Consider the following 144,179-nt stretch of genomic DNA (forward strand, 5'->3'; position numbering starts at 1 on the left):
TCATGTCCACGGGATGAAGCGACCCCAATTATGTGATATTTAGCCCCATATTGCGAATTTTAGTAGGCAACCATGCCAAAAAACACATATTTTACCCCCAAATGTGATTTTTACTGGGGAATCCCCCCTGGAACGCGATTGGGCTTGTTTTGAGCTTGTTTTGAGTAGCAATTGGGCGGGTTTGTTGTGAAAACCTAGCAACCCTGCCGGGAAACACACACACACACACACACACACACACACACACACACACACACACCAGGCTTGTTCGAGACGCATCAGCGCTTGCCAGACCGATCCACATATGATATAAAAACGCATGAGTGAATCAAAAGCATAAGGAGTCATGTGCTCTCGCTGGACTCGTTATCATACGGCGATCGGTCTCTGCACAGCACCGCTGCGAACAAGCCTTCCATCAACAATGCAAACGTTGCGTTACTATTGATTCACATGGCTTTACGATCCTACATCGGCATCAAAACACAACGCAAACACAGCGAATCCAACGCATTCATGCAGTTCGCCGTAATTTGTATAGACGGAGATTACAAACGAACAGTAGCTGTTAGCTCCATTAGCTGCTATTTCACAATGGCGGATCTCAAGTTTGTGTTCATCTTGTTGACCCCGCCCCCAGCGCCTGACGTAATCGGTTCTTACTTCTAGCCCTGTTCTAGCCCAGCAATGTTTTGGTGCTACTTAAGAACCACTTTTCCTGGCTCGGAGCTAGGGCTTTGGGTGTGGAAACACAAAGAACCGATTAGAAACTAGGCTCTGGCTCCGATCTAGCTCTGGCTCTGCTTTGGTGGAAAAGGGGTAAGAGAGACAAAAGTAGATATACAGAAAAAATTGTCTTCAGAGATTTTCAAGTTATTGGCTTTGCAACAAGTAAAACTGCAGAGAGGGATGGAAGAACCCTGGACACAAGCAGAGACACAGGATTTTACACAGAATACGCAGGAGATAAGAGAGCTGATGAAAAAACTGGAACTTGTGCGATCTGACAGCCAAAAATTTGATAATCCTAATAGTAAGTATAACGTTACTGATGCACATTGTGATTGATGCATGTGATGACAGAGGATCATGAAATTTCATAGGATACACCGAGCCCGATCTCACGAAAATGCGTATAAATAGTACGAGTGTGCAATTTCGTGGAATGTATACAACAAAATGAGTTTTGGCGTGCATATGGTACGCCGTTTTTCGCGTGCATATGATACGCACATGCCGTATTATACGTACGAACCCCCCACCCCCTACCCTCACCCTACCCAAAAGCGTGTCATATGCACGCCATAAAGTAAGTATCATATGCACGCGAAAAACTGCGTAGCATATGCACGCCAAAACTCATTTTGGCGTATACATTCCACGAGATTGCACACTCGTACTATTGATACGTATTGTCATGTTTCTTTTAGTTTATTAAAATGTCCTTCAAATAAAAAAAAGGGTTCTTTTAAGAACCATTCACTAAATTGTTCTTTGGAGAACCAAACTATGACCTCACGGTGAAAGTGTCCCTATTATGGATTTTTGAAAATTACCTTTCATGTAGTTTGTATCATAGTTCTAAGTGAATGAAAACATCCTGCAAAGTTTTTGATCTGAAAGTGCAGCGTATATAAAGTTATTGTCTCTCAAAGTGAGAGTCGCCTCTGAGTCAATTAAACAAATCGTTTTTCAAACGATCCCTAAGCCATTTTCGTTGTGACGTCTCGACAAAACATTAGCATATTCCCCGTCCACTTATTGCTCGCGCAGACATCAGGGAAAACTTGAACCACCTCAAACACTGCAGCGGATACTGGATAGCATCATGTAGAGAAGACGCTGTGCTCTACAATGTGTTTATTATTTTTCATATATTGTGTATCACGTTATTACTGAAATACTACTGTAAATCAGCTGTGGGCCATTATACCCTAAAACTGTGCCTGCAGATCGTCTGTCATTCTTGCTACACTCTAAAAAAAAAAGGTTCTATATGGCACCAAAAATGGTTATTGGCTCGTAATCATAGGGGAACCTTTTTTAGTGCTATATAGCACCTTAGTCAAAGAACCGGTGAAGAACCTCTAAAGAACTGCTGAAGAACCACTGAAGCACCAAAATTGGTGCTATATAGCACTAAAAAAGGTTCCCTTATGATTACGAGCCAAGAACCATTTTTGGTGCCATATTGAACCTTTTTTTTAAGAGTGTATGTTGAGGAAAGATAAAGGATGGAGCAAGATTTGTTTTGCTAACATTAATGTTTACAGCTGAGCTAACGTAGGCCTATGCACGGTTATTGATACAGTTCCCACATGTGCACCATACACACACACACATTGTTAATGCTGATGGTGAGGAATTACAGTTGAAACACCTCATAATGTACCTAAAAAAAAAAGTAGCATCACTGAGAAACGTCCTGCTCAAGGTTCGGGTTGAATAACTAATTCTTCCATTGTTTCATTGATTCAGACTTGTGCTGGGATTGATGTAAAATTGACGTCCTCGTTACTGTCTTTACAGTGTGTACTATCGCTGAGCTTTAGGAAGCCTCCTGAACAGAGCTGGAGTTCAGTTATGGTAATGGCCGTTTGTTTCCAAAATGCGCGCTGTACACGGTAGACCAATCACAACAGACTGAGCCATCTGACCAGAAAAGACCAGGCTCACGAAAAGAAGGGATTTAGAGAGTTGTTTGAGAATCATTGAACATTGGTGATGTGCAATGTAAATTATGAGAAAACGAAAACCTGGAGACCTCCAAAACTAAACTAGGAAACTTTAAAATAGCATAATAGGGGCACTTTAAAAAGAGATGGCACCTAAATAGTCTGTCTGTCTGTCTATCTGTCTGTTTATTTGTGTGTGTGTGGTTTTTTTTTATCAGTGTCTGAAAGTGAGCACAAACCTCCAGCTACTCCCTGAATGGACTCCGATTGCACTGAAGTGAGTTGAAGGATTTTCCAGGTTTCCACTGAAGGTTGAGTACAACTGATTTGCATGTGAAATTTTATAGGATACACTAAACTTAAACTTAAATTTTAACCTTACACTAAATTTTGAAGCCAGACCATATAAATAAAAATTCTTTATTGGCATCTGTGGTTCCATGAAGAACCTTTAACATCCATAGAAAATTTCAATTGCACATATAGTGGGAAAGGTTCTTTAGATTGATAAAATGTTCTTCACACTTTTCCAATTTGTTCTTCACACTAAAACCAGGTGGTGAAAACTGCCCAGAGGATCACCACTGTAAGACTGTAAGATGCCGGGCCGTCTGGGCTAAGGAACGACTACTCCCGAGAAAACAAAGGATGTTTCAGGGAATTCACATTTGAACTCTCTCTTGTGAAAGTGGCATCCCCACCCGAGGCTCAGCCACATGAAGTCAATCACCCTTACATTTCATCAATATCCTTCAGTTCATATTGTTACAATCCACACCTGTCCCGGAGTCCATTTCCCATAATCCTCCTTGTCTCACACCTAAACTCACTTCCTCATCATCTCTCCCGCTCTCCCCGGATTCCCTGCACCTGGTATTCATCGTTTGCACTCCCTTTATTTTGGACTCACTTCCCTGCACTCCTTGTCCCTTCTTGTTAATGTTATCCTTATGTTGGTTGGTTTGTGTTTTGTTCCTGTCTGACTCCATCGTTGATTAAACCCATATATGTTTTTAAGTCAGAGTCTGTTTTCATCCCTGCTGCACTACCAACCTGTAACAGAAGAACGGACCGAAACTGCTAGGACTTCCACAAAGATGGGTCTATTCCTGATCCAGATTTCTCCCATGTCCCCTCTGGAAGACACTTCAACGGAGGATCGCCTGTGGGGGCTTAGGCAGGACGGTCGCCCGCTGGAGAGGTACGTGGAGAAATTCGCTGAGCTGCCTTGTTTGGTGAACTAGCCAGATGCACCACTTAAGGCCTGTTCACACCGGGACGATTTTCGCGCGCGTTTATCGCCGACGTTTAACGCCTCGTGACTAAACAATGGGCGCCAATGTGAGTGTTCACACCGGCGCGTAAAACGCCAGGCGTAAAAGCGTCATTTAAAAAAAAAAACGCCTCGGGTTCGTTTTTTTTTTTTGACGCGGCGCGTTAAAAACTGCCCGTCCAATGAGATCAGCGCTTTTGTTCACGTGCCTGGAGCTGCTGAAGTGACAGTAAAACACGACTGGGTGGCGCTCAAGCACAAAATCGGTCTTGCCGAACACACATTGATATGAAGAAGAAGTAGTAAGTAGACAAAGAAGAAGATGGGCTGCTAATGCTGCTTGCCAGTTAGCAAAAAGTGTGTGAATGGTTTCGCCATAGACATAATATGTCTGTGGTTTTGGCAAGCACGTAAATACTGTCTCTCCTCTTCTTCTGTGTGACAAGCGAGTGTCAGAAGCGTAAGTGCCGCAGCACCACCTTGTGTACCGGGAGCGCATCTACTGAATGTGCACGTTCACTCAGCGCATCGCCAATGGAAATCGCTTGGGTGTGAACACTCAAGACGCGGCGAAAAACGGCACGAAAAACGCTGGCGATAAGCGCGTGCGATATTCGTCCCGGTGTGTACAGGCGTTTAATCCGTGTTTTCTGATGGGCCTGGACGAGGACACTACACTCTAAAAAAAAAAGGTTCTATATGGCACCAAAATGATACTTGGCTTGTAATCATAGGGGAACCTTTATTAGTGCTATATAGCACCAATTTTGGTGCTTCAGTGGTTCTTCAGAGGTGCTATATAGCACCTTAGTCAAAGAACCGGTGAAAAACCTCTGAAGACCCGCTGAAGAACCACTGAAGCACCAAAATTGGTGCTATATAGCACTAAAAAAGGTTCCCCTATGATTATGAGCCAAGAACCATTGTTGGTGCCATATAGAACCTTTTTTTAGAGTGTATTTGTTATATTGAATCTGCCTGTACCTTTTCCCTAGTCGAGTCAATAAATCTGATTCTGTTTTTAAATTGTTCTGATTTCGAAATTGAAGAGGTTCGTAAGAATACGTGTCTTCCTCTTCCAGTCCCCTCAGAAAAACACGCGGCCTGGTCAGTTTACCCTCAGCCAGTTTCCTCCACATATCCCTCCAGTGGGTCTTCCCGTATTATCCTGCCTGTCCCAAAGCCCAAACAGGTGAGGAGGAGGGCCGCTGCGAAGCCCTCGACTCGACTCTACCTCACCAGAGCCATAGGACCACTGGCTCATTGACTTTTGGAGCGAACCTGTCGCTTCAGTCCTCCACGAGCCCGCTCCAGCCTGCCAAGAGTCCTCTCCAAGTCTCCTAGAGTCCGCTCCAAGTCTCCACGAGCCTGCTCCGGTTCTCCACAAGCCCGCTCCAGCCTTCCAAGTCTCCTAGAGTCCTCTCCAAGTCTCCTAGAGTCCTCTCCAAGTCTCCTAGAGTCAGCTCCAAGTCTCCACGATCCTGCTCCAGTTATCCACGAGCCCGCTCCAGCCCACGGGCCCGCTCCAGCCCATGAGCCCGCTCCAGCCCACGGGCCCGCTCCAGCCCACGAGCCCGCTCCAGCCCACGAGGCCGCTCCAGCCCACGAGGCCGCTTCAGCCCACGAGGCCGCTCCAGCCCACGAGGGCCGCCCCATTCATGGGGCCTTCCTATCACCCCTGAAGCTCCCCAAATACATTTTTTGGGGGGGCTATGTACCTGTGGGTGGGGCACATGTGTGTGGGTCTTCTGACCCGCCATGGCCACCTGAGACTCCTGACACGCCATGGCCACCCGAGACTCCTGACACGCCATGGCCACCCGAGACTCCTGACACACCATGGCCACCCGAGACTCCTGACACACCATGGCCACCCGAGACTCCTGACACGCCATGGCCACCCGAGACTCCTGACACACCATGGCCACCCGAGACTCCTGACACACCATGGCCACCCGAGACTCCTGACACACCATGGCCACCCGAGACTCCTGACCCGCCATGGCCGCCCTAGATCCTGACCCGCCATGGCCACCCAAGGTTCCTGACCCGCCATGGCCACCCGAGACTCTTGACACGCCATGGCCACCCGAGACTCCTGACACGCCATGGCCACCCGAGACTCCTGACATGCCATGGCCACCCGAGACTCCTGACTCGCCATGGCCGCCCTAGATCCTGACCCGCCATGGCCACCCAAGGTTCCTGACCCGCCATGGCCACCCGAGACTCCTGACACACCATGGCCACCCGAGACTCCTGACCCGCCATGGCCGCCCTAGATCCTGACCCGCCATGGCCACCCAAGGTTCCTGACGCGCCATGGCCACCCGGGACTCCTGACACGCCATGGCCACCCGAGACTCCTGACATGCCATGGCCACCCGAGACTCCTGACTCGCCATGGCCGCCCTAGATCCTGACCTGCCATGGCCACCTGAGACTCCTGACTCGCCATGGACGCCTGAGACTCCTGACCCGCCATGGCCACCCAAGGCTCCTGACCCGCCATTGCCGCACCGATGTCTTAGATCCGCCCTGGAGACCTCCGTACCTGTCTGCACCACCCCCTCACCTTAGTGTAGGTCTGCAGGGCGCCCACTCCCCCTCCCCGTTGTTACATCTAAGGCTCGAGGACACGCCTACCGGGAGGGGGAGGTAATCTTACTATCCACGCCTGTCCCGGAGTCCATTTCCCATAATCCTCCCTGTCTCGCACCTGAACTCACTTCCTCATCATCTCTCCCGTTCTCCCCGGATTCCCTGCACCTGGTATTCATTGTTTGCTCTCCCTTTATTTTGGACTCGGTTCTTGTTAATGTTATCCTTATGTTGGTTGGTTTGTGTTTTGTTCCTTATCTGACTCCATCATTGATTAAACCCATATATTGTTTTCATCCCTGCTGCACTACCAACCTGTAACACATGTCAGCTGAATTTACAAATATATGACTTGTACTAAACCTTGTCGGTATTCTATTTTATCGATGTCTCCACCACTGCTGGAATTCATCACTTTCTCAATACCTATGCATTTGAGTTGTTTAATATGGTTACGATCAATAAAATGTCTGGCACCTGGAGGGGTGAAATATCAGCTATTCAAAAATGCATTGTGTTCACTAATTCTAATCCTCAGTGACCTCGATGTTTTTCCAACATACAACAGTGGGCATGGGCACTAAAGTAAATATATTAAATGTTTTGTAGAAAATGTTATACAAGATTTAATATAATGTATTTTGCATTGTGATATTGAAGAACATGTGCAATTTCGACATGGAAGACACTCAAGGACAAAACCAACAACAACAAAACAACATAAATCCTCATAACAGTCCATCATAATTTTTGCACTACATTCCAAACAGTCAGAAGACTTGTGAAGGAACAGACTGAAATGTACAGCACTCCAATTGCAAGAGTTCAAAATCATAATGCAATATCTTATAGTGGGTCTCAGATAGGTCTGATAAAGGGAAAAGATGAACCTGAGACATTGGTGGACAATGATTTGGCAGATTATGAAGACAAACAGAAATACATTTACCGTATAAAGTTAATTGGACTGATAAATTCTGCACCAGTTGGTATATTTCATGCTATGCTTGCACAAAAAAAAAAAAAATCACATTTCATTTAAAAAAAGTTTTCTGCTGAAAAAAAAATCAAGCAAGCTGAAATCTTGATGTTAGGTTCTCTACTGGAGTTGATCTCTTTGCTATTAAAGTTGAGGTGATTCAGTATGGACTCATGACAGGATAGCATGTACTTTATCCATGACAAACGGAGTGGACGTGTCAAGTCAAGTCAACTTTATTTATATAGCGCTTTTAACAATGCAGATTGTTTCAAAGCAGCTTTACAGTGTTAAACAGGAAAATAATGCAGCATAATTTTATTCAGCCGTCTAGCCATTCTGGAGAAAATGGTGATATCATCAGTTCATTTCAATTATCATACAGTGACAGTGTGGGCTTTAGATCAGTAATTAGATCAGTAATTTAATTTATTTGGTTAATTTAGTTTAATAATTAGATTTATTTGGATATTTAGTTGAAAAATTTAGAAAAATGTTGTGTCCCCAACTGAGCACGCCAAGCCAGAGTCAACAGTGGCAAGGAAACCAAAACCCCATCAGGTGACCTAATGGAGAAAAATAATCCTTGGGAGAAACCAGGCTCAGTCGGGGTGCCAGTTCTCCTCTGTCCCTGTTCTCCAGATCTTTTCTCCTTCTGTTTAATCTAGTTGCTGACAGATATTGATGATGATGGAGTGGCATCTGGATTGTGGGAAATTCCACACTCATGGAGGGAAGGAAGCTTCGGGGTGGTTTTGAGCCCTTTTCTCTCTTTCCGACAATCCTAGGTAACGACCTGATCAACAGATTTTCCTGTGGGGTGAGATGTGTTAAGATAGACTGGGTAAACCCAGTCTGATCTGCCGGCGATTTGATTTCGCCCTGCAACTCAGTCTGGAAACCTGTACATTCATTTCTACTGCTTCTGTCACACTTTTGCGGGAACCAATCAGACTGTCTTATCCACCTGGCGCGCTATTGGTGGGTTTCAACACGATGACGGATAGAGAAGCGATGGGTTGTTGCCCGTTGATCACGCCTCTTGTGGTCTGATTGTTTGAAAGACTATCCAATTGCGTAAAGATTCATTTAATTTATGCTCGTTTATCTCGCCTCTTGTGCAGTAGAAAATACAGAGCAGACTCCCCAGACCAATGTTCAATCTTAAATTGAGCTTGGTCTGGTATAGCCAGACAAGTGTTAAGAGTGATTGAATCTGATTGGAAGAATGTCGGTAGGCCGTAAATTTTCTGTAAAATGTACATGCATTGAAATATACAGACAGTAACCACCTTTACATTAATGCATTTAACATAAATTAGCATTAGGTCATAAAAGACGGGCTGAATGTATTAATAGCCTAGCTTAAAAACAAAAGTTGTATAGGCTACTCCATTAGTCAACATTGAAATCGTGTTTGCTTATTTGCACATGAAAAAGGTAGGCTATTTAAATACAATAATTCAGAGAATTGACTCCTGAGTACGGCTGGGCACCGAACGGTGATACTATGAGTATTGAAAAAGGATTTATCTTTCGGTGCCAAATTTCATTTCCAAAAGCCAAGCGGCTGTGTCTGTGTGAGCCTGTAGCATACTTGTTTTCCTTACGTCGTTTTACAATGCCAAAGAGGTCTAAAGTGTCATCGAATTGCTAGTACAAAGTCATCTAAAGCCATTCCATAGCTGAATGTCTTTCTTCCGCTGTAGCTGTCAATCATTCTCCGTTCAGCATTCAAACGAGCAGCAGCTGTTAGCTCCATTAGCTGCTATTTCAAAAATGGCGGATCTCAAGTTTGTGTTGGTCTTGTTGACCCCGGCCCCAGCGCCTGACGCAATCGGTTCTTACTTCTAGCCCAGCAATGTTTTGGTGCTACTTAAGAACCACTCTTCCTGGCTCGGAGCTGGTGCTTTAGGTGTGGAAACACAAAGAACCGATTTGAAACTAGGCTCTAGCTCCGATCTAGCACCAGCACTGCATTGGTGGAAAAGGGGTAAGTGAAGGACAAGAGAGGACCAGGCCTGGATTTTATGTTGTGTTTTATTAACGTTGTATTATGTGTGTGCGCGGCAGTCATCCGTGAGGGACTGCCTGTGTTTTTACTTTCAGTTTGTTTATTTTGGATTAAAGTGTGTTAAACGTTCGCCGGTTCCCACTTCCTTCTTCCCTGAACAAAGAACTGCGTTACATAAAATCATGTCTGCTTTTACAAATGCAAATAATTAAATGCGTCTTGATCTGACGCATTGGGCAAACAACTGAAATCAATGGAATACCCTACGCCAGAGTCCTGCACGCTGGCAGGTACCGAGTGACCCACTAATATTTGATGAAATGGGTGTAATAATATTTACGTGTCGGGTGCGGTGCGGGTTGGATGTGTGGTAGGTACGGGTGGGCTGCGGGTCCAATAGCCAAAATTATTTAGACTCAATCCGGTACACAGTGATAGGCAGATGCTTCCAAACAGTGCTGTGATTGTGGTCTGTAGACCGTTAAAGGCTTCTGCGCGACTTGCCCCTTTTAGAACTGCCAGTCACGCTGCATCTGATTGACAGCTATAGTGATTATATTAAAGAGCACCTATCATGGAATTTTGAAATTTACCTTTCATGTAGTGTGTAACATAGATCTAAGTGAACAAAAACATCCTGTGATAGCTTGAAATATGACAGTGCACCGTATATATAGTTATTTTCTTTCAAAAGTAAGAGTCGACTCGGAGTCATTTTTAAGAATCGTTAGAAGACCGAAGCTTTTTCTCTGACTAGATGACGTCAACTTGTCAAGTTATTTGAATACGATACGCCCACTTATTGCGCTCCAAGACGCCAGTGAAAACTAGAAAACATCATGGCCACGAGACGCCAGTGAAAACTAGAAAACATCATGGCCACGAGACGCCAGTGAAAACTAGAAAACATCATGGCCACGAGACGCTGTGTTCTGAAGTGCCACTCAAAAGCAAACTTCTTTCATCTGCCCAAGGATGAGCATTTGAAGACTAAGTGGCTTGAAGACAAACCATACATCGTCGCGATTGAGTGTTTATTATTAGTCGTCAAATGTATGTTTCGCGATCTCAGGAAGCTTTTATTATGGACTTTTATTATGGCACATGGTATCTTCTTCGTCTGTCTGTACATGGACTACATGTGCACAGAGCGCCCTCCGGCTGCCAGTATGAATTGAAAACAACACATAAGAGACTCAATCGCTCATGATTAGGCTATTTCTGCCCATTTTGAGGAAGTATTGAATAAAAAATACTCCTCTGTTTAGAAATTTGACACAGACATATGAGAATCTATCAATATGTCTCCTCATCTGCACACTTTTGAACTAAAAGCCCTGAGGGATGTTGATTTGTCGCGAGTCTTCGTGAGGAGTTTTTTTTATGAATGAGATCAGCTGAGGCTCATATTACAATCAAACAGTACCGACGCGGTTTTCATATTCATAACTCCTGACACATATTAACAAATTACTGTCACTATAAGACTTTGATGGGCGTTCCGTTTCCGAAAATATCTGCACAGACTATACCAATCACAACTGACTGGGTCATCGGACCAATCACCGCAGATTAGCGTCACGTAAAGGCGGGGTTTTGAAAAGTGAATCACTAAAGGAATCATTTGAGAATCGCTGTCAAAACAGGTAAAAATAAATGCATATTATAAGAAAACTAAAGTCTTTTTTGTCATTGCATGCATGCAAAACTGTTGTTGGGGACTTCTAAAACAATATTTGGAACATTTTAAATGCCATGATAGGTGCTCTTTAAAGGCAACGTGCTTTGCTTGATTTCTGTATTTAGTAGGTGTAGGGAGGGCTTTTATTGTCCCATTAAGGCGGCATACATTTAATGATTTTAATAAATATTATAATTTACAATGTATGTTATTATTGCAACCTGTTAATGTACAACAATATGGAGGAGCAAATAATATGTATATGTCCAAAATAAAGTATAAATAGCATCTAATTACTATTTACACATATTGCAAATAGCTGCTACTTTTACATGTAAATAGAATATATCAATATTTTCACTTAGTAAATAGCATCTACAGCTATTTGCACTTAGTGTCAATATCATCTATCATTAAGAAAATATGCTATCTCCACTTTTTTTTAAAAAGCTGCTACCTTAATAATTTACTTGATTTTGTTATCTCAGGAAATGACGCACTCGAAATGTGAATCATTGTTTGTCCATCATTTTGCGAGCAACTGGTAATAAAGAAAAACGCCACATCACAATATTGAAAATATTTGCACCTTAAACCATGAGGGCGAGGCCAGTGGGTGATATAACGCAATGTGCAAACTTTGCGTGAGAGTTATGCCAGTGAAGAGGTCTCAAACGCCAGTCAATTTTTCACTACAGAAAGTGAAAGTAAAAACGAGCCGCTGCATTAACAGTGCATATTCTCTTAGAGACGATGAGAGAGTAATACAATTTATTTTCTTAATATTTCACTTGTGGCCCATTGTGAAATGTTTTATTTCATGTTAAGTTGTTTTTGAAATGAGAAGCTAATCTAACTAATCTTTATATCCCCGCAGTGCCTCGGTTGATGCGCTGTGAAATATTGCAGTGCAAATGAATTGTAATATTAAAGGCGGGATAAGCTATTTCTGGTAACCGATGTTGATATTTCAAATCACCGAAAACAAACACGCCCCTACCCCAAAAGGGTCTCGCCCCTATTTTGATAGCTCCGCCCCACACATACGTACGCAACTCAGGCAATAGGAGTGTTCGACTTCATGCAGACCGATCGGCGACTGATTTGAAGCAGACTTGAGGCAGCGCCGACGGCACGTGACTGTGACATATGCCATCAAAGTACAGCGAGAGTGCTCGGCTAGTGCATTCGGCGCAGCTTCTCCAGAGCGGCTGAACGAGCTCTGATGACGACACAGCTGTTCCACGATTGGCCGGATTCACCGCATGACAACAATCACGTGCGTTTCGTGTTTATTCTCACACCTTCAGTTCTGCTAATGCTCAAATCTGTATTTCATAACAGAAAAACCTCTTTCATGTAGTTGCGATGTTATATTGTGTTATGTTTATCAAAATAATACTGATAAAAAAAACATTGACCCCACTTCATTGATAGTTCACTTATGTTGAACTTTATTCTTGTACAAACAAACAATGTATTAAACAGTACATTAAGTATTAGACTACATGAAAATGTCTCTGAAACATCTGTATTTGACAAATATTGCATTTATTTTACTTCAGCTGTGATAAAGTATGCAAACACAGCACGACCATCACTATGGGAAGCAAAAAGTGTCTGACTTCACGTCTCCATTTGCACGCGGCTACTCTCGCCGATCGGTTACATCCAGCCGCAGACGATGTCCAACACTCCTAACGACTATGGAATCTGCTGTGCCAGCCGGCCAAGGGTATGTCAATCAAGTCATCAATAAGTGAAAGCAATGTGTGTTACTATGGTAATCCAGTTTGAATGTTCGGTGAAAAAGTCATCCCTTCCATCGCACGACAGTCTGTAACACTCTTACTGTAAAGCCCTGCACTATGTTCATTATATGTTGGAAAAAGTCCTGGTATATGTACAGGTGGCATACCTAAATGATCAATGTTGTTTTTTTTTGCATGTATGTTAATTTGGAGCGTTTACATGTGTTTTTGTCTGAGGGAGAATTAGGGGGACTTTTGTTGGCCTCTAAGGACTCTTATTGTGATGGGCTGACCTTTAAAAGGAAATGGCGGCCATTTTAAAATACAGGGTGTTTGGTGAGTTGGCATGTTTTTTTTTTTTTGGCTAACAGCTCAGAGTAATGGTCAGAGTAAAGGTAAATGAGACTTAACTCTGGGTAAAAAGAGATTTTGGATAATTGTGTAAGAGTGGACTCCTGTAGATGGTTATATCTACAGGGTTGCCAGGAGACTAAAGAAACGTTATCAGAAAGATGGAAGAAAACTGTACATTTCTTGTCTATTTCCACCCACTGCAACTCATACCAACGACGGAGATAAGCGCAGTTACAATAGCAAAATATGTGGGAGAGCGTTGCTATAAATATGACTATATTGTATTGCAATAGGGAGCACTTCAAAGTCAATACTAAATCAAAACTAGTTAGCACAGTATTTGTAATAGAAAGGATTTAATGACAGATTCTGATTATGGTTACACTTAAAATAGTACACAGAGAGAGAGAGAGAGAGAGAGAGAGAGAGAGAGAGACTTTGACTTTAGAATGTCCTTTATTTATACATTACAAAATAGCTTTTTTTACTTCTATGGGAAAAAAACCACATAGGTTTATACATTCCCAAGCTATAAAACCATGAATAAATAAATAAAATCAATAAAAGACCTTAAACACTCAATTACAAACCTTCTCAAAAAATGTTAATTTTAAATCCTTCAAAACCATCAGGCTCACATAAAAACCCATCAACTCCCCAAAAATAATAAAAAGACATTACATTATTAGTAAGCTTGTAAAAAGCATATTCCAACGTTAGTCTTTTTTTAATAAAACAATTAACCATAAAAACAGGATCAGTTTCGCCCCCCTTTGCTTCCACTTTATTTTTCCTTGTAACCCAAATTGCAAGCTTGATTAAACCATACAAAAAATTTAAAATAATCACTTTCTTCTTTTTATCAACAGAGTACCTTGGGCCATAAATGAACAGATTTAAACTAAAACAACCCAACAGTCTTATACTCCAACATTTTGCCAATTCTAAAATATTTTTTAAACGAGAACATTGCATAAAAGCATGTAAAACACTCTCAGACTCACCACAGAAAGGACATCCCTCCCCAACTAAAGGATCTAACCGTGCTATGTGTCTGTTCGTAGCTAAAATCCCATATACAATTCTCCATTGAAGATCTCCTATTCTCTTCTCAATGGGTCTTTTGTATAGGGACCTCCAGCTTCTTCCCGGGGAAGAGTCTGACTCCAACACTGAAGTCCATTTTGTTCCTTTGAAGTCTTTAAATATTTTATAGTTGCAATTTTTAACACACACTCTGTAAAGGGTTTTCCTGGTAAGCGTTCTAAAACAACTCAACACGGGGGTTTTCATAGTCACTGTGTTTCCAGGGGTTTCCTCCCAATCTTCATCCTTTAGGGAGATTTTAAAATCCGGGAAAACATACGCCTCTTTATAGGTTTTTGGAGCAGTAACAATTAAAAAGTCTCTTGCTGCTCTTGGGAGTGCCGACTCTAGTTCATTAAACAACCGTTGGGTGGTCCTTACGGATCTGAAGCCCACCATATCAGCCAGTTCCTTTGCCTCCATCCATTCACATCCTCTTCTAAGATCGGAAACCTTTGATATCCCAGCACTAGTCAGTGCGACTCTGATGGCATCAGAGGACAAACAAACAGTGTGTAAAAGTTCATTAAAAAATAAAGGCTCTTTTAGGATCCAGGCATCAGGACTCCCCCATTCTCTGGAAAAATTAAAAGTCTGCCACAGCTCCAATATATTACCATAAAAGGGTGTAAGTCCCCCAAGTGAAGTTCCATTAAAATTCATTAAAAACAGTTGTCTGTCCAAGCCCATTCTTCTGGTCTTAAGAAGCAGGGCACACGCAACGTCCATCCACACATGAGGCTGATGATAGAGGAGGCGCTGGACCGTCATCAATCAAAAGGTTGCCAGCCTCGCCTTTATGTCGATGAGTCCCTGTCCACCTTCATGCACCGGCAGAGCATCGCTGGTTTTAGCCAATGTTGTCCAGACCAGAAGAAGTCCACCAGCATTTTTTGAATCTCTCTGATTAAACCCATCGGTGGGTCGAGGACCATGAACTTATGCCAGAGTGTTGAGGCGATCAGATTGTTGGCGATCAGAACTCTTCCCCTATATGAAAGCTGGGGTAGCAACCATTTCCATTTAGACAACTTAGCACGGACCCTATCTACTAAAGTAATCCCTCCCAATTTTTCTTCTCAAAGTCATCATTACCTAAAAATACCCCTAAATATTTAAAACCTGTTTTATTCCATTTAACATTTTTTGGAAGTTTTGGTAAGTTAAAAATATCATTACTTTTGGATCCAAACCATAAGGCTTCTGTTTTTTCCCAGTTAAGTTTGGCAGAAGAAAGTTTGCCATACATTTCTAAGCTTTCTTCTAAAAATTGCACATCTTCTGTATTTTTAATTACAACAGCAACATCATCAGCATAAGCAGAGAGAACAAAAGCTTCTTTTCTTAAACCTCCTGTTATAACTATGCCCTTTAATTTTTTCCTTATCATGCAAAGTAAAGGTTCTATCGCTAAACTGTAAAGCTGTCCTGACATCGGACATCCCTGTCTAATGCCTTTCTCCATTTTTACAGGAACGCTTAACCCTCCTCCAACTTTTATCAAACATGAAGCGTCATGGTATAACACCTTTATCCAAGATAAAAACTTTTCACCAAAACCATAACATTTTAGAACATAAAAGAGATAGTGATGATCTACACGATCAAAAGCTTTCTCTTGATCAAGAGAAACACTCCCAAAGTCCACATTGTACAGTTTTGTATACCTTAAAATATCTCTCATTAAGAACAGGTTATCATAAATAGATTTCTTGGGAATACAATAAGCTTGGTCTTCAAAAATTAATTTGTCTAACACTTTTTTAAGTCTGTTAACAAAGCACTTAGACAGTATTTTGTAATCTGTAGTGAGTACAGACACCGACCGGCCTCCAATTTTTTAACATAAGCAAATCTCCTTTTTTGGGAATTAGAGAGAGAACGGCCCGCTGACAACTTTTAGGGAGCATATTCAGATTAAAACTTTCCTTTAAAACACAAAACAAATCTTGCCCAATAACTTCCCAAAAAGACTTATAAAACTCTGCCGGCAGACCATCAATGCCTGGAGCTTTCCCTTTATTAAGCTGATGAACTGCTTCCGTCACTTCTCCGAAACACAGGTCACTTTCAAGAGTTTGTGCAGTTTGTTCATCCAATACTGGCAGATCATTAAAAAAGTCACTTGATGGATAGAAGTCAGTTTCATCTTTTGCATATAAATTAGTGTAAAAGTCCACAGCAAGCCTTCTCATCTCCTGAGGATCTGAGGTAACTGTCCCGTTTGCTTTTCGAATGCCATGCATAACATTGGATTGGGAGTGTTTCTTCTCCAGGTTAAAGAAGAAGGTTGTTGGAGCATCCATATCCTGCACTGATATAAACCGTGCTCTGACCAAAGCTGCTTTAACTCTCTCCTGAAATATATCTCTTAATTCCTGTTTTTTTGTCTTTAAGTGTTCTTGTAAACAAGGATCATTTTGGTTCATCAGGCTATTTTGAATTTCACATATCTCTTTTTCTAAAACATATACAGTATATTTGAAGTCATTTCTTGTATGTGATAAAAATTGTTGACTAAAAAGTTTAATTTGAGCTTTCCCCACTTCCCACCACTGCAGGAGATTGTTAAAATCACTTTTTTGAGTTACCCAATAACTCCAAAATTGTTTAAAATTTTCGCAGAAGTCGTGATCTAAAAGAAGTTTGGTGTCAAACCTCCAAAAATAAAAACGAGGGGTTGTATGTGACAAAAAAACATGTAAAGTGATCATATGGTGGTCTGAGATGACGTTTGGGATTATTTGTGTGTCCATTGCTCTATTATACATAGTTTTCTTCATATAAAATCTATCGAGACGAGCAGCACTAATTCTATTGTTAGTAACTCTAATCCAGGTGTACTGTTTCACTCCTTCATTCTTTCCTCTCCAAATATCAAAGAGTTCTGATTGTTTTATAACATTTTTTAAGGATAGGGCAGATGATGGATGAGGTTCTTCACCATTCCTGTCAGTGATAAAATCTACAGTACAGTTCCAATCCCCACCCATAATTAAAAAATCATCTTGGTCTAAATCATAAAGAACTTTCTTAAGTTTCTGAAATAGTTGAATTCGATCACTTCCTACTATGGGAGCATAAATATTAATAAAAACAAAAACCTTACTGTTTATTTCTACTTTTAAAACAAGGAGCCTTCCTTTTTCTACTTCCTGTTTTGATAAAATATTGATCTTTGTTTTCACTGAGAAAAGTATTGCCACCCCTGCACTTACATTAGTGCCATGGCTTAGAACACACTCACCATCCCTCCTCAAACCCCAATCTGTTTCATTTGCTTCATCACTGTGTGTTTCTTGAAGAAACATCACATTAATCTCTTTAGGTCCAATACACTCTTTTAACAAATCTATTTTATTTCCATCCCTGGCCCCATTTATGTTCAAAGATCCTACTCTCAGGATATCCATAGAAATAAAAGAGGGAAGGAGATCAAATAAAATCTGAAAAATGAAGAGAAACCCGAAATAGTTGTAGACACCCATGTGATCCTTATTTTGTTTTACTTCTCTTATTTCGAACTTTCTTTGAACTTTGCCTAATTGCCGTTATGTGTTTCTTAACCTAAATCTCTTTTGTTGGGACAGAACTTCATTGCTGCACTCACTGCAAATTTTTTCAACTGAATCAACAAACTTGTTTAAATCGGGGAAAAACTCTGCAAGTTCAACACTTTTACCCTTGGTTTCATCCAAGAAGTTGTTAATCTGTTCAACAGTATACAACTCTCCTTCATAAGTCTTATCCATATCCACATCAAAACAGGATTCATCATCTCTAATGCTTCCTTCAGTGACTTCAGACTGTCCATCCACCTCATCATCACTACTCTCCACACACCTCTTACTCAAAGCCTCTTCAGCATTAGCACCATCATTACTCTGCCGAACACTTACACCACTGACACTAGGCATTTGACTATCATTAACAACATTAACCGCTTCACTTACCTCAGTGTTGATCACTTTGACCGTCTCTGCCTGTACACTGTAGCCTGGTTAAAACCAGACCATTCTCAGTAGTAACTGAGTTATGGTCTGGCAAAGCTTCATAGACAAATCATTTCCAAAGGGGCGTCACCAACGGGCGTCGCGTTCTTGTCTGTACTTGTGTTCTCAAATAGGAAATGTCCCCGGTTTCCATTTCAGAAATCTGGTCACTTTACCTAAACCACATATTAATGTTTAATATATTATTTTTAAAATGTAAACGAAAAGAGGCATGGTGTTTTATACTTCGTTTTATTATAAATATATAAGATAATCAATGTAGGCCTAGCTATGCGTTGCCTGAACCACATTCGTGTGGCTATTATTATGTTTAATTATTATTATTTTTTTTTTATGAAATGAGGCAGTGGTGTTTTTTATGATATATTTCGTACGCGAACTTCTGACTTGCTTCCGTGACTTACCAAGTTTGACTCCGGAGAATGAACTCCCGAGGACGGGAGGAAACTAGTCAGCCTAGTCTGCTAATGGACAAGCAGCGTTCTTGACAGTATCACTCAGTATATATTTGTATATGTAGTGCAGGCAATGCATATTAACTTCAATGCATGTTTATAACAAAACGAAATATAAAAAACCCAGCCTCTTTTCGTTTACATTTAAACACACACACACACACACACACACACACACACACACACACACACACACACACACACACACACACACACACACACACACACACACACACACACACACACACACACACACACACACACACACACACACACACACACACACACACACACACACACACATAATATATGATTATCACTGTAATAAATTAAATATGACACAAAACACAACCCAGTCTCTTTTTGTTAAATGTCAGTTTATGTGTGATCATCCATAGCAATCATAAAATTATAAGTAAAAGGTATAAGAAGCTATACAATAAATAAAGCAATTCAGTCAAAGTCAGCGCTAGGAGACTACAACGGTAAAGTTTAATATCTTAAAAATATAAAGTTATGAAACTTCACTTTGCCCTCAGACAAAACGATCTGTCTAGGAACAAATTATAGATTAATGAGAGCAAAGATCAGCCGTTAGATCTACACAAGACGAGACGGTTTAACCACTACATAGACATCAGAGCCAGCGGGAGACGGCAGAAGGACTGGCCGAGGAAAGGCGCCTCTCGGCGGGCTCAATGATCAATTGAGCGCCGCTGAACCACTGGCGCTCACAACTCCGAAAACGGCAGATAAAATTTTTAAAAAGGCGCTCTCTTTATAAATAAACCACATATTTGAGCTTTAAACAACTACATTCACGCCTGAAAAGGACTTAAAACTATATTTTGTAAAACATTAACACTACCAGAGGGCTCTCGCTAAGACCCATTCGTTTAGCCACCAAAGGGCCAAGCTGGTATATCAGACTTTTGCCGAATCCAGTCGGTAAGACAGCGATAACATCTTTTTTAGATATGAAGGCTTCGAGTGTTGTTCTTTGCTCGGGTTTTAACGAAAAGGAAAAGTTTAAATCGCTTAAAACAGACGCGATAGCTGATTCGAACGAGTGATGCTCCACAGTAGCGGCAAATCTGCTTCAATGTCGCTGCGCTGTCGTCATCGTCTAAAGCCCGCCCCAACGTTTCTGATTGGTGCCGCGATTTCTAGGGTTTAGAAATGGGTTTGAATGGGCTCTTTGCCAGACTACTTGCAGAGCAAATCTAAATTTGCCGGAAGTTGTCTGGGTTTTCCCAGGCTATGTACACTGCCTTTCGTCGCTACAGTTTGTTGCTCATCTGTCCGCGGGCCCTGGTTCTCCTCAGCGCGTTGTTTATGTGGACAGACGAAGTGTTTGTGGCCGATATCTCCGCACTCAAAACATCGTAAACTGTCTGTGCACGCGTACAGCATGTATGAACTGTCTCCGTGAGACACACGGAAAGAAACATCGAGTGTTTTGTCCGGCGAAGTTAAAAACATATACAGTTGCCTCCTAAAAGACATCACGTGTTTTAGCGAAGCGTTCTTGCATCCGAGCGGAATCATTTTCACCCCTCCAGCAATTTTCCCGAATCTAGACAACTCCTTTACAATTGAATCACTGGAAATGAAAGGCGGTACATTTGAAACCGTGACTTTTGTAGCTGGGGCAGATAAAGTGTTTTTACTAAGGGTTCGTTTTTTAGAAACACTACAACAGCTTTGTTCATCCTAGAGGCCGAGTTTATGTTTTCGTAGCCAATTTGGTCCGCGACGGCGAGGAGAACATCTTCTATGGTTGCGCCTGATTCCGGCGCACACCTGAACCCATTCCTGAGAGAGAGAGGCGACGCTCCCCACTCCGGGGCAGACGTCATTACAGCCTCACGCTCCCTACTCACTCAATCAATCACACTGACTAACCCTAATACAAAAAAACAAAAAGGAAAAAAAAAAAGCCCAAAGAATTGGGGGGGAAAAGAAAAAAGAGGGAAAGAAAAAGACACAACAAAAAAAATAAACGGTTAAATCAGAAAAAAACTTGAAAAACCGTGCGCTCTCCCACATGCAACCCAAACGCCACACTCTCGCTACCCAGCATGCAACGAGAGAGAGAGAGAGAGAGAGAGAGAGAGAGAGAGAGAGAGAGAGAGATACAGATAGATAGATAGATACAGATAGATAGATAGATACAGATAGATAGATACAGATAGATAGATACAGATAGATACAGATAGATAGATACAGATAGATACAGATAGATAGATACAGATAGATACAGATAGATAGATAGATACAGATAGATAGATAGATACAGATAGATACAGATAGATACAGATAGATACAGATAGATACAGATAGATACAGATAGATAGATACAGATAGATACAGATAGATAGATACAGATAGATACAGATAGATAGATACAGATAGATACAGATAGATACAGATAGATACAGATAGATAGATACAGATAGATAGATACAGATAGATAGATACAGATAGATAGATACAGATAGATAGATAGATTATGGACGAAGGGATCCTGCTTTCCTGCTAAAGCTGAAACAAAACAAAGAAATGATATCAGAACCAAAACAATCCAGCCGACTTTTGTAGAGACAAATTAATAATGAGCAGATGTAAAAGCTGAGTTTAACCCTCTGGGGCTCTTTGGTCATTTCTGACCCGAATTTTTTAAAATAAAAAATGTTAAAAATCATAGCTTCATCGGAATGGTCCGAAACTTGGTGACTTTATTGGTACTTGGTATATGAACATATTTGTCTTTTTTGTCTGTTTTGCCCTCTTGATGTTTTAGAGATTCACCCCTTCACTGTTGAGTCCTTTTGTTCTGCATCCTGGCTGATTTGTAGATTGTATGCACAAAAAAACGAATTTCCCATTCATTTCCTATGGGGGTTTCCTATTTTTTTTACGACCACTTAGACTTTTCAAATCCTGTCCCCAATTTTTTGGGGTGTTCATATACCAAGTACCAATAAAGTCACCAAGTTTCGGACCATTCCGATGAAGATACGATTTTTAAATTTTTGTTATAAAACGCAAGATCCACTATAGTGGTAAAAATGTGCTATTGCGTGATAAAAATGCTCAATGTGTCCACCGGATGGCACCGATCTCATTTAAAAAATTGCTTTCATGAGGCCTAGGCTTGACTCTAAAATTAAATAAAGCTTTAATAAAAAAATTATTGCATAAATATTAATTATAAATCATAAAATTATCTCAAAACACCAAAAAAGAAAAGAAAAAATATTATTGAACAAAAATCAATTTAATTGATTTTTTACTCAAATCTTTTTTATCTTAATCCCACGGTCCTGAGTGTGACCCATAATTGAAGAACCCCAGAGGGTTAAATAATAATTTGAGTTAACACTAAAAGCAAATTTTGAGAATGAGCAATTCATGTGTGTGTGGGTGTGTCTGCACTTTATGTTTTGTATGTGTTTGTTCCTAGAACTGTTCTGTCCTGATTGGGTGTCATTAACCTCTGGAATGAGTGTTTGACCATTACAGATGGGTTAAGTTAAACAACCACCTTTAGATAAACTGCTAATTTTGAAGGAATCTGGTGAAAAGATGATCCACAATAAGTGCATTGTATCAAATTATTAATTAAAATGTTTGTACATAGTAAAGCCACCTAATATAAAGTGGGTCCACATGTTGTTGTGTGTTTGGGATTTTGGAGGCATCACACACCTCTAACTCGATGGGAATGCAGCAACAGTGATTGCTCATTTAGCCCGGCTTCCAGAGATTAAATATGGATTTGTCGTTCAATTTATTTTATCTTTCCTTTTACTGATCAGGAGTTTTGTTTTGGTGTTTGTGCATTTGGTTGTGTGTGCGTCTCTGTTTCTGCTATTTATGCAGGACTTCCTGTAGTAAGTAAAAAAGTATCGATTAGCAAGTCATATCAAATGTCCTATCAAATAACCAAATATTTAAAATAATCTTGCCAGAAGAGTAAGGAGGAGAAGGGCCCTATGAGTGAGCTGAAAGAGCATCAAGTCAGCCAGAGTCGGAGCAGGTTCAAGGTCAGAAATATATTCTAAGGATCAGCTTTGGTCTTTTGGTATAACCGTATGCGTGCTCAGGTCTTGCCTCTTTTGCAGCGTCTCACCCATGACATGCCATTCTCAAAACTCGGTTAAAATCAGTTAATCTGACCGTATGCAGATACAGCTGTACCTTAATTCCAGGTAAGATAACCATCTCATGTGAAACTTAGCAAACAAGATAGCACACATAATAGACAGGATACCACACTGAGCAGAAAACGGAAACCAGTAAATGTCTAGCCAGTAGCCACACTGTACATTACAGAGTAGAAGTGAACTGATGTCTGCTCTGAACACATGCATTTAACTATGAGTATATGATATAAAAAATACAATAGACAAAAAGCATAAATTAACACAATAATAATATGTTTGAAAGGATTAATCATAGAAATAACCATTTAAGAATAATCATAAATCATATTTTTTTCTTTATCTTACACATTTGACAATATTTAATCTTTAATATGAGTGTGCATGAATGTATAATCTTTACTTTTAAGTCAGGAATGTAGAATAAGGCATTAAAATGTGCTTAATAATTTGACTAATAAACAGCCAATATCCTTACATCCAACTAGTGCATTGGACCCTAAACTAAACTGTTACCAAAACTTTACCATAATTTATAGCAGAATTGAACTGTGCATATCATGGTAGCTATTGGCAAAACATGCTTCTCATTACGATATTGTTTTAAAGTTATAAAAAAACGACAGTGATCCATTTTCTATATGTGGTGTGTGTTGATTGAAAAGCTTGTAATTAGTCTACCTATGGTATGATCATTTACAGTTTACCTCATCAGTTAACACATATCACACGAGTGTATGACAGAGAATTCTGTGTCGATTTCAGGGAAGGACTGGCCATCACAGGGACTTCCCCGTGCCCCACCGAGAAAGTACCAGTGCTTGGTCGTTGACCATTCCATCCCCGATCATCACAAACGATCTGTGATTGGACCAGCTCTACAGTATACGTGAGAACGCCTCGCCTCAAACATTGTGCGTCTGCTCTACGAACACTGTCACACGCACAGTCTCAAGCACAGAGAAATATTGTAAGTTAGGCTACTGCATACATTTTTAACAAGCAGAAAAATACAGGATATGCATTTTTAGCTTTGTCATTTAGCTATTATAGTATTTCGAAGGACGAAAACATGAACTTTAACTATTGGCTTTTACATCAAGTCAGCTGTCACCAATCATCGATATCGGTGCAAAAAAGGCTCCATTTGAGGCGCTATAGTGTTTTCCTGACAGTTTGGAAGAATAAGCCCAAATGGACTCGATTTCAAAGCCGCAATCCCCTGTTCCGCTGCACATATAAATGTCAACGTAGAATGACGAGGGTTAAAGCCGTTTCACAAGGGAAAATATTTATTTACTATTTATCACAATTTTTTTTTTTTTTTTAGAATAATATATTTTTTACCCTTAATTTCCATGATCTAAAGAACTAAAAGGTTGTCATTTGAAAGTGTGTAGGTCTACTTGCATTATTATGCTGCTATATTAGGATTATATTTTCAGTGGCATAAAATAGTCTTAAAATGACAATAATATCGTTTATAGCAATTATTTCTGGGACGATATATCGCGAGACAAAAAGTAGTTATCGTGACAGGCCTAGCTGTCACTTTACTTTGCGCGAGGCCCTGTGTGGTCGCACACTTGGCACAGCCCTTGTGACGGTACTGAGAAGAGCCATCAGACAAATGGAGAGATTAAATAAAAAGTTATTAAACGATGTTAGAAGATTTATGTTAGGAAGTTGTGAAATTGTGAAATATTCCATTTGCAAGAGAAGTTTGAATTTCTAGAAATACACTCTAAAAAAAAGGCTCGTAATCATAGGGGAACCTTTTTTAGTGCTATATAGCACCAATTTTGGTGCTTCAGTGGTTCTTCAGCGGTTCTTCAGAGGTGCTATATAGCACCTTAGTCAAAGAACCAGTGAAGAACCTCTGAAGAACCGCTGAAGAACCTCTGAAGAACCGCTGAAGAACCACTGAAGCACCAAAATTGGTGCTATATAGCACTAAAAAAGGTTCCCCTATGATTACGAGCCAAGAACCATTTTTGGTGCAATATAGAACCTTTTTTTTTTTTAGAGTGTATAGTATAATGCAACCTTGCCTTGCAACAAAGTTTGCATACTATGTGTTATTGTGGTTTTCTAATCTACTGGTTTAGAGGTGATGAGCTGAGCCTATTTTCTAACTGTTTGCCCTGGTGTTAAACCCAGGGCTATGGGATCCCTGAAAAAGGGCAAAGTCAAAGAGACTGGCAGCTATATGAAGTGAAGAGGTTTAAGCCTTCAATTGTCTGCTGTAAAGAAAAGATGAGATCGATGTATATGTGCTTTTTGTAAACTTGTGGTGACCTTGGAAAATATTATAACATCTATAGTCCAAGGCCAGTTGATTACCTTATAAAGAATTGCTGCATTATAATGACAGCCATAGCTTCTTAAGGCCACGCCCCATAAGATGTACAAGTATAAAAAGCTTTGCTCACTGTTTTTCGGGGCCTCGTTTCGGGTGAAGACTTACATGTTTTTCTGTCATTTTTGCCTTTTTTAAATTATTGTCTTTGTATTATTCTGAAACCTTTTTGAGTAAAACGAAACCATTCTTTGGTGATTTGAGACAACTTTCATAACAAGTCAAGAGTGGCAAGAGTGATTTGTCCTGGAAATATCTTTATTTTGTTGTAGTTTAGATATTAATACTAGCGACCTGCCCAGTGCAAGTGAACCAGGATTGAGCTGGTTGAAAGACACCGCCGAGGGCCCTGAAACAATCTTTAACCTGCAGGTAAGGACAATTTATGATTGTTATAGGTAATGGGGATGATTTAGGAGTTACAGCGGTATACAAATACAACAGTATAGTTAAAGAAAGATCCAGGAAATTTCTCGACTCCTGGTGAGTGAATGATCTAAGGGTTTTCAATAACAACCTGTGTGTTTTACTTTAAGAAAGCAACCATACATTGGTGTTATTTTCTTTTCTTTGTTTTTATATTTAATTGAATAATCATTAGTCATTTATAGTTAGTCATTAGTTGTTATTTGATTCATCATGTATTCATATTATCGTTTGATTTTCATCATTTATTCGTTTTATCATTCATTTTATGTTTTTCTATTTTTTCTATTGCTTATTTTACTTATGTCCTTGCTCTTGCAATGCTTGCTATTGCTGTTTAATCTTATCGTTGTGTGGTTTGAAGATATGTTGGTTCACGAGTAGGAGATAAGAGAATGTCTCCATTTCAAGATTTTGACAGTCACAGGACGATGTTGTGAAGCAGTCATTTTCAATTGTTTTCCCTTGGTATAATAACACATCGGTATTATACTGGTCAGACGAAGTGTAACATCTACACGAAGTCTGAGCATTGAGCATTGAAACATTCAGATAAAGTCTGAGCATTGAAACATACGCAACTAAGATTATTCAATAATCTCTGCTCTTTTATTATCATCACTTGGTCTCCTGCTTCTGCTCTTCCCTGGCTTTCTCAGTCAAACTCTCAGTCTGATAGAAGACTTATATCTTCTGGCAGGGATTCAGCATCCAGGGTCAAATCTATGTCTGATCTTTCCTATTCAGTCAGTCACGTTCGACCATAGGTCGGACTGACGTCATGTGGTCTCATCTAGGAGCTGAATCACCTCCAAGTGGTACTGATCACTGTCCTCTTGGCGACGGACGCAATAGATCCTGTCCCAATGGCCGAGATGAAATCAGGATTTTACAGACCATACTTCATACCCAAGAAGATTGATTACGATCAATTTTGGATCTGTGTGTCTTTTATCAGGCCCTTCACAAGCTACCATTTAAAATGTCCAGGCATGTTATTGTCACCACAGATACCTACACCACTGGCTGGGGTGCTGTTTGCAGCGGGCATGCTGCCTTGGGCTCCTGGACATGACCTCGACTACAGTGGCATATCAATTGCCTCAAGTTGCTTGCAGTGTTCCTTGTCCTGCGTTGGTTCCTGCACGGCAAGCATGTACTGGTCCGGACAGACAACACATCGACTGTAGCATACATCAACCATCAGGGTGGTCTGTGCTTCTGTCGCAAGTCGCAACTCACCTGCCATCTCCTCCGTTGGAGTCAGCCGTGGCTCAGGTCGCTCTGCGCCATGTACATTCCAAAGATAGCTCAATTGTGCGGTCAACATGCTCTCACGACAGCTCACACTCCCGGGAGAATGGAGACTCCATCCCCAGGCGGTCCAGCTGATTTGGAGCTGATTCGGGGACGCACAGGTAGACCTGTTTGCCTCCCAGGAGTCCGCCCACTGCCAGCTGTTCTATTCCCAACCAAAGGGACCAACGGGACCCTCTATACGGATGCACTGGCACACAGCTGGCCCGGGGTTGTACGCAAGTATGCGTTTCCCGACACTGTGCAAGGTCAGGGAAGATGACTGGCCCAACCGAACCTGGTTCCCAGAACTGCTCCTGGCAAAATTTCCTCCCTGGCAGATTCCCCTGAGAAAGGATCTTTCTCATGGATGGGGCACCATAAGGCACCCACGTCCAGACCTCTGGAACCTCCACGTGTGGTCTCTGGACGGGATGCACCGGTGGTAGACACAAACACTTCAGCAAGAGCCCCCTTTACGAGGTGGACTTATGCTTTGAAGAGTTTGTTCACTGAGTTGTGTTCTTCTCGGCGGAAAAACCTCCAGAAATGCTTTGTCTGCTTAGGAGGTCAGCAGAAGGGAAAGGCTGCCTCCAAACAGAGGTTGGCCCACTGGATAGTGGATGCCATCGCCTTAGCGTACCAGTCCCAAGGCGAGCTGTGACCCCTAGGGATGAGAGCTCACTCCACTTGGGGTGTTGCTTCCTTCTGGGCGTTGGCGCATGATTCCTCTCTGGCAGACATCTGCAGAGCTGCAGGCTTGGCGGCACCTAACACACTCGTGAGATTCTATAAACTCCAAGTGGAGCCGGTCTTTTATTTTGTGTTGGGTACAAACAGGAAATGTGTGGGAAGACTGGCTCAGTGCCTTCAGGTGAGTTTCCCACTTGGTGAACCTTGTTTGAGTTCCTCCAGCATCCTTGGGCAGTCGGACATGGCGGAGGGTCTGACGCCAGGCCTAGTACTCTTGTGCACGTTTCCCTGGCGGTAAACCTGTGTCTTTCCCAGGCTCTGCTCTGCCCTGCCCTGTCTCAGAAAATCTCCAAATGCACAAGTGTCCTTTGTTGTTGCATATTCATATCGTGATTCACCATCATGCTTTCTTCAAATGGATTTTGTTACAGATTTGGTGCAAAAAAAAACAGCCAGAAGAAAATGGGGGCAGGAAATGTAAGTTATATATGCTATATATTACATTTAAATGTTTGACACAGCTAACATAATTTTAGTGTTTCAGAACAGTTAAAACATGATGTCAATGTGAATTTGTCCTCTGCATTTAACCCATCCAGTTAGTACACACACATTTGGAGTAGTGCGTAGTGAACACACACTGCAAACCGTGGACACACACACACCCAGAGCGCCCTTTTTTGCTGTGGGGGTAAGGCTGCATTTCAGTTCGTTTTTACTATGCCCTTCACTTGCTAACTTCCCTCCGTCTTGTTTACTCGGATGTGTGTCAATGCTTACGTTACATGAGTGCCCACTACTGGCGGAACCTTTGCAATCGGCTAAACTTTGGGGAACGTCCTAAGCCCTTGATCACTTGGAGTCCACTTATTTTATTTTTTTTCCCTTACGAAATTGTTGAATGCAGCATTCTATATGTATAAATATTTATATTATATATTATATTATATTTATGCATTTGGCAGACGCTTTTATCCAAAGCGACTTAAACTGGCCTTATTGGAGCAACATGGAGTAAAGTACCTTGCTCAAGGGCACACTGGTGGTGACCGCTGGGATCGAACCAGCAACATTCGGCAAATCAGTTCCATGGTTTAACCCACTGGACCACCATCTCACCATCTATATATGTTGTTTTAAATGTTTTTAAAATTAATTAAAATATCATAGAGTTGTTTGTGGTGTGGTAAATTAAACGTGATATGCGGCGTCTATAAGTGGAGTGAAACACAGCCTAGGTTGGGGGTTAGGTGCCAGTTTACCAGTCTGACTCTCTAACCATTAGCCCACGACTGCCACTGTAAATGTAGTGTTTACCCCAAGCGGCTACCTCCCCAGTTTCTCTTGAAGCCAATACAGAAGTGACGTAAACTGCAATTCACCGACTGGCCACTAGAGACAGGCTCTGAAAGGGAGCAGAATCTCATTGAGGTCCATGTTAAAATGCCCAACTTTACAGCAGAAAAAAAACATGTTTACAGTCTGGTACAAATTGTGATTTTGGTCTATATATCTAATTTTGTCCTTCATGACAACTGTGAGGTGGGTGATTTTTTTTTTTATAACTCGTTTAAATTATATTAAGCCTTAAAGTTCTGCAAAATTGAGGGCGTGGCCACTTTGAGTGACAGGTGGATTGCTGTTTGTCTGTTGTCTGTTAGTCATCGCGTCACCTCAGCTTCACCCAAGTCCCGCCTCTTTGCGCATTTTCTGTTATCCGGGTGTGACGCGCTGCTACGATGGCATCGGCCAGCTCGACCCTACTTTACGCTTCACGCTGCTTTTCAGAATCCTATGGGGGACGTCACGGACACTACGCCCATATTTTTTTACAGTCTATGGTTTACCCTTAAGTATCTACTCTTACAACTTAAAAGGTTTAATTAAATAATTAGAATGTTTTACTTGCAACCATGCATTTATTTGAGTTGTTGTTTTATTTTACATTTGATTTCTTTATTCAATTTCTGTAGTGTTTCTTACTTTTGTTTGGTAGACCTACCTGAAAAACTTAACACTCTTTATTTAATTTGAACCTTTCCATTGTATTTATTCGTCCTATTGCTTGTCTTTTATTTCTTTGGTATTGTTTTATTAGTGACTGTCCATTAATTGCGTGATAATTTTTTACTTACATTAGTTAGCCTAGTATTCGTTTTTACTGTGGTATTGAGAATAGTGAAATTTCACTTGTATCTATAATTTTGGTATCATAACAACCAACATGATTTATTAAATAATGTTCACCACAATAATAGGCTGCAGTGTAACCTGGTCAGAAATAAGTAGAAATGGCTGCTATTTGGCATTTTGTGCACAGAAGACGTCTTAAACCCATTTAACCCAAGGTATCGTATCGAATCTATAGATGTCTGAAACACATGTATTTATGCCCATCTCTGAATCTAGGGGATTCACTCCTAAATGCGGTTGTCACTCCTGAAACTTTACACCGTTCCTCTGAACGGATACAATTTATATATACGCTGAATTCACTCTTCATTTAATAATAAATGAGAAGCCAAGTTAAAAAAAGAAAACCTTGTAAAAATACAATCTTAATGTCACACCTTACAGTCAAGTGAGTTAGAGAAAAAACTGAACAAAAGAGCGGTGGAACTGGATAAAAGAGCTGTGGAACTGGACAAAAGGGAGATGAAACTGGACAAAAGGGAGATGAAACTCGACCAAAAGGAGCAGGAACTGGAGAAGAGGACTGGAAAACAAGATTCAGAGACGCCTAACAGTAAGAATTATGTTATTGATTCACATTTTGATTGATGCATATAATATTATAATTTCATAATCTCAGTATAAGCAAAAACGACAAAAATAATTATTTACAAATAAACCGAAAAAAGTGAGAGTCAGAGTGGCAAGAGTCATTTGATGCATGGAAATCTTAAAAACGGTAAGGAACTGATAAACAAGGTGACGGCTGAGCCTATGTGACCACCATCATTTAAAAAAAACGTACATTTCCCCTGCTTTGAGCTGTATGCTCTTTTTGATAAAGCGTCATCTTTATGTCAATTGTATTGTGCAATTCAAAAAGTGAGTGTTTGTTTGATGCTCTCAGATTGCGGTTGTTGGTACACTCAAGCGGCAGGACAGAACGAAGAGGAACCGACTACCATCTGTCCACCCGCAGGTTTGATCTTCCTTCTGTTCTCTTCTTTCCTTTTGTTTCAGTCTTTTCCACGTACGTTCACACACAGCTGTTTGTGTTTCACAATCTGCTTGTTTGCGCTCATGTCTCCCCTTATTGCTGGATTTCTGTGCTTTATCAATACTTCCTTTCTCTTTGTTCTCCGCCCGTGTGTTCTGTGCTTCTTGCTGTTCAGCTGCTCAGTTTTTCTTGTCTAGTTTTATTTTGTTTTTATCTCACATGTTTTTTTTTTCTCTGCCCAGTTTTCTCTGCGTTACCCAGTTGCTCTCCAAAATGTCTCGGACTCCTCTGTTGCTTGTGACCATCTGGACTGTTACTGGTGCTGGAGTTTGGATTGGTTACCGTTCGCCTCTGGACTGCTTTGTTTCGTGAACACCTGCCTGTTGGGATTTCCCTTTTGGTTCTGTCCTCATTATTGTGCTTCAGGAGTTAAGCGTTCTTCTGGTTTTGGGTCCTTCCTTACAGAGATCGTAACATCATCACTTCACATCAAGCTACAGTACAAACTGAAATCATAGCATCAGACGGTGCTAAAACACACTTCACAGTGCTGAAATATATCACCTCATGTAATCTCACAATTCATTTTTCAACCACGGGAAGACTGCTTGACACCAAATTTTACAATTACATTATATCTAATTCAGAGTTTTCACATGACGACACACCATTGTCACACCACACAAGTCAGACTGTGCAGCATCTTAAAACATCAACCTGCGCCCTTGACACACTCCCCACTTGTTTTTTCAAAATGGTGTTTAACTGTTTAGAAGCCGATCTCTTAGAAGTGGTAAACTTTCTGGGACTTTTCCAAACTCACTGAAACCTGCAGTTGTTAAGCCCCTCCTGAAAAAAGAGCAATTTGGATAAAAAAAATTTACGCAACTATAGACCAATCTCAAATCTCCCCTTCATACTCAAGATAATAGAAAAAGTTTTAACCTGCAATATGCCCTTTAACCCGAAGGTCGAGGACCAAATTAAACAAGAGCAGACTGTGACTCCCCTGCCCAATTCCAGGTACAAAATTGTTCCTCTCTGGGTGAAATAACCACAGAGAACAAAAATAATGGGGAAGTCCCAGAGTTAAATGATCAATATGCAAGGAAATCAACTTATTCTTTTTATAATTGTTTTACAGAATGAGCACTGTGCCACTGTACGTCCAACTGATACTGTATTTTATTTTTGCATCCTCCTTTTTTCTACTGTTTTAATATATTTTATATCATTTTTCAATTTTATTGTTGTTTTTATTTCTTTTGATTATTTTAATTCCTTCTATGTAAAGCGCTTTCAATTGCCATTGTGTATGAAATGTTAAATAAACTTGCCTTGCTATTGTAAAACAAGCCTTTCCTCCATTGCCCATCAGTCATTTTTACTAGGTTTGTAGTAAGATTTAATGTAAGACAAAATTTAATATACACCTTATTGATTATGCATACTTTGTACAGGGATTCTTGTGTTTTTTCCATCGAAATCCATTGAAGAAAGAAAGTGCGTTGTGTTCATATTCTTGGCTCATCTACTCGCCTATAGTATGCATCATTAAAAAGGTGTAAACTGAATTTTATATTTTAATATTTCTGTTTTAGTACATTAAGACACTTTAAGGATGGGTTGCACTAATAAGGATTTAGCCTGGTGTCGGTTCACCCTCCACCTGCTCGATTAGCCCTCTAATTCGAACAGTCTTGATCTGTGTTTAAAATGAAGTGCTGCAACACAACTCGCTTTAAAATAAAACCCAGATCATCAAATCCTTGATTAGCGTTAAATTTTGCTTAATTTAATCTTGATTGGTGCAACTCATCCTAAGTGTTTTTCACGTTAAGCGTTTTAGTGATTGAAATACTGCAGAAGGTGCTGTGGATCACAAGTGCCCAAAACTTGCACCAGGGCTCCATGACAGTCACGTGACTGAAAAGTGTGAATTGCAATAGCTTGTTAACTAACTAGAAAAAAATGTATGGAGAGAGGAGTACAATATAGCTTAATGTTAATTTAATTATTGAATATACACTCGTCAGGCATAGCATTATGACCACTGCAGGTGAAGTAAATAACACAGATTATCTCTTCATCACTGCTCCTGTTAGTGGGTGGGATGTATTAGGCGGCAAGTGAACATTTTGTCCTCAAAGTTGATGTGTTAGAAGCAGGAAAAATGGATTTGAGCGAGTTTGTCAAGGGCCAGATTGTGATGGCTAGACGACTGGGTCAGAGCATCTCCAAAACTGCAGCTCTTGTGGGGTGTTCCCGGTCTGCAGTGGTCAGTCTCTATCAAAAGTGCTCCAAGGAAGGAACAGTGGTGAACCGGCGACAGGGTCATGGGCGGCCGAGGCTCATTGATGCACGTGGGGAGCGAAGACTGGCCCGTGTGGTCCGATCAAACAGACGAGCTATTGGAGCTCACATTGCTAAAGAAGTTAATGCTGGTTCTGATAGAAAGACACCAGAATGTCAGAATACACAGAGCATCACAGTTTGTTGTGTATGGGGCGGCATAGCCGCAGATCAGTCAGAGTGCCCATGCTGACCCCTGTCCATCGCCGAAAGCACCAACAGTGGCACGTGAGCATCAGAACTGGACCACGGAGCAATGGAAGAAGGTGGCCTGGACTGATGAATCATTTTTCTTTTACATCACGTGGATGGCCGGGTGTGTGTGCGTCGCTTACCTGGGGAACACATGGCACCAGATGCACTATGGGAAGAAGGCAAGCAGGAATGGTTTGAGGAGCATAACAATGAGTTTGAGGTGTTGACTTGGCCTCCAAATTTCCCAGATCTCAATCCAATCGAGCATCTGTGGGATGTGCTGAACAAACAAGTCCGATCCATGGAGGCCCCACCTCGCAACTTACAGGACTTAAAGAATCTGCTGCTAACATCTTGGTGCCAGATACCCCAGCACACCTTCAGGGGTCTAGTGGAGTCCATGCCTCGATGGGTCAGGCCTGTTTTGGCAGCAAAAGGGGGACCAACACAATATTAGGTCATAATGTTATGCCTGATTGGTGTATATCTCCAAGTCTCCCAGCTCTCTTACTTTGTATATCCTGCTCTTTCTCTGTTTATTAATTATGAAGCTATAAAGGAAATTACCAGCATATATTTGGATTTCATTTGGAAAAATAGACCTCAAAAATGAAAAATATAATTTTTTTCTAATTTTCCCTCGAAAAGCCACACCGGCTGCGTGACCACTTAACTCAGGTGTGAGGAACATGAACAATGGTCACCAATCCAACGGACATGAAAGGTGCACCAAGAACCTTGATAATTTGACTTACAATAAAAGGGACTGGCAGAGATATTTTGACTATCAAATAAACTATGCATGTGGAGAAAAACAATTCTTCAATTTGTATTCCCACAAATCCTAAACACTTAACCCTAAAATGAATAACTCGTTACTGAAAACATGTTAAGATTGTTAGTTGGGTTGAGCGATATTTTACGTAAACACAAGGTGTAACACAATACGTATAACAGAAGAATAGTTTATTTCAGACAATTAATCGATGTATGATCAACCCTCATCAATATTCTTTAAGCTTATCCCTGAATTGAACTGAAGAACTGATAACAGAGCTAATTTCTGATCATAACACCACTTTTGACCAGATGAAGTCTAAAATACTTAAAGTATTTAAAAATATAGTTAAATTATATAATATTATAAATTATAGGTATAGTAATTATAGTTATGTGCACATAGTGGACACACCTAGACAAAAAACGCTAGGGGGCAGTGGTGAGCCGCAGGGAGTTTCACTTTCACTTGTGATATATGAAGAAGTCACACTGTCACAGCCGTTTCAACGCTGAAACAAAATATAATTTATTGTTGTCGTTGTTGATATTGCAGGTAAGATGAGCGATGTGACATCGCAACTGATGTTTTCTAATGTTTATAGGGGAATTAAGTGTGTTTGTTGGATGAATTTGTGTTCTAAATCGGTAAAAACCCCGTTTGTAATTCAATGCGTTCAATATTGTTTGTAAAGAGATTTAAGTAATCTTTGTTTATTAATGCTTTTGTGTTCTGTAATTGTAATTGATTAATGACTAGTATTATGATGCTGGTGAAGAGAGCCTACATTTTGAATCGTATCGAGCGTTTGAAGCGAAATAGACGCGCGTTCAAGGCGCTCCAGGAGAAATATGTCATAAAACACCACTCTGACTCTTTTCATTTTCATTAAAAATATATATTAATCATTAATAGTCACACAAATGTGGTCCAGCCAACTCCTACATTATCTTCACTGCATGTATATTTAAATATCCTAAAAAATAAAGTTATGAAACTTCTCTTTGCCCTCAGTCAAAACGATTTGGCAGACAACAAATTATAGATTCATGAGAGCAAAGATCGCCCGTTAGATCTACACAAGACGAATTTTATCTCATGTTTAACCACCACAGAGACATCAGAGTCAGCGATAAGATAATTTTTTTAACCCTTTAACTGTCACCCCCCTTTTTGAGAATACACATGAAAATGCACTATCCAAACTTAAAGGGCTGTAATTCAAGAATGCTTTGGAATATAGACCAAAGTTTGGTCTCGTTTTAAAGACGACATTCTGCAGATTATTGCTGAAGTGAAAGCAATTCAAAATATGAAAGTATGAAATAGTTATGGAAGTTTAAATTTACTGTAAATGAAAAATACTGTACTAAATTTTTTATTTCATATAAAATATATATTTTACAAAAAAGAATTTACTCTAAAATTACTATAAAATCAAAGCCATATGTCTAACCAATTTGTGTTCCAAATTTGAAGTTGATATCACAAAAATTGAAGTCCCCATGAGATTTTGTTTAGGGTGCTGTACCAAAAATAGCCACCGGGTGTCATTCAAATTCCATTTATTGTTGTTTTGATGCATTTTCCTGTAAATTTCTGTCCAAATATTACTTCCATCACAAAACAGTCACCAAATATGGACCCTTGAGACTCAGACCTTTCCGACAATATGCGTTTTGTCAAGATTGGAAAAGATTTTGAATATAAAGTAAAATAATTGTTGTAATATGAAACATGACAGCGCCCACTAGGGGAGGAGCCCACTAGAATAATTTAGAGTTACGTTTCCATGGCCACACAATGTCCGATTTCAAAACGGTTTTCACAGGATGAATTTTGAGTTTGTAAGCTTTCAAATGATTTTGGTTATCAAATTAGGTTATCAACCTAATTTGTGATAACTACTTAAATATATGATATGAAAAAAAGGCGATCAAAAAAAGAGCACCAGGCTTCCCACCTGTGGGACGGTGACAGTTAAGGGGTTAAACGGGCGCTCTCTTTATAAATAAACCACAGATTTGAGCTTTAAACAACTACATTCTCACCTGAAAAGTCTTAAAACTAAATTTTGTGACACAATAGTAGTATTTTTAAATTATGCTGGGTTTCTCATCACGTCACTTTACCACATGACCGCAGCGAGCAGGCTCCTGATTGGTTAAAGCGGCACGAATTGACGACAAAGTTCAGATTTTTCAACGTGGGCGTAAGACGCTAATTCGCTTCAAACGCGTGAATGCACAAAAAACACCATTTGCGCAAGACGCTCAATTCACGTCATTCACGCGAATGAGGCAGAATCGCGTCTACTGCGCCGCAGGACCTCCAGACGCGTGTCAACACGCCTTTCCATTGACTTAAGTTAACATTGAAATCACTCGCTCCTGACGCTCTATTCGCGTTTGGTGTGAACGCAGCATTACAGTGCCTATACACAGTGTATTGAGTACATGGGCGTCGGAAGGAAAAAAAATGTGGGTGGGTCCTCCCCCAGAATTGATGCCATTTACTTTAAGTACAAATAAACCACCTTGTCTACTAAACGTGTGGTTGGGCCAGACAAATTTACAGAAGACACTAAATGTCATGCTGCGTTCACACCAAACGCGAATAGAGCGTCAGGAGCGAGTGATTTCAATGTTAACTTAAGTCAATAGAAAGGCGTGTTGACACGCGTCTGGAGGTCCTGCGGCGCGATTCTGCCTCATTCGCGCGAATGACGTGAATTGAGCATCTTGCGCAAATGGTGTTTTTTGTGCATTCACGCATTTGAAGCGAATTAGCGTCTTACGCCCACGTTGAAAAATCTGAACTTTGTCGTCAATTCGTGCCGCGTTAACCAATCAGGAGCCTGCTCGCTGCTGTCACGTGGTAAAGTGACATGATGAGAAACCCAGCATAATTTAAAAATACTACTATTGTGTCACAAAATTTAGTTTTAAGACTTTTCAGGTGAGAATGTAGTTGTTTAAAGTCCCAGTGAACCGGAAGTTGCAAATTATTTTATTCAGTGCTGTTACGTATTTCCAAGCGAAACGGAATATTAAATAGAGGGCAGGGTTTCACTTCAGCGCTCCTCCTCTCCATCTCGCTCTCATAGCAGACTAATGGTTGAAGGGGAGTGGTTAAGGATATTCAAACCCAAGCCGTCACATAGTCGTCATCGGAAAGGGAATGCCATTCAAGACCGGAAGTTACTTTTCAGATTTTGATTAAAGATTACCACGGCAAACAATTTTTTTATGTGTATTAACTTGCACGGATTAATTGTTCACACTAAGACCTGTAATGTGGGCTAACAAAGTAAATAAGATAGATTTTGATTTCATGAGGACTTTAAAGCTCAAATCTGTGTTTTATTTATAAAGAGAGCGCCCATTTAAAAAAAATAATCTTGTGTTTTTGGAATTGTGAGATCCAGGCGATCACCGGGCACTCAGCGCTCATTAACCCCGGCGAGAGCAGCCTTTCCTCGGCCAGTCCTTCTGACGTTTGCCGCTGGCTCTGATGTCCTGTAGTGGTTAAACATGAGATATAATTCATCAGATCTTTGGTCTCATGAATCTATAATTTGTTGTCTGCCAAATCGTTTTGACTGAGGGCAAAAAGAAGTTTCATAACTTTATTTTTAAAGGATATTTCAATATACATGCAGTGAAGATAATGTAGGAGTTGCCTGGACCACATTTGTGTGACTATTAATGTTTAATATTAGCCTGACGTCATCATACTCAATTCTAGTCAGAATATGAGTCTGATACTGCTCCGTTGGGCTGTTATTATGGGGTGTGTTTCAACCGAACCAGGAAAGACCTCAATTGGATAGACCTACAACCAATCAGAGCAACGGAGCGACGCATAACGTTAGTTATCAAATGTCAACAGAACTCAACTGCACTGTGTTGCCATGTCCGCGGGTTGAAGCGACCCTAATTATGTGATATACAGACCTAGGAATGCGATTTTTAGCTGCCAGCCCTGCCAAAATAACACATATTTTACCCCCCAAATGTTTTTTTTCCCGGAGAACCCCCCCCTGGAAAGCTATTGGGCTTGTTTTTGGCTAGTTTTGAGGAACGTTAGCAATTGGGCGGGTTTTGTTGTAAAAACCCTGTACCTGCACGCATGCTGGAATAAGTAGCCTAACGTTAGAAGGAAAAGATGAGTGTAAACGATCTTTGCCGGTGTTGTAAAAAAATAATTTAAGGATACACAGAGTACTTACCAACACGATCATCATTTCTGAGAGAAATAGTGAAGGTGAATGCATATACGAACAAGTTCTCCGTTTAGGATTAGAACAAATTCAACCCAAGCGCCTTTGATGACGTGGATGATTACATTACTGTTTATCATCTGTCCATCATCGTCTCAAGCCCGCCCTGACAATTTCATTGGTCCGAACAGTTTCTGTTCGGGCATAATTACTTCTCTATGGATCAAGTCCAGACCGAACTGCCCGAGTAAAAATGTTGTGGGCGGGGCTAAGTTCGGCTGGCATCCAGGCTAGTTTAATATTTTTTTTAAATGAAAATGAAAAGAGGCAGAGTGGTGTTTTATGACATTTCTTCTGGAGCACCTTGAACGCGCGTCTATTTCGCTTCAAACACTCGATTTATACGCACGTCCATTTCGCTGTGGACGCGAATGGATTCAAAATGTTCAAGTGTCCAACTAGACGCGATTTTGACGCTCTATTCACATTTGGTGTAAACACAGCATAATACAGTTGCGATAGTTTAGGGGTAAAGCGTATAGCATCAAGTTTTGATGCAAATCGATCCGAGGTTCGAATCCACCTTTTGGCAAACTTGCTCTACTCCCTTTTCCCATCTTATATCAAATCAGAAAGGCTTTTATTTTCAATAAAAATATATAAAATATTCAAAATAAAACATCTAACGTGTGTTTAATAATAAAGTGTTTTACAGTTATAAAAAGTGGGTGGGTCTTGTCCAACACCCATGATTGAGTATTATTACAATGCTAATGTCAGTCAGTTATAGTCTTTATATGGTGGGATGTATTCTCATTATATCGAAGCAATGTGTAAACGTGGGTTTATTGAACAGGGAGTTTCACTTTTGATATATGAAGAACATTTCAACACTGAAACAAAATGTAATTTATTGTTGTGTTTGTTGATTTTGCAGATGTATGTGTCACCAGAAAACATCGCCTCTTCTGTGTGAGGGACCGAAAAATCTCAGATTTTAATACAAAAGTGTTACGGGTTTGCAATGACATGAGGGTGAGTAATTAGAATTTAGAAAACTGAAATATAATAACACATTTAGAATTAGATGTAGTTGACTCCGCAGTAAACTAGATTTGTGCTAATTTGACGCTCACTCACAGTATATTTCTTTTGTTCTCATTTGTCTTTCTTTAATTGGGCAAATTTAATGTTTAGACCCGATGGAAGTGAATGAAGACAAATGCCATTTAGAAAAAACTGCAGGAAATGCAGTTCTTTCAAAGACTGAAAAGAATATCCGGGGGAAAAAACGAGCCGGAAAAACTGGAGTCAAAGGATCGTTCACATGCTCTCAGTGTGGAAAGATTTTCAAATATAAATCCTTGCTTGAGAGACACATGAGGATTCACACTGGAGAGAAACCGTTCACCTGCTCTCAGTGTGGAAAGAGTTTCACTCAGAAAGCCACTCTCGATGATCATCTGCGCCGTCACTCTGGAGTGAGATCGTTCAGCTGTGATCAGTGTGAGAAAACATTTGTTGTGGAATCAAACTTAAGAGCACACCTTAAAGTTCATGCTGGTGTGAAGCCTCACGTTTGTTCTGTATGTGGAAAGAGTTTTTTAACACCGCAGACTTTAAAAGAGCATGAGCGTGTCCATACTGGTGTGAAGCCTTATATGTGCTTTGACTGTGAGAAGACCTTCAGTAGATCCAGTGCCTTAAAAACACACCAGATAATTCACACTGGAGAGAAACCGTACAAGTGCTCACACTGTGGAGAGAGTTTCACTCAGGCAGGAAACCTGAAAGATCATGAGAGAGTTCACACTGGAGAGAAGCCGCACCAGTGCTCTTCATGTGGGAAGAGTTTCAGACGATTATATCATCTACTAAGACATGAAAAAAAACATTACCCGAAGTTAGCTAAGTGAGCAAAGTTCAGATCGCTTTCAAATAAATAATTAAATCAACTGAGTAAGAAACTATCTGTAAATAAAAATAAGAAATAAAAAGGAACAAAGCTTCTGTGACTTATTTAATGAATTAATTTCCCTGTTGACCTGAAATCAAGCGGTTAAACATCCTAACATTGATCAAGTGTGTAGTAATATTTTAATATTCATATATCAGTAGAGATTTACAATATAAGGGCAGATGAAATGCAAATGGTCTGTGTAAGTGGTAAAGAGATTAACTAACTTTTACTTTTACATGAATTTTTGTCAATGATCAGGTAAAAATGTAATCTCACTAAACAATTAACTTAATAATGAATTATCTTATTGCCTTGATTCTGAAGCAGATTCTGCGTAGTTTCATCATCAGAATAATTCTGTGTTTCTATATGAAGTTAATAAAGTGAACATCAGCAGTACCACATATTTTATTCTAAATGGCGTCACTTTGTTGTCCTTTAAACGGTTCATGGATCAAGACACAAGTCTAAATCGGCTGAGAGTCCATTTAAATCTGCGTGTCAGCATTCAGATCAGATATATGAATTATGAATTATTTTTATTTGATATGCCATGATGTGCCAACCAACCTCACTTGCATCTCTTTCTATGATGTTAGTCAGGCATCATAATTTATCACAGGCATCTAAATCTCAATCTACAACTAACACTCTATATCTCTATATTTGTATATTTCCAATACATTTTTTATAAATTCTATGAATTAATTTTTGACCCAGTTTTATTGTAAAAAGTTAAAAGCTTTGAACAAATGTACATGCAATAACAACTGTAATTGATTTTAGACTCTGTGCAGTTAAACGAAACTGCGGTTAAATCCAGATTACATGTTCACGAGGAAGGATAAAATGGGATGGTGGAGGGTGTGCAACCTTTCTGAGGGGTGATGAAGATTATAGAGTGATGAAGGTGTGAAATCAGTCTTATTATACAGGGTTAGTAGAACAATTGGATATGAATGGGGAAAATTATGAGAGAATTGTCGCTTATTTTAGTGCTATAATAATGTTAACGTGGGATAAAGGAACTCAGCCAGACGTAATTATCTTCTCACTTCAGGACAGTAGATGGTAGACTGTGTAGTTAGTTCACAACCCGCCAGTAATCTTGCAAATCAGGTATAGGGCCTACTATGTATTAGAGAGCAAAGAAATAATAACATACCAACATTTAGAAAGGATATACTGACTGAAATATTGATAATTTTATATAGATTAAGACATCTGGGAATTGTAGTGCAGTTTTATGGGTCCCAGCACATGAAACGACAGACAAAATGGATAATGTTAATATAGCAGTCACATTTAAGCAGGGCAAAAGGAAAGTCTTTGATTCAACAAGCTTGTTTCTTTAGAACAAAGTAACATAAAAAAGGAAAAATAAGTCATAGTATAAACAGGGTGGGATACTACTCTTGTATGTCAGGAAATGGAAACTGTTGAACATGTTTTGATTAGATGTAAAGGGGGGGAAAGTAGGTGGCGGTATGCACCTTTCCATGGCAAACCTACAAATAAATCCACAGAAGAAGAATCCTACAATAGCGGAAGTCGACAGGTGCTCGCTCAGCCACAACAAGCAACACGTCTCGGTGAAATCTTCAGCTGGAGTCTATAAAGGTGAGTTCGTTTTAATGTTATAACAATATTACTCATATTCGTTTATAATTGGCTGTTGTGTGCCTTAGCCTGGAGAGAGGCGGACTCTCTGTTCGGAACTCCGAATCAACTGAACCGATTGCGTCGCGAAATGATTCACTCTTTCGCCGCCGCTGTCCTCTTTCAAACGCGTTTTCCATGAAGACGAAGAAGTTTCAGCAGATAAATTCATTCCCAGCCTTTGCATTAGCTGTACTACTAGATTTATTTATGGAGATGAGAAATAAACGACCCGCCCTGTACAGCGAGCTATGAACAACTGTTCGTCCATCTGGGCTGAGCCTTCAAATAAAGAGAAAAGGCGAAGCTGATCGGTTGGTTGTTGTCACGTGACCTGCGAGCACCAAATCAAGGGGTCACAACAGTTCATAGTCAGCAATAAGATTGTTTAAAAACATTATGAAATTAAGATAATGTCTTGTACTATGTTATGAATGTATTGTACAATTAAACACCATCGTTGCTGAGTCTGAATCAAGCCTGTAGTGCTCCAGTCAGAAATTGAAGCTTTCGCGCCTCGATCGCCCCCCGGTGGCCGGTCCCAGTATAGCTCCTAAACCCCGCCTCTCCATGTATTAGAATGGGCGCGAGACACACTAAACAATTTAATTACACTTCAAATAATTGTTTCCTAAAGATGGTTTCTGTCATTTTAGGCAGTTTTTATTACAATAATTTCATTTCAAGTGTTCGTTTTTTAAATAAGTTTAGTTTTAGTGAGTTATTTGATGCTATAAAAACGGGGGGTGTGACGTCATGATTGACAGCTGAGATTGACGGCTTCTCTGAGTGAAGTTGTCACTGAGGCACTAACAGACTTTTTTCTGGATTTTTGGGAGGAGATTAGAGCTTTAGCTTTAATTTCTACACTTCCATAACTGTTTATTTCACACCAACATAATGAATTGTTCTGCATCTGCGAGAGTGTGGGCGGGCTTTTGATAATCGCGCCTCTACTTCCTGTTCTCTACTGCGCAACTCCGGTCCCGAGATCGCTACTGCGCAGACTCGGTCCCAAGATGTCAGCGCCGTGAGCGGGCCTATGAAAGCTTCAACTATGGTCAGCGAAGTCAATGGAGTCGCGTCGTCCATATTTTTTTACGGTCTATGGTCTGAATCAGTGGTTTGTCACCACACAAGCTTGTTTCTCTAACTAGATTACACAGCCCCATATATATTTATACTATACAGACATCTAGTGGCTATACATATGGTTTTATTTTTATTTCTTTAACATAGGCTACAATGGAAAAACACTAGTTTATACGCAATATTTAAAAAAAGCCTACACCATTAGTCTACTTTAAAATAAATGTTCAAGGCTGGGATCTTTCACTCACTGACCCAGCGTGTTAGTGGTGGGATTTCCCCCTTTCCAGCTCATTTTCCGATATACAACTGCGATCAGATATAAACTATGGAATTTTAAATCATTTACCCATTTGTGGCCAAATTTTTCTGAATGGTTTCATGCATATAGTCATGTTAATAGTGTCCTATGTGAACATGTTATGCATTTATTTTCCCCAGTTTTCTTTTTTTCGTGAAAATCGTATTTGAATGGGCGGCAAGTATAGTTGCCGGTGGGCAGATAAGTTGTATACACCCATTCAGTGTCAAATTGGACTAGGAGGAGAACATTTGGCATCTAACTCAAAATAACTGCTTTCAACAGATCAATCTTTATTCATAAATAAATGTATTGTGTATAAAAGTCGAAGAACATTTGATGCAAACTCAAAAAAGCTGCATCTATTTGTTGAATATGAAAATACAACAAATGTATTTGTCTTAAAGTGGTGGAACATCATGCAGAACAAAGTGCAGCCATTAAGTTGCCCTAACAGGGCTTTGTGTATCAAAGTTAAATGGAAATAAATTAATGTAATGATGAAAAAAATACATCTACATAACCAAAATAAATAAAAAAAATAGTCCCATAGTATTCAATGGCTGACTGTAGTAGGTGATTTCATATAATAATGTAAATGTAAACTCATTACTTGTCTGAATTTCCACATTATAATGGAATCATAAGCTACTAGTCATAAAAAGAATTGGGGTCCTTGACCGATTAGAATGAAACGCATACATTCCAAACTGGACGAAGGGTCCTCAATATTTTGGCCCTTTCAAGACATATCATAAAATATATTTTTCCCTATCAAATTAAGGTCTACTGTACAGTAGAGGTGTCAGTTAAAGGGTTAAGTTATGTTTTAGGGGGGATATTATGAAAGCAAAAAGCACTAAACACCAAAAACTTTTTTCAACAAAAAATACTTATTAGTAACATGAAAATAACCTTTTGTTTTTGGGAGGGTTTGCCTTCATTATGCTTCCTGGAAGTAGGGGTAGGAAGTTGGCAGTCTCATGTGACAGGAAGGAAGTTAAAACCTTTTATTTTCTCTTGAAATCCTTTATTTGGTTGTTTTCTTGCGTGTCATTGAGATTAAAAACATGGATACTATCTAGAAAAATTCTTACAAAAGGAAATTAACAACTATACACTGCAGCAACTATAGTTGCCGGTGGGCTTAAACACAATTTTAGCTAACATGATATCCGGGGAAGTCGTACCTGCGAGTGTTTAAGTTTGAGCCCTTTGTTAAAGCTACACTGTGTAACTTTTTTTGTCTATTCTTAGCTAAAAAAACTTAGTTCTTTCAAAAATATATGTGCTCATTAATGTATATTTACTTCTTTCAAGCAATAAAGTAATCTCGTAAGTTTATAATATGCCATTGAAAATACATAAGGTAATGGGATCTAACGGTGGTCGCCATGTTGCCCCTCCATCTTGAAAGTACATTAGCCAAAGAGGGACATACCCGTAAATTCAAGCTTCGCCTTTCGCGTTCAAAATTCCCTCCCTCGCGCATGTGCGCGTCAACTTGTTCAGACTTGTCTGGTGCATGTGCAGAGAGTTTTCATCTCAGCAGCGTCCAGTAACAGAGTTATACGGAGTTTTCCTGGCTTGTTTATTCCTCAAAAGTCTGTTTTTTCCTTGTGTGTTATTTCTGTGCGTTAATAACTCCGTAAGTAATAATAGTTATTGTCATTGTAGATGTGTTTCAGAGTGTGTCATCGCGTAATTCAGTTGATGTCACCTCAGAAGTATTTTTGTGTCAACATACAATAGCGTAATGCTCACCTATTTGAATAATCATTCAGTTATTTTGTTATCAACAATGTTTATTAGTTTATAGAAAATATTTGCTTGTAATGTATGTTGATGGAAATATTTATCAGGTCTGATCGGCATATTAACAATTGTTATACAGAGCGCACTGCAGTGCTAAAGCTGCACACACTTTGATAACCCGACACCGCTTGTTAGCAGCAGCAGCGGCAGCTCCGCTCCTTTTAATGCAGCTGCATTTAGCGCCTATATACGGTCCAATAAGCTCTGGTTTACGGTTACATTATACAAATGTAACTTATAAGTATAATTATACAGTTCTTAACTGTGTATCTTCTGTCATGTCATTATCATGTATATTTACCATCCTTATTTGTTATCTCACAGAAACCACATTTATGTACATATCCACGCAAACCTGTTTATGCCTGAATAAACATTACTATCATCAAAGTTCACTCTGGATTAGCTGCAGTTCTTTCTAGCCGAATAATTAGGCCAGTTGAGTTCCAACCATCCCACTGCGCACAGAATATCCCACAGGCACCGTTTCGAATGTGGACGAGGTCGAACTGGAAGCCATGTTAATCTTGGACTAAATCGGCCACCGTAGGAGTTGAAACGAAATCGGAATTGAGAGGAACAGAAACTAAAAGTCACTGGATGGTCATATACCTTTTCACCACTAGATGGGGGAAAATATCACACAGTGTAGCTTTAAAGAAAGCGTTTTCATAGCTGGAAGGCATGGTTTGCAGTAAGTATGTGACGATAAGGAAATGTTCCCACTGATAAATGACAACACCGGTAATACCAGTATCACTGGTGAGGGCTTTTAAATCTCAGATTCTAAGCCGAAAGTAAAATGCGAATGGCCGCTCGCGCATTCATAACGATGCGGAGCAGTGCGATTGTTTTCAATGAATTCCTATGGAAGATGAGTTTCCATAGAAATTAACTCAACGCGCCAATAGACATGCACCGTGAATGACAGTGTGGCCGTGCGCATTTTACTTTTGGTTTAGAATTAGCGCCAATTTTGGAACGGGTTGCTTGTCAGTCTCTCGTGATAAATGAAATCTGACGACTGCTGGTCTGTGCTGTGACTCTCGTTCGGCTCACTTTATTAAGCAGACACGTTCAGTTTTTAATTGTCTGTTTACCATTTAATTGTTTAATTGTCTAACTGAACGAAATTATAATTTTTCTTTTTTTTAAAGACAGTGGGGTGATGCCACAGTGGGAAAGTGATGTAACCGGTGTTGCGCTTGAACACCTATAACACCGTCAACACTGACTATCGCAGCAAGCCTAGTTTGCGCTATACAACTATGTCGTGTCCTTTTTTTCTCTTTGAAAACAAAATAACTGACATTTCCAGGCATGAAAATGGTTTCCCCATGGGAAGCATCGTAATTAATTACTTAGTCTCAACCTGCGTCTGAAGAGAATGATTATATACAGGAGTTATTTGCGCATGCGCCAAAAACTGCCTCACGTGAGTCACGACTGCCAACAGAAATCAAGCAGCGCTTAATATAGCGTTATGTCAAAATACTCATTTATTTAGTTTTAAATGAAACAATTGTAATCCTGATAGTATTCTCGTTTTTTACAAAATGTAACTCTATTCTGATTGCTTTGTTTTTTGACGTAACTGTTCGTTCACACCGTCGCCGGTGAGAGCTTCAAATTTTGTCTGGCCGCCCTGCCAGTGGTGCTTTAGAAGGATTCGTGGACGCGCTGACGCTCTGACATAGATCGAATGCTTGGTGTTTTTTTAACTTTTTTTAAAGGGGCTGCAAAGCAAACAATCATGGTGATCAGCATTTGTACAATGTACAGCACGTATTTTTTAAATAAACGCAACTTCAATATTAACAACTTCAATATGCTTAGTTCAAATTATGTTATTTATGACTAAGACCGGTTTAAAATTGGTATTGTTAAAGATTTTAAGGCAGTAAGATCATGATCTTTATTAAGGACACTAAAGGTACTGAATCCCAGGCATGACACTACAGTTCAACATGACATCATGACTTTGCGTAAACATACACGCCACTTTCTAAAGCCAAATAGCGTGTTATCTGTACGCATTTTGAGCTATCCGCGTGTATGTCTACGCCGTGTGATTCCGCGTGTATGTCTACGCAGTGTGATTCCGCGTGAATGTAAATGGATTTATAAACATACTAAATTATGTTTTTTTGAAAATGTAAAAATGCAGAATGTTTCTTGTGATGGGTAGGTTTAGGGGCAGGGGCAGTGTGTGTGTGTATGTGTGTGTGATTGGTAGGTTTAGGGGTAGGAGCAGTGGCATAGCGAATTGGTGTGTCATACATACGCTATTTCATGAGATCAGTCTGTACAGTTTAACTGTATGTTATCTGTCAGCTGTGTCAGGCGAAAGTGTAAACAAGCCTTACGGCTGGGCAAAAAATGTTAAGCATCTTTTAAATGATCAGTTATACTTGCACCCACACAGCTATTGATCTGTTAAAATACAGGGGAATGTTCCCATCTTCCCACAGGAGAAGCAAGCAGGAGGAATTTCTCCTGGAGAAACTACTGACATGCTATTGTAAAGATGGAGTTTAAGCAAGAACCCTGCAGAATAAAAGATGAAGAGACAGAGCAACAAATAGGTCCGTGTCTATTCTTGATTCTTCATTAATAACTGCTATTAAACTAGGGATTACTTTTATTTCAGTCCTGAATTGTCTAATGTAATATGTTCGTTTTAGACCTGATGGAACAAAGTGAAGTGGAGGAGAAACACCATCCGTTTCAGAAACCTCGACAAAACACTCAAAAGATGGAGTTTGAGGAAGAACCCTGCAGTATAAAAGATGAAGAGACAGAGCAACAAATATGTCCGTGTCCATTCTTGATTCTTCATTAATAACTGCTATTAAACTAGAGGTTACGTTTTATTTCAGTCTTGGAATTGTCTAATGTGATTTTGTTTGTTTTAGACCCGACGGAACAAACTGAAGTGGATGAGAAACCCCATCAGTTTCAGGAACCTCAACAAAACACTCAAAGAAGAGCAGCCGAATGTTCTTGCATATGCGCTCAGTGTGGAAAGAGCTTCGCACATAATTCAAGCTTGAAGAAACACATGAGAATCCACACTGGAGAGAAACCCTTCATATGCCATGAGTGTGGAAAGAGCTTCACATGGGAAGGTAGTCTCACAAAACATCTGCAGTTTCACTCAGGAATAAAATCATTTGGCTGTGATCAGTGTGACAAGACATTCATTTTGTCAGAGCAATTGAAAAGACACATGAAATTCCATGCAGGTGTGAAGCCTTACATGTGTTCTGTTTGTGGAAAGTGTTTTTCACTGCTGGACCATTTAAAACTGCATGAGCGTATTCATACTGGTGTGAGACCTTATACGTGCTTTGACTGTGGGAAGAGCTTCACAACATCCAGCGACTTAAAATCACACCAGAGAATTCATACTGGAGAGAAACCGTACAAGTGCTCACACTGTGGGAAGAGTTTCACTCGGTCAGGTGCCTTGAAAGATCATGAGAGAATTCATACAGATGAGAAACCGTATAAGTGCTCACACTGTGGACAGAGTTTCTCTCGGTCAGGAGCCTTGAAAGATCATGAGAGAATTCATAGTGATGAGAAACCGCACAAGTGCTCACACTGTGGAAAGAGTTTCACTCGGTCAGGAACCTTGAAATGTCATGAGAGAATTCATACAGGAGAGAAGCCGTACAAGTGCTCACACTGTGGAAAGAGTTTCTCTGTGCCCGGAACCATGAAAGATCATGAGAGAACTCATACTGGAGAGAAGCCGCACCAGTGCTCTTCGTGTGGGATGAGTTTCAGGCGATTATCTCATCTACGGACTCATGAGAAAAAGCATTGCCCAAGTATTGCTCTAAGTGAGCAAAGTTCACATTCAGATCCATAGGCACTGATCCTGGGGGTGCTCAGGGGCCAGTGGCGCCCCCAGAAAATGTTAATATGGATGGCCAGAGAAGCACAGAAAATAATTCTGTGTAATGTTACTTTTGTTTCTGGTTAATGTATCAATATGACTTTAATTAGCAATGAATTAGTCTTTAAAAAGTGTAGTTCTTTTCCTTCAAAATAATTGGCAGCGGCTATTTGGCACCAAGTGTAAATAGCAACTAGATTATATTTATACTAATTGAAAATAGCATATTTTCTTAGTGAAAATTGCTATTTACACAACATCTTTTTTAAATATTGTTTTGGGCATTGTTAGGGGGAGCTAGTGCAAAGAGCACTTGCCAACAAGGCATGCTATTTGCACTTAGTGTAAATAGACACTTCGAAAATAATTATACATCAGTAAATATATGTGCAAAGCAAATAAAACCCTAGGGTCAGTATGGTTTGCTCTGTTAATATCTTTTACATGCAGACGCTGACTGAAACCTCAAAATGCCGCCACACCTCAGATTTGACATTATGCTTGCTGTGGCCTTGTTTGCTACTGTTTGAAGGTGCATGCACACTGGCGGGGAGCAGAGCGAGTGTTTTAAATTAAGTCCTAGACCCCTGAAGGTGTGCTGTGGTATCTGGCACCAAGAAAAACTTGTTGTTGTGCTCCTTAAACCATTCCTGACCCTTTTTTACTTTGTGACAGGGCGCATTATCCTGCTAAAAGAGCCACAGCCACCAGGGAATACCGTTTCCATGAAAGGTGTACATGGTCTGCAACAATGCTTAGGTAGGTGGTACGTGTCAAAGTAACATCCACATAGATGGCAGGACCCAAGGTTTCCCAGCAGAACATTGCCTCCACCGGCTTGCCTTCTTCCCATAGTGCATCTGGTGCCATGTGTTCCCCAGGTAAGCGACACACATGGCCATCCACGTGATGTAAAAGAAAACGAGATTCATCAGACCAGGCCACCTTCTTCCATTGCTCCGTGGTCCAGTTCTGATGCTCACGTGCCACTGTTGGTGTTTTCGGCGATGGACAGGGGTCAGCATGGGCACCCTGACTGGTCTGCGGCTAGGCCGCCCCATACACAACAAACTGTGATGCACTGTGTATTCTGACACCTTTCTATCAGAACCAGCATTAACTTCTTGAGCAATTTGAGCTACAGTAGCTCGTCTGTTTGATCGGACACACGGGCCAGTCTTCGCTCCCCACGTGCATCAATGAGCTTTGGCCGTCCATGACCCTGTCGCCGGTTCTCCTCTGTTCCTTCCTTGGAGCATTTTTGATAGAGACTGACCACTGCAGACCGGGAACACCCCACAAGAGCTGCAGTTTTGGAGATGCTCTGACCCAGTCGTCTAGCCATCACAATTTGGCCCTTGTCAAACTCGCTCAAATCCTTAATCTTGCCCATTTTTCCTGCTTCTAACACATCAACTTTGAGGATAAAATGTTCACTTGCCGCCTAATACATCCCACCTACTAACAGGTGCCGTGATGAAGAGATAATCGGTGTTATTTACTTCACCATAATGTTATGCCTAATTGGTGTACATTCACTTTTCTGGTTGGCTGGGTAGCTGGCTGGTTGGGTGGGTGGATATAGGACCTAGGTCTTCTTGATGTTTAATTTTAGGCCCAGGGCTCTGTACACCTCGGCAAAGGCATTCAGGATGCCCTGGAGGTCTTCTGCGGAGTGTGCTGCGATGACATTATCATCCGTGTACTGAAGCTCTGTGATGGTGGTGTAGTTGACTTTGCTCTTGGCCTTGAACCTGTTAATGTAGAAGAGTCTGCCATCAGTTCTATACATGATTGAAATCCCCTGTGGCAGCTCTTTGTCAATGAGGTGGAGTATGGCTGCAATGAGGATGGCAAACAAGGTTGGCGCGATGATGCATCCCTGTTTGACCCCCATTTCCACCATAAAAGTCTTATGTGGCGTTCACACCGGACGCGATTCGCGCGAAGGTGGACGCGTGTACATTTTGAGTTTACTCGCGCGAATCGCGCGTGACATTCACTGCACAACAGATGCGAATTCGCGTCATGGGCGGGGCTTCCGCCAGCAGCTCGTCTCGTTGAGAAATGGCTGACATGGGCTGTGTTTACATGTCTTTTTTTTTGTTCATATCTACTGTTAATGTGTGACAAAACGTAGTTTTAAGACTTTTTCAGTCGATAATGTAGTTGTTTAAAGCTCAAATCTGTGGTGTATTTACATAAACAGTGCCTATTTGAACATTTTATCTGCCGTTGTCGGAGCTGTGAGCTCCAGCGGACAGCGCGCTCAGCGCACGTGAAAGCCGGCGAGGGCAACCTTTCCTCGGCCAGTCCTTCTGCCGTCTCCCGCTGGCTCTGATGTCTCTGTGGTGTGTCTCGAGCTATAATTTGTCTTGTAACGGCCGATCTTTGCTCTCATGGATCTATAATTTGTTCCCTGGCAAATCGTTTAGGCTGAGGGCAAAGATAAGTTTCATTACTTTATATTTTTAGGCTATAACTGTATGTTGCAGTTGTAACGTTAGCCTACTAGCACTGACTTTGAATGTTTGACTGCATTGTTTGCTTTATTTCATGTATAGCTTGTTATACATTACTTATACTTTTGTATTATTGATCATACATAAACTTGCATTTAACAGAAAGAGACTGTGTTGTGTTTCATGTCATTTAATGTTATCACAGTGATAATCATATTGTCTGAACCAGATATTAATATACAGATTTTCTCCTCATTGTTGTCACTACTAGAGCAAGCTCCTGATTGGTTAACGCGGCGCGAAATATCCGCCAAAGTTCAGATTTTTCAACTTGAGCGTTTCGCGCGATTCACGCGATTCGCGCGTTCAAAACGCTCAAGTCGCGTCCTTCTCGCCGCCTCATTCGCGCGAATCGCGCCGCAGAATGCCATTTCGCGTCTCTGCATTGACTTAACATGTAAATCACTCGCGCGAATCGCGTCCGGTGTGAACGCACCATTAGACTCTGGGCTGCCGTTGCTGAGCACTGTGACTGACGTGCCGTCATGTAGAAGCCTCAGTATTCTGATATATTATTCATACCTTGATAGTATGCTCCACAGGGCCTGGCGGTCTACCATGTCAAAAGCCTTTGTCAGGTCTATAAAAGCCATGTACAAAGGCTACCTTTGTTCACTGCATTTTTCCTGCAGTTGCCGTGCTGTGAATATCATGTCTGCTGTACCTCTGGAGGGGTGAAAGCCACACTGGGATGGCAGCAGACGGGTTGCAAGGACACAAGCAAGGACTTTGCCTGTTTTTGACAGGAGCGAGATGCCCCTGTAATTTCCACATTCAGCCTTGTCCCCCTTCTTGAATATGGTCACTATAAGAGCATCCGTGAGCGTTTTTCTTTTTCCCAGACTTTGAGTAGTAGGGCATGAATGTGGTACAGGAGCTCTTATCCACCTTCCTTTAAGATCTCAGCTGGGATCCCATCTAGACCGGCAGCCTTGTTGTCCTTAAGGCTCCTGATGGCGTCTTGAACCTCTGCTATAGTCGGAGGTTCCCTCATGTCTTCTCTGATGGGACTTTGGGGGACGTGTTTGGTAATGTCTATTTCAGTTGGGCTGTCACTGTTGAGGAGTTCTTGGAAGTACTCTTTCCATCGGGCGTTAATGGATTCGTTGTCCTTCAGCAGCTCCTGCCCGTCCTTTGTGCACAGGGGGTTTTTGTCACGAAATCTTGGACCATAGACGTCCTTGGTAGCACTGAAAAAGCCTCTGGTGTCACCCGAGTCTGCCAGTCCCTTGATTTCCAGAGCCTTTTCTGTCCACCAAGAGTTCTTTACCTCCCTTACCCATCTCTGGACATCCGCCTTGGCTCTGGAGTGAGCCAACCTTTTCGGCTTTACAGGTTGCATCGTTTTGCCAGGCACAAAAGGCTTTCCTTTACTTTTAGATGAGTTGTTCTATCTCTGTGTCATTTTCATCAAACCAGTCCTGGTGTTTTCTGGACTTGTGCCCAAGAATGGTTTTGCAGGTAGCTGGAATGGTAGACTTTAGCAGGTTCCAGTGCTCTTCGATGTCTTCACCATAGCAATAGTGTAGGGGTATGGCAAGAGGCAGGAAGTTTTGACCCGAGTTTGAATTCGCCTTTTACCGAACTCGCTCACTCCCTTTTCCCATCACACATTAGATCGGAAAGGCATTTATTTTCTGTAAAAATTTTGAAAATATTTGAAAAGTGGAAATGGTGTCTAATGTGCATGTTTAGTAATAAAGTTTTAGGGTTGGCAGTAGGTGTAGGGAAGGCTTTGTCCCAATAAGGCAGCATCTATTTAATAATTTTAATAAATATAATTTCATACCATTTAATGTAGAAAAACACAAATAGTATCTGCCACTATTTATAAGTATAAATAGCATCTAATAACTATTTACACTTAGAAATTAGGCCTACTGCATTGTATAAAATAGCAGCATTTTCATAGCAATATTTACACAGTGCAAATAGCCGCTGCCTAAAAAAACAATCCTAATCCTAAATGCTCTTCATGTGGGAAGAGTTTCAGACGATCATCTAAGATCCATCAATTTCAAGTAAATAATTTGATATTCTATCTAGGGTGATAGGGGTGATTCGGGTTATATATTTAATTTAATTACATTTGTAAAGCACTTTGAATTGCCACTGTGTTTGAAATGTGCTATATAAATAAACTTGCCTTGCCTATTCTGATTTGACAGAAGCTGGAATTTGAACAGAGTGAAATCACTCAGAAACTATCTGTACAGAGAGAAATAAAAATAAGAAATAAAAAGGAACAACCTCTGAGACTTATTTAATGAATGAATTTCCCTGTTTACCTGAAATCAAGGGGTTAAACATCCTAACATCAAGTGTGTAGTAATATTTTTTTTAACAAAAACTGCACCACAAGTTTTTCAATTGATATTACGCGTTTACAATTACGGTGATCGGTGACCACATACCAAAAACATGTTTTACTGTTGCAATCAAGTGAAAATTAACATTTTGGTCAGATAACATTCAGATCAGATAAACAAATTATTAATAGTTTTTATATTGTAAGCCATAATGTGCCAACCAACCTCATTCGAGTCTCTTTATACATGATGTCAGGCATCATAATTTATCACAGGCATCTAAATCTCAATCTACAACTAACACTCGTATATATAAAAATATATAATTACAATAAATGAATTTTTTACTTGTAATGTACAGGCAATAACAACTGTAATTGATTTTAAACTCGGTGCAGTTAAAGGGGCTATATGCGTTTTTCTGAAATTTAAACTCGCAACTGACACCTGTGGCCAAAAAACAGAACTGCTCTAATTTTCTGCTCGCTCTCGCAGCGGTGGTGACGTCACATCCGCAGACAGCGCGGGAAAAGACGACCCGCCAGAAAATAGGAAAAATAGGATACAGGCTTATAGGTGCACCCACTGTGAGCGGACAAGGTGTCAGTATGCTCATCAGGAGATGTTTGAGTCATAAATGGTAAAATAAAAAGGCTATTGTTACGTTTATTTTGGGGAAAAAGTTGCATATAGCCCCTTTAAATGAAGCTGCAGTTAAACCCAGATTACATGTTCATGAGGAAGGATAAAATGGGATGGTGGAGGGTGTGCAATCTTTCTGCGGGGTGATGAAGATTACAGAGTGATGAAGGTGTAAAATCAGTCGTATTATACAGGGTCAGTAGAACAATTGGATGTAAATGGGGAAAATTATGAGAGAATTGTTGCATATGTATGTGTATGAATGAATGAACAGGAAAACATTTATATTATAAGAGAAATGCAAGTAATGTTCACCTTATACAATATTTTAAAGACAGGATTAGAATCTGGTAGAACAATTACAGCTATACTGACGTCCTTGAGAAATAGTGGACTGAAAAACTCTATAAAATCTTTAGTGTTACAGTCCAGCATAGTAGGTGGCGGTATGCAGCTTTCCAGAGCCATAAATCCACAGAAGAAGAATCACATAATAGAGGAAGACGACTCGACTGGTGCTCGTTCAGCCTCATCAAGAAACACATCTTGGTGAAATCTTCAGCTGGGGTCTATAGGGTGAGTTAGTTTTAATATTATAATAACATTACTCCTGTTCATTTATAATTAGCTGTTGTGTGCCTTAGCCTGGAGAGAGGCGGACTCTCGTTCGGAACTCCGAATCAACTGAACCGATTGCTTCGCGAAATGATTCACTCTTCCGGGGCCGTTCACACATCAGCAAAGAATAAATTGATTCAAAAGTTCCAGCAAAGGATAAATGGATTTCCAGCTTTTGCATTAGCTCTACTTAGTGATGTGACATTTGAGCCGAGGCATCGGATCTTGTGTCGAGCATAAATGGGCGTGCCAGATGAAAGCCTCGTTTTCGAGGCTTGTGTTGTTAGGTTTTAGTTTATTTGCACAAATATAAAATATACGCAATAAAAACAAAAGTACAATCCATATACTGTGCAGGGAGAGGCAAAAAACCCAAAGGGCTTATTTTAAAGCCTCCACCTAAACAACAACAAACAACTAAATTGTAAATATATGAATGTATATAACTGCAACATGTTAATTACAGCATGTATATTATAATAATAACGATAATAATAATGAAAATGATATACTCAAAAAACAAACCATATAGAGTGCATGAGACCTCAATAAACAAAACACACACACAAAAAAAACACAATTACAAAGCAGCAATAAAATGCTTCTTTATACATCTTTTGAAACATTTTTAGATGAGATAAACCATTCCATAATTTAATACCCCTAAATCGTATAGAATATTGACCTCTACAAGTGAGAATTTTAGGAAGATGTGACTGAACCTGAAATTGCTCTGGAATGTTACCTTAACGCGAATATATCTTATAAATAAAGACACCCATTTGAGAAATGTTAATATCACAAACAGTAAGAATCTGAAGTTTCTGAAATAGAGAAGCAGATGAAGTATATGCATTTGATCGGGTTGCAATCCTAACAAAACATTTCTGAAGGATAAAGATTTTTTGAAGAGTAATAGGAAAAGTGCTTGCCCAAACTATATTGCAATATGAAAGATACGAATAAATTAAACTATAGTAAAGAGTAAGAAGACACTCTGTAGTAACAAAATGCCTAACCCTCCTTATTATACCAGTAGATTTATGTATTTTTCTGCTTATGTAGTCAGCTTGTTCCCTCCAACTCAGATTCTCATTAACGAAAACTCCCAAGAATTTTGCAGTTGACACTTGAGGCACCTCAGTAGACTCAATTATAATTTTTGATAAATCCTTTGGGTATAATTTTTTTAACCACTAAACATAATAAAGCTAGATTTTTTTTATTTTAAGATAATTGATTTAAATTAAACTAATTAGGATAAGTGATTAGACCCTCATTTGCATTCTTAGTCAATAAATTAAAATTTGAGTGAGGGAGAACTAAGGTTGTGTCATCTGCAAACATTACAGGAGTAAGAATATTTGAAACATTTGATAAATCATTTATATAAATAGGAAATAGTAAGGGTCCAAGAATGGACCCCTGAGGAACCCCACAGAAGTCTTGCTGTACTAGAATAGCAACCCTTAAAACAAACAAACAGCGATAAAGCGATAGTTAGTTCACCCAAAAATGAAACCCTGCGGCTCGTGACGACACATTGATGTCTTAAGACATGAAACGATCGGTTTGTCTGAGAAACTAAACAGTATTTATATATTGTTTTACCTCTAATACACCACTATGTCCAACAGCCTTGAGCGCGTGATCACTTCCGGTGCGCGAGGTCTGTACACGATCTGCCGTAGTTTACCCAACCCAGATCGTGTACACCGGAAGTGATCTCCCATATTTTCCCTCTGTTAGATCCGCACGTTACAATTCAAATGTACGCATCTGTTACACAAGACATCAGTTCTGACTGGTTCTCTTCCCATATCTAACATTTTCGTCTCGTTTTTATTCTTTGTCGAAAATGACAGTAGATTTTTTTTCATTTTTTTTTGTCATTCAAAACTGTTTTTTATTTAGTTATCGTCTCATTTTTATTTGTGGTATTACCATTCTTGTTGGGGACGACAGTCTTGTAGACGACATTGGTCTGACTCCGGTCACAAAACTGGCGAGCTGACTTGTTTTCCTGTTTTATCAACAATTTCCTTGCTCGCTGCGGCACTCGTTTTCCACTTATCACTCCACGCCGGTTCTGTTTACTGAAGAATTAATCCAACACGAGACAACGATATGGCGCAACCAAAAGGAGATACAGTTACATGATTGGCTGTTAGCCTGTCACTCCCTACGTTGCTTGGTTACCAGCGAGCGAGTGCCTTTGTTCATGCAACCAAACTTGCTTCGCAACCTCTGGTTTCTTCCGATGAAGAAAAAAATAATATATATATCGAACGTTTTATCGAATGTATTTTTTATTGATATCGATTACGTGTCTATCGCAATACATATCGTTATCGTTTTGTCGCCCAGCCCTAGTAAATTCACAAAAGCAACGGCGTTCTGGATTTTTACCGGTAAGAGACCATTCACACATCAGCACCAAAATACCAGTACATTCTGTGATGTCAGTCATCGGAAATTATCTTTAAATGCTGCACCGTTGTCTTCATCCGCTTGCATGAGAAGCGCTTTAGTTTCACTATCTGTTTAATTTGAACGTGTGTTTGCTCTTAAAGGAACACAACGACTTTTTGGGACTTTAGCTTATTCACCGTATCCCCCAGAGTTGGATAAGTCCACACATGCCATTCTCATCTCCATGCGTGCCATAACTCTGTCTGACACACAAAGACTGGAGGTAAAAGGCTCCAGCTAGCTCTATTGCTCAATAAGTGACAAAATAACACCAACATTTTCCTATTTACATGTTGTGATGTGTATAGTCACATCGTGTACTAAGACCGCCGGAAAAATTAAAAGTTGTCATTTTCTAGGCCAAAATGACTACTTTTTTTTTTTGGATTACTAATTAAGTAACATCCATTACGTTACCTATGCGTTGCGTACGCATTATTGCATGATGTCCAATTTAGTGGACAAATGATCAATCAGAATTTTATCCCAATCTAAAATTTCCAATACTTGAAGGGAACAAAAGGCACTGAATCTGAGGAATGACACTACAGTTTAACTGTATGTTGTCTGTCAGCTGTGTCAGGCGAAAGTGTAAACAAGCCTCACGGCTGGGCTAAAAATGTTAAGCATCTGTTAAATGATCAGTTATACAAACAATAATGACCACACAGTTATTGACCTGTTAAAATACAGGGGAATGTTCCCATCTTCCCACAGGAGAAGCAAGCAGGAGGAATTACTTCTGGAGAAACAGACCTACTATTATAAAGATGGAGTTTAAGCAAGAACCCTGCAGTATAAAAGATGAAGAGACAGAGCAACAAATAGGTCAGTGTCTTTCCTTGATTCTTCATTAATAACTGCTATTAAACTACGGATTACTTTTATTTCAGTCTTGAATGGTCTGTGATATGTTTGTTTTAGACCTGACAGAAGTGGAGGAGAAACACCATCCGTTTCAGAAACCTCAACAAAACACTCAAAAGATGGAGTTTGAGGAAGAACCCTGCAGTATAAAAGATGAAGAGACAGAGCAACAAATAGGTTGGTGTCCAGTCTTGATTCTTCATGAATAACCGCTATTAAACTAGAGATTACTTTTATTTCAGTCCTGAATTGTCTATTGTAATATGTTTGATTTAGACCTGATGGAACAAAGTGAAGTGGAGAAGAAAAAGCATAAGCTTCAGAAACCTCGACAAAATACAAAAAGAAGAGCAGCCGAATGTTCTTGCATATGCGCTCAGTGTGGAAAGAGCTTCGCTCATAATTCAAGCTTGAAGAAACACATGAGAATCCACACTGGAGAGAAACCCTTCATATGCCATCAGTGTGGAAAGAGCTTCACATGGGAAGGTAGTCTCACAAAACATCTGCAGTTTCACTCTGGAAAAAGACCATTTGGCTGTGATCAGTGTGACAAGACATTTATTTTGGCAGAGCAACTGAAAAGACACATGAAATTCCATGCAGGTGTGAAGCCTTACGTGTGTTCTGTTTGTGGAAAGTGTTTTTCACTGCTGGACCATTTAAGACAGCATGAGCGTATTCATTCTGGTGTGAAGCCTCATGCGTGCTTTGACTGTGGGAAGAGCTTCACTTCATCCGGCGACTTAAAAACACACCAGAGAATTCACACTGGAGAGAAACCGTACAAGTGCTCTTACTGTGGACAGAGGTTCGCTCAGTCAGGAGATATGAAAGCTCATGAGAGATCTCATACTGGAGAGAAACCGTACAAGTGCTCACACTGTGGGAAGAGTTTCTCTCGGTTAGGAACTTTGAAAGACCATGAGAGAGTTCACACTGGAGAGAAGCCGCACAAGTGCTCACACTGTGGAAAGAGTTTCTCTCGGTTAGGAACTTTGAAAGACCACGAGAGAGTTCACACTGGAGAGAAACCGTACAAGTGCTCACACTGTGGACAGAGTTTCTCCTTGTCAGGAACCTTGAAAGATCATGAGAGGGTTCACACTGGAGAGAAGCCGCACCAGTGCTCTTCATGTGGGAAGAGTTTCAGACGATTATCTCATCTACGGACTCATGAGAAGAAGTATTGTCCAAAGTTAAAAGTATTGTCCCGGGAACACCCCACAAGAGCTGCAGTTTTGGAGATGCTCTGACCCAGTCGTCTAGCCCAGTGTTTCCCAACTGGGGTGCCGTCATTTGTTTTTCCAAATTTTTCAAATAATTCTCTCTTCGTAAACTTCGTTCAATGCATGCGAGTGCTGCCGTATGTTCGAAAATGACCAGTTATTTTCGCCGTCATCACCCGGGTGTAGTGCCAGAAGACGCGAATGAGAAGTCGCTGTGAGAAAATGTGTCTGTGCACTCATCCGAAAGCGCGCACACGTCTCACAGCGCAAATATTGAGTTCTCTTTCAAGTCTTGCTCTTGAACAGACAAACTCACACAAAAAGTATGTCAACATGTCCATCTTGATGAGTATTCTAGCAGACATAGTCTGTATATATGCCTTTGTTGGGGACACAGTTTTAGACCCAGAGACCAGATATGTTGAATGAAGACCAGGAGTCAAGAGTTAGATTAATTAAAGAAATTTACTGAAGAATAGTTTGCAGTTTCATCAGCAGAAGCCAGCGCCAGAGTCTCTAGTGGAATCGCAGGCCAGACTCTAACTCACAGAGAATTTTGCCCCACCAGTTATACTGGTTACAAGGACATTGATTACATCAACAATAACAGATGGCCTAAGCCTTAATTCGCTACGGAGACCTAAAAAGTCTAAACATTTGTCACACATGTATAGATATGCCGGAATGGCGTAGTTTAGTCGGGATGCTCGTCACAACATCCTATCCAGGAGGGTGAGATTGGCCTCGGACGTCGTAAAGGGCGCCTGCCTGTCGGGAGGGGGTCAGGCCCCGATCAGATAGCTCCAACAAACCTGCACACTAGGGCATCACACTCTAATTAATGTCAGGGGATTATGACCGCTTATCTAGAGAACACTCAATACCCAAACAACGACTCCGTCATAACTATCAAGAGAGGGAGCCATACATGGAGGTCAACCCAGAGCATCTGGGGAGACTAGTTTAATACTACAAAATCATCCTCAAACTAAATATATAAAGGTATGAAATCACACAGAATTACAATCATCTCTAGATTACATATGAAAGCAGAGAAAGATATATTTATTTTGATTATCCTTGATTATTCAGGTTATGGATATAATAATAAGAATAATTGAAAAGGATATGTGTATAAAAGAAGAGACAGGTATCTGACCTGCCGCTTCACCTGCTGCTTCACCTTAATATATTGACTTTATACAGTCGATAAAGACGACGCATATCCGAGCATTGGATCTTAAAGGGGCAGTAGCCTTTACTACTGTCTGTTTAATGTCAAACAACAAAAGACAAGGACATCACTCACTGCTCTTGATTGAATAGCTTTTGTAAGTTTAATAGGATTAATCTTTAATTTATACAGTCAAATATGCAATGTTATTTTACATTTGATCAATTTCTGTACCTGAAAACTAATGTTAGACGTACCCGAAAAACCTGAAAAGCTTAGTTTATTTTATTAGTATCTTTGCTCAATAGTGTTTATTTGTGCTGCTGCTTGTATTTAAATTATTGGTAACACTTTAGAATAATGATCATTAGTTAACTACATTAGTTAACATTAACTAACCATGAGCAGTACATTTGTTATTGTATTTGTTGATCTTTGTTAACGTTAGTTAATATAAATACAGCTGTTCATGGTTTGTTCATGTTAGTTCACAGTGCATTAACTAATGTTAACAAGATTTTAATAATGCATTAGTAAATGTTGAAATTGACATTAACAAAGATTAATAAACGCTTTATAAGTGCAGTTCATTATTAGTTAATGTTAACTAATGTAGTTAACTAATGACCATTATTCTAAAGTGTTACCAAATTATTTGTTCTTATTATTTTCTTTATTTTTATTTGACAGTGGTCATTTTTTCCCTGAACATAGCAAATACTGAACTGTACTGAAACCGTGAACCTAAAAGCGTGATACAAACCGAACCGTGAGCAATCTGTACCGTTATACCCCTATCGTAACGTATGCGAGGGGGAGCCACAAAATGGAGAACATTTTCAAAGGGTGCCATGACTGAAAAAAGGTTGGGAAACACTGGTCTAGCCAACTATTATGCTAAAATGTATGTAAATGGAGTGACATTGCCAATAAAAAAATATTCTAAACAATTCAAGTTTGTGACGGGTTACACTGATGGGTTACATTTGAAACATTTGATGAAACTTACAATTTTAAATGAAAATGTAATTTAATATTTTTTTTTCTTTTACAAAGATAAAGGACAAAATATGTTTGCAGGTACATATTAACAAGGTCATAGTCAGGTATGTTTAATAAAAAAAAGAGTAACAAGTATTGTTTGTGCTACTTCGTCCCAACTGATGGGGTCAAAAGTAACATATGAATGAAATTGTACTGTAGTCGTTCTACATTTAAACAAAATACCGCCTACTATTGATAGACCACACTTGTGAGTTATTGACCACAGCAAAAATATATGTGTAAAACCATTATTTATATGTTTTTATGAAAATGGTACTTTCGCTCCTGCTCTTCCCTATGAGAGAAGTGTTGCTTATTTTAGTGGTATAATGTTATATTGTGGGATAAAGGAACCCAGTCTTCTATAGACTTAATTCTCTTCTCACTCCAGCACAGCAGATGGCAGACTATATAGTTAATTCACAATACCCCAATAATCCTACAATAGAGCAAGACGACTGGTGCTCCCTCGCTCAGCCAGAGATCTTGCTGAAATCTTCAGCTTGAGTCTATAACGTGAGTTGGTTTTTACGTTTTAACAATGAATACTCATTTATAATGAACTGTTGTGTGCAATAGCGTGAAGATGATGGGAGAAACGGAGCTTTTTCCACCTAACCTATTGCTTCTCGAAATGATTCCCTCTTTCGAAGCGCTGGAAACGCCACACTCTGGCGACACCTGCTGGTCAGAACGATGTAAATGCAACGAGAACAGCCCGAACATGTGTAATGACACCGTTTACAAACCAATCGCAAATGTTTTCATGAAAGTGTAATCATTAAATATGAAGTATATGTAGCTAGGATTTGTGTTCCCATCAGGGCGGAGAGTCACTACAGTTGAATGGTGCTGTATCAGGCTAAAGTGTAAACAAGGCTAGGCTAGTATGCTAAAAAGGTTAAGCATCTGTTAAATGACCAGTTATACTTCCACCCACACAGCTATTGATCTGTTAAAATACTGGGGAATATTCCCTTCTTCCCACAGGAAGAAGGAAGCAGGAGGAATAACTTCAGGAGAAAGTGACACTATTGTAAAGATGAAATTTGAGGAAGAACCCTGCAGAATAAAAGATGAAGATACTGAGGAACAAAGAGGTCAGTGTCTACAAACTCCCATTTACAAAAGAAATTGCATTTATGGGCACACGGAAGTTGTAATGCACTTCCCCTAACTCATTTTCTATTTTCATATCTTATAAGTTTGTGTTTTTTAGCTAAATTATGGAAAATGCATCTGCAGTAGTTGCTAAGAATTGATGACACATTATAATTGCAGATATGTACATTTAGCACCTGATCAATAACCATACATTTAATTTAATAGCATTCTGAGAGAGAGATTACTTTTATTTATATCTTGAATCTAATGTAATATGTTTGTTTTAGACCTGATGGAACAAAGTGAAGTGGATGAGAAACACTATCAGTTTCAGGAACCTCAACAAAACACTCAAAGAAGAGGAGCAGCCGAATGTTCTTGCGCATGCGCTCTGTGTGGAAAGAGCTTCACATCTAAATCAAGCTTGAAGAATCACATGAGAATCCACACTGGAGAGAAACCCTTCACATGCCATCAGTGTGGAAAGAGCTTCACATGGGAAGGTAGTCTCAAAACTCATCTGCTGTTTCACTCAGGAAAAAAATCATTTGGCTGTGATCAGTGTGACAAGACATTTATTTTGGCAATGCAACTGAAAAGACACATGAAAATTCATGCAGATGTGAAGCCTCACGTGTGTTCTTTTTGTGGAAAGAGTTTTTCACTGCTCCAATATTTAAAAATTCACCTGAGTATTCATACTGGTGTGAAACCTCATGTGTGCTTGGACTGTGGGAAGAACTTTACTAGATCCAGCGACTTAAAGTCACACCAGAGAGTTCACACTGGAGAGAAACCGTACAAGTGCTCACACTGTGGAAAGAGCTTCTCTATGTCCGGAACCTTGAAAGATCATGAGCGAATTCATACTGGAGAGAAGCCGCACCTGTGCTCTTCATGTGGGAAGGGTTTCAGCCAATTATCTGGTCTACGAACTCATAAGAACAAGCATTGCCCAAGGTTAAAAGTATTGTCCCGGGAACACCCCACAAGAGCTGCAGTTTTGGAGATGCTCTGACCCAGTCGTCTAGCCAATTATTATGCTAAAATATAAATGGATTGACATTGCTAATAAAAAAAATATTCTAAACAATTCAAGTTTGTGACGGGTTACACTGACGGGTTACATTTGATGAAACTTAACATTTTAAATGAAAATGTATCTTGACAGTGACAGTAATTGTTTCTCATGTGGAAGTCCGTAAAAATACATTTGCATGCCACCGCAGTGATAAAACTCGTGCATTCGGATGGCGATTTATTCACACCGGGGAAGAGCGAGCTTTGTGATCCTATGAACCCGGGAATTATTAGGAAATTACCCAGGAATTTATAGGAAATTATTAATTATTTTAAATCTGCTGTTTAAAAGTAGGAAGATAGGATGTAATTAAAAAAAATGTGTAAATGAGCGGAAAGAAGTTAATACAGCCTCTTATTTACATGAGGTAAACGTAATGCTGCTAAATTAAGGTAGGCCTATATAATGTTAACTACTGCCATAATAACGGCCCATTTCAAATATTAACTTGTTTTTCATCTCTTTCTCTTTTGAGCAGTGATAAAAGATTATTCTTGTAAATACTTTCCAGCATTTCAGTAATAAAAGTGTAGGCTAGATCTTTAAAATGCATCCAAATTACAGCGAAGCGCAACGATACGGTGCTCTGCAGTGGTTACAAAGGACATAAACGGTGAATTTTGAATTGATCTCTTTTTGAAAACTCAGAGATGTGGATTCGGACGGGAATTAAAATACCACATGACCTTGGTGTTTGTCAAAAAACAGTAGGTAATTCGGCCTGGCATTTTTACACAGGTGATGGAAAAAGAACACTGACATTCTGGATTCGGATGTCAATAAAATCACAGATTTGCCCCTGTAAATGATGAAAATTAACTTGCTACCCCACGAGAAATAATCAACGTCTGAATAGGGCTTAAGTGAGCAAAGTTCACATTCAGATCCATCACTATAAGTAAATCATTTGATTTTTAGATTTGGCAAAAGGGGGAAATTTCAACAGAAGTCACAGAATGTGTTGTTATTAAAGGCATTAAAGTTATTCAATCAAGAGCCGTGAGTGATTGTCTTTCTTTTGTTGCTTGATAATATTAACATCAATTAATGTAGTTTTATTAATAAAACCAAATGTGTTATATAGTTAGTTATATAATATATAATATTATATTAATTCTAAAGCACTATTATAACAAGGTAAAGTTTAAATGTTATTTAAATTCAAATATATTTATTTTATTGTCATCTCACACATGGATCTGCATTCAGTTAATTAGCATCAAACTATGTGCATTCTGTAGGTTATGTAAATTGTCATTAAACAAAAGAAGAAGAGGAAGTAGAATGGCACGCTCTTTCTTAGCGACCACATATGTGCTTTGACTGTGGGAAGGCCTTTATTACATTGTGTAACTTAAAATCACACCAGAGAATTCAGAGTTTTGCCTTTTATCTACAGGTTCATAAGAAAAGGGTTTGTTGATCCATTCATAGTCTGATATTTTGGAAAATCAAATAGTGGAATTTCTTGCAGCTTAGCTTATCGTATCAATAGCCAGCCACTTATCTTGTTTATAATTTATTTTATAAACTTGTACTTATTGAGTGACTTAATAAACAAATTAATTTAAGTTTACATGTATTCAAAGGGTTTCAACATTGTATTCATTATTAATTAGGCTAACTCTGCAGTGATGAATCAATATTTTAAAATAAAAATGGAATGGATGTTTTTCAATTTACTTTATTCCAAAAAAAAGGCCTTTGGCGTGTAAATCCACACCACTGAGATCAGAAAATTGGAACAGTCTGTGGAAGTGCAGTGAATAAAATACCTGCTTTACAGCCGCCATCTTGTGGTTAAAATATAAACTAATACTAACATCATTTAAGCTTCGAACTACTTGGACTTTGACAACAATATGGTAAAAAATCAAATGAAAATCAAGTCGTTAAATAAAATTCAATGTGTGTAGTTTTGTTCCTCAGAATAAAATGCGCGAGTGTCATTGACAATAGTTTGGCAGCGCCACAGATGTTCCTCAAGATGGCGCCATTTGCTTTCATTTTAATCACGTGATCTTGTTGAGTCCATCTTGGGTCATGAATGAAGAGATTTTTGCTGTTTATCGGACTGTGAGTGTGAGTACATTTATTTTACTATTTATGGGGAGAAATCTAAATCTGTGTATTTATACAAATGTCAATGAGCTCGACTAGTGTATGATTCCCGAACGAGTGACTCTCAAGAGCCGGTTCATTTTAGTGAATCAAAGACACATCAGCTAGAGCGGTTACTGCAATAACTCCGAGATTTAATCTAAATACTTAACCATAAAATGAACCATTATGCTGAAACTGAAGCTCGTTATTGACAACATGTAAATATTGTTAGTTTATGTAATGGATAACTGAACCTGGTAAACACAAGGCGTAACACAAAATAATAGTTTATTTCAGACATGTTTAATCGATGTCTGTTACAGCAATCAACCCCCATCAATAATCTTTCAGCTTCTCTATGAACTGCTGTGGGAATTGAAGGATTGATAGTTTAAAAGTTCTGGAAATATACAGCTAATGCCTTATCATAACACCACTTTTGAGAAGACCAAAAAGACTAATACGTAAAGAAATCAGAGTAGATAACACTCGTTTGATGTTTGTCTTTATTTATGCTCTGTTGCAAGAAAGTATTTGAACATAAATCAACATTTCAATCTATGATAAACCACATCTCAAGAAAGAGCAAAATCTGCTAGATGATAGAAGTTAAAGTTAAAAACTGAAATGATGCTATTGTTTCTAAATGATTATTTGAGCTACATTTGCACCTAGATTATTCCAGAGTGATTGTAATTGTGATGATCATCCGCTAAATGAGCAACAGTGACAATATTATAATAAGGAATTATTATTACTTTTCCCACAGGAAAAGAAGCAAGCAGGAGGATTTGCTCCAGGGGAAATTACAGACATACTGTTGTAAAGATGGAGTTTAAGGAAGAACCCTGCAGAGTAAAAGATGAAGAGACAGAGGAACAAACAGGTTGGTGTTTTCCTTAATTCTCTTTAAGGACTGATGAGGAACATTAAGATGAAAACTGACATACAGCAATAACGTTTTAATCTAGATACTAGTAGACTGAGTAGTAATCTAGATCTGTGCTAAATTGAGGCTCACTTCTATTTCTTTTGTTCTAATTTGTCTTTCTTTAATTGAATTGTGGGAATTTAATATGTTGATTTTAGACCAGATGGAAGGGAATGAAGACAAACCACATCGTTTCACAAATGAAGATGGAAATGCAGTTGTTTCAAAGACTGAAAAGAGTGTCAGACAAAAACGAGCTAGAAAAACTGGAGTCAAAGGACCTTTCACATGCACTCAGTGTGGAAATAGTTTCGTTCAGAAAGGAAGCTTGAAAGAGCACATGAGGATTCACACGGGAGAAAAACCGTTCACATGCACTCAGTGTGGAAAGAGTTTCAATCGCAAGAGCTTTCTCAAAGAGCATCTGCGCTCTCACACTGGAGTGAAGTCGTTCGGCTGTGATCAGTGTGAGAAAACATTTGTTTTTTCATCTAGCTTAAGATCGCACCTTAAAGTTCATGCTGGTGTGAAGCCTCACTTTTGCTCTGTTTGTGGAAAGAGTTTTTCAGTACTGAACTCTTTAAAAGAGCATGAGCGTATTCATACTGGTGTGAGACCTTACATGTGCTTTGACTGTGGGAAGACCTTCACTCGATCCAGCATCTTAAAATCACACCAGAGAAGTCATACCGGAGAGAAACCGTACAAGTGCTCACACTGTGGACAGAGTTTCTCTTACTTAAAATCCTTGAAAAATCACAAGAGAGTTCACACTGGAGAGAAGCCGCACCAGTGCTCTTCGTGTGCGAAGAGTTTCACCAAATTATCTAGTCTACGGACTCATGAGAAAAAGCCCTGCCCGAAGTTGTCAAGTGAGAAAAGTTCACGTTCAGATCCATCACTTTCAAGTAAATAATTTGATATAGTGAAAGCAGTGAAAATCTCTGTACATTTTGAGACCATGAGAAATAAAAAGGAACAAAACTTATGTGACTAATTTAATGATTTAATTGACTTGTTTACCTGGAATCAAGGGGTTAAGCATTGTAACACTGAAATAACCGTTTTACTGCTTCTATCAAGTGGTAATGTATGGAGCATGGTGGTGGAAAAATATGCGAAAGAAATAAGTCAAGACTTTTAGAACGAAAAAAAATGTTCCCTCCCATTTCATAATCTTTTTTTCTTCACCGTGTCACTTTAGGGGTGATAAACTTGTACTTTACATGGATTTTGGTCAATATTAAGATAAATATTAAATCTTACTGAACAATTAGCTTAATAATGAATTACAGGGTTTGACATTAACACCCGCCAACCCGCCGAATGCGGGTGGATTTTAGCAGTTGCATGTAACAGTCACTACTATAGGGTGACCAGACGTCCCGGTTTTCCGGGGACAGTCCCGGTTTTTGGTGTTCTGTCCCCGTTTTACAGCTCGTTCAAAACAACCCGCATATACATTGCAAAAAAGCCCAACATTTACATAGCCTGCTGGTTATAGGAGCAATCGTGTAGTGATTATTTTCACCAGCGGATGGCGCTGTGAGATTAAAGTATTAAATGAAATATATAATATATATATATATATATATATATTATTTTTTGTATTTTTTTTTCTCATTGTTTTTGTGGGTGCGGTGAATTGTATTAAAACCAGACCAAAAATCTTAATAATCAAACTAAATCATAATTATTAATGTTAATAATAATATAGGGAGCCCACAACAAAAAAAAAATCAAAAATATATTGTCCCCATTGCCGTTTTTAATTCATAGATAATAACAAATGCGATTTTTAGTGATGTTTTGACCACTCAAATGGGAAATGTCCCCGGTTTACATTTCAGAAATCTGGTCACCTTACACTACTAGCCACTTTGGCAGGGTGAATTTTATTCGTAATGTGTGACCCTGGACCACAAAACCAGTCACAAGTCGCACGGGTATGTTTGTGGCAATAGCCAACAGTACATTGTATGGGGCAAAATTATCGATTTTTCTTTTATGCAAAAAATCATTAGGGTATTAAGTAAAGATCATGTTCCATGAACTGATTTCCTACTGTAAATAAATATAAAAAAGTTATTAGTAGTAGTCATATGCGTTGCCAAGGACTTTATTTGGACAACTTTAAAGGCAATTTTCTCAATATTTAGACTTCAGATTTTCGAATAGTTGTATCTCGGCCAAATATTGTCCTATCTTAACAAACCATACATCGATGGAAAGCTTTCAGATAATGTATAAATCTCAATATCAAAAAATTGGTCCTTATTACTGGTTTTGTGGTCCAGGGGGCGTATTACAGAAACATCTTAACTTTAGAATCCTATCTTATCTGTTTGGTAACATTGGCAATTTCAGTTAGGACCGCATTTAGGACAAAGGCAATTACAGAATGACATCTCTTTAATGCTTAATCTTATCTTAACAATGGACGGGAAACGGGTATTACAGAAGCATCCTAACTCGACAAAAAATCCTAAAAGCTGTCTTAACTTTAGGACAACCCCACTGGTGTCCTAACTTCAAACCTTTTTGAAATCCAACTGTAAAAATCACAGTACAAAAAGCCTTTTTCGAGAGAGCGTTACATTTATTAATTATATAAGATGAAGAGCAGCGACGTTTTGATGGTGGAGAGACTTTTGGAGGACCCAGGCCAATAAGCCGTCATGGAGCATTACCGGTCGTTCTTCACTGGCATAAAGTTGGTTTTACGCTGGACGTTCGATATTCGCAAATTTAACGACGGTCTCTAAAGTTACATACGACATTGGAACCTACACATTTCTAACTTCAATAGCATTTGAACGGAATATGTAAGATGTGTGCATCAAACACCTCGATGAACACTTTACAGTTGGTTTTGATACTTTAAGTCATTCTGTTCAAATGCTATTGATGTTAGAAATGTGTATGTTCTATGTAACTTTAGAGACGGTCCCTAAATTTGCGCATATCGAACGTCTAATAAAGTCAAACCAAACTTTATGCCTGTTCATTCTTCAAGTGAATAACGCCTTCTACTTTTCTTTTTTGCGAAGGCGATTTATAAAACAGGCTTTAACTTTTCAACGGAGCTTCAATTTCTGCCGCACTGGAATTAAAAGCACGCCGTTTTGTTTCTCCATTTTGATTTTATATTTACCTCAGCAGTTTGCGCGTTGTTGGTTGCTTGTTAACAGACCTGACAGTTGATTACCGAACTCGATTGAGGGGTTTAAGATTTCCTAACTTGAGATTTTGTAAGATAGGATAAGAATCCTAAATCAAGTTAAGATTTGCTTCTGTAATACAAAATTGTGAATCCTAAATTAACTTATCATATCTTAAGTTAAGACCTAAGATGGAACGTTTCTGTAATACGCCCCCAGGGTCACATGTACATTTTTCAGTTGTAGTCTTTTAAAAATGCATCTGAAATAATAAACTAAGTGCATTTTAGTATCAAAAATATTGATATTGTATATTGATACTGAAATATCTGAAATGCTTCCAATACCCATTTTCCACAGAAAAGATAGCTACACGATACCAGCTTTGAAGAAAAAAGAAAGCGCATGTGTAACAGTATAATGGATCCATGCATCAGGTCTTAAAGTGACCGCATATACCTGCAGCCGAGCACCTTGAGATGCTGATTAGTGCTCACACTTTACGCAGCACACTACAAGCTGCCTAAATGTAAAATAACACTATGTTCACTGTAGGAATTAAATATAGGTTCATCTTTTGTTAAAGCTGTTTTTATTTTATTTTATTACCATTAATGAGACAGACAACAGCATGCATACATCACACAAGATGTTGTGAATTAACCAAGGCGAGCATTTGTAGTTAAAAGGTATTATACATTTTTTTATTTATTTTTGGAACTGACTGATCGTTTCACTAGAGAAGACCCTTATTTGTCAGCTAGGGCATATGGATTACATTAAAGCTGCCTAAATATGGATTTTGGACTGTCGAAAATGGTCTTCAGTGAGCACAATTCACTTGCATTAAATGGAGAAAGATGAGTGTTTTCCTTCTTTTTTTCATTTTTGGGTGAACTATTCCTTTAATGAATTGAACATCAAACAGCGGTGGTCACTCAGAATCAACTAACAATCACATGGGATCCAGACATCTACAAAAATTACCTACAGTTTTGGTCATAAGTTTACATATCCTTTGCAGAATTTGTAACAATTCAATAACGTCTCGGGTTATGACTGTAACGAGACACTGCGTCGTATAACGACATTTTTGGAAATGTGCTCGACGTGCAAGCATCTGAAGCATGTGTGAAACTTGTCCAATTTTGATTGGTGTTGCGTCACGACGTAGAGTGTGGCATAGAATGTGCCAGCAGAATGTGTATAAAAGGACGCCGGTACACAATAGAGTTAGCTTCTGATAGGTCAAAGCAAGTCGGTTGCAGGAATAATGAGGTGTGGCAAGGGGACACAGCATCTTGTTTCCTTCTCATGGAGAAGGACTTTAGAAGATGCCATGCTTCTGGTAGGAGATTGCCTGAACAATTCAATTACTGTTTGTTTGGAGGCTGGGGATCCCTTCCGGGGTGACCCAAAGCACACTCGCAACTGGTCTGACTTCCTCTATTCGGAAGACCTCTGAACAAAAACCTCTAAGGCCCGCACAGGGCAGATTAAGTGAAGTCTCTCCTGTTGCGCAGACACATGCGGTGGAGAAGGGAAGGCCTTTAGGATTGTAGACCGTGCCTCACTGGAAGGAACTTTAGGCACGTAACCTGGTCTAGGATGCAAAATAGGTTTCACTCTCCCAGGAGCAAATTCCAGACAGGGAGGAGAAATAGACAAGGCTTGAAGGTCCCCAACCCTTTTAAGGGAAATAATAGCCAGCAAGAAGGCTATCTTTAACGTGAGATTTTTCTCATATGACAACTCTATTGGTTAACCCCTCGAGAACCAATGCCAGATCCCAGGCCGGGACTCTGGCATGAGGTGCAGACATCATCCTCCATGCGCCATGAAGGAACCATACGACCAACTGTTGCCTCCCTAGCGCTCCATCACTTAAAAGGGCATGGAAAGCCGCTATTGCTGCCACATACACCTTAGGTGTGGACAGGGTAAGACAAGCAGAGAAGCAGTCTTGGAGGAACTCTGGCACTGAAGCCACCGGGCAGTTAACTGGGTCCAACCCTCGTTCTCTACAGCTAGTGGTGAATACATTCTATTTCAGGCCGTACAGTCTTCTCATGGATGGGCCTCTAGAGTTTAGTCTCAACCATTCCGGCCGACAGACCAGCCTCTAGGTCAGTGGTTCTCAGCCTTTTTTGGGCCAGTGCAGATGTGTGTCCCCAACTGTGATGTATCTTGACAGGGATGCACACACTGCTTGAGCTGCTTATTTTCACTCGTCATTTCAATATACACTGCCCGGCCAAAAAGAGAGGTTTTGTTTTGTTTTTTGCCGGGCAATGTATATAAACTATATTGCCAAAAGTTTAGGGACGCTTGCCTCTACATGCACATGAACTTTAATGACATCCCATTCTTAATCCGTAGGGTTTAATATGGAGTTGGCCCACCTTTTGCAGCTATAAAAGCTTCAACTCTTCTGGGAAGGCTTTCCACAAGGTTTAGGAGTGTGTTTATGGGAATTTTTGACCATTCTTCTAGAAGCGCATTTGTGAGGTCAGGCACTGATGTTGGACGAGAAGGCCTGGCTCTCAGTCTCCGCTCTAATTCATCCCAAAGGTGTTCTATCGGGTTGAGGTCAGGACTCTGTGCAGGCCAGTCAAGTTCCTCCACACCAAACCTGCTCATCCATGTCTTTATGGACCGACGCTTTGTGCACTGGTGCGCAGTCATGTTGGAACAAGAAGGGGCCGTTCCCAAACTGTTCCCACAAAGTTGGGAGCATGAAATTGTCCAAAATGTCTTGGTATGCTGAAGCATTAAGAGTTCCTTTCCCTGGAACTAAGGGGCCAAGCCCAACCCCTGAAAAGCAATCTCAAACTATAATCCCCCCTCCACCAAACTTTACACTTGGCACAATGCAGTCAGGCAAGTCCCGTTTTCCTGGCAACCTCCAAAACCCAGACTCGTCCATGGAATTGCCAGACAGAGAAGCGTGATTGGTCACTCCAGAGAACACGTCTCCACTGCTCTAGAGTCCAGTGGCGGCGTGCTTTACCCCACTGCATCCCACACTTTGCATTGCACTTGGTGAGGTAAGGCTTGGATGAGCTGCTCGGCCATAGAAACCCATTCATGAAGCTCTACACACTGTTCTTGAGCTAATCTGAAGACCACACAAAATTTGGAGGTCTGTAGCTATTGCCTCTGCAGAAAGTTGGCGACTTCTGCGCACTGTGACCCTCAGCATGCGCTGACCCCGCTCTGTGATTTTACATGGCCTACCCAGGGTGTCCGCGGGGTTGTAAAAGGTAGTAAAAGGTAGTAAATGAAATTAGCCAAAATTAAGGGCATTCAAAAGTAGTAAAAAGTAGTAAACGTCATATCTGACGAGGTATTACATTTTCGAGCTCAATTTCTTTTAGATACATTTTCAATTTGTGTTAAGTACAGGCCTTTTTTTTTTCTAAAATTCGCGTGGATTTATTTATATGTTGAGAGTAGGACCTGCGCGATATCGTGAGGTGGTGTTCATTCGCGCGCGCGCGCTGAAACAAACTGGGTACCCGGCTGGCTTGCTGCCAAACATGTACGCGTGCTCGCTTCCATTCAGTAATTGAAGCATAGGGAAATGCAAGTTTGGCTGGAGGACTCACGATTTAAAGACTGGCTTAGGCCAGTAGTTTGCAACAGCCGCGAGGCTTATTGCCACGTTTGCAAGAAGACAATTAATATAACCTGGGTGGGGGTGAATGGCGTCAAATCGCACCAAGCTAGGATGCGCGGACGTAGCGAGCAGCTTCCCATATCAATGTTCTGCGCTACGGATGCATCAACGACCTCAACCTCCACTGCTTTGCCCTCAACCCCGACTGCTCTCCCGATTCAAACCACTGCAGTCAGCAGTAGCCTAACGTTAGTCCTAGCAGCAGCATCAACAGGTGCGTGACAGACGTCAGACAGCAGACGCTATGCCCTATCACCACCACCGCTACATTGCGAGCTGAGGTGCAGTGGTGTTTAGACCTTGCAACTAAATACCACTCTTTCAATTTAAACGATGGCATTGAAGAGCTGTTTCGATATATGCAAGTTGCTTAAAGCTGGGCATGCACTGTGCGATTTCAGCAAGCTTATCTACTCACACTGTACGGGTAGATCGCATGCGATGTAAAGCCAAAGCTCACGGTTTATGTGCTCACACCATGGCTTGGATCGTCGAGCGCGACATGTCTGCTCACTGTACGAGTGAAATATACGCGAAAAACCTATAACAGAGAGATAGCCTATCAAATGCATCAGCTATCGATATCAAGAAGATTTAGCATTTACAATTTATGTATATAAAGGATTATTATTATTATTATTATTATTAGGGTAGGCCTACTTTTATTATTAAATTGATATTACATTAAATTTGCCCCCGTGATAATTTCATAATGCATCAATGCATAACCGACGCTGCATAATAAAAGAATAGATAGATTAGCTTACTCCTCATTATTTAAATACATTTTGCACAATTATGAATTATAGGCCTATAATTAAAATGATTATCAGTCTATAAAATGTCAGAACACTACAATAATATCAGTTTTATCAGAAAGTAAGAGCAGCTTTATTTCAAAAACAAATTGTTTAACACGAAATGGGCCTATACTTCTCTTCTAATTTGTTTCACAATATGGGCCACGAGAAATATTAAGAATATAAATTCAGACAGTTATAGGCTATACGTTATCAGCATATGTTAAAGCAGATTTATATAAATAACGAGATATCTCTTGTCTCTGTGAGAATATGCGCCGAAAGCTCATCAGATTTTACTTTCACTTTCTGTAGTGAATAATTGACTAGGTTTGAGACTTCGCCGACTCTCGCGCACATTGCGTTTTTGTGTGATATCCACTGACTCGCCTTCATGATTTAAAACGAAAAAGAAAAAAAATCTATATTGCGGCGTGAAAATTGCTCTCGTTTCCCTCTGTACACTGCACGAACTATGAAGATGTCTCCTTCCACTTCTGTCTTTATTTCTATTCTCATCTCTGTGGGCAGTTGATGTTAAGTTATAATGACCTTGTTACATTGTGATGCAATATGTTATTCCATTTGGAAAGATATTTCATTTACGCCACTATAGTTGCAGCTTGAAGTCGCGCTGGTATTAAAAAATATTTTTAAGGTATTAAAAAAGGTAGTAAAAGTTATTAAATTCAACTTAAGAAGTTCTGTATATACCCTGCTACCACTTCGTGGCTGAGTTGCTGTTGTTCCCAATTGCTTCCACTTTGTTATAACACCACTAGCAGTTGAGCGTGGAATATTTAGTAGTGAGGAAATTTCACGAATGGACTTATTGCTCAGGTGGCAACCTATCACGGTACCACGCTTGAGTTCACTGAGCTCCTGACAGTCAGTGAAGCCGCTCCCACAGCCGTTCATGAGAGTTTAAATGCTGGGAATATTCCCATGTTCCCACAGGAGAAGAAGAAGCAAGCAGGAGGAATTACTCCAGGAGAAACTACAGACATACTATTGTAAAGATGGAGTTTGAGGAAGAACCCTGCAGAATAAAAGATGAAGAGACAGAGGAACAAATAGGTCAGTGTCTATTATTGATTATTCATTAATAACTGCTGAACAACATTCACACTACAAACCCTCATTTACAAAATCATAGGAGCTGTAAAATAACATGAACTATAGGAACAGATATGAAAATACAAGATGAGTTTGGGAAAATGCATTTATAGTCACACAGAAGTTGTATTTTTATATCTTCTAGTTTATTTCAAGATGGGAAAATGCATCTGTGGTCATAAAGTAGTTGCCAAGATTTGATGAGATAATAATTGCAGAAGTATGTTTAGTGCCTGATCATGAGTAACCAAAGCTAAAATGCCTGAGCATGGCTGCTTTCTGCTGTTAGACTATATGGATTATTTCTATTTCAGTCTCAAATTGTCTAATGTGATATGTTTGTTTTAGACCTGATGGAACAAAGTGAAGTGGAGGAGGAACACCATCAGTTTCAGAAACCTCAACAAAACACTCAAAGAAGAGGAGCAGCCGAATGTTCTTACACCTGCTCTCAGTGTGGGACGGGGTTCACATCTAAAGCAAACTTGAAGAATCACATGAGAATCCACACGGGAGAGAAACCCTTCACATGCCATCAGTGTGGAAAGAGCTTCACGTGGGAAGGTAGTCTCACAAAACATCTGCAGTTTCACTCTGGAAAAAGACCTTTTGGCTGTGATCAGTGTGACAAGACATTTATTGTGGCAATGCACCTGAAAAGACACATGAAAATTCATGCAGATGTGAAGCCTCACGTGTGTTCTGTTTGTGGAAAGAGTTGGTTACGACTGGACAAATTAAAGGAGCACCAAAAAATACACTCCGGTGTGAAGCCGCATGTGTGTTATGACTGTGGGAAGAACTTTATTACATTGTGCAACTTAAAATCACACCAGAGAGTTCACACTGGAGAGAAACCGTACAAGTGCTCACACTGCGGGAAGGGTTTCTCTCAGTCTGGGCACCTGAAAGATCATGAGCGAATTCATACTGGAGAGAAACCGCATAAGTGCTCACACTGTGAAAAGAGTTTCTCTCAGTCAAGAAACTTGAAACATCACGAGAGAATTCACACAGGAGAGAAACCGTACAAGTGCTCACACTGTGGAAAGGGTTTCACTCTGTCAGGAACCTTGAAAGATCATGAGAGAACTCACACTGGAGAGAAGCCGCACCTGTGCTCTTCATGTGGGAAGAGTTTTGCCCATTTATCTAGTCTACGGACTCATAAGAAAAAGCATTGCCCAAAATTGTCTAAGTGAGCAAAGTTCACATTCAGATCCATCACTTAAAATAGTCTGACATTTTGATAATGCAAACAGTAGAAACGTATCGTCTATATAGTCAGCTACTTACACTTCTTACAACAAGAAATAAAGGAACAAAACTTGTACTTATTGAGTGACTTAAGTAATAAACAAATTTACTTCAGTTTACATGTAATCAATGGATTTGAACATTGTATTCATAGTTATTAATGAACTCTACAGTAATAAACCTGAATTGTGTCTGTGGAAGTGCAGTGAATAACAGACCTGTTATACAGCTGCCATCTAGTGGTTTGTTTTCAAATTATAAATGGGCGAGTACATCATGAATCCATCTTCCAACCGTGTTTTAACTTATGCTGAATCACTACAGTATGCCTATAATAAGGCCGTGTGTCCACCAAAGCGTTTTTAGCCGGCTGAAAACGCTAGGCGCTCTGCTGGAAACGTCTCGCTGTGGGCGCTTGAGAGCGTTTTGGCAGTGAAGCGTTTTTTTTCAGTTGAGACTCTTTGATACGGAATATTCTGAAGTTTTACTAGTATCTCATTTCACAGGTAGTTTGTTTCTGTATTGACTCTATACACTCACCTAAAGGATTATTAGGAACACCATACTAATACTGTTTGACCCCCTTTCGCCTTCAGAACTGCCTTAATTCTATGTGGCATTGATTCAACAAGGTGTTGAAAGCATTCTTTAGAAATGTTGGCCCATATTGATAGGATAGCATCTTGCAGTTGATGGAGATTCGTGGGATGCACATCCAGGGCACGAAGCTCCCGTTCCACCACATCCCAAAGATGCTCTATTGGGTTGAGATCTGGTGACTGTGGGGGCCATTTTAGTACAGTGAACTCATTCATCAGTGAAATGATTCGAGCTTTGTGACATAGTGCATTATCCGGCTGGAAGTAGCCATCAGAGGATTAGTACATGGTGGTCATAAAGGGATGGACATGGTCAGAAACAATGCTCAGGTAGGCTGTGGCATTTAAACGATTCCCAATTGGCACTAAGGGGCCTAAAGTTTGCCAAGAAAACATCCCCCACACCATTACACCACCACCACCAGCCTGCACAGTGGTAACAAGGCATGATGGATCCATGTTCTCATTCTGTTTACGCCAAAGTCTGACTCTACCATCTGAATGTCTCAACAGAAATCCAGACTCATCAGACCAGGCAACATTTTTCCAGTCTTCAACTGTCCAATTTTGGTGAGCTCGTGTAAATTGTAGCCGCTTCACAAATGCTTTGCTGCACACCTCGGTTGTAACGAGTAGTTATTTCAGTCAAAGTTGCTCTTCTATCAGCTTGAATCAGTCGACCCATTCTCCTCTGACCTCTAGCATCAACAAGGCATTTTCGCCCGCAGGACTGCCGCATACTGGATGTTTTTCCCTTTTCACACCATTCTTTGTAAACCCTAGAAATGGTTGTGCGTGAAAATCCCAGTAACTGAGCAGATTGTGAAATACTCAGACCGGCCCGTCTGGCACCAACAACAATGCCACGCTCAAAATTGCTTAAATCACCTTTCTTTCCCATTCTGACATTCAGTTTGGAGTTCAGGAGATTGTCTTGACCAGAACCACACCCCTAAATGCATTGAAGCAACTGCCATGTGATTGGTTGATTAGATAATTGCATTAATGAGAAATTGAACAGGTGATCCTAATAATCCATTAGGTGAGTGTATAAAAATGCTGATACAATGTAAATTATTTGCTCTGGCTCTTGTTTTAAATCATTTTGTTCCATTATTATGCTGCTTGTTTTCATCTATTGTTGTGTACACACAGAATGTGGCGGTTGGTCGGTCTTGTATTTGTCCCGCCCCTCCTCCACTGTAATTGGACGGCTGGGGGAAAAGTGACAGCAATAAGCGCTGCATTTTGCTCAAAGTTGAACATTCTTCAACTCTCTGCGACCAGTAAAAAACGCTGAGAGCTCCGCACTTGAGCGTGAAATACTTGCTCAGCGCATTGTTACGCTCATTGCATTCTAAAAACACGGCGCTCCCATTGAAAACTATTGAATACGGGCAGCCATCCGGGTGAAAAAATGCTTTGGTGGACATGCGGCCTAAGTGTTGATGTTCGGACTATATTATACAGAGCGGGACACCAACCTCTGAGTAACCGAGTACCTGCGTGCCTCGTCATAGACATAAACAGAGAATTAGCTCCAGCTACAACGTTCTTCAGCAAGACGCATTAATTTTTGTTTATCACCGGAGTCAGATAAATCCCAGCACATAGAGACTCTTTCACCTAGATATTATCATATAGAGACTGTGTCTGTTCCCCGAATTAGTAAATACAAAAAAACATCAAAACCATTCAACAGTAAAAATGTAATTGATGTCCAACAAATAAACAACAGATATAATACAGATGAACAATTGATAAAACTTGGGTTGCTGAATATTCGATCCCTTTCCCAAAAGCGCTTATTGTTAATGATATCATTACAGATAATAATCTAGATGTGCTGTGTTTGACAGAAACCTGGCTAAAACCTGACGACTACATTACTTTAAATGAGTCCACCCCCCAAGATTATTGTTATAAACATGAGCCACGTCTGCAAGGTAAAGGGGGAGGGGTTGCTGTAATTTATAATAATATCTTCAGTATTATTCAGAATTCTAGTTTCAAATATAATTCCTTCGAAGTTTTGGTGCTTTATGTAACGTTATGTAGTGTACATGATAAAACCCGTTTAACATTTGTGTTAGCTACTGTATACAGGCCACCAGGGCATAATACAGACTTTATCAAAGAGTTTGCTGATTTTCTATCAGAGTTAGTACTGGCCGTAGATAAAGTACTAATTGTTGGTGATTTTAATATCCATGTAGACAACGAAAAAGACGCATTGGGATTAGCATTTAAAGACATTCTAAACTCTATTGGAGTTAGGTAACACGTGTCAGGAGCCACTCATCGCCATAATCATACTTTAGACCTAATATTGTCACATGGAATAAATGTTGATACCGTTGAAATTCTGCAGCAGAGCGATGACATCTCTGATCATTACCTAGTATCATGTATACTTAATTTAGCTAAGGTTGCAAAGCTGCCCCCTCGCTTAAAAAATGGCAGGACAATCACTGCCGCTACTAAAGATTGCTTTTTAAATACTCTTCCTCATCAGTATCATCTCCTCAGCATCCCAGATAGCTTAGAAGAACTCAATGTTGCAACAGAAACTATTGACTCTCTCTTTTCCAGTACTTTAGACACAGTTGCTCCCCTGCGCTTAAAGAAGATTAAAGAAAATAGTCCAACGCCGTGGTACAACGAGCACACCCGGGCCCTTAAAACAGCAGCCAGAAAAATGGAGCGCAGCTGGAAGAAAACAAAACTAGAGGTCTTTCGTAATTCGTGGAAAGAGCACATGATCGCATACAGAAAGGCCGCAAAAACTGCTAGATCTGCTTATTTCTCAACTCTCTTGGAAGAAGACAAACACAACCCTTGGTATTTATTCGATACAGTAGCTAAATTAACAAAAAATAAAGCTTCAACTTCTGATGTTTGTAAACAGCACAGCAGTAATGACTTTATGAACTTCTTTACATGTAAGATTGATAATATTAGGAAGAAAATTTTAACCATGCAGCCGTCTACAGCAGTATCACATCAGACAGAGCATTGTAGTGTCACTGAGGAAAAATTACACTCATTCACTGCTATAGGAGAAGAAGAATTGGCTAAACTCGTTAAATCATCAAAATCAACAACATGCATGCTTGACCCTGTACCGACTAGGCTATTAAAAGAGATGCTACCAGAGGTCATAGATCCTCTTCTTAATATCATTAATTCACCTTTGTCATTAGGATATGTACCGAAAACTTTTAAGTTGGCTATTATTAAACCACTTATTAAAAAAACACAACTTGATCCTACAGAATTAGTTAATTATAGGCCAATCTCAAATCTACCCTTTCTGTCAAAAATCCTTGAAAAGGCAGTGTCTTCACAATTATGTTCCTTTTTAGAAAGAAATGGTATCTGTGAGGATTTCCAGTCAGGATTTAGACCGTATCATAGTACTGAGACTGCTCTCATCCGAGTTACAAATGATTTACTCTTGTCATCCGATCGTGGCTGTATCTCTCTATTAGTGTTACTCGATCTTAGCGCTGCATTTGATACTATCGACCACAACATTCTTTTGAATAGACTCGAAAGTAGGCATTAGTGGAATTGCTTTGTCATGGTTTAAATCATACTTATGCTACCGTTATCAGTTTGTAGCAGTAAATGAAGAGATGTCACACCGATCACAAGTTCAGTATGGAGTACCGCAGGGCTCAGTGCTAGGACCGCTACTTTTCACCCTGTACATGCTACCACTGGGAGATATCATTAGGAAGACTGTCGTTAGTTTTCATTGTTATGCTGACGATACTCAGCTCTATATTTCTTCACGCCCTAAAGAAACTTACCAATTCACAAGATTTATAAATAAACCCGTCTCCGGCGTGTTGCCTCCGATCCTTCTAATATTCCGATGTATTATGACCTCTGACCTGTAAAGTTGCCAGAATAATAATGATACGCTGTTTGTTAATTGGCCAGAGGAGAACTGGCACCCCGACTGAGCCTGGTTTCTCCCAAGGTTTATTTTTCTCCATTAGGTCACCTGATGGGGTTTTGGTTTCCTTGCCACTGTTGCCTCTGGCTTGGCGTGCTCAGTTGGGGACACTACATTTTTCAACTAAATATCCAAATAAATCTAATTATTAAACTAAATTAACCATATAAACTAAATTACTGATCTAAAGCCCACATTGTCATTGTATGATAATTTAAATGAACTGATGACATCACCGTTTTCAGCAGAATGGCTATACGGCTGAATAAAATTGTTGCATTATTTTCCTGTTTAACACTGTAAAGCTGCTTTGAAACAATCTGCATTGTTAAAAGCGCTATATAAATAAGGTTGACTTGACTTGACTATTAAGAGCGATAGCGCCAAGAGTAGTGTACCTTTTAAGCATTTAAAGTCGGCATGAAACGGAAGTTGAGATTTGTTCTTTTTTCCATATTGTGACATATATCCGAGAGATACAGCTTCTGAAATGAGAAAAATGTAGGGCGGGGCTTGATTTCGTCCTTCGGGAATTGAATGGATCATTGGAAGTTGGGTGTTGCTGACAAAATGGAGGCAGAGCGCCCTCACGTCATATCACATGACAGGAAGATAAGCCATTTCGAGGGGGGAGGGAAGGTTAACATTCTTGATTAAAGATCATGAGGGCTCATGCATTTGAAAAAAAAATAGAAGTGCACAGATAAATCATTTATAATAAACATATTACATAAAAAATAAGAATTGTCCATTTTGATTTCATGGTGACTTTACATAGACTTTGAGCAACAATATGGTAAAAATCTAATATATACAGCGATACTTTTATGGTATCGAAGGAAAAACTCAGATACTATGAGTATCGAAAAATTATTTATCTCTCGGTGCCAAATTTTGGTTCCAAAAGCCAAACGGCTGTGTCTGTGTGAGCCTATAGCATAATTGCATGTAAGGACCTAAAGCACCGGCGATTGGTTGTCCACCACCACGTGACGGGGAGGATTTCTGAAGATACTCGCAGTCACACAAGTGTAGTTGTTTTTTCTCATGTGTTCTAACGCGTCGTTTTACAAAGAGGTCTAAAGTGTCATCGACGCCCTCAGAGCGTACATTTTCCACTGCTGGGGACACCATTAGCCAGGAGCGGGCCTGTCTAAAAGCCGACATGTTGATCTTTCTGAAGAAAAACTGCTGAGCGGTTAATCACAAATGCAGTTTGATTTTGCACTAGAAAGTTTTTTTTACATTCCTTTGCCTTTTAGTTGGTTCAATATTAGCCTGTACACAATGTCATTTATTTATTATTAATAATATGTTCATGTTGTGGCAAAAAGGTTTCTCTTGTTTTGTTAATTTTGGCCAAGAGTGTCTGCTTGTGCACCCCTATCCAAAAAGCACAACCAGTTTTATTAATAATGTTACGCTGAGTGAGAAGTGTTACCAGAAATTTGTTTTAATTAAGGTGAAAAATAAAAGTATTGTGTTTAATGTATTTTTGTTGGTGTTGAAATGGATTTTAAAACATATGGTATCGTTAGGAAACTGTATCGAAATTGGCACCGGATCGAAAGATTTTGAACAATACTCAGCCCTCTGTTAAATATAAGACATATTTGAAAAGAATTTGTGTGTAGTTTTGATCTTCAAAATTAAATGCACGAGTGACAATAGTTTGGCAGCGCCACAGATGTTCCTCTAGATTGTTGCCATGTGTTTTCATTTCAATCACGTGATCTTGTTGAGTCCATCTTGGATCATGAATGAAGAGACTCTTGCTGTTTATTGCATAGATATGTATACATCGATGCTGTTTAAATACTTGCAACCTAATGTGCAAACTATCCACCCTAAATAGCGATTGGATATTACTAATGTCACATACTATATTTAGGATGGATAGTATGCACATTGAGATGCAGGCAATGGGCCGCTGTACGTAAGCCGTCCGCCATATTGGAACGGTCAAAGTCAGTCTGTGAACATCTGAGAGCAAACGTAGTTAGACGCATGTATGAATATCTATATATGAAAATTGACTTCAACAGATGATTTCGCTAAACTAACACAATACAACAATTCGAAGGCGTCAGCTAACACAACATTAAAAAGTTACCATAATAACAGTAAAAACATTAAAAGTACAATAGTTAGACATAATATTAAGTTAATACATAAACATACAAACCAACACTTTCTCACCTGGGAAAGGTTATACAATTTCTTCGGAAATTCACAACAAGAAAGTGGCATCATTGATTCTTACTGTGAGTGACGACACGCTGACCATTGTCACAGTGTTAAATAAGTTTCATTCATAATGTTTCTACTTCATGTAACATCAACCTGCTTGCGTTTCTTAGGGCGTGGTGAGCTCATGCCAGGGGTGTGGTACAGTGGTAGTGTAACAAAATAAAACATGTTCATCACATGATTAGCCTATTATTCCCTTGTCAAAAATCCTATTGGAATTTCAGTTTATCCTGTGGGATCTTATTGGATTCTTAGAGTCCTATTGGTCATTCTGATTTATTTGAATGGAATTTCACTTTGTCCTGTGATATTTGTATTATTATAATAAATAAATAAACAATTAATTACTTTTTAGAGTAACTTAACGTGTGTGTGAGAGAGAGAGAGAGAGAGAGAGAGAGAGAGAGAGAGAGAGAGAGAGAGAGAGAGAGAGAGAGAGAGAGAGAGAGAGAGAGAGAGAGAGAGAATTGGATCACATTAAAATCTTGTAGAAATTATCCTACAGAGACTTATGTAGCCTATCGTTTTATAGGACAAGACATAAATATCCTATAAGACAATCCCTAACAGAATCCTATAGGGACGGTTCCAAAATATGATAGAAATTCTTAATGGAATTCTTTAGGATTTTTTGACAAGGGATCACAGTCAACTCAGCACACTTACACACACTGTACAGCGGTTCTGAACGGGTTGTAGTAGTTCTCTAATCACATGAGAATAGAGAACTGTCTCTCTCGGACACGTTATATACTTAGAGACAGAGATAGGCTACTGAGCATGCGTGTTAGCCTATTTTTGTACAGTCTATGGTGTTAGCACCGGCGTCTGAACCGAACTGTTTCTCTCGGACACGGCCCGGGTGAACCGAGGACTTTATAAGGGGCGAATTTGGCGCAATGTTAATTTAATCTGCAACGTCAGAGGCTGTGTTGGTCGCCTAGATCAGTGGTTCTCAAATGGGGGTACGCGTACCCCTGGGGGTACGTGAAGGCACTCCAGGGGGTACGTGAGATTTTAAAATATAGCCTACATATATTTAAAAAGTAGCATCCATGCAAAAATCCTTTAAAAATAATTATTTAATAAATATTTCAGGAAAATATAAGTATAAGTTCATAAAAACTAATTTTATATTCAGTAGGCTATTCAATTTCATTATCCTAAAAACCCAGAGTCTCCCCCATACCAGGATGGTTTGACCCAACCTGTCATATGCCGCCTGGCATCACCTGTCAATCACTTGGATCAACGATAGGGTGACCAGACGTCCCGTTTCCAGGGGACAGTCCCGGTTTTTAATGTTCTGTCCCCGACTGGAGTTGTCCCCGGAAATGTCACCGTTTTACAGCTCGTTCTAAACAACCTGCAGATATATTGGAAAAAAACGCCCAACCAACATACAGCTGCTACGCTGACTCTACTTGGTAGCATCGCTACTCCTTCATGAAGAACGCACCGAGTCGAGAGCAGACAGAGCGCCATTATCGTCAAATATCAAAAGAAACCTCGTCGCTTTCAAGGTAGTAACATATTAACTATTAGTTTTTAATTTAAAGTAATATTGTATGTGCTTTATAACAGAGCCTCAACAGGGTGCGGGATTGTTTTGTCCCCAAAAGTTCCGCAGTCACAACGCAGTGATTACCACACATCTGAACTATAACTTAAATATAAAAACCTTAACCCTAACCCCTAACAATTACACTTGCAACCTGTACATGTGCAGAATTCATATACTTTCTGCTTAAAATAATCCTAAAATGCTAAATAACAAGACCAATTAAGGACAGTAAGAATTATTTTCAAGCATAAACAAAAATTTTGAAGTAAAAAAAGTAATTTATATAGTATAAACTTAAATACAATTATAAAATGTTACAATATTTGTTGAATAGTTTTATTTATCCTATTTATGTTTTATTTTTGTAATGTGTTTTTGTTAAGTCATGTTACAATATTGTTTCGAACTGCTTATTTACAATGGTTAGCTTACCAATAACTGTTTTCATTGTTTGTTTGTTTTTTGTGTTTTTTTATTGTATTAAATCCAGACCAAAAATCCTAATAAATCATAATACTTATTAATGTTAATAATAATAATAATAATATACTAATATAACAGGACTCCACAACAACAACAAAAACATTCAAAAATATATTGTCCCTGTTTTTTAATTAAAATATAATAAATGAGATTTGAGTGATATTTTGACCACTCAAATAGAAAATGTCCCCGGTTTCCATTTCAGAAATATGGTCAATGTTTTCACTACATTAGTTTGAATCACTACATTTTAGTGATGAGAAATATTTGCAATAAATTTAGTCATGGATTATTATCATTTAAAATGTTCTAAATAGTTTCTTTTTTTGAAATGTTTGAATTTTGTATGTGTTTATCTGTTCCAAGGTTTAATAAATCAGACACTGATGGCACAGTGCTCTGTTTTAAGTCTTTTTTTTTCCAACCAAAAATGCTTTGCGCTGGTTAGGGGGTACTTGGCTGAAAAAATATTTCACAGGGGGTACATCACTGAAAAAAGGTTGAGAACCACTGGCCTAGATAATAGAAAGAACTGGTAAACCGGTTCACTCAAATTAACTGTCTGAAAGAACCCGGACTTCCCCGCACTGCGCAGTCATGATGTCATCACTCAGAGGGCCGTCGTTGTGACGGAGATTTTACTCATGCCGGTAGCCTATCTTACAGTTAAAATACCGGTAGGATAAACATTACATTCAAAATTCAACCAGGCTGTTTGGGATCTTGGTGTCCGTAAGAACAGGCAAGAACATTACTTTTACTTTGAATGCTAACGTTTGTTTTGTGTTTATTATGGGCTTGTCATTATATCGATCGTTTTTCGAAATAACCATTTTTTGTCAATGCTTGTTCACAGGAAAATGACAGTGTTGTCAGATTTTGCAAGAGTTTATTGAGAAGAGAGAGTTATGAATTAGAGGAACAAAGGCGATGCTTAGTCATTTATGAGCCTATGAAAACATAAAAATAGACTGCATCATTTCAGCAAGGCCAAATCATTTTTTAATAATTATAATTAAGCTAAGACTACAGACAAAACATTGCTTATTCGTGCACCGGTCAATATTGAGATTTGGGGCTTTTTTTAAAGGCTTTTTAAAGTGTTGTTTTAGACTAGTGGAAATAAAGCATGCAAAATACAGTTTTAAGTGTTTATCTTATTACTCTATCTATTTGCATCTGTGGATTTAAATTTAAATGAATGTCTTAAAGGGGACATATAATGAAAATCTGACTTTTTCTCTGTTTAAGTGCTATAATCGGGTCCCCGGTGCATCTACCCACCCAGAAACCGTGAAAAAGGACAACCCAGTAACTTGGTTTTGGTAAGCATTCTTCTACAAGCATGTGAAAAAACGAGCCGCTCAGATTTCTCTGCCCTTCTGACGTAGGAAGGGGATCTATTATAATATTACCGCCCCTTAATCTGCACGTTTCCACCCACTGCGCTGACAGACTGTTCTGTATTAGCATAGTCTCCGCCCTCAGCCAGTTATTGTCCGCCATTTTCTCTGCGCTCGAACAGATAGCATTTCTGGAGTGAGGGACAGTTCTAGGAAGGTTTTGTCAAAAAGTTAAAGCTCAAGGATGGATCAGTACCAACTATTTGAGATCCTGCTTATAATCTCCGGTGCGATACTGGTCACGGCAGTAATTAAAGGGAGAACACACACTTTATTACAGTTCATCTGAGTTGTTTTACAGATATAAAGTTTACCAGTTTATTAAAGGGTTAGTTCACCCAAAAATGAAAATTCTGTCATTAATTACTCACCCTCATGTCGTTCGACACCCGTCAGACCTCCGTTCATCTTCAGAACACAAATGAAGATATTTTAGTTGAAATCTGATGGCTCAGAAAGGTCTCCATTGGCACAATGCACGGTTCACTCTCAAGACCCTTAAAAGGCACTAAAGACGTCGTTACAAAGTCCATCTCACTACAGTGGTTATTGGGGACTGTATTTGAATATAGGTAGTCGAATGCTCATCCACTACGGGGCTCCGGTAAGAAGCGTGACAGGAGACAGGGAACTGTTCAACTCTTTATATAATGTATTCTCCACATACATTTTCATCATCCAGTTGTACACTCGTGATACAAGAGGTATTAAATGTGGTCTTTCTGAAATAAACAGAATAATAATACACATCAGCGTATGTCTAATAACTTTGATTTACATAAACATAAACACCAACTTAATACTGACATGTTATACATGTACCAACGTCACAGAGAGGGGATTAACAGCGGCGAACATATGCACGCGAATTACCGTATATAGCTCTCATATTATAACATAGCACAGGTCAAGTTCGATTGCACCAGCTGAATATTTGACACAACAATGTAATGAACATGCATCACTTATAACTGTGTATAATTAAATAAACTTACATTCAATCACGCACATTAACACCTGTAGAAATGGCGGAGCAAACGGCTGGTGAAAGTGAAAGTCAACACAATAGCGGAATAGCGGAAACTAACGTCACCTAGCGGCATACACGTTTCATAATAAAAGTCCTTCCTGGATACCCATATAGGGAATTTAGAACAGCCGCCCCCAGATTAGCAAAGCTAATATGTATAAGGATAAATTCCCTAGTCCTTGGGCCCAGTGTCAACTCCATCCGGAAGTGCTGGAAGTCTGACCAGTTTAGCCACAGGTCGTAGGTATACGCGATCATTGACCTTGATTTGAGCTGACCTAATGTGTCCATCAGCACTGGGTATCAACTTGACAACCCTACCAGCTGGCCAATGGGCTCTGGGAAGCTGCGGATCCATAATCATCACCACCATGTCCTCAGTTAAATCTTGGGTTTCCCGCTGCCACTTCTGGCGAGTCTGGAGACTTGGGAGGTAATGCCGGATATAATATGCCCAGAAGTGGTCAACAATTGTTTGAGAATGACGCCAGCGGCGCTTGGATAGTGGTTCAGGAGTGTAGATTACCTGGGGGAGTGAGGCATCTCGCCGCCCCATAAGCAGCATGTTAGGGGTAACCGGGTCTATGTCTGCCACATCGGATGAGACATATCCCAATGGTTTGCTGTTGAGGATGCCCTCTACTTCAATCAGTACTGTGCGTAGTACTTCCTCTGAAACGGACTGGCTCCCAACAACTACCCGCAGGGCAGACTTTACTGATCTGATCTCCCTCTCCCATGCACCTCCGTAGTGTGGTGCGGCAGGAGGATTCCTCTTAAAGTTGATCTGATAACCAGCCAGCAACTCTTGCAGTTTGGGTTCCATTACTTTGAAGGCTTCCATTAGCTCGGTCTCAGCTCCTCGGAAATTGGTCCCCTGATCCGAGAAGACTTGGGATGGGGTTCCTCTGCGGGCTATAAAGCGTCTAAGAGCCAACAAAAATGCATCCGTATCAATGCTGTTGAGGAGGTCAAGGTGAATGCATCTGGTCGTCAAGCACTTGAAAATGACTCCCCATCGCTTTTCAGTGCGTCGGCCAATCTTCACAATGAAGGGACCAAAGCAGTCAACTCCAGTTGAGAAAAAAGGCGGTTGGTACAGTCGCAGGCGAGCTAAAGGCAAGTCAGCCATGATAGGCACAGTCGGCTTGGCTCTCCACTTCTGACACACCACGCACTCTCTCTGATGTTGCTTTACTGCTTGTCTGCCCCTCAGGATCCAGTAGTGGCGACGGAGTTCGGCGAAAACCCTGTCAGGTCCTGGATGGAGAAGGTGTTCATCAAAGTGCTTTATAAGAAGTTTAGTCACCTTATGCTGCGGGTGTAAAACTATTGGGTGGATCTCAGCTTGACTTAAGCCATCCAGTTTACGCAGTCTTCCTCCCACACGTATCACTCCCAGTGTGCGATCAAACTCTGGTGCAAGTGTGTTCAGCCGGCTGGATGTAGGCACAGGTTTCACTGCCTTCAAGGCCCTAAACTCTTCTGTGAAGGTCTCCTCCTGGCATTGACTCAATATGAGTGCTTCCGCACTTCGGTAATCAGGGTGTTGCGTGCTCATGTCTTGGGTAGCCGCCCCGTGAAGAAACTGGTAAGTAGCATCAACCAAGTCTTTCCAGGAAGTGTACTGGGATGCATCAGGATTTCCAGAACTTTGATCATTCCCAACTAGACCACAAAAGACAACTTTCCTTGTCTCCGAGATGTCATCTTGGGCCTCCATCAAGGGCATAACTGGCCATTGATCTGGTAGTTCATGAAGGAATTTTGGACCCTGACTCCACCTGCCTGGATTCGCCAGCTCTGTAAGCGTCTTCCCTCTCGTAATATCATCCGCCGGGTTATTGGAGGAATCCACATACCTCCATGAGTGAGGCTCGGTCAACTCTTGGATTTCCGCCACTCTTGTCCCAACAAAAACCTTATATCTACAAGACTCTGACTGTATTCAGGTCAGGACAGTGGTAGAGTCAGTCCATAATGTTACCTCCTCTATGGGGATGGTCAGTTCCTGGCTGAGGAGATTGGCGAGTTGGGCACTGGTCAGAGCCGCGCATAGTTCGAGACGTGGCACTGACAGCTGCCGTTTGGGGGCTACCCTAGAGCGGGCCATGACGAAGGAGGTATGGATCTCTCCGTGTTGCTCAATCAGGAGGTAAGCCACTGATCCGTAGGCCACCTCAGAAGCATCACCAAACACATGCAAGCTAAATTTCGATGTCTCCACATCAAAGTTCGAAGGCAAGTAGCATCTGGGAAGCTTGATCTTGCCGAGGTCAGGCAACTCCTCCTCCCATGTTTTCCACTTCTCTAGCAAGTCTTTGGGAAGGTTCGGATCATCCCAATTCCTTGGTTTGGCCCAGAGTTTTTGGACAAGAATCTTGGCCCGTGTGGTAAAGGGAATGATAAACCCTAGGGGGTCATATTGTGACGCCAAGACCCTATAGATGTTTCTCATCGTTGGGGGGTGCTCTCCCATTGCACGATGCCGGTAGCCCAGATGATCTTCTAGACAGTGCCACATCAAACCCAGAGCTGGTTCCAGAGGATCCGACTTGTACTGCTGCAACCACAGTTCGATGCTCTCTGATCGAGCAGTTGAAGGTAAGTGCTGGATGACTGAAGGGACATTAGAAGCCCACTGTCTTATTTCAAAGCCCCTTGAGGCTAGAAGAGGTCTCATCTTGTCGATCAGTTGCTTAGCTTCCATAGCAGTGGCAAGACTCTGTAGACAGTTGTCTACATAGAAGCTTCGCTCTATGGAATGCAGCACTTCTTCATTTCCTGGCTGCTGGCTGCGAACATGGGCCTGTAGAGCAAAGGTGGCGCAGCAGGGACTGCAGGTCGTCCCAAAAGGCAAGACTTGCCACTCGTAGATGTCAGGCGGATCCTCTCTACGCATATTCCTCCAAATAAACCTCAGCAGGTGTTTGTCTTCAGGTAGGAGTCTCACCTGGTGAAACATTCCGCGTATGTCCCCACTAACGGCAACCGTATGCTGCCGAAACCGAAGGAGAACTCCCAGCAATGAGGCACCAAGAGTGGGACCCGGAAGCAGCTGCTGGTTAAGGGAGACACCCAAATGCACGAAGGAGCAGTTAAAAACCAGCCGGTCTTTGCCATTGTGGTGTACAAGGTGATGTGGTATGAACCATGACTCCTCATTGGGCTGCAGATTCTCTGGTGGTACCTTGACAACGTACTCTGAATCGAGGAGTTTCTGTATCTCAGCTTCATACACTTTCGCCTTTTCTGCATCTTTGCTGAGACGCCTCTCAGTGTTCCTGAGGCTGGACAAGACTGATTCCTTGGTTCCTTTCAACGGTGGGCCATCCCGTGCACGAAGGAGTGGAGTAGCGTAACGACAGATACCATTAACTTCCACACGTTGTGTTCTGGTCTCCAGCATATTCACAGCCGCTTGATCCTGTTTTGATCGTGTTACCAGCTTTTCACTGCGGTATGGGAGGACATCCAGTTGCCACAGTCGCTCAACATGTTGGTAGACAGGATCTCGAATTGGGGTAAGGGAAGTGAATAAGCACTGTGGTGAAGGCACTTGATGTGGGAGAAGTCCATCTGGTCCCTGGAGAACCCAACCGAGCTGTGTACGTACAGCTGCTGGTCCACCAGCTGGTCCTAGTCTGATGGGCTCCTTACCTGTGATCAGGTTTGGGCAGTCAGACCCAATTAGTAGAAGGGGCTGCACCTTCTCAAAGGATGGAAGCGGAATCCCTCTGAGGTGGTGATAGCATCGCTGGAGCCTCTTGATGGGATAAGTTTGCTCGGTTAATGTAAGGAGAGGAGCAGTAAACACATTTCTGAGGCTGTACTTCTCTTGTGGACTTGACGGTGTGGAAAGCAGCAGATCGATTGACTGTCCCTTTAACTCAGTGACATCATGTCGGATGGTGCGAAGGGCCATAATCTCTTCCCTACCCGCAAGTCCTAGCTGCTGAACTGCTGCTGGAAGAACAATGCTCCGCTGGGCCCCATCATCCAGGATAGCATATGTAGGTACAGACCTCTGGCCCTTCCACAGTAACACTGGGACGACTTTCAGGTAAACGCGTCCTGTTGAACTAGGGGAAGTCAGATATGCTCGATCCTCAGATGTGGTAAGTAGCACAAGGTTGGGACCCTCCTTGGCGATGGAATGCAGGACACTGAGGTGTATACTGCCACATTCTCTGCAAGGTTTCTTTAGTGTGCATTCCTCACATTTATGACTTGTACGTCCACATTTCCAACATCTCTTGCTGTCCTTTATCCACTTAAGTATCTGTTCGGGTGAGCGCTCAGTGATTTCACTGCACTGCGACAAGTAGTGCTCTTGACTTTTACAGAACAGACACAGACGTTTCAGTTTCTTAAATGATTGCTGAGCATGAGCAGACTCTGTGTGGACATAATGTACGGTACTGACCTCTTTGGGTTGTTCGCTGCCATGATAAACTGCAGTGATTCGAGTTTGAGGTTTCGGAATGGGTTGGCGTTCTCTGCGTGGGATTTGAACTCTCTCAGTCTGGTAGCGCTGTACCATTTTAGATGACAAACGCTGTGCTTCTGCCTTCACTTTCAACCAGTCAGCGAGGTCATGGAGGTTATACGGGTTTAGGCTGTCAGTGCTCAGTCTGCCTCGCAACTGGAGATGTTCAATAAAACTATCCCTGTAGTGCTTGGGTAGCTTACTGAGTAGTCTGTCGACATGGCCCGTGCAAGTGAGTTCTCGTCCCTGTGGCCCCTCTAGTGACATTAGCATGCCTACCAACAAGTCAACATTGAGTGCAAAACTCTGGAAAGCCTTTGCATCCCCAGCTCTAATATCAGGCGAATTCAACAGGGATGCAATTTCACTTTGTGCCAACTGATGTGGTTGGCCATACTGACGTTGCAATGCTGCCATGGCTACTGCATAGGGCGCAGGATGATGCCGGCATGCTTGGGCGATAAGCCTTGCTTCCTCCAGGACTAATTGTTCCATTAGCACCCTGTATTTATAATGTTCAGTAAGCTCAGTGTGAGGATTGAGGAGATTGTCCAAAGCCATCTTTAGATCCGTAAACTCTCTCTCACTATCATTCACAAGCTTAGGTAATGTTGGGATAGATGGCGCTGCAGTAGCTTTAAGTCTGACCACAGGTGGTGAGATAGCTCTAGCCTGTTCTTCCTCATGTAGTGAAGGTGAAACAGTGCCACTGCTGAGTGACCCACATTCGGATTGACTGTGATATTCTCGTTGAGCTATTGGTAAACTAGAATGACTATAAGATCTCTCTGCATCTAGCTGTTTGGCACGAACACCAGCTCCATTATCAATGTTGCCCAAATAACCTGTAGCTTGACCTGCTCCATACTGCACCAGAGATAACTCACTCATAGGAAGCTGCTCCACAGTCGAGACTGGCTCGGCCTGTCCACTGAGGTTTAGCTGTGCTGTTGGGTGATCCATCCTTCGTTGGTGGTATGAACTGTCATACAGCACAGGGTCTGGTATGAGAGATTTAGGTAATGCGTGGTCATAAGCTTGCAGACGTGTTGAAAGCTGACGTACTCTGGCCTGTGGTCGAACAGGATGTGTAGTATCAGGAGAGTAATGCTGGCTCTGTTGCTCCATATCACCGTAATGAGTGTAGCGATCCGGCTCGAAGGACCATCTATTGGGGACTGTATTTGAATATAGGTAGTCGAATGCTCATCCACTACGGGGCTCCGGTAAGAAGCGTGACAGGAGACAGGGAACTGTTCAACTCTTTATATAATGTATTCTCCACATACATTTTCATCATCCAGTTGTACACTCGTGATACAAGAGGTATTAAATGTGGTCTTTCTGAAATAAACAGAATAATAATACACATCAGCGTATGTCTAATAACTTTGATTTACATAAACATAAACACCAACTTAATACTGACATGTTATACATGTACCAACGTCACAGAGAGGGGATTAACAGCGGCGAACATATGCACGCGAATTACCGTATATAGCTCTCATATTATAACATAGCACAGGTCAAGTTCGATTGCACCAGCTGAATATTTGACACAACAATGTAATGAACATGCATCACTTATAACTGTGTATAATTAAATAAACTTACATTCAATCACGCACATTAACACCTGTAGAAATGGCGGAGCAAACGGCTGGTGAAAGTGAAAGTCAACACAATAGCGGAATAGCGGAAACTAACGTCACCTAGCGGCATACACGTTTCATAATAAAAGTCCTTCCTGGAGACCCATATAGGGAATTTAGAACAGTGGTTCTACAATAACTTTATGGAGTGACGAGAATAGTTTTTGTGCACAAAAAAACCCTAAATAACGACTTACATAGTGATGGGGATTTCAAAACACGACATTATGAAGCTTCGAAGCGTTATGAATCAGTGAGTCGAATCATGATTCAGATCGCGTGTCAAACCGTCAAACTGGATCTGCTTTGGTGATCCAAACTGCTGAATCGACTCACTGATTCATAACGCTTCGAAGCTTCATGATGCCGTGTTTTGAAATCGTCATCACTATATAAGTCGTTATTTAGGGGTTTTTTCCGCACAAAAACTATTCTCGTCACTCCATAAAGTTATTGTAGAACCACTGTAGTGAGATGGACTTTGTAACGACGTCTTTAGTACCTTTTAAGGGTCTTGAGAGTGTAAAGTGCCATTGTGCCAATGGAGGCCTTTCAGAGTCATCAGATTTCAACTAAAATATCTTCATTTGTGTTCTGAAGATGAACGGAGGTCTGACGGGTGTCGAACGACATGAGGGTAAGTAATTAATGACAGAATTTTCATTTTTGGGTGAACTAACCCTTTAAGCACCCCCTGAAAAGGCAGAAGATCTGTATATATTTGTTTACTGTTTACTGCTCTGCAGAGGTGTCAAGTAACGAAGTACAAATACTTCGTTACCTTACTTAAGTAGAAATTTGGGGTATCTATACTTTACTGGAGTAATTATTTTTCAGCCTACTTTTTACTTCTACTACTTACATTTTCAAGCAATTATCTGTACTTTCTACTCCTTACATTTTAAAAATAGCCTTGTTACTCCTATTCCATTTCGGCACGTTTTCATTCCGGCTTGTCGTCAAAAAAAAAACAAAAAAAACTATCCAGATAAATCGTGCCATCCGGATAGAGTGAATTTGATTGTGGTTGGATGTAGTGCTGGGCGGTATGACCAAAAATGTATATCACGGTATTTTTCTAAATTATATCGGTTTCACGGTATATGACGGTATTTTTTCCCCTATGCATGACAGGGTGTTAATCACATTTTCTACTGATTGAGAGAGGAAATACTGCAGGAGATTGACTAGAATGCCCTGTTTTACTGTCATGACGAGTGAATATTGTAGAAAAATTCCACACTAGAGTTAATAGGTCTACAGGTTAACAAAATGATGCTGTGGAGAGACAACAAACAATAAAACACAGACCTGCAACACGTTTAGAATCATACTTACAGACACCTGAATATTAAAAGTTGAGTTGAGGGCACCTTAAGCATTTTAAAAATCTAACCCTCTATAACAACAAACTGCCAAAACGAAGAGAAATGAGGATATTAGCAATACATTTAACAGGACTCTCGGAACGAATGACACACATCAGTTTAACACAGAAAGAATAAAGCAGTTACTTTTTGGCCCATTCTTCTTTGAATTGTCAGTTTATTTATTAACTTACATCGTCTTTTGAATAATCCATCGTGTCAGCGCGTTCGTGATCAGACATAGGTTATCAGTGTAATCAGTGCAAACATTTCATTTTAATAAGACGTGATGAAATATGCGCGCATACACACTTCTGGTTCATGTCTAGAGCACTAGAGTTTTTGAAATATGTCCATAAAAATTTTAAACGCACTCGCTCCGGTCTATATCAGTGCTATATGATCCATGTGGTGAGCGTTGATAAACTCATCGCAGCGCTCCGTGCAGAAACCGCGCTCTCTCGCGCGCCGCGTGTAGTTTGAATTCTCAACAATAATCAAGGGCTGAATCCGACATCGCTCCCATAACCTCAAATATAGCATTATTTGGAGGGCACAGCGCTTTGTAGTGGTGTCCGAAACCTTAGTGGACGTTATTGAGTGCACTCATTCTATCCCATTGCACCGCAATAACGAGTGTACAGCCGATGTACACACAACGGTTGTCCGACTTCACGCACGTTTTCATTCACTCCTTCAAATAAAGTGATAACGTAGGGAATAGTGAATGAGAGTATAGGATACAGCCATAGGCTGTGCTGTAATGCGATCTCAACTGTGCTCTGACTGCTCTTACTACAGTGCATCAATGAAATGGGTCCCCTCTCAAACAATGACGCGCTGCGCCGCGTTCCGAACGTTGTTTAAGCGACATATACCGGTATTGCGGTATCATCAAAATTCATATCATAAAGAAAATTAATACCGGTATTCGGTATGAACCGGTATACCGCCCAGCACTAGTTGGATGAGAAGGATAAACACAAACCATTCCGACACCCTATTGGGTTGTAGGCGATCAATCACGCCTGCACCTGCACAAATCACACACCATGTTGCCAGATAGGGCGGGTTCTCGCCGACGAGCACGCACTTTCAGCCAATCAGCGATCAGCAGGCAGACGTGCTCATTCATGACTGTAGCCGGGTTTTTTAGCGCGATAACTCATAGCTGTATATTCCAGTGATCGCTATGCAAGTGGCATAAATATACAGTAAGTTGTATCTACAGTAAAGAGTGGGAGAGTGACTCAACTCTCAAACGTGAATTACACCTGTGACTCGAAGACTCTTTATAAATATGACAGTGACTCCTGTCCATCGTCATACACACACTTAGGACATCTGCAACTAGCAACCCCGACAGCTGCTGAAAGAGGTTAAAATCAATGATTAATCAGTTTTGACTGTGCTAAGTGCATGCGCCATGTATTTTATGAAAGACGTACTGTAGTTTTGTCAAAGCAAAGTGCAACACAATGGTAGGCGCATTGTTGTTATTTTTTGTTGGCGGATTATTGTACAGTATCAATGAATTACGCATTTTGACAGTGGTGTGTCCATTAACGTGTGAAATGCCTGTTTATTACATTGCTTTTTTCAATCTCTATATTGGGCACTTTTTGCACGTAAATTGGCTTCTTACTGTTGACATTGTGTTTTTCTGAGGGATAGCCGTTTTGACATTTTCTACCTGGACATAATATAGTCATATTTGATCCGTTTTACTGGGAAATTTTTTTTTTTTTTCATCATCAATGTTATGTTTTAAGGAGATAAAATGGTAACTTACTTATCAACATTGATTGGTATGGCAATAAAATAATATCACATTATTTTGGCGGTTAAAGTTTTGGGATTTTTCTTGGAGTGACTAGTTGCCTATAAGTATTGTATAGGTGCAAAAAGTCAAAATTCAGAGGCATGTTATCAATAACCATTTTTTGAATATAAATGTACATTTGGTGAGTTTTTGGGCTGGAAATCGTTGACCCAATCTGGCCACACTGATCACACATTCAAATAATGGTTATTGATAACATGCCTCTGAATTTTGACTTTTTGCTCAGTAGTACACTTATGGTTCTTTAATGTATTTGCATTGTCTTAAAATGCGTTGATTTTCAATGGGAATATATGCAGCTGAAACGGGTAGCCTATGCATCTAAAACATTTCAACATTAACTTTTTAATATAACATTATAGTCATTATGGCCTTTAGAATTTTTTTTTTTTTTTTTCTTGGAGGAGGTGGGGTATGCACTGTGCCTAATCTTTTGTCCTTAAGGGGATAGTTCATCCAAAAATGAAAATGCTGTCATCATTTACTCACCCTCAAGTTGTTCCAAACCTGTATGAGTTTCTTTGTTCTGAAGATATTTTGAAGAATGTTTGTAACCAAGCAGATAGGGCAACCATTGACGGCCATAGCATTTTGCCCCTACTATGGCAGTTAATGGTTGCTCTATCTGCTTGGTTAAAAACATTCTTCAAAATATCTTCAGAACAAAGAAACTCATACCGGTTGAAAGTACTTGAGGGTGAGTAAATTTTGACAGAATTTTCATTTTTGGGTGAACTACCCCTTTAATGGCATTTTTTCCCCTTACATTACTTTTACTTTTATACTTTAAGTAGTTTTGAAACCAGTACTTTTACACTTTTACTTGAGTAAAAAGCTTGAGTTGATACTTCAACTTCTTTAAAGTCTTTTTAAACCCTAGTATCTATAGCCTACTTCTACTTGAGTAATGAATGTGAATACTTTTGACACCTCTGCTGCTCTGTAGGCATTCAAGTCCGGTTCTGTTTTTCTTGTTTCACAAGCTATTGAAGCTCCGCCCTCTTCTTGAAAGAACAGGCAGGGAGCACCAGCTCATTTACATTTAAAGGGACACACGCAAAAACGCTGTGTTTTTGCTCACCTAAAAAAAAAGTGGCAGTTTTAACAGGCAATAAAACATGACCTGTGGGGTATTTTGAGCTAAAACTTCACATACACACTAGTCTATTTGCTTCTTATTTATTAAATCCAGGCAATTGAAACATTGATTAAAATTAAGATACAATTTATACAAAACGAAATTCACTTTAAAGAAAGGCTTTCTATAAAACAAAACTTAATGAAGTGGTCAAAATCATTTCTGACTAGGGCTGGGTTTGGTCATAAGGTTTTTGAGTAAGTTCACTGATAAGGTTTGTACTGTAAATATTTTCTACTATTAAAGGTGGATTTTTTTTTTCTAATGATAGTGCATTGTGATTTTAAAATACTTGAAGGAAACGGTTCACTTTCAGCAGTTATTGTCTATGGGGCAGATTTCTGTTTGTTGTACATCAGATACAGATACATTAACACTGTAGGCCTACATTACATTTATCTGAATGCATTAATGAGAGTATTAAAAGGTATTCAAATTCAAAGGTATTAAAATGTATGCCTATAACGGTTGAGTTTCTAAGCTACATTAGTGACTTTACTTTAGTCCCAGCTTCTGTCTGAGTGTTCGTTTGTCAAAATATATCAGGCATTAGTTCAACATAATACACATCTGATGGTCGAAACTCGCTTTAATGTTCAAATTGGCAGGGCTTAAACCACATACAAATGACAAAGCTTTGTGAGGACGCAGGTGAAAGATCTGCCTTCAGGGCGCGCGCGTTATCAGAAACGCGACACGGCTCGGCTCTGTGTCACTGAAAAAAGCTGAGCACTGAACGGAGAAGTTTTCCGTATTGTTGTTTTTGAATAGTTCACAATCGCTTTAAATGTTGAAACTGGCAAGCCTTTAAACGCATTTACTTGACAAACTTTATGAGCACGAAAGTGAAAGCGGCTTCGGGGCTTTGCGCGCGCCGTCTCTCTCTGTGTGTGTGTGTGTGTGTGTGTGTGTGTAAGCGCGTAGGCTATAAGAACAGCAATTAACTGACCTGTATAAACTGTGTAAAACATGCAGTTACTATAGTGATTCTGGGCATCTATAAACACAGATAACTGCTCCTGCATCTCTGTGTGCCCGCAAACTGCACTTGATGTGACTGACGGGGCGGAGTCACGTGAAAACCGAATAACCGGATATTTTTCATTTAATCGTACAGCCCTAGTATGGCGTGTGAAACCAATCAAATGCGTGTGTCTTACGGCCACTGTGTGAGAGTTGGCAGCTCTCTGTTTAAGATACGTTTGTACAATATTTGCCTTCATATTTCATGCACATTTTCGGCAGAGATATTTAATAAAATAACATCATTTGTTGGTGTGGTGCACTTGGAATATAACTTTTTTTAACCAGGTGGTTGCTAAAGAGAATGTTACCTGAGTCATATTGTAGTTAAGTTTTTAAGTTGACTAGTTAAACATTTTAAAAAATCGAAATCGTGAATCGGTCTGTCGTTCTGAAAAATAAATAAATTGAGATTTCTTTTTTTTTTTGCCATACCGCTTAGCCCTACTCCCAGCTTGACCATCTGGTCAGCTAAAAAAAGTGTCCAAACCCCTTCTAAAACCTGGTAACGAGGGGCATGGTTTTATCTGTGACTACCATGATCTTATTAATAGTCAAACTTTTTCAACCGTTATAATTCCAATTTAAAGGTCCCATGGCATGAAATTTTCATTTTATGAGGTATTTCAACATTAATATGAGTTCCCCTAGCCTGAATATTGTCCTCAAGTGGATAGAAATGTTGATCGGTGTAAAACCGAGTTCTGGCTGTCTTTCTCTGCCTTTGAGAAAATGACAGGCCAGACTAGCCAATCCTGAAGTCTCCTGGTTTGACGTCCAAGCAGGAACGGTTTCCTCCCTTTCCCCCGCCCAGAGAATCTGGCACGCCCATGCAAACCATCGAGAGATCATTAACGTTACTTGTGAACGAGTGAACACAGGCAGTTTCTCAGTATTTGGATGTACAAATGAAAACAGAAGTCTTTCTTCAGTTCCTTCTGATCTGTGATCATTGATTTCTTATGTGTAGCTTATTATTTATTATTTGTGGACACGCAGCGGCTTCTCTCTCTCCCGACAGAACGGTGTTTTCGTGTTTTCTATCTTGTGAGTCAGTGTTTTTGTACGTCCTTGTCGCGTCTATCTGTTCTAAAATGTACATACAGTCTTTTCTGTTTAACATCAGCAGTCACATCTTTAGAGATAAACTTCACGCACGCTGAAGCTCGGCCTCCAACATCCCCGACCCCCAGTACTGCATCTGGCCCACAGCGGAGGCACCAAACCCGGCGTGAGATTAAGCAGAAGGGGGGTAAGCGTGAGGGTATCCGGCTAGGCTAGCCAGCTAACCCCACAATAAACTGGATTACATTCGATTACAGCTGTTGTGTCTTTGTTTGCGCTGTGTAACGTTACTCAATGCGCGTCAATGACGCTATTCATATGATTGGAACATATCTAGAAATAATGCTATACTCAAAACTTACTAACTCGTTCATCTCGCTGTAATGGTACATTGCATGTGTTACAAAGTTGGTAGAATAATGATGAAGAGGACTCGGTGTTACTGGGACTCGTGTTTATTCAGAACTCTCAGATACAAACACAATAAACTCGCGCTGACTGACAGCGCTCTCATAACTCAGTAGTTACTATAAATAACTTTGTTAGCAATCGCTTCGTCTCCGTGATGTCCGGTTCACGAACGAATCATTCTTTTGAATCGGTTCTTTTTAGTGAACCGAACCAGTTCACCAAATCGGACTGAATCGTTCTAAACGGTTCGCGTCTCGAGTCAGCGCTGATCCATAATTGACTAAAGTTACTAACTTTCTGACATGAGTGACAGCCCCTCCGACTAGAAATAAACTAATAACCTGAAGTATATGCTAGTAACTACAACAGTTCACCCTGAACTGAGACATGCTGAGAGAACTGATGAGAAGTGAACACAGGTCCATCCGTCTCTCTGGTAGACTCGTGCCTGCTCGTGCCTCGTTAAACTACGCCCCCTCCGCTCATTTAAAATGCAAAGATGTCAGCCAATCACAACAGTGGGCGTTTTTACTGAAGTCTCACAGCAGACACGCCTCTTGAAGCAGGGCATTCAGCCACAGGGCAAACAGCATTATAGAAAAAATGCCTTTTATTTCTAAATTATGACATTTTATGATGTAAAAATCATACTAATAATATAAGTACACCTCAGAAAACACTATAAAATAATAGAAAAATGCCATGCCATGGGACCTTTAAGTAAATGTTCATTTAATTAGAGCTTGATGATGTAGTTTGAGCAAATGAATGGAGCTCAAGTGTAGTTCTGGCAGACCATGGTGTGACAGCCAGCTATCAGCTGACGCTCAGCTGATCTGTAACTCCTCCCACCACCGATTAATCAAGGCATAAGTTCATCCGTACACTCACTTGCTTTAGTCTGTCACACAGACATGCTTTAAAGGGTTAGTTCACCCAAAAATGAAAATTCTGTCATTAATTACTCACCCTCATGTCGTTGGACACCCGTCAGACCTCCGTTCATATTCGGAACACAAATGAAGATATTTTAGTTGAAAGCTGATGGCTGAGAAAGGCTTCAGATAGGCCTCCATTGGCATTCAGTACATTCACACTTCCAAGATCCATGAAAGGCACTTAAAACGTCGTTACAAAGTCCATCTCACCACAGTGGCTCTACAATAATTTTACGATGCGACGACAATAGTTTTTGTGTGCAAAAAAAAATCTAAGTAGCACCTTTATCCAACTTGTTCTTGTCTTCCGTGTGTGCCTCCACGACGCATGCGCGAGAATATGACGTAGCGCCGGGGTTCGGGAATCCATGAAATGCACACTTAAGCCCCATTTTGAGCACTACGCCGAGACCTAAAGCACGATCAATGTAGAATTCAACAGCTTAGACACGCGCGTCTTCCTCTGCTCGTAAACAAATCGCTTCTGGGTCATGTGTCCGAACGCCGGATCTATGTCATATTCTCGCGCATGCGTCGTGAAGGCACACACGGAAGACAAGAACAAGCTGGATAAAGGTGTTATTTTGATTTTTTTTTGCGCACAAAAACTATTGTCGTCGCATTGTAAAATTCTTGTAGAGTCACTGTGGTGAGATGGACTTTGTAACGACGTTTTAAGTGCCTTTCATGGATCTTGGAAGTGTCAATGTACTGAATGCCAATGGAGGCCTATCTGAAGCCTTTCTCAACCATCAGCTTTCAACTAAAATATCTTCATTTGTGTTCCGAAGATGAACGGAGGTCTGACGGGTGTCCAACCACATGAGGATGAGTAATTAATGACAGAATTTTAATTTTTGGGTGAACTAACCCTTTAAGCCAGCTTTCAGTTTGCATACCTGCACTTCAGTCTGTCGCAGACCTGCGCTCCTCCATCCCCAACTCCTCTCCTCCTAATGTCGACACATAATCGCTTCGTACTTGTATTACATCTGCATGGAAATATATAACTGTGGCTTTTAAAAATTCTGCTTATTTGCTTAGGCTACAGGGGGGTTCAACCCTCGCTTCAAAGCCAAGCCTGCCGCCAAATAACATTTAGAGCCTCTACAATAATCTTAATCAAACAGAGTGGTCCTGACAGAAATATAAATATCAGGGTCTTACATTAGGAGTTAACTCCTTACCAATGTTACTGTTGTTAAGGGATACATAACCCCATGTCGTCATTTACTCTGCCTCATATCGTTCCAAACCAGCACAATGGCTCATTGATATAGTTGTGTTTTCATTTTTAACCTCTGATATTTGCGTTCACTTGGGATATGTTTATTATTTGTGTACAATCTGCAAAACACACTAAACATTTAACTGCTAAAATATGCAATATTAGACTAGGGTTTTCAGAAAATCCTAAAATGTAAAATTCTTTTTCATCCTGCTTAACTGAATGGACTTTTGAAATGTGAGGCAAAAATAATTGTGACATGACTATTTTTATTTGCAGGTAAAAATGGGGGGAGCATCGGTGAGTCATTTTTTAAGTACAATTTAAACATTTGATGCAGTTTACCATATTCAGTAGGGGTGGCACGGTACATGAAAAAGCATCTGAACCGTTCGGTTCGCGTGTCTCGGGTCGGAGCGTGTGTGCGTCGCACGGTTCGAAGCATGCGCCATTAATGTAGCCTAGTGCCCGTATGTTACTTCAGACAGTGGGTGTCCTTTGTGTGCGAAATAAGAGGTGTGTGTGGACATACAGTAAAATAAGTAAAAGACAGTAAAAGTGGAGTGCTGCAGGTCACGTCACGTGTAGAAATGGCAAGTGGGAGAGATGAGGAAGGCTGCCCGGAGTTGGAGCATACGTTGACAAGGCAGAAGCGGTGCGTATGGAGAGCGGGAGCCGCGCGCGCCCATTGTGCATTCACACTGGCGGCGTTTGTCTCGCGCAGCTGAACCGCGGCTCGTGTATTGCAAATACAGACGAATATTGTCCATATTGTTTTTGTGAATATTGTTCCCCTCTGTCCCAAACACAGTAGTTCACATGTAACATTAAAGTTAAGATATGCTTCTAGTTTTAATCATTTAAACAGGCCTTTGAAGTTTGGGCAAAAACTTCTGGCAGTGTTGTGTTTTCGTGTATTTTATTATTTTTTTCACAGCGCTGGATGTCATATGGTGATTGTGAAACACGGTAATATGATAACATGGTAAAACTTCACTACATGATTTCATGGTGAAATTTGTTATTTTTCATGTTAATCAGGTCAGCTGCTCACGCTGAATTAAAGCCACAGTGCATTGTTCTGATCAAAATGGACACGATTAACATGAAAAATCTTACCCCAATGAGTCGGACTCGGTAGACAGCGTAAGCTGGAAACGGCCATTAGGAAACAACTTCTACATGATATAACAATTTTTTTAATACTGTATCCTAAATTGTGGATAATTAAGCTATATATCATATGCTGAAGTAAATGTCTGCAGTGTTAACAATTAAAAGAAAAAACAACAACAAGAATCATACAGAACCGAAAACCGTGATACGAACCGAACCGTGGGTTTTGTGAACCATGCCACCCCTAATATTCAGCATTATGACCTTCATAAATCACATTTATAGATGATGCAGTTGTTTATTATAACAATAAAAAGTTGTGACACATTTTCGCAAAACATTTGGAGTTTTTCAAAGTGAAAACATATTTTAAGAATCTGATGCCAAATGTAAGGAAAATTATAAACTAAGAAAACTGACAAAATTAGAACATATAAAAATGAATCTATGTTTCCAAAGCTAGAGAGATGACAGTATGACAATTAGGAGCGGCCTGTTAGCTCAACTTGAGCATTACACTAGCAACAAGCTCACAGGCCAACAAATTAATGAATGTACACACAATCTGTGAGATGCAAAGTATAAAAAATACAATTGTAATGTTGCATCATACAGTCGCATCCAAATCCAGTAGCTATACTTGAAAAAGCGAGAGACCTGGAGAGAAGAGAGAGAGACCTGGAGAGAAGAGAGAGAGAACTGAATAGAAGAGAGAGAGAACTGGATAGAAGAGAGAGAGAACTGGATAGAAGAGAAAGAGAAGTGGATAAAAGACGGATGGAACCAGATATGAGAGAGAGAGAACTGGATAGAAGAGAGAGAGAACTGGACAGAAGAGAGAGAGAACTGGATAGAAGAGAGAAAGATCTGGACAGAAGTCTGATGGGACAGGATACAACATTATTGTGCCGGAATATAGAAGATGAAGAGAAAGAACTGGCGAGAAGAGAGAAAGAACTGGAAAGAAGAGAGAGTGAACTGGAAAGAAGAAAGAATGAACTGGAAAGAAGAGAGAGTGAACTGGAAAGAAGAGAGAGTGAACTGAACAGAAGGGCTGAAAGACTGAAACCTGTGCGACGTAGCAGCAATGAATTAGATCATCCTAACAGTAAGAAATACATTATGTATTTTGATTGATGCATGCGATGCATTATAATTTCTAACAGTTGTCAAGGTATGCCTGTTAGTTTTTTGTTTTCATTCACTTTTAGTTTGTATTTCCTTGGGCATACACTGTGCGATTTTTGCAAGGTTATCAACTCTCACTGTACGAGTAGATTGCAAGCGATGTAAAGCCAAAGCGCGTGATTTATGTGCTCACACTATACGGTCCGATCATCGAGCTGCGACTCAACACTGTACATTTGAAATATGCGCGATAAACCCCTGTGCTGGGTTGCGCCGACAGACCAATATGTTGTGTATCCAAAGATATGGTCAAAAGCATTAGCTATCGACAGTGGCATAACTTAGTAATGACAGGCCCCAGTGCACGCTGGGCTGCACAGTTGTGAAGCAAACACACACTGCGCTCGTGTCTAGGAGGGAACCTCATATAAGCGAATTTGTATGTCTAACTTAATTTAGATCAACTAAAATCAGTGGTATTTTATCAGTTTCTTATATTAAACTGAACAGTTCTCTTTGCATGTGTCTCTCTCCAACACACACACTACTAAGTTCTTGTTCGTACTTCGTAGTTTGCTTTGGGGTAAAAAGAACTTTGAAATACAGCATTATACTGTTAATGAACATCCCAACGCCGTCCACACTGCTGACAGCGCCGTTTAGATGAATACACACAACAAATACACTATATTGACAAAAGTACTGGGCCATTGAGTCATTGGGTCATTCATCCTGTGTATTAAATTCCTTTGGTTCATCTTTTGACTAAAACATTACAACGATACACCAAACATGACTTTCATTTTTGAGACCAGATTGAAGACATTCAGGGCATGCTTTAAGTCAAATAGGGAGGTTTTCCCTCTCTCTGTCCAATTTGCTTTCAGATGTCCATTAATGTCCTTAATAACACATGTTACATGCCCCCCGAACAAGGATGAGACTTTTACTGATGGTTTTATGATGTTTAATCCTTTATGAACCTTTATCCATTCACCATATCACCAACGTAAGAGCTGAAATGTATACAAAACATGCAACTAATCAGTTTACATTGTTCACATAGTGCTGTCTTACATTTGTACAAAACGAACATATTAACAGACAAAATGCTCATATCTAACTTGTTTAACATACCTTTTGCCTCTTCAGAGGGGCTGTAAGTATGAATTTAACGTTTACCACGGCTCCGTGTCGAAGTTATTGCCGTATTTAGGATAAGCCACATGCTATAAACTGCGCTAGCCAGCGCGCGTGTCTCAAAACAAACCAAAAGCGCGTAGCCTAAACCCGGAAGTCAACCGTTTCAGTGGAAAACATTTCAAAATAAAAGACTCACATTTTTTCTGTAACAAAATATACTTATGGTTATTTACACTCCCACCAAATTATGAGTGTTTGTTATATCAGGATAACAACAACGAAGAATTTTCAACAGGAAATAACCATTTCTCTTAATTGCTTTATGAACATTCTAATATCAGAATTAGCTTTTGCACAGGACGCTCTACACTAGAAAGCTTATTTCTGCGTTGACCTTTGTTATTCAGTCTCCTATCTCCAAAGGAGATTTTCACTCTTCTCACGAGGTCGTCCTTGCCGCTAACTGTCTCCAGGACTCGGGCAAGTCTCCATTCACCTCTGGGTGACAGTTCATCAATGTCCAACACAATATCACCTTCTCTTAGATTTCTTTTTGGTGAGTGCCAGCGCTGTCTAGCAATAATGTTGTGCAGATACTCACGCCTCCACCTGCACCAGAACTGCTCAGTCAAAAACTGCACACGACGCCATCTCTTTGCTCCATAGAGGTCCTCCTTTTGGAAGGCACCAGGTGGGGGCAGTGTTGTGCTGGATTTCATGTGGAGCAGGTGGTTAGGGGTAAGCGGTTCCAAGCTGTCAGGGTTGTTAAGGTTGTCTACAGTCAGTGGGCGACTGTTTACTATGGCCATAGCTTCATAGAATAAAGTCCTTAGTGAAGCATCATTTAGTCTACCATGCGCAAGTGACAGAGTAGTGTTCAATACACTTCTGACAGTCCTTATCTGGCGTTCCCACACTCCACCTGCGTGACTGGAGTAAGGTGCATTCATCACAAAGTCGCACTGTTTTTGGGACAGATAAGTACTCAGTCTCTGGGTGTCCAGTTCACTTAGGGCAGTTTTAAACTCATTCTTTGCGCCAACAAAGTTTGTCCCCTGATCACATCGGATTTGGCGAATTGCACCTCTGATGGCAATGAAACACCTTAATGCATTGATGAATGTGTCAGTGGATAGGTCCTCTAATAGCTCAATGTGAATGGCGCGAGAGCAAAAGCAAGTGAACAAAAGTCCATACCGTTTATGTTGTTTTCGGCCTTCTGTAGTTACAAAAGGGCCAAAACAGTCCATACCGCAGTATGTGAAGGGCGGAGAGGGCTCTAAGCGTTCTGAAGGTAGGTCACTCATTCTCTGACCCTCCGGAGCCTTGCGGAGTCTGCGACAGATGACACACTGGCGGATGAAAGAAGCAACAGTTCTGCTCATCCCTGGGATCCAGTAACCGCTGGATCTGATTTCGTTTATGGTGAAGCCTTTTCCTTGATGTTTTACTTTGTCGTGACAGTGAGCTATTATGAGTTTGGTCACATGATGTTCCTTTGGAATCACAATAGGGTGTTTGAAAGAGTCTTTGATAGATGAAAGTCTTCCTCCAACCTTGATGAGACCATCCGTGTCCCTGAAAATGTCCAAGTGGAACAGTTTGTTGTGATGTGGGAGCTGGTTGCCCTTGCTTAATAGTTGTATCTCTTTTCCATATGTTTGTTTTTGTACGTCCTGAATGATGAACTGTACTGCACTTTCTTGTTCACTCACTGTAGCCAGCGCATCTGATTTTACTTTCTTGGCTCTTCTTATGAGACGTGCTACAGCTTTGACTGCTTTGGACCATGACGAGAACTTGGACAGACGTTCTGCAAGGCTGAATGTCTCTGTAACTTTGGTTAACAGTGTCTGTGTTTTTCTGACTTCTGGATCTCCAAGAGACATTTCCAACTCTACACTTTGTTTTGTAGGCAGGTCCCTCTCCCAGAGAAAGGAAGGGCCGGTGAACCAGTTAGATGAGAGAAGCTCAGTGACAGATTTACCCCTAGATGCACTATCGGCTGGGTTCTCTTCAGAAGGCACGTAAAACCATTGCTGAGGGTTTGTACTTTGGCGAATCTTTTGGACCCTATTCGCTACAAAAGTATGGAAACGACGTGCCTCATTGTTTACGTAGCCCAAAACTACCTTTGAATCAGTCCAGAAATACTCTTTGATTTGAGCGTAGGAGAGTTCATCTCTCAACATGTTACTAACTGAGACTGAAACTACAGCGGCAGTTAGCTCGAGTCTGGGGATTGTAGTTAGCTTGGTAGGAGAAACACGGGCTTTGGCTATTACCAATGAACAGTGAATCTCCTCTTTAACATTTTTGGCTCTTAAATAGGTGCATTGTCCATAACCACTTGTGCTCACATCCGAAAAGTGGTGCAACTCTATTTCTTTAAGCTCTCCGAAACTAGCAGGAAAGTAACAGCGAGTTATGTTTACCATGTCTAAGTTGGCAAAGTCATGTTGCCAGCTCTCCCACCTTGGCATCAGTGCTTCTGGCAGGGAGTCGTCCCAGTTGATACCTTGGTGACACATTTCCTGCAGGATCCTTTTTCCGTGTAGCACATATGGCGCCAGGAAGCCAAGGGGGTCGTAGATGGATGCAACAGTAGATAAGATGCCTCGACGTGTTGCTGGTTGGTCTTTTAAAGTGTTGTCAAATCTGAAACAGTCCCTTTCAACGTTCCATTGGATGCCTAAGGCCCTTTCTTGTGGCATGTCTTTGAATGTTAAGTCCTTTGTTTTTGTCTCTATTGCACATTAAGACGGGGGGATGCTTTGTAGAACAGCAGGGCTACTTGAGATAAATTTATGTAGACGGAGCCCTCCTTGCTTGCATATCTCTGTGGCCTCTTGTGCAAGCTGTATTGCCCTTTCAACTGTGTCTGTGCTTGTGACTCCGTCGTCCACATAAAAGTCCTTTTCCATGAACTCAGATCCTGCAGGGTGTGTGTGACAGTGTTCTTTAGCTAAATACCTTAGTCCGTAATTTGCACACCCTGGGGATGATGTCGCACCGAAAAGATGTACCTTCATCCTGTATACCCGTGGCTGTGTCTCCGTGTTACCGTTTTTCCACCACAGAAAACTCAGGTAATCTCTGTCGCAACGCTGGACATGAAACTGGTGGAACATCTTCTCTATATCGCACATTAGAGCAATAGGATGTTGTCTGAACCGAAGGAGGATGCCTGTTAGACTGTTAATCAGGTCTGGCCCTTGGAGAAGATGATCATTTAGACTTGTACCATGGTGTTTGGCTGAACAATCGAACACAACACGTAGTTTAGTGGGCTTTTTGGGGTGATATATCCCGTGATGGGGAATGTACCATCGTTCACCGTGTTTTCCTTCATCGTGTACTTCTTCGACATCACCCCTTTCAATAATGTCTTTCATGTACGTTATATAGTCTCTTTTGTAATTTTCATCTTTGTTGAACTTTCGCTTTAAGTGTTCGAGTCTGATTTCAGCAAGCTTTCTGTTGTCGGGTAAATGTGGTCTTTGTCTGAATGGTAGAGGCATCTCATAGTGTCCTTGTTCGTTTTTCCTTATACCCTCCTTGAGCTTGTCCAAAAAGATGAGATCCTCTTGTGAGACTGTTTTCTCACTTGCCTTTGTGTCCTTAAAATCTGACTCTAGCACATTAATCACGTCCATGGGAGTTACAGGGGGTAATTCCTTTATTGTGATTCTATGGCACAAACTTGACTGAGTTTCATTGAGCGCCGGTGTGAAGCCTCCAACGATACTCCACCCTAGGTCAGTGCGGATTGCATATGGCTCCTCACCTTCTCCTAGTAGAACTTGTCTTGGAGCTAACGTTCTGGGACAGTTAAATCCGATAAGGAGTCCAACATCACAACTCAAAAGAGGTGGTATCTTATCAGCAATTTCTGTCAGGTGGGGCCATTGTTTTGCTGTGTTACTAGTGGGTATGTTGTCATAGTTAACTGGAATAAAGTCTTTGGTATATGAGGGGGGTAAGTCGATGTGAATGTCTGAGTCATAACCTCTCACACGCATTCCAGATACTCTGTGACTCTTAACAATAGAGTGAACACCCAGCATGGTAGTTAGCTTTAACTTTACAGGGTGAGTGTCCGCTTGTAGCTGGTTACTTAATTCTTCGCAGACAAATGTGCTGTCGCTCTGTGTGTCTAATAGTGCGTAAACTAACTGCTCTTTAGAAGGGCTCTGAACCGTCGACACCCATACAGGAACGATCATGGATGTGCTACTTGACTGACCCACCCTAGTAACGTTGAGAGCTGTGACTGCTGCAGTTTCATTTGGAGTGCTTGGAGCGGTGTTTTCAGAGCTTCGAGACCTTTCATATGCCTTGTGATTGTCATTGTGCAGACAAGTGGGATGCCTTCCTTTGCAAATGTCACAAGTGTGGCGATGGCAACAATCTTTGGCGTTATGGCCCACCTTTAAGCATCCATAGCACAGTCTATTGTCCTTAACATATGTGCGCTTCTCGTCTAAGGGCTGATCTGAAAAGTTAGGGCACTTTGACAAATGGTGGTTTTCATCTTTGCAAAACATGCAGGGTACCTTTAATTTTGTGTTGCTTGCCCTTGTCTTGTTGTTTTGTACCATGGCTTGCGTTGTGAAGACTTGTGTGGATCTGTTTGGTTTGAAGTCCTTTGTGGTCCTTTTCTCATAGGATGAGCTGCATGAGTGAAGAGCATATGAAGAAGTGACCGGGTTGCATGCGATCTCCGCTTCGACTGCTACAAATTGTGCAAAGTCCTTAAAAGAGGGAAAGTCCTTGCCGTCCATAAGTGTAACTGTGACCTGTCGATTCCAACGGGCTGCCAGCCAGTCAGGAACTTTTTGCAGCAACTTTTGATTTTCCTCACAGTCACTTAGTATTTCTAGGCCTTTTACGTATGGTGTGGCTTGGAGACATGCATTTAGAAAGTCTGAAAATGTCCTTAATCCTTCTGCGTCTTTTGAGCTTATTTTAGGCCATTTTGACAGTTTGTCTCTGAAAGCTCTTTGGACAATAAAAGGCGGTCCATAACGTTGGTCAAGCTTTTGCCATGCATCCTTATATGCCTCCTCATCACTGCGAAAGAATGTGCCCTCAAGACAATTTCGTGCTGGGCCTGTGACGTACCTTTTAAGCAAGTGAAGTTTATCAGCAGGTGAGATGCCTTTGCAGTCCACAAGTGAAGAGAATGAAGCCTTCCATTCAATGTAGTTAATTGGATCTCCGCTGAACACTGTGGGCATTGGCACTGGGATTCTGTTTATAGCTATACTGTTTTGAATTGCTTGGGCGAACTGGGAAATGTCCGTGAGAGGTGCTTGAGTGACAATTTGAGGGTTTGGATTGTTCACCGTGTGATTTGACATATGGATAGACACATTGTTTTGTGGCATTAATGGAGGTAAGCCACTAGAGGGAGCTGGTGCTTCATGAACCGATTGTTGTTCAACAGAGAAAGGCATATTGTGTGGTTGTATTTGCCGATTGTCCATATCCATGTTCATTTCTCTGTCGTAGATCTCAAGTTTTGCGCGAGCAGCTTGCATTTCTTTTTCCGCCTTTAAACGCTCAAGTTCAGATTCTATATCTTTAATTTTTTCCTTTTGTTTAATTTCCTCTTGCACAATTTTATATTCTGCTTCCTTAACAGCCAATGCTGCAGCTGCATCAATCCTTTTGACTGCGATGCTTGAAGTGTCAGACTGCTTACCGACACTAGACTGAGAGGCGGTACCGTAGATGGAGTGTGCGTACTGTTGTGACAGTAGCTGATGAAGGCGCTGCTTTTCTCTATCTGCATCAAAATCACCGTCTATTGCTGTTATACGTTCATTTAGGACTTTCATGATGTCCTTAGTTACTGCTTCACAAGAGTCCATTTTGCGTCTTGTGTCAGGGGATGGCATAGTACGCTCCCTTATTTCACTGTACACCTTCATCATGTTGTTCAAACCGTTTTCAATATCATCGGCCATTGCACACAACTTGTGCTCTGATAAGTCAGTCTTTAGGCTTTCTCTGGATGTTCTGATTAGCCCTTTCCATTGTTCATAGAGACTCATCAGTTTTTTGTCCCTTTTAATCAATTCGTCGTTTTGGTAGGCTAGCATTTTCTCCGTTAGCACAGTAGGCCGCTCTGAACGCCTGGGTAATGAGAACGCGGTCGCAGCCTCCATTTTATGGAGTTCGGCTAATTGTTTTTCTTTGCGTTCAATATCGTCCTTTAACTCCTGTCTTGACATGCTCTCTGTATCTCCCTGATGTAATAAAGCTCTCGTTTCATTGATTTCAGTTTGTAGCTTACGTGTTTGCTCTTCAATACCGTCCATTTTATGTGTCGTTGCGTTGTCCTTAGAGTTCATGAGCCGCTCGATGTAGCACACTGAGGTGAAGCTCTTACTGTTACATGCCCCCCGAACAAGGATGAGACTTTTACTGATGGTTTTATGATGTTTAATCCTTTATGAACCTTTATCCATTCACCATATCACCAACGTAAGAGCTGAAATGTATACAAAACATGCAACTAATCAGTTTACATTGTTCACATAGTGCTGTCTTACATTTGTACAAAACAAACATATTAACAGACAAAATGCTCATATCTAACTTGTTTAACATACCTTTTGCCTCTTCAGAGGGGCTGTAAGTATGAATTTAACGTTTACCACGGCTCCGTGTCGAAGTTATTGCCGTATTTAGGATAAGCCACATGCTATAAACTGCGCTAGCCAGCGCGCGCGCCTCAAAACAAACCAAAAGCGCGTAGCCTAATCCCGGAAGTCAACCGTTTCAGTGGAAAACATTTCAAAATAAAAGACTCACATTTTTTCTGTAACAAAATATACTTATGGTTATTTACAACACATGCCACTTAAATTGTCTGTCTGTCTTTTTTCATTAGTGTCATGTTCAGCTACTAGCTACAATGGAGATTGAAGCAAGTTTCCAGTGAAGGTTGAGTACAACTGATCAATGGATTCATCCACTGATCGATTATTTATATTTTAACCTCTTTAGCATGAATACTTAACTGTGTAAGTCGCTTTGCATGAAGTCATCTGCTAGTTGAATGTAAAATGTGAATATTAGTTGTAGTATGTAAAAGTAAACTTGCATATTTTTCTTCCATTTCCAGAGCTGGTAAAATCATCAGTATCAGAAGTTAAGACTGAAGGGATGGATTTACAATCCCCTCCTATTGTATTGTATAATGAATATGGACTTAAACCTTAAACCTATTGCATATATTCTGGTATTAATGTCATTGTTCGAATTGAGGGGGGGAGGCCCAAACAGAAAACAGAATACTAGAAACATAATATATATCTTAATATATCCTTCTGGGACCCAGAAAAAAAAAATTTGAATTTAGTATTTTTTCATGTCATTAACATTTTTGAAAAATTATATTTTATTCATATGTTATGATATGTCCTCTGTAGTGGACACCAGGACTCAGTTGTTTAAAAAATAAAATGAAATTGCATGTATAGGCAAAAACAATGGGATTTATTTTTATTTTTTTTATTCAAACTTTGTTTAAAGATGATTCTAATGAAATGCATTGATATACCATTTTGCTTTATGAAATATGTGGGTAAAATGGCCATACTTGGGTTTTCCCATTCAATACCATGTATCTATACACTGCATCTCATTTGCATATTAATGTGTTCTTGGTGCAACATGCAATGAAAAAATAAGTGTAATAATGGGAGTTATAATTGGCAACATTTTCATAATAATATCTAATATTTCATAGGAATATTGATATGTAATTTCTTTCCCTATTCACTTGTTGTGTCTCCAAAATGCCTGATAAACATGATTTAAGTCCTGGCGTCCACAGTGGACATTTATGAAATCAATGGCCTGTTTTGTAACAGAAAGTCATATTTTGATTAGAAACCCTATAACATTTTCCTGAGATGTTGATTTATAACAAACAATTCGAAAATTAATCCGATTTAAATTATAATTAAAAAATATTATCATATTTTCCATAAGAGTGCTAAACATTAATGTCAACCGTTTTTAAAGACCAAGAAGAAGTTGTTGTCCTGATGAAACCTCCAAACATTTGGTATCTGTGCAAAGCCCCGAATGTGCTCTTTACAGGACATTACAACTGTGGCATGTATGATGTCAGAGAAATTCACTAAAATATAATGTCCACTACAGTGGACAAAAGTCTATTCCTGGGTCCCAGGAGGTTAAAACAATAAAACTTTTTTTAACAAATTATTCCGCTGCCGCTCCCAGTTTAATATGAAGCTACTCCAAATTCGATTTACGTCAGAAAAACACCCTCAAAAGTGCCACACGCTGTTTTCTGAAGGGATTTACAGACATCAACGTCGCTGCGTGACACTGGCAGAGTGGATCTTCATTGTCACCTCACGATGATGGTAAGCAGATCCAGACCGTGGTATTTTTCCGAAGTGTATATAATAAAGGTTGTGAAATAATATGAGGATCCCTCAAGAGCTTTGACGCAATTCGAACACTGATTAATGTTACGTATCTGTGAAGTGACTGATCTAGACCGGCTTCCAGAGAATTACATGCACTTGTTTTGTCATTTATTTTTGGGTTATATATTACATTTTAGTGTTTTCATTAAGATTTTTTGTTCTGATTTTATTCTGCAGTTCAAATAAGACTGAATCATAAGTAGAAGTTTATATCAGCTTGAGTTTGCTCTGTGGATGTTTTTTTCCCCTGTTCTGTTCCAGTGATTTGCTGAGACTCAACCTTGAAGGGAAAGAATATTGCCTATGTTTTATCTTAAAGGTGCTCTAAGCGATGTCACGCGTTTGTAATAATAAATACGAAGCACAACAAACAGTGATTTCCACCCCCCAAATCATTCTTGTCGGCTATTGGCTGGAGCACTGTTTGTTGTGCTTCGTGGTCCAGCCTGCACCAGTTTGTTTTTGTTGCGGTTTGTGGAGCTTAGGCGGACTACAGAGACCGCATTTTTTTACAGTGTGTTCAGGGGACAGGCAGCTAGCGGATAGCGAGGAGATGTTTGCTGTATGTGACAAAAAATATTTTGGCCTAAAAAACGCGTGAAATCGCTTCGAGCACCTTTAATATTTGTATTGAATTAATGTAATTAATATTCAATATTTTTATGCACTGCACTGCCACAATTGGATGAGAACTGCACTGAGCTGGATGATGACATCATTGTTTTCAACAAAGCTGCTATATAGATGAAATGAAATCAAGCGTAGCGTTAGTTCTGGCAGGTCACGTTAGTCATCAGCTGACTGACAGCTGATATACGGCTACCCATAGGAATACGATGTCTATCACAGCATACACGTATTACTTCCTTCAGTACTATCAGCAGCAATCGCGTTTCTCCAGAGCTCATTTAATGGCGAATAAGGAGGGCGAAACCGCATCATCTCAAAAGCCATTGTGCAGTCGGATTTAGTGAGAGGAATTGGTTCCCTCACCTCAGATTAATTCAAGTTTGGGAACTTAAGCATGTGAATTCACTGCATTGATTGTAAGCTGCCTGTTCTGGAAGTGTTGACATGGACTCGCTGAAGTTTACTAATGTGACTGACTCAAAAACACTCACCGCATGAAGAAGGATATAAAGAGAAGTTCAAGCAACCTATAAACTGGCTATATTTCACTCTCCATTCATCTCAGGATGTCTTTATGAGGCTACGCTAAGTTCCTTTTTATGCTCACTGCTTAAAAGCTATCAGGGTATTGGCAACATGCTTGTTCCTAAGGCAATCCGTGTTGCTTAGGTTTCTAGTCGTTTTCAGTAAATGCTGAAAGTGCTAGGCCTATATGTGATCATATTGGCATGAGCTATTTATGGTGCAGCTCTAGAGAGACAATAATTATTGGACAAAAAAGCTCCACAAGTAGTAACCTAGAATACTGTCTAACACTTGATGGCTGCTCTGTCAAGTCCTCGTCGTCAGTGAGGAACCTGGGTGTGCTCTTTGATACCAAACTCTCATTTGAAAGCCACGTTTCTAGCATCTGTAAAACTGCATTCTACCATCTTAAAAATATATCTAAATTACGGCAAATGCTTTCAATGCAAAATGCTGAACAGTTAGTTAATGCGTTCATGACCTCAAGGCTAGATTATTGTAATGCTCGCTTAATAAACAAACAGCGTTAAAGGTGAACTATGTAGGATTTTTGCAGTAAAATATCCAGAAACCACTAGGCCAGTGTTATATATTTTGTTCAGTTGAGTACTTAGAATATCCCAAATGTTTCCAACTATTTGTAAATCGTGAGAAATTGCTATTTTAACCAAGGAACCGGGACGTGTGAGCTATGCGTGTGAGGGAGTCGCCTGTCGATTGCGTCATTTCTGCGTCACCCTCGGTTTCCGGTTTTATTCAGTGAAACACTTTACTCTCACAGCAGTGTGAACAAATGTCATAGCAGCCGCCGAGCGAACGTCATAACTTACTTTTCAACACACTCAGATATATCTAATACGATAAACAGAGTTGCGTTACCTCATACTCATGACTGGAAAAGAGGAAGTGGCGCCGGCAACCGTGTCATAATAAAAGTCCCGCCGGCGACTATGCCATAATAAAAGTCCCGCTCTTCAATCACTCCTGCAGCCTTGCTCAGCTCCACAACACTCGGTCCTGCTTCTGCTTCATACTACAGTAATGTTAATAATCGCATCCATGAACATGATTTCTGCCCGAGTCCTATCCTGACTGTTTTCCACCGGCTGTGAGCTGAAGACCACATGTCCCAAGATTCTGCGCTCAAACGTGGCGTCATCAAACTACGCCTTTGTTTTGAACAGGAGACCTCTAGTGGACGGAAAAGTTACATAGTGTAGCTTTAAAGGGATAGTTCACCCGAAAACGAAAGTTTTATGTTGATATGCTTACCCCCAGGGCATCCAAGATGTAGGTGTCTTTGTTTCTTCAGTAGAACACAAATGAAGATTTTTAACTCCTACCGTTGCTGTGTGATAGTCGTATAATGCATGTCAATGGGGATATTTTAGAGTATTAGAGCAATGAGAGTAAAAACACATAGACATACGAATCCTTATTAAACCATGCGGCTCGTGGCGACACATTGATGTCTTCAGACACAAAACGATCTGTTTCTGCGAGAAACTCAACAGTATTTATGTCGTTTTTTTACCTCTTATCAGACGAATGTCATCTAGTATTCCCAGCACCATAACTTCCGGCGAATAAGGTCAAAATACTGGCGCGATCCGCGCAGGCACTAATGAGCGCGCTGGTATTTTGCATGTATTTTGACCTTATTCACCGGAAGTGATGGCGCGGGGACGGCTAATGCAGAGTCGCAGAAAAAAATGAAATACATTTTTAAATATGGATATTTTTCTTACACAAACGCATCGATCCGCTTCAGAAGGCCTTTATTAACACCCCGGAGCCGCGTGGAGCACGTTATTTGACAGATGCATTTTTTATGGACTAGCCACTATTACTGCTATTATAATGCTTGGATTAGCAGAAAATTTTAAATATAACTCAGATTTTATTCGTCTGAAAGAAGAATGTCATATACACCTCGGATGACTTGAGGGTGAGTAAATCATGGGCTAATTTTCATTTTTGGGTGAACTATCCCTTTAATTCTGTTCTGGTATCAGACACACTTCTTCTATCTAGTTGTATTGGAAACATGCTTATTCTTAAAGCTATTTGCTATAGTTGCTATTGGAAGCATGCTCTTAAAGCTATAGTTGCATTGGAAACGTGTGTTCTTAAACCTGTAGTGCTATCGGAAAAATGCATGCTCTTTAAGGGTTAGTTCACCCAAATATTAGCCCATGATAATATCCATCCATCATATAACTGCTCCACACGGCTCCGGGGGATTAATAAAGGCCTTCTGAAGCAAAGTGATGCCATAAATGCCGCCAGAAGCTAGTTATTTTAGTCTATAAAGTTTTAAATATGGATATTTTTCTTACACAAACGCACCACTTCGCTTCAGAAGGCCTTTAGACTTGTAGACTGATCTCATTAAATAGCGTATGAATGACACGCCAATTCGCTATGCCATTTTGGCGTGCTATCAAGACGCATAATTGCTTTTTAGCGTGTTTATCAACAGCGTTTCATTCTATCCCCCTACACTGCTCCTACCCCTAAACCTACCCATCACACACACATACACACACACACTGCCCCTAAACCTACCCATCACAAGAAACATTCTGCATTTTTACATTTTCAAAAAAGCATAATTTAGTATGTTTATAAATCCATTTACATTCACGCGGAATCACACGGCGTTGACATACACGCGGAATCACACGGCGTACACATACACGCGGAATCACACGGCGTACACATACACGCGGAGATCATGTTCGTTTCGGCGTACACATACACGCGGAATCACAAGGCGTAGACATACGCGCGGATAGCTCAAAATGCGTACAGATAACACGCCATTTGGCTTTAGAAAGTGGCGTGTATGTTTACGCAAAGTCATGATATCATGTTGAGACTTGATATAGTCAAAGACTTTTTATATATAGGCAGACCGTTCATTACTTATGAATGGGAGAATTCCAACGCCCAATATGGTGAATAAGTCCCGCCTTCTAAATGAAAAGCCAGTCGTGATTAGTAAAGTTATCGCATCACTGCAGCTGCTGTTAGACCCTCTGGTTGCTATAGAAACAAGCTGTGTTCTGAGACACGCGCTTGCCGCTTAGAACTGTGCATACATATTAGCTTCGTCCAGGCTGAAAAATGCAGTTTTTTGTCATGATTGGAGAATTTAGAAACAATTTATGAGACAGTTGTTGTCAGATTTAATTGTTGATTTCAAATATGAAATTTAATCGTAAGCTTGGTGAACATTTTGATGTTTTCCCATTCAAAGAGATAGGAGCTGCACTTGCATGCCCTAGAGGCGTTTCAAAGATGGCAGCCGAGTGAAATGCCTTGTATTAATGGGACTTTGCTATAGTTGCTATTGGACAGTCCTTCCAGAAAAATGCGGCTTTTTTTTGTGATTGTTGCGGGCAAAAATCCTTGATTATGCGGCACGTTTTCTTAAAAAATGCGATGAAAAATGCGGGATATTTATGCAATTTTATGCGATAAAATTGCGGGAACTTGCAAAAACTGCGGTTTGATGAGAAAGAGAAAAAAAGCACTACATCACAGAAAGTGCTGGAATATTTAAGTTCTCATCTTGTTTTATTGAAGACCTTAATAATGGCTCAAATTTACAAAACATTTAGTCAATCAAGTTCTGTAGCTTTACAAAAGGAATATGCTACAACTTCTGAAAAAATTAATAAATAACTTCCTGTTTTACAGATGTCGCTATACAAAACAGACATTTGAGTGCTTCCAATGCACAAAGTGCAATCTCTTAAAGGGTTAGTTCACCTAAAAATGAAAATTCTGTCATTAATGACTTCCCTTTATGTTGTTGGACACAAATTAAGATATTTTAGTTGAATTCCGATGGCTCAGAAAGGCCTCCATTGGCACAATGTACACTCTCAAGACCCATAAAAGGTAGCCTACTAAAGACGTCATTACAAAGTCCATCTCACTACAGCGGTTCTACAATAACTTTATGAAGCGACGATAATAGTTATTGTGTGCAAAAAAAACTAAATAACGACTTATATAGTGATGACTGATTTCAAAACACAGCATCATGATGCTATGAATCATCGAGTCGATTCATGATTCGGATCGCGTGTCAAACTGCTGAAATACGTGACTTTGGCGATCCAACCCGCTGAATCGACTCATTGATTCATAACGCTTCAAACCGCTGAATCAACTCATTGATTCATAACGCTTCAAACCGCTGAATCGACTCATTGATTCATAACGCTTCAAAGCTTCATGATGCTGTGTTTTGAAATCAGTCAGCACACAGGGAAACTGCTTTGCTCTTTTGCTGTTATTTTTGTTGGCCAATGGGAGTTTGTGCTTCATCATGGTTTCACCGGTATCTATGGTTTCTCCACGGGGTTTGAAGCTTTTCGATGACGTTCGCGTCGGGTAATCACGTCACTTCAAAACGTTCCCATGACAATAGGCGGAAATGGCGGCTCTTGTGTGAAGTAAACGAAAAATTTTCAACTTTCTGCTAATATATATGACTTTTTGCAACGAAAATGCGGGGATTATGAAATCATGATAGCCCCGCATATTTTGCACGCGGAAATAGGCAATTTATGCGGCGAAAGTGCGGCGTATTTGAAAAAATGCGACCCCCGCATGAATATGCGGACTTTGGCTGATTATGCGTTAAATCACGCGATCGCATAATCGCGTTTTTCTGGAGGGACTGATTGGAAACATCCATGTTCTTAAAGCTATAGTTGCAGGAGCAGAATCAGGATCGTGATGAGGAAGCACACTGTAATTCATTGCTAGCTGCAGGTTGCATCTAACTTGGAGATGTTGCTGCAGGGTGTATGTTTTCCCTGACCTGACTACCATTAGTTTTAATACTAGTTCTGTGATTACAACATGCTTGTTGTATCAGATTTGGAGAATTTTGCCGCTAAGGGTGTAGCTTCCCCCAATAGATCAGAGTTGTTGTTGCAGGGTGTACGCTTCCCCGACCGGACTACAACTAGTTTTAATAGGAATCTGGTCCTTAGCTGGTTTATGCTGCTCCTGAGCTGGTTTAAGCTGTTCAAGTGCTGCTCCTACTAGCTCCAGCTCAGGACCAGCACTTGACCAGCTTAAACCAGCTAAGGACCCGCATACACCAGCTCATGACCAGCTAAGGACCAACATAAACCAGCTGCCATGATTCAAAACATGAATCTTGGTCCTTACAGACAATTTTTCATAATAAAAAAAAATATATATATAACCAAAAAAAATAACAAATCTATAAATAAAAAATTAAAATACAGCTAAATGCAGTCATTCTTGTTGTATTGTATATTGTATAAAGCACTACGTATATAAGGTGACCTGACTTGACTTCTTGTCCCAATCACCAGTGAGAGTGCCCCTGATTACCACCTGAGGGCACTCCAACCCGGACTGTCATTCTATCATTGACTACATTACCCATAATCCTTTGCCTGGACTCCTCATCACTCATTGTTTGCACCTGTGTCTCATTATGTCATTACCTCTGCCTATACCTATATACCATGTTCACTCTGTCATTAACTGTGAAGTCTTGTTTTATCTCACACTGCATTTCTGAGCGTTTCCCTGGTTTCTTGTCTCTTGGTTTTGGATGTTGTGCCTGTTCCGTGGATGACCCGTTTACCTGTCTCTGTTGTCTTGTTTGCCTTATTGGATTGATTACATGTTATGACCTCTTGCCTGTTTGATGACTACGAGTGTGGATTACCCCTTACAAATAAAGCTGCATTTGGATCCTCAACCTTTGTCTCCCGGAGCAGTTTGTGACAGAAGACTTCGCCTAACATGGATCCAGCAGTATGTCTCGTCCGTCTATACCAAGGAACTCACTCACTCGAGGACCACATCAGCGACTTTCTGAACATTGAAAACACCACCAACCTCCCGGACTTTATGTTGATTTACTTTTTTTGCCATGGACTCAATAAACCCTTACAAACCAAACTTGTCTGTGATGGTCCTCGAGGGTCCCTGAGTGGGTTCCTTGATTATGCCCTTCAGGTGAGCGGTTCTGCAGTCACTGTGGGAGTTTCAGAAGAGGAACACTGCACTCCCGCAGTACCCACCAGTCCAGAGTCTCATTCCATCACAGCCACAGACCAGCGTCCAGAGATGGCTCCGGCCACAGACCAGCATCCAGAGACGGCTCCGGTCACTGACCAGCGTCCAGAGACGGCTCCGGCCACTGACCAGCGTCTAGAGATGGCTCCGGCCACTGACCAGCATCCAGAGATGGCTCCGGCCACTGACCAGCATCCAGAGATGGCTCCGGCCACAGACCAGCGTCCAGAGACGGCTCCGGTCACTGACCAGCGTCCAGAGACGGCTCCGGGCACTGACCAGCGTCTAGAGATGGCTCCGGCCACTGACCAGCATCCAGAGATGGCTCCGGCCCGTGTCCAGAGATGGCTCCTCCGGCCACTGACCAGGATCCAGAGATGGCTCCGGCCCGTGTCCAGAGTCCAGAGATGGCTCCGGCCCGTGTCCCAAGTCCAGAGTCCAGAGAGGGCTCCGGCCCGTGTCCCGAGTCTAGAGAGGGCTCCGCCTCCAGTCACGAGTCCAGAGAGGACTCCACCTCCAGTCACAAGTCCAAAGAGGACTCCGCCTCCAGTCACGAGTCCAAAGAGGACTCCGCCTCCAGTCACGAGTCCAAAGAGGACTCCGCCTCCAGTCACGAGTCCAGAGAGGACTCAGCCTCCAGTCACGAGTCCAGAGAGGACTCCGCCTCCAGTCACGAGTCCAAAGAGGACTCAGCCTCCAGTCACGAGTCCAGAGAGGACTCAGCCTCCAGTCACGAGTCCAGAGAGGACTCCGCCTCCAGTCACGAGTCCAAAGAGGGCTCCGCCTCCAGTCACGAGTCCAGAGAGGGCTCCGCCTCCAGTCACGAGTCCAGAGAGGACTCAGCCTCCAGTCACGAGTCCAAAGAGGACTCAGCCTCCAGTCACGAGTCCAGAGAGGACTCAGCCTCCAGTCACGAGTCCAGAGAGGACTCAGCCTCCAGTCACGAGTCCAGAGAGGACTCAGCCTCCAGTCACGAGTCCAGAGAGGCCTCAGCCTCCAGTCACGAGTCCAGAGAGGACTCAGCCTCCAGTCACGAGTCCAGAGAGGACTCAGCCTCCAGTCACGAGTCCAGAGAGGACTCAGCCTCCAGTCACGAGTCCAGAGAGGGCTCAGCCTCCAGTCACGAGTCCAGAGAGGACTCAGCCTCCAGTCACGAGTCCAGAGAGGACTCAGCCTCCAGTCACGAGTCCAGAGAGGGCTCAGCCTCCAGTCACGAGTCCAGAGAGGACTCAGCCTCCAGTCACGAGTCCAGAGAGGACTCAGCCTCCAGTCACGAGTCCAGAGAGGGCTCAGCCTCCAGTCACGAGTCCAGAGAGGACTCAGCCTCCAGTCACGAGTCCAGAGAGGACTCAGCCTCCAGTCACGAGTCCAGAGAGGACTCAGCCTCCAGTCACGAGTCCAGAGAGGACTCAGCCTCCAGTCACGAGTCCAGAGAGGGCTCAGCCTCCAGTCACGAGTCCAGAGAGGACTCTGCCTCCAGTCACGAGTCCAGAGAGGACTCCGCCTCCAGTCACGAGCCCAACGAGGACTCAGCCTCCAGTCACAAGTCCAGAGAGGACTCCGCCTCCTGTCCCGAATACAGGGAGGACTCCGACCGGGCCCCCTGCTCAGTCTGCTCCGCCGTGGGGTTTTTCAAGACCGTCTACACTGCTGTGGTGGTCGTCTGCTCCACCGTGGGGGTCTCCAAGACCGTCTGCGCTGCTGTGGTGGTCGTCTGCTCCACCGTGGGGGTCTCCAAGACCGTCTGCGCTGCTGTGTTGGTCGTCTGCTCCGCCGTGGGGGTTTTCAACCTCGTCTGCACTGTGGTGGTGGTCTGCTCCGCAGAGGGCGTCTCCAAGACCGTCTGCGCTGCTGTGGTGGTCGTCTGCTCCGCCCTGGCTGCCTGCACCACCCTGGTCATCTGCCCAGCCTGCTCCACCCTGGACGCCTGCGCCACCCTGGTCCTCTGTCCGGCCTGCTCCTTTATGGCCTTCTACTCTGTCTCGGTCTCCAGGCCCTCTTCCTCTACACGGGCCTGGCCCTCCATCCCACCCCCGGGTCCGCCTCCGCTCCACCTCCCTCCTTGAATATTTTAGGAGCGTCTGGAAGCCGCTCCTTTGAGGGGGGGCTATGTCACAATCACCAGTGAGAGTGCCCCTGATTACCACCTGAGGGCACTCCAACCCGGACTGTCATTCTATCATTGACTACATTACCCATAATCCTTTGCCTGGACTCCTCATCACTCATTGTTTGCACCTGTGTCTCATTATCTCATTACCTCTGCCTATACCTATATACCATGTTCACTCTGTCATTAACTGCGAAGTCTTGTTTTGTCTCACACTGCATTTCTGAGCGTTTCCCTGGTTTCTTGTCTCTTGGTTTTGGATGTTGTGCCTGTTCCGTGGATGACCCGTTTGCCTGTCTCTGTTGTCTTGTTTGCCTTATTGGACTGATTACATTTTATGACCTCTTGCCTGTTTGATGACTATCAGTGTGGATTACCCCTTACAAATAAAGCTGCATTTGGATCCTCAACCTTTGTCTCTCGGAGCAGTTTGTGACACTTCTCTAATGTATGTTCGCAGGGATGGTTAAGTATTAATGGGGTGGTAAAACACATTCTTTTGAAGGCTTGATTGTGTTTGTGGGGTGCACTGTAACATGTGTTCATGCTTCGTTTTAAAAAAAATTGCCTTATTTTTCATATATTTGACCTTTATTCTACACTGCTCTGTCCCTCCTTGTAAAACGGTCTGATGCTTTCCGGGTTGTATGAAGCCAGTCCCTCAAAAATACGCAATGGGCTCAGATTGGTTAGCTGGCCCAGTGTGTTGTGATTCGCTAACCGCCTAGTGCACGTTTGTCGGAAACGTCACGCCCCTTACCTTACCGGTAGACTGTGCTTTGGTAGTATTAGAAACGATGGCGTCAATAAAACCATACCAATCTGAGCCCGAATCAGACACAGAACATTTTAGTGAAGATGATCAAGCAGAACCTGTTCAGTCCTCAAGAGTAAAGACTGCGGATCTATAGTGATCGCTACTGAATGGCACTTTAACTTTTGTATTTTTAGAATGATTAAAGCCAAATATCTGTCGCAAGAACTATTAACCCAAAACACTAAACACTGGCTTTACTAGCAAGTTAGCCAAATCACACACAGAACCATGTTTAGCATGGCTATAGATAAACAATACACAAAAGCTATAATCAAAGAATCATTTACACTAATGCCAAGTTCGCTGTTGAGATTTTAACGTTAGTGTTTGTAACATTAGGTGTTCGTTGGATAAAGCTAAGTATGAATGAGCATTTAACAGACTGGTTTGCAGAACAGCGTTGTCATCTGTTTACTTCATTGCTACAACATATTACAGGAAAACACATCGATGAAATATAAATCAGACTTACAGGTTGTGGCCCGTAAACAGCTTCTGTTTGTAAATCCAGCTTTCAGGACAAGCCGTTGTGTGATTCCTGCATTGAACTCGCGAACATTGTGAAAGTTGTCCTCCGTGAAATGTGCTGCGGGAGGGAGCCCCGCGCGCGTCGTGCATCCACGCACTGGCCGCGTTTGTCTCACGCAGCTGACGTTGTGCAAATCTGGCATTGAACTCGCGAACATTGTGGATGTTTTCCTCCGTGAGATGTGTTGCAGGGAGCCCCGCACACGCCTGTTTCCCTCCGTCTCAAACACACTTGCATATAACATGCTGTATGTTAAACGCTCTGCAACGCACCCCTGTCCCTATGAAGGCTGAACAGAGCAAGTACCCCAGACCTGCAATCCGGATGAAAATAACAGCGTTTCCTCGGCATCGCGGCAACAACACTCCAGCCTAACTATACCACAACAGCGCCGCGATACAAAATGGCCTCACCCCCCCTTATTTAATATTCTCGGAGGAGGGGTTTATGTAAATATTGAGCCTGTTGATGTCACCAACCCTGGAGGAATGTGTGTAGTCGCTAGTGTTGTTTTTGGCGGCCTGTTTTCATTTTAGTTTTAGTCTAGTCTTTGTGTCAAGCAGTCATTTTAGTTTTTATTAGTTTTAGTCATAGTCATACTCTTTTTAGTCTAGTCAAGTTTTAGTCGACTAAAAGTCTGAGCATTTTAGTCTTATTTTAGTCAGAATTATCTATGACTATTTTCGTCTAGTTTTAGTCGACGAAAACTAATGACATTTTAGTCAAGTTTTAGTCAATGAAAATTGTATTTTAGTCTCTTTTTAGTAATGCAATTCTATTTAACCCAGTCAATATAGTATAAGTACGTATTATAGACAAAACCAAAATCTTCTTTTAGCCAAACCCATTTCAAACAATGTTATCTTATTATATTATTGTTACCTTATAGACTCAAGAATACATCCATTCCAGACACGGAAGACGCTCTGATTTGAAGTTACAACATATTTATTTTACCAACTAAACAAGTACACACACATCCATTTAAATAAAATAAATAAAAACACTGAGATGTCTCTTAAGGTTTGTGGTGTTTTTTCCTGTGATTTTTGTGGCCACATTTCTCCCCATCTATTTCCACAACACCCGTTTTATTTTCCACTTCAATGTAATAAAAGTTTTTCCAAATGTCTTAATAAGAATAAATGCATATTTAATTTAATAGGAAAATAATAATAAAATTAGACCCACATTATAGTTAAAATGTTTTTCTGTCTTGTATTTTATCTCAAAATAAAGGATGTAATTTTATTCCACATGGAAATTAGTGGAAATAAGTGAATATAGCCTCTTATTCGCTTAAGAGGTATATTCATAATGCTGCGGTTATTTTAACATATATAATTGCTGCCGTTATAACGGCACATTTAAAATGTTTACGTGCTTTTCTTTCTTTCTTTGTTTGAGCGGTGATGAAATATCTTGCTCTTGTAAATACTTGCCAATATTTCAGTAATACAAGTCTAGATCTTTAAAATGCATCAAAATAACAGCGAAGCACAACCGCACGGTGCTCTGCAGTGGCCAAAAAGGATATAAACCGTGAATTCTGAAGTGATTGAAAACTCAGAGATGTGGATTCAGACGGCACCACACGACCTTGGTGTTTGTCAAACAGTAATTCAGTTAGGTAATTCGGCCGGAGATTTTTACACGGGTGGTGGGAGAAAAACACTGATATTCTGCATTAAGACGACAATAAAATCACTGACTAGCTCCTGTAAATAATGAAGACACCTTACGACCGCAGGACAAACAATTACCGTCCGAATAGGGCTTACGAACCCCAACTGGCCGGCCATCGGACCCGTTCACTCACCGGAGACGCCGCGCGAGTGGGGTTTGAAGAGACTGATGTGGCCTGCGTCTGCGCAGTGAGACCTGATGCAGCCCCTGATTGAGACGCACAGAAATACTGCAGAATAAAAACACGACTTTTCGTCTCGTCTCATTTTCGTCAACGAAAATGAAGAGACATTTTAGCATAGTTTTTATTTTGTGAACCACATTTAGTCTCGTTTTTATTCGTCATCGTCACATGACCAGCATTTACGTTGCGTCTCGTCTCGTTTTCGTCACGTTATAAAGGTTCGTTGACGAAGATATTTAGTCATACTTTTCGTTGACGAAAACAACACTAGTAGTCGCCTACTGGCCGTTTGCTGTAGTCCTTAGAAACTGATTTCTTTAAAAGCAAATATCTCCCTTTGCTTTAAACTTTGAACGTTGTAACTTTGCAGATGTTGTTTATGCTCAAGCAGCAACATTACATGCTAGCTAAAGTTAGAATAGTGAAATCGTTTATTACCACCCCTTTAAAGCCGCTTTTCCACTAAGCTGAGCATTTCTAAGAATGGTTCCAGTTATATTTCCACTTGCGCTTGGTTCGGCATGCCACGATTACAAACCGCTCTTAGCCTGGAATTCCCAACACGCTCTGCTAACTAGGGATGGGTGTATCGATATGAAGTATCGATATATCGATACTGATGTGAGCATCGAAAAGTATCGATATTCAAATAAAAATATCAATACTAAGGTGTTTTTTATTTTATTTTGTTTAAAAAGATTATTGATTGCATACAATCCGAATAACCTATGTTACTGAATAGTTGTGTAGTATAGGACCATGATCTGAACGCACGCAAATGCTGCAAGACAGAACCAGTCAATCACAGAGAGAGTGTTAGCTCACTGCTGACACTGTATTCAAGCAGAGCTGCGTTTCCCAAAAGTATCATAAGAAACCATTGATGCTTTTGGAAACGCAGCTCTGAACAATACTCATCAGAAGACAAAAAACATATGTTTGAGTTATTTCACAATAAACAAATAGAAATTGTAGCCTACATATTGCAATTCCTCTTTAAATGTAATGCACCCATGTTCTATTCTCTAACTAATGTTAATATAAATCAGGTCAGAATAAAAAGGTTGCATTTTATGGGTGCAACGTCCTGTCACTGGCAGTCCCTTATGAAAATGAACCATGGTTTATTTTTTACGACCGTGACCATAGTTCAACTAGTTTTTGTAGATTTCCATGGTTACCGCTACAAGTAAACATATTTTAACCATGTGTAAACAAAAATATGATCAAATAAGTTGCAATTAAGGCACATTGAATGTTAAAATACCTTTCAAGTATAATGTTAAGTGGGTATCTTTACCCATTTTACTCTTAGTCATTTTAATAATTTAATGTAATAATATAAAAGTTCAGTTTAGAAGTATCGTATTGATATCGGTGATACTGGCCTTGAAAGTATCGGTATCGTATCGAAAACAAAATAAGTGGTATCGCCCATCCCTACTGGTAACCGTGCTGAACCGTGCTGGTAGAATGCGTGTAGGCACATTGCCACTCAGGATTGGTCACTTGTCTGTTGTCTGGCTGCCAGTTTCTCTCTGCAAGAGTGCTATTTGAGTGACATTTTCACAAATAAATAATAATATTCAAAGAAATATCTGATTTACATCTAATGTGGCCATGCAAAATACTGTATGAAGTAGTTGTAAAACTGCTTTAACACTCATGCTTTTTTCATATTCATCTAATACGATTGTATTATAAGCTATATTCGGTATTATATCTAAAAGAAACTGCACTGTAAGACATTTTAGTCTCAAGAGTTGACACACTTGTATGTGTTTTAATAAATACTGTAATGTTGTTGCAGTGTCCTGTTGCCATGGGCTGATGTTTTCTATGTTGTATTGGACTTATCTTAGCAAAGACTGTAAATAATAAAATAATTTCAACTTTGCAATATTGTCAAGTGTTTTTATTTATTTGTAATACTTTGATACAATCCAGCTAATAGCACAAACATCACAAATCAAGACATCCATTAGAAATAGGCCTACTGTTTTCCTTCAAAATGATGTCACTTCCTGGATGGTGATGTCATTACAATTGGCATACATTAATTAAAAGGGTAAATGTGATTTATTTATCTTTTATTCGCCCTTATGAATGGATAGAGCTCAGTTTGAGGATTTTGCGAATTTTCAGTGAAGCTTTATATCATTTCATCAGCTGTTGAAAATATCCAAAACTTTCTTCAAACATGAATCTTGCTACTTTAATCCAAAGTCTTCCCACGTGATATATGCCTTTCAGAAGTGTTTTGTGGTTGGCACTTCCATTCGTCTCTCATTTGCTCTGAATGTTTTTCCTGTTCTTCGGTAGCAGACCTGCAGTGCATGTGCACACATTTGGGTTTACAGATACAGAGTTGTCGGTCTGAATTAATTGCGAGTCAGTCATCAATCCTCTTTTGCAAGAATGTCTGCTTCTGTGGCTGTTTCAGTTTTCTCCGTATAAAGAGTTCAGGGACTTTGTGGTTAAGATGGCACTGATACAACCAAGGCGAGGTAACTCTTGATATTATCACACAAACAATAGTCAATATTATTTAATAGTGTTTAAAGGCTTATGCTTTAATGAGTTTCTGTTACAAAATGTGCAGTTCAGTTCAATCTTGTGATGTTTAAGCATGTTGTATGTGGTGGGCCATGTTGGTATGAGAAACAAATCTTGTGTGTTTTTAAAAAAAAATTTTTTTTTAATGAGTGTCAATAGTTGTCACGGTTCATGAATTCACCATCTCATTCTTGTGTGTGTGTGTATGTGTGTTTGTATGGGGCGGAGCCGCTGGTTGGCTGATGATCATTAGCCTACACCTGTCGCAGCTGATCAGCGCTCCAGCTGCAGATCATCAGCGCACCCTATTTAGTCTCTCTGTCAGGCACGTGCAGAGGGGGGGGGGGGGCTTTGGGTGCTCGAGCCCCTGCCCTTTTTCAAAATGAATCAAAAGTGCCCCTCTCAGACAGATATCAATGATAATATCGTGGTCAATAAAATTAAATAAATGTGATTATTATAACATGACAATGTATACATTAGTAACGAACGGCTCAAAAGTCGGACAATTTATGTTGAGGCGTTGTCATAACGCGTTGCTATGGGTCGCGTGCGTTTTGATTGACAGCTGATTTTCCACTGTTCGGAAACAAATATGGTCCTTTCAGAGAGTGTGTGGCCTCACGGGAAAAAAGTAAACCAATATTTTTTTTTTCATCCATAATCAGAGCTAATGTGTTGATTTAATTACAAAGCTATATATTAGCTATATATTTTAAAGTATTACACAATTCACCAATGCTCGTTTGTCATGTATATACACCAACCGTGATCTGGCAAAGCAAGTTCAAATTCCATTGGGCGATGTGGAGCAGTAATTTTCTGTTTTTATTCATAAATCGGTTGAAAATTACATGGACAGACGAACTAACGTTTGTGGAACAATTTCCTGCGGTTTGGCTCATTTTATAAATTGCATCACTGACAAAATGGATTTTAACAGACAACAAACAAATCCCTGCACAAAACCACAGCAGCAAAAGTCGCTTTAATGGTAAGTAGTGTTTAATTTACTTTTTGATACACCGTTTACTATTTCATGAAACTATCAAAATTAACAAACCCCACGTGCCACCGGCACCTACAGGCCTATTATGTGAAGTGTAGGCAGGCGAAATGGTTACGTGAAAGGACTTTATTATATAACCATTTTTGAATATTATGCAGCATTATGAAAGTCTCTTATGTTCATCAAGCCTGCATTTATTTGATAAAAAACAGCAATATTGTAAAATATTATTAAAATAATGGTTTTCTATTTTAAAATAATTTAAAATATAATTTATTCCTGTGATCACAGCTGGATTTTCAGCATCATTGCTCCACTCTTCAGTGTCACATGATCATTCAGAAATCATTCTAATATGAGGATTTAATGTCAATGATGGAAACTGTGATACTATTTTCAAGATTCTTTTATTAATAAAAAGTTAAAAAGAACATAATGTAATAAAATTTCACAATATTAGGCTACTGTTTTTTTTTCTGTATTTTTGATTAAATAAATGCAGGCTTGATGAGCATAAGGATATATATATATATATCCTTATGCAAAATAAAAGTTTGCTGGAACAGTTACCATGAAAAACTCCATTCACTACACTTATATATATATATATATATAAGTGTAGTGAATGGAGTTTTTCATGGTAACTGTTCCAGCAAACTTTTATTTGTTCAATAATTAAATCGGTTATATAAGTCAAAACAAATACTTTAAACATTCTCAATGCAATTTTTATTTTGCTCTGCAATAGGGAAAATGTGTATTTTTATTTATAATTAACATTTTGAGTTTGTTCCGTGGGTGACGTCATTGATAATGGACCGGTCGCGCCTGCTCTCTCAGAACAGCCTGTGACTGGAGAGAGTCAGGTATGTCTGTACGGTGCTCTTCAATTAAGAGTAAAATATACTGTATAAAGTGATGTTTGAAGTCAATGTTTATCATAGAAATGTCATGAAAGCGAAACAAGTTGATATATTCATTTTTCTGAGTACAGTTTGATGCATTTTCGGAGTTTTATGAACGCACGTGTTTGTTTGATGTTGCCGCCCGCGCGCCAAACTAGAGTGCGGATTTTTCCCTGTAAAAACGTTTCTTGAAATATAATTTCGGTGGATTGAGTCTGTAGAAATGTTGTTTTGTACATTGAATGTCTGTAACTTCGTTTGGATGCTAGAATGTATGTTTATAGCCATGTGTGTGACCTGTATTAGATGAATTGCAGTTTCTGTAAATGAGGACTGTACTTGATGTGTCTTTTTTCATACATCCTTCAGCTGAGAGAGAGAGTGAACCTGAAGGCGTGTGTGTTAATTGTCTGTCCTCTTGTCAATAAACTGCAGGTATGTTTAACAGCAATAAGAAAAAAACCACTATACGATCTAACAAATTGAGATATTTTGGCTAAAATCTTAATGTAATAATATGTACTTTTAATGGAATTTTATTTCTTTAATTTGATTTTTGTGAATGTGAATTTTCATAAATAAGACACAGAGAAATTGATGGTTGTAAAACAAGACTTTATTGTATAAACCAGAGAACAGCCTGTGACTGGAGAGAGTCAGCTGAGAGAGTGAACCTGAAGGCGTGTGTTAATTGTCTGTCCTCTTGTCAATAAACTGCAGACGTGGTCCACCGAAGCCAGTGGTGTCGTGGGGGTTTTCTTGTGGTGTGAGACCAGATCCGCTACAAATTGGTGCCGTGACCCGGATCAAGGGATCAGCCATTGCAGATCGCCGGGAAAAGTCATCGACATCACCAGTCAACAGAACTTTTGTGGTAGATAAGCAGTGTGACTTAAACATGGACAGTTACGGTTTTACACACAACAAAGCACAAGAACACATGGCAGATGCAGATGTTAATCCTGCAAACGTGACACCTGTTTGTGTTAGGAGTAGTGTTTTAAGTTCACATAGGTTCTCTACTGGAATGGGGAGGGGGGCTCAGTTAAATAGTATGCTAGAACAAAATATGGCAGCCAGTCCAGTACATCTAGCCACTCCAGTACGTCCCTCAACCAGTAGCCCAACAATGCAAGGCATGAGTAGTGACACAACAGTGCCTCATGGAGAAAGACTATACTGCCCCCCAGTGGGCGAACCAGTGAATCAGTGGAAAACAATGGCAGATTTAATGAAGCAACTGGGTAGCGAAATAGGGAACCAAATTTCTGCAAACCTGAGATCTGCAGGGCAAAATCCCCAGAGAGATTATGTTAATGCCCAACAGCCTTCACCTCAGAGTCCTGATTTGTCAAATTTGAACCTAATTGTTAGGCATCAGGATATAAAAGAACCGCCTACCTTTAGAGGTGATAAGACCGATCGATGCACCATTAGTGAATGGCAAGAACTGATGCAAGCTTACTTAAACAAGAAGGGCTTCAGTGCATCTGAACAGGGCCAAGAGATTCTCGATAAGCTAATGGGCCATGCTAAAGATGTTGTGAGGACGTATTCGCAACAATTCCCTGATTGATGTGGCTAGAGATCCACATGTCATCTTTTCAATTCTAAGGCAACATTTTGGAGATGCAATTTCCTCCACAACACCTTTAAGAGACTTTTATGACACCTTGCCAAAGCAGTCAGAAAGTAGCTTGGATTACTGGATCAGACTAAATAAGGCAGTTGACCTGGCTGATGAATGCCTAAACCGACAAGGAAAAAGAGTTGAAGACCCTAGTCACGAAGTGGCAATGATGTTTGTAAGGCATTGTCCTGAGCCTGCTCTGTACACTGCCCTTCGGAGCAAACCATTGGAAAGTTGGAATGCACAAGACATTCAAGCATTAATTGACAGCCACCACAGAGACAACAGTCTATAAGAGTAGATAGAGAGAGAAGGGTTGATGAAACTTCATCTAACGCCTGGTGCATGACCCAACAGCGGTCCACTGCAGCTAATCAGACAAGCGGTTCAGATTCTGCTCTCCTCGGGCGAGTGGTTTCTCTACTAGAGCAGTTCCTAGTCAAACAGAAGGAGCAAGAACAGAAAACTGAACAGGGCAAGGTCGTGCCTGAATCCCCTGCAGTCCCCTGCAAAATATGTAGGGCTCAAGATCATACAACAAAGACTCACTGTTTTAAGGAGGGACTGTGTTTTAGGTGTTTCAAGACAGGGCACAGAGGTTTTGAATGCCCTGACAAAAGACAAGTAAAACAAGTCACAGCCAGTGTAGCCACTAGACCTGAGCACCATTTAAACTAGAAAACCTGCATTGTGGGGGGGGCAGTGTGGGTATCAGACAAGTAAAGACCCCAGAAAGCCCATTGACTGTTCAGGTAACTACAAGTGATCACTTAAGTCAAAACAGTGTGAGTGAAGTACTTGCAGTCCAGCAAAAGACTACCTGTGAGGTAGTGCTGGGCGGTATACCGGTTCATACCGAATACCGGTATTTATTTTTGTTATGATATGAATTTTGATGATACCGCAATACCGGTATGTCGCTTAAACAACGTTCGGAACGCAGCGCAGCACGTCATTGTTTGAGAGGGGACGCATTTCACTGTTGCACTGTACTAGTGAGAGCATTCAGAGCACAGCTGAGATCGCCTCCTATACCCCCATTCACTATTCCCTACGTTATCACTTTATTTGAAGGAGTGAATGAAAACGAGTGCGTGAAGTCGGACAACCATTGTGTGTACAGCGGCTGTACACTCGTTATTGCGGTGCGATGTGGGATAGAATGAGTGCACTCAATAACGTCCACTATAAAGCACTGTCCCCTCCAAATAATGCCCTATTTGAGGTTATAAGGGGCGATTTCGGATTCAGCGCTTGATTACAGTGGAGAATTCGAACTACACACGGCGCGCGCGAGAGAGCCGCGATGAGTTTAACAACGCTCACCACATGGGTCATATATCAGATATAGACCGGAGCGAGCGCGTCTTAAGTTAATTTTGGACATTTTTCATACTATAGTGCTCTAAACGTGAACCCGAAGCGTGTATGCGCACATATTTCATCACGTATTTTTCAAATGAAATGGGCACTGATTAGGCTATACTAAACCTTAAGTCTGATCACGACCGCGATGACACGATGGATTATTCTGCTATACAAAAGACAATGAATGATGTAAGTTAATAAATAAACTGACAAATCAAAGAAGAATGGGCAAAAAAGTAACTGCTAATTCTTTCTGTGTTAAACTGATGTGTGTCATTTGTTTAGAGAGTGCTCTTTAAAGGTATTGCAAAAATCCGCGTTTCTCCCTCGTTTTGGCAGTTGTTATATAGGATTTTTATAACAACAAGACAAGATTTGTTAAATGCTTACGATGCCCTCAACTCAGTTTTCTCTCTCTCTCTCTCTCTCTCTCTCTGTGGTCATATTTTAATATCCATGTGTAATGAGTGTGTTACAGGTCTGTGTTTTATTGGTGGTCTCTCCATAGCATCATTTTGAGGGGCTTTGCAAACCTGTATTAACTCTAGTGTGGAATTTTTCTACAATATTCACTCATCATGACAGTAAAATATGGCATTCTAGTCAATCTACTGCAGTATTTCCTCTCTCAATCAGTAGAAAATGTGGTTAACATCCGGTCATGCATAGGGGGAAAAAATACCGTCATATACCGTGAAACCGATATAATTTAGAAAAATACCGTGATATATATTTTTGGTCATACCGCCCAGCACTACTGTGAGGCTCCAAAAGCTTATTACCAGAGAATTAATGATGAAGATGATCTGTTCTATGCTCCAGTATTAGTTGAGGGGAAAGTGAAACTATTAGCTCTTGTCGATAGTGGATCTGTTACCTGTACATTGAGTGAAACAGCTGAACGCACGCTTAAAGACTGGAACTTGATCTGCACAGATTCGAGTAAACCCACAAGAAAAGTACTTACTGGCTGTGGAGGGAATGAAACAAAACCAAAGTGCACATATGAGTTGAATGTGGATATGCTTGAATGTAAAATGACAATCAACTTTTTTGTGGTCCCAGGACAAAAAGATGAAATGATAGTTGGATCGAATGTCATCAGGCATGTGACTCAGCAGATGAGGAAAACTGAGTGGTACTGGAAAAGCTTGTCTCAACCAGTTCAAGATAATGTTCAAGAACCCCTGCTGAATGTGCTTTCTAATGTTGACCGCTGGCATGGAGATAAGATACCGCAGAGAGTTGGCACGGTAGTTTTGCGACAATGTCTTACACTAGAGCCACAGCAAGAACATTTGGTTTGGGGAAGATTAAAGGAAGAAGTTCCCTTGTCTGTTGGGAGCACAGTAATGCTCGAACCCTCCACTTCCCGTTCTGCACCAAGAAATGTTATGGTAGCTCGCAGTGTTTGCCCACTCTGGGGTGATAAGTGGATTCCTATGAAAGTGATCAATATGATTGACCGCCCCATTGTTTTGCGCCGCAATACTAAAATAGCTAACGTGCACCCATGCCTTGCACTAGAGGAACTAGATCTCACAGAAAAAAGTACAGAATACCTGCAGGAAGGGGTTCAGCAGAATATTGTCCAAGTTAATGAGCTCAATGAGAAAAGCAAGCTGCAGTCTGACTATAGAGCCAAGTTGAGAGATCTGGGCCTGACAGAAATTGACATTGAGTCCTGTGAAGTAAGTGATTACTGGAAAGGAGAGCTGACTGATCTCATAGTACAGTATGAAAGTACCTTCTCTCGTGACAAGCTAGATTGCGGTGAAGTAAAGAACACTGTTCATCGGATACGACTCAAAGATGAGAAGCCTTTCCGACTGCCCTACAGAAGGGTTCCACCCACCCATTATCAGAAATTGAGACAAACATTGGATGAGATGGAGGAGCGTGGTATCATTCAAAAATCAAACAGTGAATGGGCATCACCTTTAGTCTTAGTCTGGAAACCTTCTGGAGAGCTAAGGATATGTACAGACTTTAGATGGCTCAACCAAAGGACAGAAAAGGATGCGTATCCTTTGCCCCATCAAGCTGATGCCCTTGCATCATTAGGAGGAAATAGTTATTTTAGCACCATGGATTTAACATCGGGCTTCTATAACATTCCAATCCATGAGGATGATCGGAAATATACGGCATGCACAACTCCAGTAGGGCTTTATGAATATAATCGTATGGCTCAAGGTTTATGTAACAGCCCAGCTACGTTCTCACGCATGATGACATCTATTTTTGGAGACCAAAACTTCCTTTCGCTTCTTTGCTACTTAGATGATCTACTCGTCTTTGGCAAAACTGAGAAGGAAGCTCTTGATCGCCTGGAGATGGTGTTTTCCCGATTTAAAGAGCATAACCTAAAACTGGCGCAAAAGAAGTGCTATTTCTTGAGAAAAACAGTCAAGTTTCTGGGTCATATTGTGACTGAGAGTGGCATAGCAACCGATCCTGCAAAAGTGTCCGCAATCAGTGACATTAAATCCACAGACTTGATGGAAGCAGACGGAAAGACTCCTTCACCAACCAAAATTAAATCTTTTCTTGGGATGGCGAATTACTATTCCCATTTCATTGAAGGTCTCTCTACTTTAGCTAAACCATTATTTAAACTGACTGCTGGACAGAAAGTCGGGAGAAGACATGGACAAAATAAACCCTTTGTTTCCAAACCTAGGCGTTTAAGACCTGAAGACTGGACTGCAGAGTGTGACACAGCTGTAGAAAATGTAAAACATGCACTTTCTCACACTGTTGTTCTTGCCCACCCAGACTTCCGCAGACCTTTTCTTTTGTCTACCGATGCATCTTTGGATGGTTTTGGTGCAGTCTTGAGTCAGATTCCAGAAGATGAGACAAAACCTAGACCAGTCGCTTTTGCAAGTAAGACCCTGTCAAAAGCCCAGTCCCATTACCCTGCTCATAGGTTAGAGTTCTATGCACTGAAGTGGGCAGTTTGTGATAAATTCGCCCATTGGCTGAAGGGGACCAAATTTACAGTGCTAACTGATAACAACCCCCTCACGTATATAATGTCAAAGTCAAAGCTAGATGCCTGCGAGCAGAGATGGGTATCTAAGCTTGCCCCTTTTGACTTTGATCTCAGATACATACCTGGTACCAAGAACATCCCTGCTGATCTTTTGAGCCGCCGACCTTTTGCCAAAACATTAGAAGTCTGTGATGCACTTGAGACTAAATCTAAACATGTGACTTCCGAAACCATTCAGGAAACTTTCCGGTTATCAGTGAATGTGCACCATCAAATGGGTGAAAGCAGCATGGATTCTCAAGTTGAAAAACTGAAGGTGGTTAGTAGTGAAGGGGTAAGAGCTGTCTTTGAGTCCTGCCTCAACTGGGAAGCCAGCAGTCCAGTTAAGGGTATTCATCTAGCCCAGAATAATACTTTTGTCCATGGAGATGTCCGCACTCTTCCAGTCTTTTCTGTGGAGGATATACGGATGAAGCAGAAAGCAGATCCCACTGTGTCCCGTGTTGCATTCTTTGTCGAAAGGAAAAGGAGACCATCACGTAGAGAGAGAGACAATGAAACTGCACCAGTAATGAGACTTCTGAAACACTGGGAAAAACTTGAAGTAAAAGTTGGAGTTCTGTACCGCAGGTCCAAAGATCGGGTTGGTAAAGTCAGGTATCAGCTTGTGCTTCCCCTGTCACTGAGAACTGTTGCTCTCAGAGGAACTCATGACGATGCAGGCCATCAAGGACAAAGCAGAACTCTTCATCTTGTACGCCAAAGGTTTTTCTGGTCTGGTATGGACACAGATGTTAAGAAGTATGTCTCACACTGTAAACGATGTGTTGTCGGAAAGACGCAAGAACCTGAGGCCAGGGCTCCACTAGAGTCTATCAGAACAAATGCACCACTTGAGCTCGTATGTATAGATTTCTGGTCTGCAGAAGGAACCCATGGAGAGAGTATTGATGTTCTGGTCATAACAGACCATTTCACAAAACTAGCCCATGCGTTCCCATGTCCCAACCAAACAGCCAAAGTAGTGGCTCAGAAATTGTGGAACAACTTTTTCTGCGTGTATGGCTTTCCGCAGAGAATACATTCTGACAAAGGTGCAAATTTTGAGAGCAAATTGATCGCTGAGTTGTTGCTGGTGTCTGGTGTTGAAAAGTCCCATACCACACCGTACCATCCTATGGGCAATGGCCAGACAGAGAGGTTTAATCGCACCCTTGGGAGCATGATCCGCTCTTTGCCGCCTCGAGCAAAGGAAAAGTGGCCGCAAATCATTCAGACACTCACGTTTTCCTATAATTGTACTACCCATGAAACAACAGGGTTTGCGCCTTTCTACTTAATGTTTGGAAGGATTCCTAAGTTACCTGTAGACGTCATGTTTGGAAGTGCCCTCAGAAATGAGGATATTCAGACTTATGATGTGTATGTGAAATCTCTTCAGAAAGATCTTAGAGAAGCTGTGCACATTGCTAAAAGCAATACTACTGATGCACAGAGAAAACAGGCCCAAGGGTATAACAAAAGATCCAAGGGCGCTCCTCTGGAGGTTGGAGACCGTGTTCTCTTGGTAAATAAAAAGGAAAGAGGAAAAGGAAAGTTGGCAGATGTGTGGGACTCAGCAGTTCATGTAGTGATATGGAAAGATCCGTCAATGCCCATCTACAGAGTTGAGAATCCCACAACAAAGAACAGCAAAGTTGTCCATCGTAACTTCCTCCTCCCAGTCAATTTCCTTCCATTGGAAGAGCCAGACATCGAATCAACAGTCTTATCAACAGTGTCGGAAGAGGAAAAAGATCAAACAGAAGACCAAAGATCTTTGTTCAGTATGGGAAGAGAATCAAGGAGCAGTAGAACGGCTGCATGGATTTTTCAAGGTGCCGCTTTCAAAGCGCCTCTGGGTACTGGAAAATGTGCTTTAAAGGAGACCAAAGAACATGTCACAGAGTTGGAAAAATCAGTCTGCATAAGTCAAACAAGAGAGAAAGATCTTTCTACAAGGAGTGAAAGTGGACATACTGAAAGTTCTAGCGATGAACATGAAGCAAGAGATACAAACTCTGACAGTGAGCAGTCTGAGGATGACAATAGTGTATACGAATGTAAACCAGATCACTTATGCTGCAGGGATGGAAAAAGGCTCCAAAAATCTGTTGACAATCAGAGTGTTCAAGGTGAATCAATTGTCATGTCAAGTAATGCCAGTTCAATGAGCAGATCATTCAAAAGCTCTAAGCACCAAGCCTCAAGTTACAAAAGTGGACATGGACAGAGAAAGTCCCTGAGAACGGTGACTGTAGCAGATACTGCTTTAGAACCAAGTGAAGGAACAGTGAGAACCAGGGCAGGAAGGCTAGTGAAACCTGTCAGGCGCCTGCTGGAGTGTATGAGCATGATCTTGACTGAGTCGGGGCAAAAAGATCCTCTCGCAGAGTTGCTTAAAATTGTGTCAAGTTTGATAGAGAGTTAAATTGATCCTTAAAGTAAAATGTTAAGCTGAACTTAAGAACTGACCAGAAATAAGAACTGAGTGAGCTTTGATAGGATTTGAGAAGTACTTTTTGTGGGAATTTATGGTAATATGTATAAGGGCATATTTCTCCCGAGCAAAATGTTTTGCTATTCACTTGAATGACTTAAGTCTGGGAATTCCACATTAAAGGAAAATGTCTCACCTACAGCCTTAAAGTTTGCTGAAATTTAGGAGGGGAGAGTGTAGTGAATGGAGTTTTTCATGGTAACTGTTCCAGCAAACTTTTATTTGTTCTATAATTAAATCTGTTATATAAGTCAAAACAAATACTTTAAACATTCTCAATGCAATTTTTATTTTGCTCTGCAATAGGGAAAATGTGTATTTTTATTTATAATTAACATTTTGAGTTTGTTCCGTGGGTGACGTCATTGATAATGGACCGGTCGCGCCTGCTCTCTCAGAACAGCCTGTGACTGGAGAGAGTCAGGTATGTCCGTACGGTGCTCTTCAATTAAGAGTAAAATATACTGTATAAAGTGATGTTTGAAGTCAATGTTTATCATAGAAATGTCATGAAAGCGAAACAAGTTGATATATTCACTTTTCTGAGTACAGTTTGATGCATTTTCGGAGTTTTATGAACGCACGTGTTTGTTTGATGTTGCCGCCCGCGCGCCAAACTAGAGTGCGGATTTTTCCCTGTAAAAACGTTTCTTGAAATATAATTTCGGTGGATTGAGTCTGTAGAAATGTTGTTTTGTACATTGAATGTCTGTAACTTCGTTTGGATGCTAGAATGTATGTTTATAGCCATGTGTGTGACCTGTATTAGATGAATTGCAGTTTCTGTAAATGAGGACTGTACTTGATGTGTCTTTTTTCATACATCCTTCAGCTGAGAGAGAGAGTGAACCTGAAGGCGTGTGTGTTAATTGTCTGTCCTCTTGTCAATAAACTGCAGGTATGTTTAACAGCAATAAGAAAAAAACCACTATACGATCTAACAAATTGAGACATTTTGGCTAAAATCTTAAAGGGGCTATATGCGTTTTTCTGAAATTTAAACTCGCGACTGACACTTGTGGCCAAAAAACAGAACTGCTCTCATTTTCTGCTCGCTCTCGCAGCGGTGGTGACGTCACATCCGCAGACAGCGCGGGAAAAGACGACCCGCCAGAAAATAGGAAAAATAGGAGACAGGCTTATAGGTGCACCCACTGTGAGCGGACAAGGTGTCAGTATGCTCATCAGGAGATGTTTGAGTCATAAATGGTAAAATAAAAAGGCTATTGTTACGTTTATTTTGGGGAAAAAGTTGCATATAGCCCCTTTAATGTAATAATATGTACTTTTAATGGAATTTTATTTCTTTAATTTGATTTTTGTGAATGTGAATTTTCATAAATAAGACACAGAGAAATTGATGGTTGTAAAACAAGACTTTATTGTATAAACCAGAGAACAGCCTGTGACTGGAGAGAGTCAGCTGAGAGAGTGAACCTGAAGGCGTGTGTGTTAATTGTCTGTCCTCTTGTCAATAAACTGCAGACGTGGTCCACCGAAGCCAGTGGTGTCGTGGGGGTTTTCTTGTGGTGTGAGACCAGATCCGCTACATACATACATACATACATACATACATACATACATACATACATACATACATACATACATACATACATACATACATACATACATACATACATACATACATACATACATACATACATACATACATACATACATACATACATACATACATACATACATACATACATACATACATACATACATACATACATACATACATACATACATACATACATACATACATACATACATACATACATACATACATACATACATACATACATACATACATACATACATACATACATACATACATACATACATACATACATACATACATACATACATACATACATACATACATACATACATACATACATACATACATACATACATACATACATACATACATACATACATACATACATACATACATACATACATACATACATACATACATACATATTGCCCCTTTTTTTACATTTGAGCCCCTGCCCCTGAAGAACTCTCTGCACATACATACATACATACATACATACATACATACATACATACATACATACATACATACATACATACATACATACATACATACATACATACATACATACATACATACATACATACATACATACATACATACATACATACATACATACATACATATTGCCCCTTTTTTTACATTTGAGCCCCTGCCCCTGAAGAACTCTCTGCACGGCCCTGCTCTCTGTGTTCTCTTTGTCTTTGTCAGAGCGTTTGTTTGGATGTCTCGTGTGTTCTCCCGCCTGTGCCCGTTGTGTTCCTGCGTTGCCTGTTTCCTGTGTTCCGTGTGCAACCCAGCGTCACCACGCTGGGTTGTCTGCAGCGTCCCTGTGCTGCCCGGGCCATCTGCCAACGCACCGCTCTGATCCTTGTGGCTTTCTGGTGTCTACCTGCGATCTTCTGCCATATCATCGAGTGATTCCAGTGGCCTTCTGGTTTCTACCTGCGATCTTCTGTCTCAATAAACAAGCTTTTACTTGCTATTGTATCCTGCCTTATTTATCCGTTACAATAGTAAAGTATATTTTAAGTTACTTTGTGTTACTATTAATTGAGCAAAGGACTTGAATGTTCATATACAAGCTGATTTTGTTATAAATTTATTTTATCATAAAACAATAATAACTAGTATGTATTGTAAATGGGTTAAATTCACGTCATTTGAGTTTTTATATATATTTTTTTCAAAAGAGCAATGTGGAGAAACATCACAATTTAAGTCAGTTTATATTTTATGACCCAATGTCTTTACTACACAAGTATATACTAGTAGTGCTGCAAAACGATTAATCACGATTAATCTCATCTAACATAATAAATATATATATGTCCAATGATGTTGGCCCTGGGAGGTTAAAAA

General features: G+C 40.5%; 4 protein-coding genes and 3 long non-coding RNA genes across 10 annotated transcripts; all 7 read left to right on the forward strand.

The window, feature by feature from the left end:
* Positions 1–25,490: 25,490 nt before the first annotated feature.
* On the forward strand, positions 25,491–32,357 carry LOC307136804 (uncharacterized protein). Its single transcript, XM_079834084.1, has 5 exons — positions 25,491–25,779; positions 28,254–28,299; positions 30,400–30,568; positions 30,902–30,973; positions 31,234–32,357. Exons 2-5 carry the CDS (start codon positions 28,285–28,287, stop codon positions 31,290–31,292), a joined length of 315 nt encoding a protein of 104 aa, XP_079690210.1. The 5' UTR covers positions 25,491–25,779; positions 28,254–28,284; the 3' UTR covers positions 31,293–32,357.
* A 2,419-nt stretch (positions 32,358–34,776) lies between these two features.
* Positions 34,777–40,912, forward strand: LOC307136805. Its single transcript, XR_013817830.1, has 3 exons — positions 34,777–34,871; positions 39,476–39,573; positions 39,736–40,912. It is a non-coding gene; the product is annotated as an uncharacterized lncRNA (long non-coding RNA).
* A 1,108-nt stretch (positions 40,913–42,020) lies between these two features.
* Positions 42,021–54,048, forward strand: LOC307136806 (uncharacterized protein). 2 transcript variants are annotated; one of them, XR_013817831.1, is made up of 6 exons: positions 42,021–42,118; positions 47,834–47,947; positions 48,047–48,175; positions 48,278–49,842; positions 50,087–51,183; positions 52,231–54,048. XR_013817831.1 is itself a non-coding variant. In XM_079834085.1 (4 exons), the coding sequence occupies exons 2-4, from the start codon at positions 47,890–47,892 to the stop codon at positions 49,237–49,239; spliced, it is 1,149 nt and encodes a 382-aa protein (XP_079690211.1). In that variant the 5' UTR covers positions 42,021–42,118; positions 47,834–47,889; the 3' UTR covers positions 49,240–51,884. The 2 variants fall into 2 exon arrangements, 1 of the variants encoding a protein (XP_079690211.1); XM_079834085.1 differs by lacking the exon at positions 52,231–54,048 and having other exon boundaries at positions 48,278–51,884.
* A 1,164-nt stretch (positions 54,049–55,212) lies between these two features.
* LOC307137410 (uncharacterized protein) lies at positions 55,213–62,043 on the forward strand. 2 transcript variants are annotated; one of them, XM_079835045.1, is made up of 4 exons: positions 55,213–55,315; positions 58,547–58,657; positions 58,754–58,873; positions 58,973–62,043. In XM_079835045.1, exons 2-4 carry the CDS (start codon positions 58,600–58,602, stop codon positions 59,950–59,952), a joined length of 1,158 nt encoding a protein of 385 aa, XP_079691171.1. In that variant the 5' UTR covers positions 55,213–55,315; positions 58,547–58,599; the 3' UTR covers positions 59,953–62,043. The 2 variants fall into 2 exon arrangements, with proteins under 2 accessions (XP_079691171.1, XP_079691172.1); XM_079835046.1 differs by having other exon boundaries at positions 55,214–55,315; positions 58,523–58,657.
* A 527-nt stretch (positions 62,044–62,570) lies between these two features.
* LOC307137311 lies at positions 62,571–65,320 on the forward strand. The gene is made up of 3 exons (XR_013817901.1): positions 62,571–62,659; positions 63,134–63,243; positions 63,535–65,320. It is a non-coding gene; the product is annotated as an uncharacterized lncRNA (long non-coding RNA).
* A 1,013-nt stretch (positions 65,321–66,333) lies between these two features.
* Positions 66,334–79,383, forward strand: LOC307136807 (uncharacterized protein). 2 transcript variants are annotated; one of them, XM_079834087.1, is made up of 4 exons: positions 66,334–66,404; positions 67,201–67,317; positions 75,960–76,079; positions 76,467–77,609. In XM_079834087.1, the coding sequence occupies exons 2-4, from the start codon at positions 67,260–67,262 to the stop codon at positions 77,318–77,320; spliced, it is 1,032 nt and encodes a 343-aa protein (XP_079690213.1). In that variant the 5' UTR covers positions 66,334–66,404; positions 67,201–67,259; the 3' UTR covers positions 77,321–77,609. The 2 variants fall into 2 exon arrangements, with proteins under 2 accessions (XP_079690213.1, XP_079690212.1); XM_079834086.1 differs by having other exon boundaries at positions 66,347–66,410; positions 76,467–79,383.
* A 6,042-nt stretch (positions 79,384–85,425) lies between these two features.
* On the forward strand, positions 85,426–115,447 carry LOC307136808. The gene is made up of 6 exons (XR_013817832.1): positions 85,426–85,711; positions 87,487–87,560; positions 104,105–104,125; positions 105,557–106,049; positions 114,114–114,166; positions 114,348–115,447. It is a non-coding gene; the product is annotated as an uncharacterized lncRNA (long non-coding RNA).
* The last annotated feature ends 28,732 nt before the right edge of the window (positions 115,448–144,179 follow it).

This window comes from Gobio gobio (assembly GCF_949357685.1).
Source record: "Gobio gobio genome assembly, chromosome: 14".
Taxonomy (NCBI): Eukaryota; Metazoa; Chordata; class Actinopteri; order Cypriniformes; family Gobionidae; genus Gobio; species Gobio gobio.

Bases quoted from the DNA above. Each gene is read 5' to 3' on its own strand.
- LOC307136804 (XM_079834084.1), top strand. The intron at 30,569-30,901 runs GTAAGAATTATG...TGATGCTCTCAG, and splicing joins AGATTCAGAGACGCCTAACA to ATTGCGGTTGTTGGTACACT. The intron at 30,974-31,233 runs GTTTGATCTTCC...TTCTCTGCCCAG, and splicing joins TACCATCTGTCCACCCGCAG to TTTTCTCTGCGTTACCCAGT.
- LOC307136806 (XM_079834085.1), top strand. From the start codon at position 47,890: ATGGAGTTTAAGCAAGAACCCTGCAGAATAAAAGATGAAGAGACAGAG. The intron at 47,948-48,046 runs GTCCGTGTCTAT...TGTTCGTTTTAG, and splicing joins AGAGACAGAGCAACAAATAG to ACCTGATGGAACAAAGTGAA. The intron at 48,176-48,277 runs GTCCGTGTCCAT...TGTTTGTTTTAG, and splicing joins AGAGACAGAGCAACAAATAT to ACCCGACGGAACAAACTGAA.
- LOC307137410 (XM_079835045.1), top strand. From the start codon at position 58,600: ATGGAGTTTAAGCAAGAACCCTGCAGTATAAAAGATGAAGAGACAGAG. The intron at 58,658-58,753 runs GTCAGTGTCTTT...TGTTTGTTTTAG, and splicing joins AGAGACAGAGCAACAAATAG to ACCTGACAGAAGTGGAGGAG. The intron at 58,874-58,972 runs GTTGGTGTCCAG...TGTTTGATTTAG, and splicing joins AGAGACAGAGCAACAAATAG to ACCTGATGGAACAAAGTGAA.
- LOC307136807 (XM_079834087.1), top strand. From the start codon at position 67,260: ATGGAGTTTAAGGAAGAACCCTGCAGAGTAAAAGATGAAGAGACAGAG. The intron at 67,318-75,959 runs GTTGGTGTTTTC...ATGTTCCCACAG, and splicing joins AGAGACAGAGGAACAAACAG to GAGAAGAAGAAGCAAGCAGG. The intron at 76,080-76,466 runs GTCAGTGTCTAT...TGTTTGTTTTAG, and splicing joins AGAGACAGAGGAACAAATAG to ACCTGATGGAACAAAGTGAA.